At 57.3% G+C, this 138,352-nt stretch overlaps 5 protein-coding genes across 5 annotated transcripts; 3 read left to right on the top strand and 2 right to left on the bottom strand.

Annotated features, from left to right (window-relative positions):
• Positions 1 to 30,304: 30,304 nt before the first annotated feature.
• TP73 (tumor protein p73) lies at positions 30,305 to 91,217 on the bottom strand. The gene is made up of 14 exons (XM_037828704.1): positions 91,146 to 91,217; positions 77,111 to 77,205; positions 76,509 to 76,629; positions 51,436 to 51,678; positions 38,017 to 38,203; positions 37,694 to 37,809; positions 36,119 to 36,228; positions 35,659 to 35,801; positions 35,218 to 35,306; positions 34,467 to 34,591; positions 33,743 to 33,891; positions 33,037 to 33,175; positions 32,571 to 32,664; positions 30,305 to 31,266 (listed from the first exon to the last, which is right to left on the bottom strand). Exons 2-14 carry the CDS (start codon positions 77,167 to 77,169, stop codon positions 30,934 to 30,936), a joined length of 1,908 nt encoding a protein of 635 aa, XP_037684632.1. The 5' UTR covers positions 77,170 to 77,205; positions 91,146 to 91,217; the 3' UTR covers positions 30,305 to 30,933.
• On the top strand, positions 38,426 to 42,278 carry LOC119528059 (splicing factor, proline- and glutamine-rich-like). Its single transcript, XM_037828705.1, has 5 exons — positions 38,426 to 38,575; positions 38,786 to 38,854; positions 39,605 to 39,706; positions 40,190 to 40,380; positions 41,636 to 42,278. The coding sequence occupies exons 1-5, from the start codon at positions 38,552 to 38,554 to the stop codon at positions 42,246 to 42,248; spliced, it is 999 nt and encodes a 332-aa protein (XP_037684633.1). The 5' UTR covers positions 38,426 to 38,551; the 3' UTR covers positions 42,249 to 42,278.
• Positions 91,218 to 103,124: 11,907 nt separating the features above from the next.
• LOC119514781 (collagen alpha-1(I) chain-like) lies at positions 103,125 to 105,357 on the top strand. Its single transcript, XM_037810510.1, has 3 exons — positions 103,125 to 103,161; positions 103,245 to 104,872; positions 104,980 to 105,357. Exons 1-3 carry the CDS (start codon positions 103,125 to 103,127, stop codon positions 105,355 to 105,357), a joined length of 2,043 nt encoding a protein of 680 aa, XP_037666438.1.
• A 756-nt stretch (positions 105,358 to 106,113) lies between these two features.
• Positions 106,114 to 126,691, top strand: WRAP73 (WD repeat containing, antisense to TP73). Its single transcript, XM_037828706.1, has 12 exons — positions 106,114 to 106,318; positions 108,809 to 108,961; positions 112,378 to 112,494; positions 117,872 to 117,944; positions 119,851 to 119,954; positions 121,193 to 121,279; positions 122,300 to 122,434; positions 122,534 to 122,611; positions 124,176 to 124,275; positions 125,242 to 125,367; positions 125,881 to 126,072; positions 126,484 to 126,691. The coding sequence occupies exons 1-12, from the start codon at positions 106,250 to 106,252 to the stop codon at positions 126,627 to 126,629; spliced, it is 1,380 nt and encodes a 459-aa protein (XP_037684634.1). The 5' UTR covers positions 106,114 to 106,249; the 3' UTR covers positions 126,630 to 126,691.
• Positions 126,692 to 127,775: 1,084 nt separating this feature from the next.
• On the bottom strand, positions 127,776 to 131,951 carry TPRG1L (tumor protein p63 regulated 1 like). Its single transcript, XM_037828707.1, has 5 exons — positions 131,729 to 131,951; positions 131,013 to 131,104; positions 130,574 to 130,750; positions 129,296 to 129,449; positions 127,776 to 129,143 (listed from the first exon to the last, which is right to left on the bottom strand). Exons 1-5 carry the CDS (start codon positions 131,915 to 131,917, stop codon positions 128,949 to 128,951), a joined length of 807 nt encoding a protein of 268 aa, XP_037684635.1. The 5' UTR covers positions 131,918 to 131,951; the 3' UTR covers positions 127,776 to 128,948.
• Positions 131,952 to 138,352: the final 6,401 nt, after the last annotated feature.

The following is a 138,352-nucleotide window of genomic DNA, read 5'->3' on the forward strand; positions in this document are numbered from 1 at the left end:
TTGCCTTTGGAGAGTTTATTTCCTAAGAACCAACTTTTAATTGTCACGAGAGAACCAGATAATGTCAGTCCCGATAGTTCGTGCACTTACCCATTAAGTTTGGGACGCTGTATTACACGATCTAGCCTGAAACAGATGTGGTTTTAACCAATGGTTTGTTCTCTGAATGGTTGTTAAGAACAGCAGATAATCTTATTCAGAACTGTGCAAACATGAAGATGTGGTGTCAAACTGCAGGTTTAAGCTGCCCGAAACACTGCAAACATCCATTTCCCCCAGACTTGTTTCGGGGTCCTGGGTGTGGTGAGACTCATGCATTGCTTTCTCGATAGAGACAGTTATTAAATCCCCGATTCCAAAATTCAGGAGGCCCTTGTTGAAAGAGTGCTGTCCTTGCAGTTAACGAGGAAACGTGTTCCTTCATTGTATTTGGGCCTTTTGTGTTCCACTTTTGATGTTAGATTAAATGTGCCTTGAAGTAGTTGTCTTTAAGAAGCTAAAAAAATCAAGCTGACACATGCAATGATAGCAACTCGTACAACTTTCATCAATGTTCCTTGTTAATAATTTGGACCCCAAGGAGCCAAATTATTAGTTCTTCCCTGGCCTCTCTTTGCATCTTTTTGCACCATTTGGTTTTTCGCTTTTTCCTACTTAGTGAGTGTCTGCCACGAGCTGGCCCCATCCTAGACCCGTGCAGACTGGGCCATGCCACGGTGGCCACAACCGCCACATCCACGGCTGGACACAACACACAAGGTAGGTTTTGTTTTTATTTTATTGCGATGACGTACAGATAACATGCCCCATTTTAACCACCTTCAAGGGTACAGTTCAGTGGATTAATTACATTCATCGGGTTGTGCTGCCGTCACCATCCCTGACCTCAGCTTTTCCATCCCCCCGAACAGTAACCCCCCGTCCCCCACCCCCAGCCCTGGTGACCTCTAATCTCCTTCCCGTCTCCATGAGTTTCCTTTTTCTAGATATTTCATGTAAGTGGAATACAATATTGTCCTTTTGTGTCTGGCTTCTATCACTCAACATCATATTTTCAAGGTTCACCCACGTTGCGGCACATCTCAGAACTCTGTTCCAATATTTTAAGAAGTCTTTACTTTTTAATAGTGGTAACATATATCCAACATAACATTTTCCATTGTAACCACTTTCAAGTGTACAATTCAGCGGACTATGTTCCTTTTCGTGGCTGAATACTATTCCATTCAGTGGATAGATGACATTTTGTTTACCCATTCATCTGCTGAGGGACGCTAGGGTTGCTTCACCTTTTGGCAATTGTGAGTCCTGCTGCGATGTACACTGGTGTGAAAGTATCTGCTCAAGGCCCTGCTTTCAGTTCTTTAGGGTGTATACCTGGCAGTTGGATTGCCGGGTCATGTGGTAATTCTAGGGGTAACTATTTGAGGAATCCCCCAGCGTTTTTCTTGCTCGTGCCCCATGTCCAGTTTAGGGGCTCACAGGGGTCTGTCGCCAGGGACCCCGACAGGGGCTCTGTTGGCACACCTGTGTCTGCAATGACGGGATCAGGGAAAAGGGACTTGGTAGTGTGTGTGGGGGGTCCCCTTTAGCAAGTAACGCCTGGTCCAGAAGGATGCACGGCACTGTGGGATAGGAAGAAGTGGGGGGGGTCCTTCCACACTGTCACCCACGGGCGAGTCTCCTGGGCACTTGTTAAAATGTCATTCGTGGGGCGCTACTTGGATGAGATCGAGCGGAACCCCTGAGGTTCAGTGCCTTGGCCAGGACGCCTGAGAATGCCCAGGGTCTCGTGGTCTCAGAGGGCACCCCTACCTCTCGCCCCTGGGGGTTCTGGCTCTTGGCTTGTGTCCTGAGGTGCCCTCTCCATCCCAGCTCCCAAAGGTGCCGTGGCCCATCTTCTCCTTCCTCCTGGTGGCAGCACGGGCCACCCTTCGCACGGAGCCTGTTTCACCCACGGGCAGCGGTGCCCGTGTCTTCCTCCTGATTCAGCCTGAAGGGCTGCCTGCCCCTCCAAGCTATTCTGCAGGTATCCCCAGAATGTGATACGTCCGCCACACGTGGCGTGTTTTAAATCCATTTATCCTAGACATAGCCTTGAAATTTGATGAGAATCCATGGAGACAGTTTTCCATGGCTCGGTAATACATGATTTCATTTTTATAGACTTAAAGCAAAAATGCAACAATAAAACACACAACAGCAGTGACATGCTCAACAGCCTATATTTCTCCTGATCCATGAGAGCCTCAAAAAGTATCTGTTCGTTCTTCCTTCCTCTTGATAAACACCCGTGTCTCTGCAGCAGGCCCAGCCGACCCTGCTGGGACGCAGCGGGCAGTGGCCGTCCCCCATCCTCCCTTCTCGGGTGGAGCCCCCAATCCAGACATCACAGACGGACAAGAGGATGGGCTCTTTGAGAAGGAGGAAGTGCCGATCTATCCTAACGGCTTGAGCGGGGTCAGAAAGAGGTGGAGGGGCCTTTCCTTCTCCCCTGGTCGTTCCTGGCCTCCGGCTCCAGCAGACGGAAAGGAGACAAGCCGGGAAGCCTCATACGCCCTACAAGTAAAGAAAACTCGGACACATCAGAAGGCGGAAGTCAGCAAAAATCAGGGGCACAGACACACACACACAGAGGTGGGGGAGGATGGAGGGAGGGAGAGAGAGAGAGAGGTGGCCATGTGATGAGATTGCCAGATGTTCCGGTTTGCTAAGGCTACTGGAATGCAAAACACCAGAGATGGATCGACTTTTATAAAAGGGGGTTTATTTGGTTACACAGTTACAGTCTTAAGGCCATAAAGTGTCCAAGGTAACACATCAGCAGTCGGATACCTTCACTGGAGGATGGCCAATGGCGTCCGGAAAACCTCTGTTAGCTGGGAAGGCACGTGGCTGGCTTCTGCCCCAAGTTCTGGTTTCAAAACGGCTTTCTCCCAGGACATTCCTCTCTAGGCTGCAGCTCCTCTTCAAAATATCACTCTCAGTTGCTCTTGGGACATTTATCCTCTCTTAGCTTCTCTGGAGCAAAAGTCTGCTTTCAAAGGCCGTCTCCAAAATGTCTCTGTAAGCTGCAGCTCCTCTCTCAGCTCCTGTGCATTCTTCAAAGTGTCCCTCTTGGCTGTAGCAAGCTCGCTCCTTCTGTCTGAGCTTATATAGTGCTCTAGGAAACTAATCAAGGCCCATGCTGAATGGGCGGGGCCACACCTCCATGGAAATTATCCAATCAGAGTTATTACCCACAGTTGGGTGGGGCACATCTCCATGGAAACACTCAAACAAAGAATTGCAGTCTAATCAACACCAATATGTCTGCCCACACAAGATTACATCAAAGATAATGGTGTTTTGGGGGACATAATACATTCAAACCGGCACATTCCACCCCTTGGACCCCAAAATGACATGATCTTTCCATATAGAAAATACATTCGTCCCATCACAATATCACAAAAACTTAAATCATTTCAGCAAAAAATGGACAAGTACAAGATCCCATCAAAATCAGTTACAAGCATAGTCTGTCCAAAAGCAAAATTCCCTTTTAGCTCTGTACTTGTGAAACTTAGAACAAGTTATCTCCTTCCAATATACAATGGAGGAACAGTCATAGGGTAAACATTCCCATTGCCATAAGGAGAAACTGAAAGGAAAACAGGGTTTAAAGGACAAAAACAGTTCCTAAAACCCACAGGGCAAACTCCATTAGAGTTCAAAGTCTGAGAGTCATTTATAGAATGATGTTTTATCCTTGGGGCTTGAGAGAACGGGAGTCTAACCCTTCCTAAGGGCCTCTGTAGCAGCCCTTTTCTCTCCTAACACTGGGGTGAGTGCTCCAACATATCCACACATTGGGGAGACCACCTTCTTCTTGGCCCTACCCTCCTCAAACACTGGGGTGCCACCCAGACTCTGCCTCTCTGAGCAAAAGCTCTCCCCTCTCCAGAAAGTGGGGTGGTGGCCAGGTTCTCTCCAGCCCCCGGGGAATGTGCTCCACCCTCTCTGGGGCCTGGGGTGGCAGCTCTTCCTGAGCATCAAGGCGGAAGGCCCACCCTCAACCTCTGGGGCCAACTTACCCTTTCCACGTGCCTGGGCTGCTCCACTCTCCGAGCCCAAGGCCTCTTGACTCCAGCTCCCAATTTCCATGGCTCTGTCTTTGAAGAAATATTTCCTTCAATTTATTCTTTTTCTGTCCCCTCCAGTCCAGACCGGCATTGGCTCCATCTGTAAAGATCTCGCAAAAATTCTGTAGGCTTGTCATGCAGTTTACAGGGATCAAAACCATCAGACAATAGGACTCTCCACAAATCCTTTCTGGATAACTCCATCTCCAGTCCTGGCTTGCACCGAAATGGTGCTTGGGTTCTGTGTTTGGTAAATCCTCACATGGGGCTATAGCTTCTGGGGTCTCAATTTCTGGAAGCCTGGAATTTTCCAGACTATCAGTTTCTGGTTTCTTTGTACTCAAGAATTCATTTCTTGGCTTATCTCCGTCCTGTCGCATTTTACTATAAGCTGCAAGGAGAAGCCATGCTATATCTTTGACTTTTAGTTTCGAAATCTCATCAGCCAAGTATCCTAGCTCGCCGTTCTCAAATTCTTCCTTCTGACACCAGGACTCAATTTTGCCAAATTCCCTGCCACTTTAAAACAAGGATCCCCTTTCTTCCAGTTTGCAACGGCACATTCAACATTCTGCTCAACCTCATCAGAAGTATTAGAGTCCATATTTCTACCAACAGTCTCTTCAAAGCAGTCTAGGCCTTTTCTATCAATCTCCTCACAATTCTTCCAGAATCTTCCCTTTATCCATTTAAAAAGCCATTCCAACATGTTTGGTATCTGAAAACTGAGCAGTACCCCATTCTCGGTACCAAAATCTGTTCCAGTTTGCTAATGCTGCTGGAATGCAAAACACCAGAAATGGATTGGCTTTTATAAAAGGGGGGTTATTTGGTTACACAGCTACAGTCTTATCGCCATAAAGTGTCCAAGGTAACGCATCAGCAATCGGGTACCTTCACTGGAGGATGGCCAATGGCATCCAGAAAACCTCTGCTAGCTGGGAAGGCACATGGCTAGTGTCTGCTCCAAGTTTTGGTTTCAAAATGGCTTTCTCCCAGGACATTCCTCTCTAGGCAGCAGCTCCTCTTCAAAATGTCACTCTCAGTTGCTCTTGAGGCATTTGTCCTCTCTTAGCTTCTCAGGAGCAAAAGTCTGCTTTCAACGGCTGTCTCCATAATGTCTCTGTAAGCTGCAGCTCCTCTCTCAGCTCCTGTGCTTTCTTCAAAGTGTCCCTCTTGGCTGTAGCAAGCTTGCTCCTTCTGTCTGAGCTTATATAGTGCTCCAGTAAACTAATCAAGGCCCACGCTGAATGCACAGGGCCACAACTCCATGGAAATTATCTAATCAGAGTTATCACCTACAGTTGGGTGGGTCACGTCTCCATGGAAACACTCAAAGAATTGCAATCTAATCAACACCGATACGTCTGCCTACACAAGATTACATCAAAGATAATGGCGTTTTAGGGGACATAGTACATTCAAACTGGCAAACCAGAACACTCCAGACTCCAGGAGAAAGCCCACCCTGCCAATACCTTGATGTCAGACCTCCAGCCTCCCAAACCCCGAGACAGCACACCCCCTTTCTTTCAAGCCAACCTCTGCATGGTATCTGTCATTGCAGCCCTGGCTGACAGAAACACCAGGCATCACAGGCTGGATGCCAGTGGTCGGAGCTGTGCTTCGTAATGTGTCCCCTCTAAATGAGACCAAGGGCAGCTCCTCCTTACCCCTCCGTGGGACCCCGAGTCCCTGTGTCGATACGAGCATCTCCCGTGTGCCAGACGCTGTTCTAGGCATTGGGTGGAGCTGGGGCTGTGGCCGGTGAGCACTTGCCCTCGTGAAGCAGGCAGAGAACAAGGCTCCTGGTGAGTGCCCTGCAGAAACCCTCTGAGGCCTTGGGAAGGAGCGATGGCAGGTCCTCCAGACAGAGGGACGTTTGGGCCTCAGGCAGATGCCAAGGAGTTTGCCACGGGAAACTCAGGGAGAGGAGTTTTCCACGAGAGGGAGCATGTGCAGTGAGCGTGGCCCGTCTGAGGAGCAGCAGGGGGTTCTGCGGGTGCCGGATTCTCGGGAAGATGACTTAGGGAGGCGTGGAGGTGCTTGGGACGCCACTGGAATCCCCGAGCATGGACGCCACACTCTGTTAGCTCCCAGGACACCATCTCTTGCCTCCCGAGCATGTAGCTGGGGCTTGGTAAGTATTTGTTGAGTGACTCATTTCCGGCATATACAACTTCCTGATGAAAAATCCAGTAAAAAGCTTAGAGCAGGGGAAGAAGAGATGTTTTATGCAATTGTCACTTGATCTTTTTTCCACCCTCTGGAAACTTCTTTCTCCTTGTCCAATTGGGCTGCAGAAGAAAGAATTTCTAAGAAATATGTCTGCTCACCCAAAGCCTGTGTTGGAAGGATCGGGAAGTCCCAGACTGGGTACTCCAAGAACTTCTAAGGGAATGCTGGATCTCCCCAAGGCAGCAGTAGGTGACCACAATTCCGAGCAGCATGGCTTGATGCCTACAAAGGAAAAGACCTGGAAGAAAGGAGAATTTGACCACCAGCAGGCCAAGCGTCCCAGGAGGGCGAGACAGCTTGGCGACAGCAGCCCCTCCAGGAGACACGCGGGTCCGTTTAGACCCACCAGAAATGCTGGTGCTGGCAGGGGCAGATGCTCGCCCAGTGCCTGGACCTGCACCTGATCGGGCCAGAAGCTGGTTCCAAAGGAAGAGCTTCCTGTGTAAACAACGTTTCAGAGACAGCGGGATCAGCTGGGTGTGCAACTATAGCCCCAGCAACAGCGACACCAGCTCAAGTTCCTGCCTGGAACAAAGTCCCAGTTTCCCATCACAGGAGACAAATCAGAAGCAAAGTCGGGGAAAGGAGCTGCTGGTGCCTTCTCTGCACGAAAGCCTGTCTAATTAACCTCTCCAGGAACGAGTCATTAAACCTGCTCCCGTGTCTTCAGCCATCAGTTCGATTTTTTCTTACCTTAATTCTAAATATATGTATTCATCAGCCCACCTAAAAACAAAAACAAACACAAATTTCCTGCTTTGAATCCCCAGCTCCCAATTGTTCTCTATCCTCTTCAAAGTCAAATTTCTTGAAAAAGCAGCCTCCATTCCCTACTGTGATGTTCATATTTTTTAATCTGCGCTACTCAAAAAATCATCAGTCACCAGTGAAAAGACTTTACTCTGAGACATTATTTTTTGTGCAAAAATGTCTTTTTGTAAACTAGTACTGGCAATAGTCAGAGGTTGACTTTGTTTTAGTGTCATAACTTTGCAAAATTAGAAGATTTCAATTTTTTGTTATCCGCTCCTCCCTACATGCACATCTGATATTGACTGTAGGTTTGCAGTGTTTTATTATGAGAAATTATTAATCTGTAAAATAATATATTTTTAAAAATCTGATCTATTCATTAATCACAGGTTATGTGTTTTTCCTCATAATTTCAACATATTTATTAATATTATTACTTGGTGATCAGGCATTTATAATAAAATCACCTACATCCTGTTAAAGCCAGTGGATTCTTGCCAATCTTTATACTCTTAAACCTCTCTGCTCTGCTGTGCACTGGATTCCATTCCTTTCTTCTTAAAATCCTCTACTTCTTTAGACACTATAATGTGATCCCTTTTGACCAATTTTGTTTTAGTCTCCTTTTTGGGCACTTCTTTCCGTCCTGTCCTAGAGATCACACTTGCCTAAAGACCTACAAATATTCTCCTGTAACCCTCCCATTCTGAGACATTGCTAAGACTGTCTAATGGATAGGTTTAGTAAATTCAGTTTGGCTTGATCCAGAAGACTTCTGATGGTTTTGGGGAAGTCATGGTTAACAGTGACTTTTTTTCCAGATACCTTTTGTAGTTTTTTAGCCAGAATACATAAAAAACATTTACAACCCAATGATAAGACATATGTAAAAACAACTAAAAATAGGTTAAAAATGTTAAGATGCTTTATAAAAGAAGATATATAAATGGTCAATAATCATGTGAAATGATGTTCAACATCATTATTCATCAGGGAAATGCAAATAAAAATCACAATAATATTAAATATACTCTTTAGAATGGCAAAATTAAAAAGACTAATGATACCAAATATTGACAAGTCTTACATATTGCTGATAGTTAAACATACCTTTATCATCTGTTCCATTAAATCGACTCCTAAGTATCTACCCAAGAAAAATTAAAACATATGTCCATGGAAAGATTTATGCAGAGATGTCTATAACAGCTTTACTCAGCCCAAACCTGAAAATAACACCAAGAGTCATCAGCAGATGAACAGATAAACAAATTGGATTATTGTTAAAACTCATCAAAATATATACTCAAAATGGGAGAACTATTCATTAACAAAGTTAATTTAAAAAATAAAAAAAGCTTTGACTATTCCAGCTTCCTTTAAAAAAATTTTAAATCATTTTTTTTATTGTGGATTATAACATACATATATAGAAGTGATAACTTTCCAAGTGCAATTAGGAAATTTCGAAGAATGTTATGAGTTACAGTTCCATAGTTTCAGTTATTGCCTTATTGTGAAGTATAACATGTAAACAAAAAGGTGATAACTTTCAAATTGCAAATTTAACAAGTAGCTACAGAGCAAATTCAAAGAATGTTATGGGTTACACTTCCACCATTTCAGTTCTTTCCTTCTAGCTATTCTAATACCCTTGCAACTAAGAAAAAGAAAATTATATAGAGATTCAGGATTCATAATCATTTGTTAAATACCATCTTGTCTGTGGCTACCCCTTCCTCTAGTTTAATCACTTTCTTGATCTTCAGGGATGTCTAGGCAGTGACCACCCTAACTTGTTCAGGTTGAAAAGGGGTGTCACATTATGGGAAAAGGGGACGCAACTGGTTGATGTTCTTGAAGAGGCTATTGCCTCTGGGTTTTGGGACTTAGCTGGCATAGGAGCTCTCTGGAGGATTTAAGTTTCTGAAGAATAAATTTAGTGAGGAAAACTTTTATAACATCTCTGATAGGGATCTCGGTATTCTTTACAGTTTTTGGGACTACCATTGACTTGGGCTTATAGTGTGGTCATTTGGCATATCTAGGTGAAGTTGCATAGGAGTAACCTCCAGGACAGCTTCTTGACTCTATTTGAAATCTCTTAGCCACTGAAACCTTATTTTGTTGCCTTTCTTTTCCTCCTTTTGGTCAAAAAGGCATTCTCATCCCCTCGATGCCAGGGTCAGGCTTATTCCTGGAATCTGTGTCCCATGTCACCAGGGAGACTTACTCACCTGGGAGGTCCTGTCCCATATCGAGGGGAAGGTGATGGATTTATCTGCAGAGTTGGGCTTAGAGAGAGAAGGTCTACATTTGAGCAACAAAAGAAGTTCTCTGGAGGTGACTCCTAGGCATAATTACGGGCTTAGCCTCCTCTTTACATAAGTTTCACAAGAGCAAGCCTCAAGATCGAGGGCTTGACTTAGAAAGTAGGGGGTTCCTAAGTTCACATAGCATGTATTCTGTCCCTGATAATCAATCAGTATCTCTCACATTATCATCACTTAGTTGTGTAATCCTCATCACTCTCCATTTTAAACAATTCTCATGACCCAAAATACCCCATAGCTCTTTTCAGCCCTTAATTATTTGTCCCTAGTATTTGTGTGGTACTGGTAAGGTATTCCTATTAATTATAGTCCCTAGTATGCAATAAGTAGATTTTTCCCATATACCACTTTGTTGTCAACTCTCTGTACCAGTGTCATAGCTTAGCAGTATATCAGGCAAGCCCCTATCTATATCTGTGGTGCTGATCTGTGGGAAACATGCCTTTAAACAACCCGTTTGAATCCTTTTTGCTTCCAATGCAGCTCTGATACTTATAATCCCATTAACAAACAATCATCACTCCTATTCATTCCCATACCTTTAAATTCACCTTCATCAAGATATCTGAATATATTAGGTTATCATTTCCATATTCACTAGCTTCTATCTATCACTAGGTTCCCAATATTCTACATTACAAGACATTGATTTTACACTGTTCAGAGAGCTCACAGTAGTGGTAGCATACAATAGCTCTCCTTTTGTGCCTTATTATTTCACTCAGGATCATATCTTCAAGGTTCATTCATATACTTCATAACTTTGGAGCCTACTATAAAGCCACAATGGTCAAAACAGCATGGTATTGGCACAAAGATAGACATATTGATTAATGGAATGAAATTGAGAGTTTGGAAATAGACTCCCAGATCTATGGTCGACTGATTTTTGACAAGGCCTCCAAATCCACTGAACTGGGACAGAACAGTCTAATCAAAATTTAATTAAATAACTATTTGAGGTGCCAGGCCTGTTTTTGGTTTTGGTGCCTGTTTTTGTTTTGTTTTGTTTTGTTTTGGGGGGCAGGGTGTCTGCTCTCATGGAGCTTACATTCTAATCCAAGTCATTTGTTCTTAACATTTATTTTTACTCAACTGCAATGCATGAATGCATCCAACAATTTTGACTTTGAGTTTAACATCTTGAAATGAAAACATCAGATCAGTTGTTGCAGCTGCTCACCCCATATCCCTGTCCCCCTTTTTTTTTGGGGGGGGGGTTAATTTTTATTGGGATTGTTCAGATACTATACAATTAACCAAAGATCCAAAGTGTACAATCAGTTGCCCCTGGTACCCTCATACAGCTGTGCATCCATCACCACACTTAATTTTTGTTCAATTTTTAGAAACTTTTCATTACTCCAGACAAGAAATAAAGTGAAAGATGGAAAAAAAAGAAAGAAAAAGAAAAGGAAACTCGAATCCTCCTATATCCTTAACCAACCCCCCTCAATTGTTGACTTGTAGTGTTGGTATAGTACATTTGTTACTGTTTATGAAAGAATGTTGAAATACTACAAACTGTAGTATATAGTTTGCAATAGGTATATATTTCTTCCCTATATGCCCCTCTATTATTAACTTCTAGTTGTATTGTCATACATTTGTTCTGGTTCATGGAAGAGTTTTCTAATATTTGTACAGTTAATCATGGACATTGCCCACCATATGATTCAGTTTTATACATTCCCATCTTTTGACCTCCAACTTTCCTTCTGGTGACATATATGACTCTGAGCTTCCCTTTTCCACCTCATTCACACACCATTCGGCACTGTTAGTTATTCTCACATCTTGCTAACGACACCTCTGTTCATTTCCAAACATTTAAGTTCATCCTAGTTGAACATTGTGCTCATACTAAGCAACCACTCCCCATTCTTAAGCCTCGTCCCATATCTTGGTACCTTATATTTCATGTCTATGAGTTTACATATTATAATTAGTTCTTATCAGTGAGACCCTGCAGTATTTGTCCTTATGTATCTGGCTTATTTCACTCAGTATATTGCCCTTGAGGTTTTGTCATCAACCCATTTGTTTTTTTAATATGATTTTGTTCACCCACCATACATTCCATCCTAAGTAAACAATTGGTGGTTCTCTGTATGGTCACATATTTGTGCTTTCACCACCTTCACCACTATCTATATAAGGGCATCTACATTTCTTCCACAAGGCAGGAGGGAGCATCAAAGAAGGTAGAGAGGGAAAAGAAAGAGGAAAAAAATGACAGCTAGGAAGTAGCAAAAGGAAAAGTAACCTTAAATCAAAGTAGGGTAAAGAGTCAGACAACACCACCAATGTCAAGTGTCTAACATGCCTCCCCATCCCCCCCTCTTATCTGCATTCACCTTGGTTTATCACCTTTGTTACATTAAAGGAAGCATAATACAATGATTCTGTTAGTTACAGTCTCTAGCTTACGTTGATTGCATCCCTCCCCCAATGCTTCCCCATTTTTAACATCTTGCAAGGTTGACATTTGCTTGTTCTCCCTCATAAAAGAACATATTTGTACATTTTATCACAATTGTTGAATACTCTAGATTTCACCAAGCTACACAGTCCCAGTCTTTATCTTTCCTCCTTTCTTCTGGTGTCTCATATGCTCCCAACCTTCCTCTCTCAACCGTATTCATAGTTACCTTTGTTCAGTGTACTTACATTGCTGAGCTACCATCTCCCAAAATTGTTTTCCAAACCTCGCACTCCTGTCTTCTCCAATCACTCTGTAGTGCTCCCTTTAGTATTTCCTGTAGGGCAGGTGTCTTGTTCACAAAGTCTCTCATTGTCTGTTTGTCGGAAAATATTTTGAGCTCTCCCTCATATTTGAAGGACAGCTTTGCTGGATACAGGATTCTTGGTTGGCGGTTTTTCTCTTTCAGTATCTTAAATATATCACACCACTTCCTTCTTGCCTCCATGGTTTCTGCTGAGAGATCTGCACATAGTCTTACTAAGCTTCCTTTGTATGTAATGGATTGCTTTTCTCTTGCTGCTTTCAGGATTCTCTCTTTGTCTTTGATCATTTAATAATCTGATTATTAAGTGTCTTGGCGTAGGCCTATTCAGATCTATTCTGTTTGGAGTATGCTGCGCTTCTTGGATCTGTAATTTTATGTCTTTCATAAGAGATGGGAAATTTTCATTGATTATATCCTCTGTTATTGCCTCTGCCCCTTTTCCCTTCTCTTCTCCTTCTAGGACACCAATGATACATAGATTCTTGTACTTTGTTTCATCTTTAAGTTCCCGGAGACATTGCTAATATTTTTTCATTCTTTTCTCCATCTGCTCCTTTGCGTGTAGGCTTTCAGGTGTTTTGTTCTCCAGTTCCTGAGTGTTTTCTTCTGCCTCTTGAGATCTGCTGTTGTATGTTTCCATTGTGTCTTTCATCTCTTGCGTTGTGCCTTTCATTTCCATAGATTCTACTAGTTGTTTTTTTGAACTTTCGATTTCTGCCTTATGTATGCCCAGTGTCTTCTTTACAGCCTCTATCTCTTTTGTGAAATATTCTCTAAACTTTTTGAATTGATTTAGCATTAGTTGTTTAAATTCCTGTATCTCAGTTGAAGTGTACATTTGTTCCTTTGACTGGGTCATAGCTTCATTTTTCATAGCGTAGGTTGTAGTTTTCTGTTGTCTAGGCATCTGACCTCCTAGGCCACCCCAGTCAGGTTTTCCCAGATGAGAACAGGCTCAGGTCACAGAAGGAGGAAATATTCAGTATCTGGTTTCCCTGGTGGCTTTTCTTAGAGGATTGATACACCTGTGCTTTTCTGCCCGGCAGGTGCACCTGTAAGCCTGTCACTGCCTGTGTAAAAGGGTGTGGCCTGTGGCTCTCCTTCCGCAGGCTTTGGGGTCTGGTTCCGGAAAGGCAGGCAGTAGAGCTGGGACCCTCCCTTTCCTCTTGGGAAGCTATGCCCCCTCCACAGATGTCATTTGCATATCAGTAAGTTCTTTGTTTCTGTGACTCTGCTGATCAAAGTGTTTTGAGTTTAAAATAGCGGAGGCTGTCTTTATTGCAAAGCGCTGCGGGCTGAGAACCGCTGAGGTTTTCTCCACAGAGAGAGAAAGGGACAGAAAAGCTCCCAGGTTCACCCGTCAGCCAGATATAGCACCCGATCCTCTGGGCTCCCCATCCTGAGACAGATATGTCCCCCGACTCTCCCAAGGTTAGTTGTCACCAAAAGCCTCTGTCTGCTTGTTGAGGATTTGCTGTCTGTATTGAGCAGTTAACATTAAAACCTCACTTGGGGCTGGGCTGAGAGAGAGCACCGTGCGGCTTCCATGAGGGAGGGGCTCTCGGCTCTCAGCGCGGGTCCGCAGTTTTACTTACAGATTTTATGCTGCGATCTCGGACATTCCTCCCAATTCAGGTTGGTGGATGATGAGTGTACAGTCACGTTTGTCTCCCTGCTGTTATTCCAGGTTATTTACTAGTTTTTTGGTCATTTATGAATTGTTCCAAGGGGGGACTAATAGTCTTCCACTCCTCTCTATGCCGCCATCTTCAACATAGGGGCCCTGTCCCCTTTTAAACAGAACCCTGAAGATATTTCTCCGCCTTGCAAAAGAAGTCATTGGTTTTCAGAGTTCTTTGAAGAGGGAGAAGGTGCTCAGGTGCGAGGGGTGAGCGTTCTCCCCTTCCCCTTTTACCCCAAGTCTAAACCAATGTCCAGCCTCTGGCCCTTGGGGTGGCCTTGAGGATGGTCGTCATTTGGCCAAGCACGACAGAAGAGAGAAGCCTGGGTCCCTGCTGATGACCCGCCAGCCCCCAGTCCCCTATACAGGGACGTCTTTCAGTGAGATGAAAACAATGAGCCAAAAAACAAAATCCGTAATTTCAAAAGCCTTTGGAGGGGTGGAGAGGAAGGCGGTGGAGAAGGTCTTCTTTCCTTGCTCGCTGCAGGGAATTCATTTACAATCTTTTCCAAGATAACTTTATAAAAAAATAATTTTACCACCCAGAAACAGTTTCAACTTTTTTTGGTGTGGCTAAATATGAAATTACAAAACAAGCCTATTGTATATGTGAACTGTGACATATTAATAAGAAACAGAATCATATCACCAGTCTTAAATTTTGAGAAATAAGTCTAACCTTGTTGATTTCTCTTTTGGTAATTATTTTGCCATCATAATTATACAATTTCTGGTTGTTTGGGACAGCTTCCACATGAAATTTTATCAACACAGCTGGAGGTCCAATAGGTTTGAAAATCACAACTATCATCCTTCCCTTGGTTTTTACAAAAGTCTTTTAAATTCAACTTAGCAAAGCCCTTACATTTAAAAACTCACACAGATTTCTGGATTGGTTATTAGAAGCTCACAGTGACACTGCAATCAGTAGAGAAGCCAATATTGAATAGAAAACTTATCTTGGGATGGACTTTTGGTCTACATAAACAAAATGAGATTTCTGGTCTTGTTGCTTCCTGAGAAAATGGGTAGATTTGGAGGGTATGTGTGGGGCTGGCTTATCACAGGCTGGGTGGCACCAAAACGGGAGGAGGGGGCCCGTGTAATCAGACAGGTCACCATCGCGGGGTGGGGGGGTAGCTGCCGGGATCCCTGCTTAGCCATAATCAATGAAGGTGAAACACAGAGAGTGGGCAGAAAGGCTCCCCGGCCTTTATTTCCCAGCAGGTGGCATCCACGCCCTCAGCCTGCACCTGGTGATAGCTGGATAAGTAAAAAATATTCAACATAATTCTTTAGCTGGAAAATGGTTAGTATAGTCTTCAATAGCCAATAGAGGGAAAAAAAATTTATTAAGGTCACTTCACTCAAGCAGCTTTGAGTTATTCTGACCATGAAAAGCCCTTGTTAAAATAACTTGCTGTTGCTCTAATCACAGCAATAAAAAGTTATTCTCTGCTCCCAGTAACTTTCCCAGCATTGCCTGCAGTAAGACACGAGGGATGTAACCATATGGTCTCATAACCAGTACCTTGATAAACAAGCCTAAGTGAGGGGAGGACCTGAAGATAACAAGGAGACGCTGACCAAACAGCTTTCTCTCTTCTATTTTTTTTTTCCTGTCTGCCTTCTGCTGGCTTCTGGCCATTTCTTTGTCTGGGGTTATAAAAACCCGACTAACTCTTCTCACTCTGAACTGGTCTTGGAAAGCCTTTTTTTTGTTTATGTAGACCCAAAGTCCATCCCAAGATAAGTTTTCTATTCAATATTGGCTTCTCTACTGATTGCACTGTCACTGTGAGCTTCTAATAACCAAACCAGAAATCTGTGTGAGTTTTTAAATGTAAGGGCTTCGCTAAGTTGAATTTAAAAGACTTTTGTAAAAACCAAGGGAAGGATGATGTTGATGCATCTTCGATAAACTCACCTCTCACCAAAGCAGAGAGGCTTGTTTCTCTGCCTGCTGCGGGGTCAGGCGGGCCTATTCGGAACCGCGCTTCCTCGTGGTAACCCCGGCGCGGGGTCTGGTGTCCGTGTCCGCACCGAGGAGCACCTGGGCTGCTCCAGGTCATCCTTCAGCCCCACTAGAAACTGCGACGACTAAAGCGCCTATCGTTCATCGTCGCTTTAGAAGATGTTTCATTGCAGAGTCCACTTCTGCAAAGATAAAAACTACGGAGGAAAAACCCTCTCGCTGGAGAGCTGGATGCCGTGGGAGGAGGCGCCCGGCCCGCGGGGAGGCGGCGTGGGAGCGGCGGGGCCGAGAGAGCCGAGCCCCCACCTCCCACGGCCAGGCCCCGCCCCGCCCCCAGAAGCCCCGCCCCGCCCATGCCCCGCCCCCACCAGAGTCCCGCCCCAGAGGCTCCGCCCTCCAGGGTCCGCCCACTCGCAGAGGCCTCGCCTCCAGCCCCTCCTAGCCCCCAGGACCCGCCCCGAAGCTTCGCCTGGCGCCCAGAGCTCCGCCCCCACGGCCGGGGCCCCGCCCCGCTCCTGGAGCACCGCCCCCTTGCTTCCGGATCCGGGTCGTTGCGGGTCGCTAGCGCTTTTAGCCGCAGCGCCCACTGGGCGGCGGCGCGTGGGTTGGGGTTCACCCTGCGGGGGTCCGGGTGCCCCGTGGGCCCGCGGGGCTCCGCGCTGAGGCCCCTCCCGGGCCTGATCTGCGGGTCCACGCGGGAGCGGAGAGGGCCTGGCCTCGGGCCCCCGGGCGCTGTGTGGCCGCCCTCAGACGCCCTGCGGGCGGGGGCTCTCCGCGCCGCCAAGTCTCTCCAGCTGGAGCCACCCGCCACCCGGCCCCACGGCGCCAGCCCCCTGCGGTCACCGGCTGCCCTCCCGGAGACCTGCCCAGCCGGAGGCCCCCTCCCAGCCGCGCCTCCGCTGGCGGGGAGCGCTTCTCCTCCCCTCGCCCGGCTCACTCACGGAGCGCCTGCCCTCCTCGGGTGGAGACCCGGGGGCCGCCCACCCTCCTGCACCCGGGCGACATGTAGCCAAGCTGCATCGACCTCTGCTAGCCGGGTCAGCACTTCTGCTGTGCGAATGACAAGGCCGTCCCGCCGACACTGACGGCAGAAGCCTCCAGGGGCGCAGCGCCTGGAGGAGGCACGAGGTGGCTGAATGACCACGGAGCCGGCGCCTCCGGCAGCCCTGGCCGGGCCGTCTTTGGGGTAGGCTGCGGCAGCACGGGCTGCTTCAGAACTTGATGGATGGGAACAGCTGCTGCCTGCTCATCGTCGTGGTGGATCAGCTCTGACGTGGAGCCCTCAGAGCTGACCACTGGCCCACACTCGTGTGGTCCAAGAACAGGGTGCAGGTGTGGCCCTCCGTGACCAGCGGTACGATGTCATCCAGTCAGCCCCCACCCCCACCCCCTACAGGTGCTCCTGCAATACCTGCTGCAGGTTGGCGCCATCCTAGGGGCTGGGGGCATGGCCTCCCTTCTTGCTCTGCTGAATTTGGCGGAGAGACAGACAGACAAAGCACAATCAAGTAGATCCCAGTATAACATCAGTAGAAATAAGAGCCACAGAGAGATACAGGGCAGCGTAGGGAGACAGAGGGTGGCGGGGGTGCTGTGGTCAGGGAAGCCTCTGAGGAAGGGGCGCTTGAGCAGAGACCCGATGGAGTTAGTGAGCTGGCCGTGCAGATCCCTGGGGACGAGCACATTTTAAGGCCCTGAAGTCAGGGGCTCGGCTTGTTCAGGGAATAGCACCCCGAGTGCCTGGGCAGGGGTGCAGTGAGCAGGGCTGAGCTGTAGACAGTGAGGTCAGAGCGGGGCCAGGTCATGGGGAGAGCTGCTGGCCGGGCTTGAGCACGCGCGTGAGCCATCTGCCTTGAGTTCTGGAAGCATGGCTCCTGCAGATCTCTCACCACTGTGAGGGAAGCGAGGAAGGAAGCAGGGGGAGCAAATCATGACAGGCCCTGGACGGCACGGTGGTGTCGGAGACGGGATGGGTATTTCTGAATGTGGAGCCTCCCAGCCCCACTGAGTGTCTGGGAGGCACCTTCTCTCCTTGGCTGGCACGGCCCACTCTGTGGGTAGCGGCGTTTTCAGTGGCTGGATGTCAGCCAGAGGCAGGGACCTAGGCTTCCAGCAGCCCATTTGCCACGACCGCTGTAACAGACACAGACTCGCTGGGTGAAGCCTGTTGCGTGAGGAACGAGGCCAGGCACTGCCAGTTTTTTCCATCACAAAGTTGCCCGGTGTGGCCCGAGGCCCAGGCCTGGCTGGCTTTGGGCTGTCCAGTTTTGCTGTGGCGTTTAGAGCTCCCACCCCACCCCTGACTTTTTCTTTCCCAAATTTTCAGTTACTCTTAATGAGAAGACAGTTGCTTCCCTACTCACTAACGCATATAGTGCCCTGGAAAAAGGCATCTGTGGTCTCGAGTGAGAATGAGGCCTTATTGCTGTCAGTTACAAATGTTCGTGAAAGTTTAAAATGTGTATGTTTTCAGAAAGCTGACAAAATTTAGTTTTAGGTTGTATGGGAGATTATCTTCCTTTTGCCTTCACTCTTAGGAACGTTTTTGCACTTTCTGTTGAATGTTTTTATATCTTTTACTGACGTGGTACATATGTAATCTGTCTAGTGTAGCATATCCATGGAGAAGTGTGTGAACTCAGGGAGTTTTTATGAACTGCGCAAACCTGTGCAGCAAGCCCCCGGATCATTATCCATCTCCTTGAAGCCCCTTGGGCTCCCTCCAGCCCACACCCCGCCGGAGCAGAACCCCCATGGCTGAGGACCGAGGCCCAGCGGTGACAGAAGCTTAGTGGTCCTTGACTCCTGGGATTCTGCGACACTCTTGACTTCCTCCGGATCCGGATGTCTCCTCAGAGTTCTTAAAAGTTAAATCAGAAACCATTGCTCGAGGAAGTGCTTTTGCAGTGGCCTTGTCGAGCACCCCCTTTTCCTCCAGTTTCTTTCAAGTGTCTGAGAGGTGGTGGTAGCAGGAGGCTTCCGGCACTTTCTAGCTCGTAATTGAGATGCCACGTGATGGTTCATTAATTCCCACAGTGTCTCCCACCGGAGGCGGCTTCTGACACGGTGATCAAGGCTCTCCGGGCAGGTGAGGGGCTGGACTCACCGTGTCGTCCAGGTCACTGCCAGGGTTTCCAGCGGGGCAGTCGCTGTCTGCTGAGAAGGGGCAGCCTCAGGTTCGTGGATTTTTCATTAACTTGAGAATCCAGAAGGGCCTCACATATCTAGATGCTCATTTCCCAAAGTGTTTTCTTTGAGATACTCAGTCCTTTCATCAGGGCCTGTAGTTAACTGCTGTGATGGGGGTGGGAGGGGAGAGAGGTGGTTCAGAACATGTGGGGAAAGACGAGGTAGTTAAATAAACGTGAGACTTAGTGGCCTCTCCAGCTTCATGATGTCAGTGCACCTTTAGATCCTTTGCCTTGCCCCACAGATTTTCAAATCTGCTTGTCCATTTCTATCAAAAAATCTTGTTAGAGCTTTGATTGGCTTGGTGTTTAATCTCTAGGTGCACATGGGCAGAGCTGACACTGCTGAGTGCTCCGGTGCCTGAACACGATTAATTCTCCGCTGATTTGGGTCTTGGCTTCTTTCATCAGGGCCTGTAGTTTTCATGTATGCATCTTGTATGTGTTTTGGTAGGTTTTTGGGTGCCATTTTCAATGGTGCTTTATTTTATTTTATGTTTTCCACTGTTCTTTGCTAGTGTATACAAGCACGGTGGATTTTTGTTTCCTGCCCTTGTACTCTGCGATCTGGCCAAGCCCACTCGTCAGCTCTGGTCGCGGTGTTGTGGGGTCTCGGGCTTTCCGGATTGACAGTCCTGAGGTCCATGATCGGGGCCTGGGCTCAGCCTTCCTGTGGCCTCATTGCCTTGCTGGGACCCCCAGCTGAAGCTGAGTTGGGGGTGAGGCCTGTGTCATGTTTGCACCGAGGGGCGCGGTGCTCAGGCCCCCACCAGTGGGCAGGAGGCCCCTGTGCCCCCCAGGCCGCCTGCCTTGCTGAGATTTAGGATCACGGACAGGTGTCGGAGTTCACAGTTCTGCAGGAGACTGGGGTTTTCTTCCCAAGGCTCTGACACAGGGTGGAGGATCTGTCCCGGGTCACAGACCAGCCTCGAGTTCCTGGGCAAGCCCACTCGTGCGCCAGGCGCTGTCCCTTTTGTATGCCGGAAGGCTCGATTTGCTGAAGGCTTTTTAGAAACGTGTCTGTGTTCACGAGGGATCTTGGGCTGTAGCTGTCTTATAATGTCTTTGATAGGTTTTGGATTCAGGGTGATGTTTGCCTCATAGAATGAGTTGGGATGTGTCCCCCACCCTTCAGTTTTCTGGAAGTGTTTGTGTGGAAGACATATTGATTCTTTCTTAAATATTTGATAGGCTTGCCAGTGACTCCGTCAATGCCTGGACTTTTGTTTTTATCTTTTTGTGGGAAGGTGTTTTTTTCTTTTAGGCATCTTTATTTTTTAAAGTTTTTTTTTTTATTGTGAAATACAGTAACTTTCAAAGTACAATTTAACAAGTAGTTAGCAAATTTCAAAGAATGTTATGGGTTATAATTTGTGGGAAGGTTTTTAACTATAAATTCAATTTCTTTAATAGACGAGGATTAGTCATGTTATCTATTTTTTCCTGAGTCAGTTTGATTGTATCTTTCAAGGAATTTGCATGTAAGTTGTTAAATTCGTTGACATGATATTGTCCATAATATTCTCTTATTTTCCTTGTAATGTATGTGGGATCAGTACTTCCTGATATTGGTAATTTGTATCTTCTCTTGTTTTGTCCTGATCAGTCTGGCTAGAAGTTTTTATCAATTTCATTGATCTTCTCATAGAACCAACTTGTGATGTCATCAATTTTTCTCTTTTATTTTTCTGTTTTCTCTTTTACTGATTTCTGCTTATCTGTGGTTTTTCCTTCCCTTTGCTTACTGTGGGTTTAACTGCTCCTGTTTATCTAGTTTATGGATTGGCAAGCTTTAGGCTTCAGGCTTTGTGGGATCTCATACAGTCTCTGGTGCTTCTTTCTCTTTCTTCTCTTTTACAAACCTTTAAAAACACAAAAACCAGTGTCAGCTCCCCAGGATGTACAAAAACAGACGTAGCTGTAGTTTGCTGATCCATGATCTAGTTTCTTATGGTGGAAGTGTAGGTCTTCGCAACTTATTTTTATCTTAAGCAAAATATTTCAGTTTTGCTTAAAAATGGGGCTTAGCCTTGCTGGAAAGTTATAACCTATTTATTCAGGAACTGCAGGCTGACAGTTACTTCTGGAAAAGAATTTCTGGAAATGCTTCAGGGACCCTTCCCAAAGGCCACAGGTGGTATGTGTTGTGTGAGTAAGGAAATTGCTTGAAATTGCTTCTCCTGGAAGTGCCGCGCACCTGGTGATGGCTGTCCTGCCATTTAGGGACAGGTGGGCTTCAGGGCAGAACAGGACACAGCTTCTCAGACTGGGGTCGGTGGCCTCCGGCACGTTGGTGGTGTGCTTTGAGATCTGGGCCTTCTTGGAGCACTTCCTAATTCCGTGTTCACGTTTCCGTGACCTAAACCACATGAAAAGGCAATGTTGTGGCTATCTGTGGCGGCCCTGTAGACAGGGGAGGCAGGCTGCCCCTGGCCGGGTGACCCTCGGCATGCCCTTCACCCTTTGCTCCTGTCCCCATTTCCCAGAAAAGGAGGCTGGTGCCTGTGCCCACAGCACCTGGTTCACGGCGAGCCCCGACGCAGCGGTGTCTGATGAGATCAGGGTGGGCTCCGACTGCTCTTGTCAGGTGGGCAGCTGGTGGGCAGCGAGGCAGCCGGTGATCAACCTCATTGTCCGGGGATTGTGTGGCAGGCGACCCCTTACCCGGGGGCATCGGCGTCATGTGACTAGAGGAGAGGGAGGGAAACCGGAGTCTCCGGGTGGACCCACGGCCCACACAGCAGGGAGCCGGCCGGGGGTGCTCGCTTTTCACATCACGTGTCTGTTTATTTGCATTTAGGTGGTTTTGTGGTTTGGTTTAATAGAGACATAAGTGGAATTAACACCTGGTTTTACGTTGGTACATATTTGAGTAACATTGTGATCAAGTTAACGTAAGTCAATTTGGGGGAGCCTGTGAGAATTTTTTTTTCCTTTAAAAGGCATCTGTCTATTCTCCGGGTTTGAGAAATGCAGAAAGTTCCATCTCCATGGGTGGGTGTGAGATGGACATGTTTCTCCCTGCCCCCCCCCCGACCAGTGAACCTGGGCTGCCCTGGTGCAGCCTTTTGCCCGACTCCTCTTGTCCCCAGGAACGAGTGTGGGGGAGACAGCGGCCAGGGTGGGGGTCACCTGCAGGGTAGTGGCCCTCCGTCTGGGACAGCCTCCTCTCTGGACTGCGACCCCACACCCTCTTGGTTTCCTCCTGCGACCTGCAGGGAAGGGGGTGCTCTGCAAGAGACCGCCCAGCTTGAACAGCTCTGATGACGCCGCCCGATGTGGAAAGCCACGTCTGTGGATTTTACAAGTACGTGCAGGCCTCCTGGGGATTCTTTTAAAGTTTTGTTAGACAAAAGTGTGAGAACTACTCAGGGCACCTTTTAAAGCTGGTCTCATGGTCTCAGATTGCGATTCTCATTTTCATTTGAGGATAATTTGTTCCAGGAAGTCCTGGGGACAGGGGTTGTGATGTGGGAAGAGTGCAGGCTCCGAGCGAGTCGGGCGCAGCTCTCGGTCCTCACTGGTCACTGGGCGGAGTCTACTGAGCTGCCAGGAGCCGTGCTGGGCATTGGGCATCTGTCCGCTGGGAATAAAACAGAATGGCCTTTGCCTCGTGCAGCTTGGTCTAGAGAGAAAAGTAAACAGGCAAATACTTGATTACTAACATTGCAAATTGTTTGAAGTGGTAAGACACAAACTTGGGTAGGAGTGAGCGTGAAGTAGAGCATCAGTGTGGTGCCCGCGGACCTCGCTGAGGTCCAGTAAGTGGAGCCGTTACTGGCCTCTGGGCATGTGCTTGAGGAGGGGTCTGGAGGGACGTGGCCCAGAAGGAACACTCTGGCATCAAATTTGGCATCAGGAACTCACCTGGCCAAGGTAGTGCTTGATTCTGGGCACGTGCTTCCTCCAGGAAAGGGGCTATGCACGACATAACTTCCCTTTTTTATTTCCTGTCTTTTCTAGCCCTTTGATCCAGCTTTGCGATTCTTACCCAGGAAAGTCCCAGAAAGTTGTGCCCTGGGGAAGGGCCCCCAGGTGGCTGCCGCAGGCCGCTCCACCCGGCAGCTTCTCTCGGCCTCTGAAGGAGTCGGTGGGACGTTGCTCATTTCTGCGGTGTGCACCACGGTGTCTGTGCCCTGGTAACTAACTGGGCTTCCTTATGGCCCGAGGACTCTGCAGCGGCCCCCACAAAGCGCTTTCCTCTGACAGTGTCCTTCTCTGTGTCCAGATGGGATTTCCTATGATGCTGCTGTGCACGACGTGGACACTGTCAGCACACTGCCGGGAGAGTGGGCTCCGGGCACGGTGTTTTCCCTGGGACCTGCCCTCTGGTCAAGTAAGAGGGTCCGTGTTTTCCTTCAAGACCCTCCTCCTGCCGCTCAGGCTGTTTGAAAACGAACAAGGCCTGCTGACCCTGTTCAGGAATCCCCCCCCCCCCCGCCATTTGAGGAGCCAATTAAGAAACACGGGATGCGCATGAAACAAGTTATAAATGGTCACGCCAAGGCTAGTGATGTCACTAAATGCCTTGAGGGCCACCTGGAGACTCTGTAGCCTCGATGGGTTTCTTTAGCACCTGCCCTGTGAGGAAGCCGCAGCCCTATCTGGAAGGACGCGTCCGGCTGGGGAGACGCCCAGGTGAGCCGGTGAGTTGTGCACACCCGGGTGCGGGGGCAGGGGTGACCAGTTCCTGGGTCCCAGCTGGGCCAGGCAGAAGGGCTTGGGGCCGAGCTGTGGGGCTGACGCGTGGTTTGGGCATCGACTCTTGCACCACAGACTCCTCCCCGACTGCGGTTTAAGGCCGCTGCCGCTCACTGCTCCTCGTGACTGCAGTCTGGGCTGGGCCTGGCTGTGGCCTGCTTCTCTCCATCACTCACGGGCGGTGTCCAGCTGGCAAGGGCCACTGGGCCCAGCTTTTAGCTTGGTGGAATCCATGGTTACCACCCAGAGCCCACGGAGGCCATGTCCTCGCCTGACGTGCGGCTCTCTGGGAGCTGACCCGGCTCACCTGCCCCCTGCCCTCCCCACGTCCTTGCTCCGGCCACTCTGGCCACCTGTGGTCCCTGAAGACCCCCATGGGGCTTTGGCAGTGCTGTGCCCTTTGCCCGATGCCTTTGGGACTTTTCTCAGAAACGTCCTCCAGCAGCCTCTCCCCAGGCCCAGCACCCTGTGAGAGCCCTCCCGCCCCCCCAGGCTCCCACTCTCCTCCCAGCGTGAGCCGCACTGTGTGTCCCCCAGCATACCCTTGTCCACGGCCCCCTCAGCAGGTGACTGGTGGCTCTGGCTTGTGCCCAGCTTCGTCTTCGGTGTCTGGTGATGCCGTGGGACCTCGGCACACAGCCACTTGGCTCTTGATGGCTGTGCGCTGCCGGCCTCATGGTCAGCCATCAGGGAGCTGTCTGGGATTTTCTTTTACTACCTGAGTTCAGTGACCGACGCCTGTGTCATTCTTGGCCGCGTCTTCCCTTGGCTGTGCCTGCTGAGATGGCGGACTCACGACTCGCCCTCTGGGGCTGCTTGGATGGGGAGTCTTGGTAGAATACTTAGGAAGCAACGGTGACACTGGCGCTGAGGGTGCCACGAGGTGGGCCCACGTGCTGCCCGAGAGGCGAGTGGTCCGGCTCCCCTGGGGAGCATTGGACAGTTTACATCAGAGCCAGAGCCCATTCTGCTTCAAGACGATGACGTCTCAAAGCCCCTCATCTTACAGAAGCTGGGGGCAGCCTCAGGCTCACTGTCCAAGGAGGGCCAGACAGCGGCACCTCGTGTCCTGGAAGCCCTGGGGCCATTGCAGAGGTGTTCACGGAGGGCTTCTGATGGCACGGGCGAAGCTTAGAGCCCCCCGTCAGGCACAAAACCCCTTCAGTCCCTCGCCTAGTGGTGTGAAGAAAGCCCAGCTCAGCGGAGAAAGGGCCAGACACATGCACGGGGACTGACAGCGTCGCTTCTGTGCACGGGGGCTCCCAGGTGCCAGTGAGCCGCTCTCTCAAGCCTTCTGCATAGTTTACATTGTGCTTTTTGAAGGACAATTAACAGAACCCAGGTGTTCCGGTTTGCTAAAGCTGCCATTATGCAAAATACCAGGAATGGATTGTCTTTTACAAAGGGGGTTTATTTGGTTACAAATTTACAGTCTGAAGGCCATGAAAATGTCCAAATTAAAGCGTCAAAATATGCCTTAACAGAAGGAAGGCCAATGGTGTCTGGAAAACCTCTGTTAGCTGGGAAGGCACGTGGCTGGCGTCTGCTGGTCCCAGGTTGTGTTCCAGCTCCTCTCTCAGCTCCTGTGCTTTCTTCAAAATGTTGCTCTTGGGGTGTTTTGTCCTCTCTTAGCTTCTCCAGAACAAACACTGTGCTAGTATCTCCGAACCGTCAGCATAAGTCTGCTTTTAATGGCCATCTCCAAAATGTCACTCTCAGCTGCTCTGTGGCCATCTTTTTGTCAGCTCTTTAAAAATATTCCAGTGATTAAATCAAGACCCACCCTGAATGGGTGGGACAACACCTCCATGGAAACAGTCCAATCAAAGTTCTTGCCCACAGTTGATTGGGTTACATGTCCATGGAAACACCCTATCAGTAGGTTCCAACCTAATCAGCACTAATACGTCTGCCCCCACAATACTGCATCAAAGAACATGGTATTTTGGGGGGCATAATACATCCAAACTGGCAACACTAGGTACCTGAACCCTCTGTGTCTTTGGAAAAGGAGGTTTAAATTTTTATTGGAAAGCACTTTAGCAAACCACATGACAGAGAAAAGGTCAGCACCTGCTTTTCTACTTTCTCGCCCAAAGAAGATGACCCCTTGCTGAGCTGGGGGTTTTAGGCCCTGCCTGGCAGGAGCAGGAGAAGCCCACAGGGCCGGGCCCCTCCCCTGCCCACAGCCCTCCCAAGCGTCGCCTGAGTCTTTTGTTTGTACTTACTGGGCTTCTGCCTTCTGCTTGAAAAAGATTAGAAGGTCACCTCACCAGAGAACTGAACGTTTCCCAGTGCTGTTTGCACAAGAGAACGGTACGGCCCGAGAACCCCAGGGCCCCGGCTGCCTTAGTTTCCTTCTGTTCTGCACATGGGCATCTCTAGCATTAGCCCACATTTGTCATCAGGCAAGTGTTAAGTCTCTTCTGGAACCCAGTTTCGGAAGCACTGCCTTCACGGCACTCGAGTGCTGGGTCACAGGGTGTGAGACTTCGGGGAAAGCCCCCTCCTCGGGGTTCAGCTCTGTGTGGTCCCGGGTGCAGCCGAGGCTTAAGAAACACTGAGTGATGCATTCGCCAGCGACAGCCCTGCCTTTTCTTTCAGTTTTGCTGTTTGCCATTAGGTTACATGTCATGGTTTTAAAGAACATTTACATGGTTTTTTGGATATCAGTAATTTTACGGTTTGTCTAAGTTAACTGATGCCGCATCTGAAACTTCCTCCTGCGTAGACGTGGCCTCCCCAAGGGACCAGACACCGTTGTGATTGGCATGAAATCCCCCAGCGGGTGATTGTCAGTGTGGACGTCAGCCAGCACTGCACAAAGGCCTGTGATCAAGCCTGTCGGAGATACTGTTATATATTTGAATGTAGCTGCCTGCATTCCTGCTTTTACCAAAAAAGTAAGTTTTTCAACAAAGATATTAAAAATCCCTCTTGTGTTGAAAGCACCAGTGTTTACCGCATTTATTCGTCTGAGGATGTTTGTAAAAGCCCCCGTTCCTCGCTGTGGCAGCGTTCTCAGCCCCTGGGGGGGTGACCGCTCTGGGGAGACAGGACGCGAGGCCTGTGTGTGAAGGACACTGCCAGGGCCGTGCCCAGAGCCCGGGGCCTCCCCTGCGCCCCGTTTGCGGCCATGCAGTGCACCTCGGCCCTGACGGCCCCCATCCTGTTGGCAGTGAGCACTGCGGCCTGAGCAGCATCACCGTGTCCTCAGTCCTTTTTATCCAGTTCCGTTTTGTTCCAGCCCAATTTCTGGACAGATGCAGGCCCAGAGGTCGGCCAGATTCCTCAAGCCTCATTTTCCACGACGGGATTACGGTCCCTTGTTCACAGCTGTGAAATCCAGACACCTCAGAACTGAAAGGGGTTTGAAGCCCATTTGACATCAGAGCTCTCTTGAGCCGACCCTGGGCCCTCTGTCGTCTGTAACTTTCTTAAGTTTGCTGGGACGGGAACGTGCTCAGTTCCGGATGCTCTGAGCGGGTTTGCAGCCTGCGAGAGCCCTCTGAGGCCCGAGACACCCTGGGCTTTGCGGGTGTGGGTTGGCGAGGCCAGGACTTGGGGCCAAGGTGCCAGACAGCTTTGCACGGAGAAAAACGGCTCTGCCCAGAGGTGGCCCTGTGATGTGGGCAGTGGCTGAGCTCACACACTGAGGTGCAGGAAAAGGGCAGCCACTGTTCATGCGGATGCGTCAGGGGCCCGGGAAGCTCTGATGGAGCAGGCGAGGGCGGCTGCATCGCCCCCATTCCCCCCTCAAGGCGTCGCCTCTTTGAGTGGTTTTTGTTGCGCTTGTATCTGAGCACCTGGGGGGAGGGGTGTGCTTTATTCACTCCGAACCTGGGGGGACAGTTTACTCATAAGAGACAGGCATTGGAGCAAGCGTTATATTAAGTTACAAAAGTAAAGGCCCCTGTTAAAAAGTTAAAAAACCACATTTCCCCATGGTTACATTGCCCAAAAATCTTAACAAGGAACATGTCCAGTAGTGTTGCCGGAAGAAGCGCTGTGTTACGTTGAAAATGCGTTTGGCACTTTTTAACCTTGATGCGTGGAAGTGCGTTAGTGGACAATGACAGGGAGGCAGGTGATTGTGCGTCGTGGTGGGGCCTCACCCCTGCGGCTCGGGTGACCGGGCGGTCGATGCCAGCTGGAGCGCGGTGGCTCCTCCCTGCAGACCGGGCCTGGGGCCATCTGGGCGCAGCCAGAGCCCAGTAGGAAGTGGTGTGCAGGGGACGAGTGTGCGAGAGGCTGGTGCCGTCCCCATTGCGGGCCAGGCGGAGCTGGGTGCCAGCCGGGCTCCTCGTGCTCTTTCCTCACCCCTCAGCTGACCCTGCCGGCGTCGTGAAGCTCCAGGCCAGGATCTCGCTTTGTGGGGCACACAGGAGAAGCCTCTGGGCCGGGAGGTTTGCTTGTTTTCTCCCGATTGTCGAGTCGGGAAGGATGAGGTCTCCACCTCTGGGTGTGTGCCTGCTCACTGCCCTCAGGTGGGCCCCCCGTCCTAGCCCCCATTGGGGCGCCCACACGGCCGAGGGCCAGGCCGCTCCTGGGCAGGGCGGCTGGGGTGGGAAGCGCCTGCCTGGCCTGGGCCCCCTGGGGAATGGGGACCGGAACCTTCTCTGGACGTCCTTGCTCAGGTGTCTGTCCGGGGTTCCAGGGGCCCTTGGGCTCAGCCACCCTCTGGGCCTCCCATCTGGGTCTGTAGCAGTCACTCCACGAGCCTGTTCTGGGAGCACGGGCCCTTGTGAGAACCCCACGCGGCCTCGAGCCCATGAGGAAGTGAGCATGTTAGCATTAGATTTACACACCCAAGAGACCCCGGAATCAGACGCATCTCAGCTGGCTTCGTGGGCCCTGGGAGCCTGTGGATGGGCCTCATGGGAGCTTGTGGGTGGCTTCATGGACCCCGGGAGGCTGTGGGTAGGCTTCATGGGAGCCTGTGGGTGGGCTTCATGAAAACCCATGGGTGGGTCTCATGGAAGCTTGGGTGGGCTCCCACACCTCTGGCAATGGCTGAGGAGGCAGTGCCTTGGGCTTCCGGGCGTGGCTTTAGAGTACGTGCCAGATGCCACCCAGCTCTGCCTCAGGCTGGGGGTGAAGCCTGGGAACGGACGTAGCCTTTCTGTGCCTCAGTTTCCTCATTGGTACCCACCCCACAAGCTGTGTGAGTGTGCAGTGGGAGACGCGCCCGGGTGCAGCCAAGCCTGACCCAGGGGACCAAGTCCACTGTGGCTGCTGCTTGGGACTGAATTTATGTGTTCCTCTCTGGGGAGACGGTAGCTTCCGTGAGAAACCCATGGTCCCCCTGGAAGCCGAGCCCTTGGAGCCTCTCAAGTCTTGTCCTGCGAGTGGGGCCCTGCTGGTTGTCTCACACCTGGGGTGTCAGCCCTGGCTGCAAAGATTCCCTGGAGGGGCGGGGGCTCCCCTGTCTGTGCAGGTGGCTACCTGGATAAGCAGAGGGCGGGTCCAGGGTGGAGTGACGGTCTTGGGACTGGCCTGGACGGGGGTGTTGGAGGGGAGCAGTGGCCAGGGGCTGTATCACCCCTTAGGACGGACAGGAGCACCCTGTGGGCTACATCTGCCCTCTGTTTTAATAAAATCAGTAAAACAACGCCTCCCTCCCTAGTCCCAGTGTCCGGCTCCCTGAAGACCCTGGGAGCTAACGGGGAAGCTGGACGGGGAAGCTCTCCTGCTTTGCAGCAGAACACAAAGCCCTGAGAGCCCGTCCCAGCTCCCCACGAGAGGCTGCACATCCCCGGGGCTGCTTTTTGGCAACAAGCACACCCCTTTTTGTGCAGACTGCGATGCTCCCCTTTTGGCAGAGGGGCCACTCCCGGCCTGGAGGGCTTTCCCCAGTAGGTCTGCTCAGGCCATGGCTAAACCCCTCCTTGGCCTGGGGCCCCACTGCCTCATCTTTGAGGTGACATGAGAGGAGCGTCCGGACTTCCAGGAACTAAGGCCCATGTGGGCGGGCAGGGGGCAGGTGCAGCTCTGGGGGGACGCTGAGCAGTGGGGCCTCGGCTTGATTCTCAGCTTCCATGTGTCACCGTAGGCCTCACCCACCCACCCAGAACCAAAGGGTGGGGGTGCACCTGAGGGTGACCCCTGCTTCCGGCCCACAGCCGGGCTCTGAGGGCGCAGGAGGCAGTGTCCCGGGCAGAAGCTCCCACCCGCACCTCTCTGGCTCCAGCTCCCGCATCCCTGGCCCAGAACCTCCTGCCGGTGCTTCCTCAGGCCTGGACCCTCCTCCATCTGCCCCGGGGCTGTCCCTGGAGGCGCGGGGGCCACTCTGAGAAAGGCCACCTACCACCCACCACCCACGTGCAAAAGAAGCCCCAGGGAACAGGCGAGGCAGTTTCCGGGGAGAAAATCCCCAATTCTGAGCCCTCACGGCCCCTCCTTCCATGGAGCCTTTTCTGCACCCCACCCCCCAGCCCTCGCCTCTGGGTGACACAGACTCGTGCAGACCCTCAAGTCTCCACCAAGGGAAGGCTGAGAACGAAAAGTAAAAAAAAAAAAAAAAGACAAAAAAAGAAAAAGAACAGCGGCCGAAGCACCACGTAGAAAAGAGCTCGGCTTTATCAAACAGGATGGTTCCCAGGCTGGAAGGAACGTGCTGTGGGCCCGGGTGCCCGGGAGCCGCGGACCCCGGTGTCCTCGCATCCCAGCAGGGTGGCTCCACGGCGGCTTCCTCCCGCCTTCGCCCAGCGGGACCTTCCCGTCCATCCCGGGCAGGAAGCGGGGTCCGCGGGGAGTGGGGCTTGGGGCTGGTGGCCAGCTGAGCCGGGGCCCCCGGCCACTCCTTGGGTCCAGTGGAGGGAGGGCGGCCGCCCGCTCCGGGCCAGGACGGTCACCCTGAAAACAACGGCTTTGCTTGCAGAGGCAGGTGCACGTGGTGTGTCCACACCCGCTTCTGCCGCGCTGCAGACACAACCACCAGCCACTCTGCCCCCAAGACCGAAGGCCGCTGGGGAGCTGTTTTGGCAGTCCGTCAGCAAAGCAGGTCCTCTTGGTCCTAGGATCTCCCCAGGGAGATGGCAGCATCCCCAAAGGCTGCAGGGCCAGGACCCTTTCCCGGGGGACATGGGTCTCCGTGCCCTTGCTCGCCCCAGGAAGTCACCCGCAGGCTCCCTGCTGTCTGGGTGCTCGTCGGGCCCGGCCCGGAGGTCCTGCCTCCAGCCAGGGTCCCCTCAGTTGACCTTGCCCTCGGCGAGCTCCTCCTTGATGGGCGCCCTGCGCGCCTTGCAGTCCGGGAGGTCGAAGCCGAAGTCAGCCCAGTCGTCGGGCGGCGGCTGCCCGGCGCCGCGGTTGGGGATGGTGATGGTGTGGCGCACGCGGAAGTGCACGGCCTCCATGACGCGCTGGCGCTGCAGCTCGCCTGAGCCGCCGATGGAGATGGTAGCTGCGTTGCTGCTGGAGCGGACCAGCTGCTGCCCGCCACAGTCGCTGGCCTGCCTGAGGTCCTGCAGGCCCCTCCAGATGGCCGAGCGGTACTGGTCCGGGATCTTCAGGGCCCCCAGGTCCTGCAGGGGGTGGGGAGGGCAGCAGGGCTGGTCACCTTACCAGCCTCCTGCAGAGTCACCAGCCACCCTCATCCCCGTGCCTGGGGACGTCAGCCCATGTGCTGAGACCCAACAGGGTGAGGGTGTGGGACCCGCCTCGAGGGCAGCAGGAACCAGAGCCTCTGAGAAGGGCCTGGAAGGAGGCCAGGGAGGGCAGGAGAGCTCAGAAGTGCCCTGGGGTCCTCGGGTGGGCTGGGGTGTTGGGCTGAGAGGCGCCGAGGCTCCACGGCCAGGCCCCAGAGGACAGCCTGCCCCACGCCACTGGGGGAGTTGTGCACCCCACTCCCACGCCCCACCCAGAAACATGCTAAACACACGTATCCCATGGGGCGAGGCAAGGGTGAAAGCAGGCACTCAAGATGGCCCTGCAGTGTGCGATCCCCAGGGGCTGGCCACTGGGTGCAGGCGGCCATGCTGACGGGTGATGGCCACGCCTGGGGCAGAGGCAGGCTGAGCCCTTGGCCCCCTTCTGTGGCTGCTGCCCGAGACTGGGTGGGGCTGGGAGGGGGGCTGCAGAGGCCCCCCAGGACCTGAGCCAGAGCCCACGGGCCCCCTAGGCTAATGCTGTGCCTTCTGGGGTTCGCAAGGCCAGCCCCTTTGTGGGCTGGTGGAACGATGGCCCGAGGCAGACCTGCCCACCGGCGCGTGACAGTAACGTTCTCCTTTGGGGGCCAAGTAGTCACATGCAACCCAAGACACACCTGGCTCGTGTGATCAGTCACGGTGGCCGCTGACCCCCAGCCCCCACCCTGAACCCCGCCGTCTTCAGTGGCCATAGGTGGAGGACAGGCTGCCTGGCTTTTGTCCCAGCCACTTGCCTTCTCTGGGCCTCAGTTTGCCCCTTGTCAAACAGTACTAGCAAGACCCCTGGGATCTTACACTCTACAGCTCTTTGTGCCCTGTGAAACAGCCAGCACCCTAAAAGCAAAGGCTGCTTCGGTGCTGGAGGCCAAAGATTTCTGCACAACAGAAAATTCTCAGTCCTCCCCACCCAGCCCGGCTACTGGCAGCTTGAAGGTACAACCCCCACTTCCCCGGCCTGTTGCTGACCCAACAGGCCCTGCTAAAACCCCCAGGAATCGGGAGTCAACTTCAAACGAAGTCAAGCTGAGGACAAAGAGGCAGGGTGCTTGGGGGAGGCGGTTTCCAAATTCCCAAGCTTTCACCCCAGAGAGAACAGGAAGGGAGCTTTTGGCCAGAAGGAAGAGAAAGCTCAGGGGGTGGGGGCTCAGGACGGGCCCAGGGAGGGGCCGGTGGGCACCCACCTCTATCGTTAGATTCTGCAGGTGGTAGATGTTCTGTAAACCTTGTGAGGTAAAATACTCGATGCAGTTTGGACAGCCCAATCCTGTTAAAAAACTGCAGAGAGAACTTGAAAGATAAAGCCACATTCACTTCCAGGCACGTATGCCAGAGAGGCGTGGCTGGGGGGGCACGGTCTCCTAAACGGATCCCCGGCTGCCCCCTGCCCACCCGCTGGCCAAGGCTCCCTCAGGGACACTGCCCCGGCTTTTTATGCCTTTCTTCTTTCTAAGGGAACCGTTTTCCCCCAAGGCATCCACTGATGGACCCCATCATGCCTGTCCTCCAGGTTCACACCAGACAGCACGGGCTCAGCATGCAAATGGCAGGCTGGAGGCTGGTGGACTGGGAGCCCCGAACCCACCGAGGTTAGTGGAAAGGGAGGCTGTGTGGGTGGCCGCCAGCCGGGACCCCGTGCAGCCCGCATACCTGACGAGGCTGGGGTCAGCGTGGTAGGGGGGTGGTGGTGTGCAGTGGGACCCCGAGACCAGGGGTTGGGAGCCGTGGGCACCGTTCATCTCGCCGTTGGCCGGCAGCGGGTGGCCGTGGCTGTTGAGCATCCCGGAGCCTGGCCGGAGGGCAGGGTGGACCGTGAGAGCTGCCTGGGTGCCTGACACGGGCTCCATCCTGGCCCCCCGCACGCCCCGGGAGGCTCAGGCTCAAGCGTTTCAGCGACGGAGCCGTGAGTGGGGTTTGGGCTGCCAGCCCCCTGGGTCCTCGCCCACACACTAGGGAAGGAGGACAAGTATGCCTGGCAGGTGCCCAGGACAGCACCAGCTGCCTGAGTGCCCTGCACCCCACGGCTGACCTCTGACAGGTCGCTGCCTTCCGGGTGACTGGTGCCTCGGGCCGCGCCAGGGGAGCGGCTGCCCACGGCACTCAGAGCCGACCTTCCAGGGACAGGCACTGAGCGCTGCGTGCCTGTGGGCTTCATGCCCCTTGTTTCATCCTCACAATGAAGGGTTTGCAACTTTGGGCACCATTTTGCTGATGGGGAAACTGAGGCTCTGTTAAGAAATGACCCTGAGGTCCCTGGGCTGTCAAGTGGGGGCAGCAGGACGTGACGCGTGGCTTCCCAACCACCCCAACCCTGCCTCTCCCCACAGGGCCACGCCACCCTCCACCAGGGACTCACCCACGGGCCCCAGGGTGGGCCCGGCTGCCGGGCCGTGCGGGGGCGGCTGCCCCACCAGCTGGTTGACTGAGGGCAGCTTGTTGGCGCCGCCGTGGACCTTGCTCATGGGTGAGAGGACGGGCCCGTAGGACGGAGGCTGCAGGTGGCTCCTGTGGGGCGCCCGCTCGATTGGTGAAAGGCTGACGTGGCCTCAGCTCCTTCCCTCACCTCCACCCACCCCTGCCTTGGCCCCCACGCGGCCGTGGGCTGAGGCCCTGACCCCCGTGGCAGGGAGCCCTTTGTCCTGGGGCAACAAACACCAACCCCCTCACCTGCCCTCCTTGCCCCAGAACCCTCCCTGCTGCTCTTGGCAGGCACCCAACATGGGGGTGGGGGCAGAGGGGGGCCTGCACCCCAGGAAGGACCCCGGGCTCTGTGGTCGGGGTTGCTCCATCCACCCAGAAGACACTTGGGGCCCCTCGGGGTCTGGACCCTCCCAGGGGCAAGTGAGGACAAGGCCCGGCCCCTGCTCTCAGCAGCCATGCAGGGCACCAGGCAGCCGCGGTGCAGGGTGGGCTTCCTGGAGGGGGCACCGGGCAGAGCCCCAAGCTCCCCAGCCCTCACGGCCCAGCCCAGGCACCTGAGACCCTCTGGACATTTTCCCTGCCGGCTTGAGCCTGCCACCCCCTCCCGGCTCTGGCGGTGCTGGGGAGGGACAGGGGTCCTGGGTGGGGGCTGCACTCACGGCCGCGGCAGGAGCTGCTGCTGCTGCTGCCGGTAGGACTCGACCAGCGGCTGCGGCACCAGCTCCACGAGCTCCAGGCCCTCCTTGATCTTCATCAGCACCTCGAAGTTCTCCCGGCCCCGCACCTGCGCGACAGGTGGGCTTTGCCAGGGCTGGTGCGAGACCCTTGGGGTGCCTCGGGGGACGGGGGCCTGTAGGCATGGGAGCCCCCTCCGCTTCTTGCCCCTTCCCCACAAGCAGGGCTGAGCAGAGCCCCCACCCCAGGGCCACGTGCACACCCGCCCCTCTCAGGCCCGCCGGGAGCCTGTGCTCCCCATCCCTCCTCCCCAGCGCTGAGCAGTCGGATACTGAGGGGGAGCTTGGAGGATACACGGCTCTCATAACGAGGGGCACATTCTTGAACTCAGGAGCTCGACACCCCCATATTGCAGACGGTCCTGCTGGAGCCCTCGGGGGCCTGGGCTCACCAGCCAGGGTCACAGCAGGTGATGGTCACAGACACCAGTGACCGCTCGGCGCCTGCCAGGCTTTAGGACTTGGGGAGTCCTCAGGAATCCCCCCCACCCCCCACCCTGTGGGAATCTGCCTCGTTCCAAATGTCGCGTCTGCTCTAAGCCTTCGCTGCAAACGGGACTTGGTGACCGGCTCCCCCCATGCTGTCCCCAGGTGAGCTGGCCCCTCCGGTCCCGGCTCTCGGAAGGGCTGAGGGCTGAGGGCCTGCTGCTGCCCGGCCCGGCACGTCCCCACTCACGGGCATGTAGTACATGTCCTCGTCCCCAGGCCGCCGCCTCTTCACGTTGGAACCCAGAGCTGGGATGGCAGGGGGGCTCTGCTTGAAGGCTGGGAGGGGGCAGGGCGCTGGGTGAGTGACTGGGCAGGGGCGCGGGGGCCACGCACGGGGGGACACGGGCAGCGCCAAGTCCACTCGCTGGGCAGGCAAAGCCAAAGGGACACCAGACGTGTGCCCACGAGTCAGCACCACCGAGCGGCGCGGGGACGGGCCCGGGGACGGCTGAGCCCACACTCTGGACACTGGATGGGGCGGCTCCCGGTGGCGGCCATGGGCTGCTGGCCTCGGACACAGGCTCACCCGCACCTGCCGGCGTTTCTCCCAAGCCCCCCGGGCTTGCAGGGTGACGTGGCTGTAGGGTTCCAGGCCCCCACCCACACTCCTGCCCAGAGCCCGGCTCACCGCGCTTGCTGGCGGCCCCGCTCTTGGCGGCACTGTCACTCAGGGCCTGCTGCTCGCGGAAGTGGTCCTCGTCGGCCTTGCGGTCACGGCCAGGGCAGGCGCAGATGCGGCCCTCAAAGGAGCGGCGACCCAGCACCTGCCCGCTGTGGGTGGGCACGGCCGGGTCCGTGAGCCTCTGGGTCCTCCCGGCCCCACAGCAGATGCCACAGGGCTCCCAGGGAGGGGCGCTGGTGCCCTCCGGCCAGGGGAGCTGCTGCTGCTCATGCAGCTGCTGAGTCTGCTCCAAGATGCCCATGGGGGCCCCAGGCCCCTGCCTTCCCCCCAGGCCCAGCTCCTGCCCAAGCAGCCCCTGCAGGCCAGGGGGAGCCCCTCGGGCGTCTTCCCATAGCCTGCCTGCTCCCTGTCTCCAAGTCAAGCCCCACAGCTCCAGCCCAAGCCCTCCGCAGACCCCCCGACTCACTCTCGGGTCTCCAGGGTGATGATGAGGAGGATGGGCCGCCTGTTCATGCCCCCCACGCAGCTGCTGTTGCACATGAAGTTGTACAGGATGGTGGTGAACTCCGTCCCCACCTGCACATGGGGAGGCGGGAGAGGGCTGTGTGTCACACACGGCCCCAACCCACAGGAGCAGTGACTCCTGGGCTGGGAAGGCCCCAGCACCCACATTTGGTCCTGGTTTGGTGGTGGGGAGGGGAGGGCAGGGCTGAGGCTCTGCTCTGTGGCCCTCTGTCTGCCATCCATCCATCCATCCATCCAACCATTCAGCTTCCCATCCATCCATCATCCATCCATCCATCCATCCATCCAGCTTCCCATCCATCCATCCATCCACCCAACCATTCAGCTTCCCATCCATCCATCCAACCATCCATCCATCCACCCAACCATCCAGCTATCCATCCATCCATTTAGCCATCCACTCACCCACCCACCCAGCCATCCAGCTGTCCATGTATTCATCCAACCAGCCATCCATTCATTCATCCCCCAGCACACACTCTCATTTCCCAGGAGGAAGAGGGGCCCAGAGATGGTGAGGGGTGGGGCTGAGGCGAGAACCCGGGACTCCTGACTGCTTGTCAACCTGCCACCATAAAACGGGCCCTGGGTTGGGAAATGAAAACCAGACGCTGGTTGGGAGAACCTTGGTCTTCTGGAAAACTGCTGACACGCAGCAGCCACCAGGGGGCGAGAGTGCCCTGCTTTCCGAGGAGCAGCGGGCAGGTGGGGCAGGTGAGGCCTGGGGCGTGTGGAAGGGAGAGCCCGTGGGGAGGGAGGGACACAGGTGGTGCTCACCTCTCGCTGGGCCCCAGGGCCACTGAGGGAAAGGGCTGCTGGAGGGCCCGCGGGAGGGGAGCGAGGGGACCAGGTACAGGGAAGGTGGGGCTCGCCCCACCCATGCTCCCCGGGAGCCTGTCCCGCCCCTCCCCTCCCCGCTCTGCAGCGTCTCAAACCCTCCTTTTCCCTCCACTCGCAGCCCTTCACCCCAGCCGGGGCCCCACTCCCACCCCCGGACCTTCTACCGCCCTCAGGCTCTCCTCCTCCTCGTGCCCCTCCCACTCGGTCCTAGCTAACCCCAGGCCCCCAGGTCTCAGCCTCCTCCAGCCCCCCCGGGGTCCCCCAGCAGGCTCCCATTGTCCCCCTAGTGTGACACCACAGCCCCCGCTGCAGAACCTCCTTCCCTCCACAGACAGGTGCCAGGACCCAACCCCCCAACTCTTCCCTGCTCCCCGGGAGCCCACACCTGCCTGGGGCCAGTGTTTGGGGACCGGGAGGTGAGACCCGCGGGCCGGGCTGAAGACTTGAGGGTGCGGATCCTGCCCCAGCACCGAGAAGGACGCGGACGCCCCCAGGGGCCCCAGGGCATCCGGGCCCCCGACCCAGAGGGGCAGCCCAGGAGAGCGGTGCCCACAGCAGGGGCTGCGGAGTAAGTGTCGGCAGCCGAGGGGCGGGAAGGGGCTGTGCTGGGGACAGATGGGGCAGAGCGGGGACGCTGGAGGGCCGCAGACGGACGTCTCGCCGCCCGGGGTCCCACCTGGGGGGGCTCGTAGGGCACCATGACGCTCTGCCTGCCTGTGACCGGATCGTCCACGTACTGGGCGAGGTTGTTGCCCTCCACGCGGATGAGGTGGCTGGCGGGGGCCGACTGCCCTGCGGAGAGTGCACCACGTCAGGGGGCTGCCCGCAGCACCCCGCGGGCTCGGGACCCTGCTCCCCCCACCCCGCCTGCCCACCCCCGGAGTCCTCCCAGGCCACTTGGTCCTGCCTGGGGGGCTCAGCCTCGGAGCCCCTCCCTCGGAAGGCCTGGTCTGCCCCGCTCTCGGCAGCGATCCCCCAGGCTGGGGGGGGGGGGCTCACCTTCGTTGAAGTCCCGGCCGAGCTCGTGGTTGGGGCAGCGCTTGACGACCTCGGTCACGTGCTCCGCCTTTTTGTAGACAGGCATGGCCCGGACGGCGGTGCCGGGGGGCGGGGGCGCCGCCACCTTGACCTGGATGGGGCACGTCTTGGCGATCTGGCAGTAGAGCTTCTTCAGCAGCGGGGAGTACTGCGGGAGGGGGCAGTGAGGTGGGGCCGTCCGCACCCCGGCCCAGCACCCCCGCCCAGGGGCGCCCTCCGCCGTCCCTCCGCCTCCCCACCCCCCGGCTGGCAGGGCGCAGGGGAGCCCCGCCCCAAGGAGCTTCTGAGACGGGGGCTCCACGGGCCCCTCCCGCCTGCCAAGCCCCCAGGCACCTGCCCCTCCGCAGCACCCCCCAGGCTCGTCTCCCTGCACCCCTCCACCAGCGCCCCTTTGGGCTCAGCACCAGCAGTTCCAGGCGCCTGCTGCGGCCAGGCCGGGCGTTTTATATCCGATGCCACCAGTGGAGAAGGAGGTGCCATTGGCCCCGTTTTATGGATGAGGAGAGTAAAGGCCAGAAAAGTGAGGCAGCACTGGAGAGAGGGGTGCTGGGACGGAAGCTGGGGTGTGGTACTAGGAGCTGGATGCTAGGATGGGAGCTGGGAGCCGGGTGCTGGGACAGGTGCTGGGATGGGGTACTGGGCTGATTTCTGAAATGGCATGCTGGGAAGGGGTGCTGGGAAGGGGGAGCTAGTTTGCAGTGCTGGGAGCTAAGTGCTGGTTGGTTGACAGGTGCTGGGAGCTGGGTGCTGGGTGCTGCAGGTCCACCTGAGGCAGGGCCAGGCCTTCCCCGCCCCCAAGGTAATGGCTGAAGGGGCATTGGCGGCTTTGGTCTTGGTTTTGAGGAGCCCAGGGACAGGCCTTGCTGGCATTTGCCTGAACGGATGGGCAGGCTCCCCAGACCCTGGGGCCTTGTCAGGCCGCTCCCCGGGACAGTGTGAGGCTGCAAGCTAAGGACGGCTACCGCAGGGGGCTCTAGCACCCCTGCCTCTGTGGCCCTGGGGAGCTCAACCCTCTCCGACGGCACCCGGGGTCGCGGGCTGAGCCTCTGGCCTGTGGGCTTCCTCAAGGCCCCCAGGGCCACCATGGGGAGGTCCCGACCTAGCAGCCCCGACTCTCCAGCCTGGGCCTGGGACACAAGGGGGACCCCAGGAGGACCCGGGCCTGCCCCTGACTCACAGCAGACCCTCGGTGCGGCCAGCAGGTACCTGCAGTGAGTTCTAGAGGGTCTGGCCAAGACCCCCCCAGGGGGCCCACTTGTCTCTAAGCTGACTGACACCCCATTGACTGGTTCACATCTGGGTCTCCCTCAACCCCCTTCTCCTGGGGACAGTGGAGGAAATCCCCCACACTCAGGTGAGAGGGTGGTCTGTGCCCCCCACCCTGAGCCCTCTGTCCCCTGACAAGCCCCTGGGATGCATCCTCCACGACACAGTGGGGAGACTGAGGCTGGAGACGGTGAGCTGCTGCAGGGCCCTGGGAGGAGAAGGCCCCGTCCAGAGCCTTCCCCTTGGCAAGACAGTGGGGGTCCTGACACCCCTCAATCCGCAGATGGAAGGACCCACCTGGCCACGGCACAGCTGTGAACCCCGTGGCCCCACGGCCCAGCAGGGACCGCACATGTCCTGGGCAAGTCCCAGCCCACGGCAGCACGTGAGGAAGGGGCCAGGGATGGGGCGGCCCGGGGTGGGGGACCGCACCAGGGGAACAGCTGCCCCCCCCACTCAGGACCCTGCCAGGGACTCACGGGAAACACTGACCATCCTGGGGTGGGTCTGAAGGGCTGGATGGACTGCGCAATGCCCCCAACACCAGGTTTAGGACAAGCCCCCTCTGCCCCCATGGGGCTTGTCCCCTCACCCAGACCCCGCACCACCCTGAGGTCCAGAGCCTGAGGTCTGGAGCCCAGGACCCACAGCCCGTGCCCACCCCCACCTCGGGCCCAGTGCCACGGCAGGACGCAGCCTGGTCCTGAGTGAAGAACGCGGTTTAGGGGCTGTCGCCCACCCCCTCTGAGCCTGACCCCTTTTCGGAAGGTGCAGTCTCCTTGCTGCGCTCACCCGGTGTCCCGCGGGGGTTGGTGCTGCTGCCAGGGGTGGGGGGGGCTGGATGATGAGCCCACTGCCCTGCTCCCAGCCCCCACCCTCTGCACGGAACCCGGGAGACTCAGCTGGGGGTGTCCTCGCCCCGACCTCTGAGCGGCCTGTGCCAGGACCCTGGTTTCCTTGGGTGGAGACCCTGCCTCCGGGTGCCACGAGGCACGCAGACTCCGTCTTTGCCGGCTGGGACAGGAGAAAGCAGCTACCCCTGTGCCTGTGCCTGGGCAGGTGAGAGGGACACGGGGTCCGGCAGGTGGAGGAGATGTGACCCAGCTTCCCTGAAGCTCGGGGCAGCCAGGAGGGGAGCATTTAGGGAGCGCTTCCTGTGTGCAGGGCCCATGCTCCCCCCGGGGATCTAGGCACCTGGAGGCAGGAGCTGGCCCTGTCCCCCATGTCTCCTGCCAGTAACCCGCAGCCAGCAGAGGTGTGCAGCAGGCGCTCAGTAAGTGCACATGGACTCTCCACTTCTTGCGACCTCTCCCAGGTGTGCACGTGCCCAAGACAGTGGACACCCGGCCCAAAGCAAACACTAGGCACCAACTTAGTGCACAGCCCTTGTGGCACCCCCAGGAGAGGTCTAAGGACAGGGCCCTGACTCTGCAGGCAACCCCACACAGGGAGCAAGCCGGGCAGCACCAGGTCAGCCAGGGAGGGAGTGCGGGGCCATCGGTCAGCAGGCATTCATTGAGTGCCTACTGTTTGCCATGTCCTGGACCAGGCTCTTCACCCACAGGAGACTTATTGGAGGCTGTGCTCCATCAGGCACAGGGTGGCCACTGCCACTGTGCACCCTTGAAGGCTACAGGGTCCCGACACCCACCAAGGGGTACCCCACTGAGGGCCACAGAACCCCACAGGCACCCACCAAGGGCCACGGGGACCCCTGACACCCACTGAAGGCCATGTGGACCCCGGACACCTACCAAAAGTCACAGAGCCCCCAGGCCCCCACACCGTGGAGCCCATGGGCACTGACACCAACTGAAGGCCAGGGAACCCCAGGGCACCCAGAAATACCAGGCGTGTGTTGGCTGTGCACAGTGACGTGACTTCCCGTTGCCCTTGTTGCCTCGTTGGCCAGGTGGGCTGCTAGTGGGTCCCTGTTGTCAGCCAGCACCACTGACCAGTGAAGGCGGGAGGGGTCCCCCAGGTGTGGCAGGCCCCTCTTGGTGTCCCCACCCCCTGGTCCCTCTGTCCACTGCCCTAGTGCCCCAGCCCATGGCGGGCCATGTGGTTTCCCTGGTCAGCGAGGAGAAACAGGGCCTGAGCCGAGGAGAGACAGGGCCTGAGCCGCCTTCCTGAGCAGCCCCCCTAGTGAGGGAGGGGAGCCCTGTGCCCATGGTGGGGAAGGGGGGCCCTGTACCCATCGAGGAGGGAGAGAGGGTGGGGGGCCTGCACCCATGGGGGAGGGAGAGAGAGGTCCCTGCGCCCATTGGGGAGGGAGGGGGCCTGTGCCTGTGCCCACATTGGCCGTGTCCCGCAGGGATGGAGCTGGGTTCCAGGCGGGCGGAGGCGCCCTGATGACGTCGTGTCTGAACTGCTCCAGCCCTGAAGCTGGGTGCAGGGTCCGCCCAGCCGCTTTGCTGCTCCTCCCCACACCCCCTCCACCTCCCACCCCCACCGGGACCTCAGAGCCCCCTCCTCCAGGCCACAGCATCAGCCATGCGCCCACTTCACAGATCCAACTCCCAGCGCCCGCACCTTCCGAACCACCAGCCCCAGGACAAAGCCGAGTGGAGGCGCGTCCCGGGGTCGGGGCACAGGATGCAAACGCAGGCCAGCTTGCGGCCGGTCCCGGGTGGGTACAGGGTACTTTGCGGGCCGAGGGTGTCACCAGAGAACCCCACGAACTCGGGAAGCGCCGCTCGGCTCGGCAGGGTCCTGCGTGGGAGTTGGGGGGACTTGCCATCATCTCTCCCGCCCCAGGAGGAGGGCCCCCCACTCCCGAGGGCGCCGGCCGGCTGTGGCCAGGGGAGCTGTCCCTGGTGCTGGTGGACGGCGCGGCCCTGAGCAGGAATGGGGGGCTCCCCGAGGGCCTGGGGGCGCCCCCTCCCCTGGCACCACCGTGGGCCACGCGGGCTCATCCCGGCCGCTGAGTCTGGCGCCTGGTCCTGGGCCTTTTCCCCGCAGGGCTGTCCCCTGCCCGGTGGCCCCAGGCTGGCAGCACGTGCTCCGCGGGGCACAGCAGCCCCCGCCCCGGCCAGGGGTTTTGACCCACAGATGGCCCGAGTGGGGCGGCCTCAGGGGTCAGCCTGGGGGCCTCAGGCAGTGACGCTGGCAGCCGCTGGGCTGCGGGGTTGGGGGACAGCCTGGGAGGGGACTGTCCAGGTCTGCCACATGGGGCCTCCTGTCCAAGAGGGCCTGTTCTGGGAGGCCCCCCACCCTCCAGCTCCCTCCTGCCGCAGAGCTTCTGGGCCTCGGGCTCTGGCACCACGGACAGGGGCAGGAGGGCCCGGGTCCACTGTCCATTCTACAGAAAAGGGCCTGTGGAGAGGCCGCCCCTCCCTCCCTCCCTCCCGTTCCCTCCTTCCCTAGAACCGCTAGATGGATGTGTTTCAACAGATTCCGAGCTGATAAAATCTTATTTATCTTCGGCTGTTGACACAGAACCGTCTAGACTTGTCTGCTCCAGGATGTGTGTATTTCTTCGCACCGACAGGAAATGATTTGCCCCGACAGCGATGGGTGCCCGTCCCTCCCCACCCCCCACCCGGGGCTCCCCCTCGGCCCCTCCCCGGCCCCTCCCCCCAGTCCGAGAGGGGCCGGCGGGTGGCGGCGGGTAATTTCCTCGCGCTCCCGGCAGCTGGGGCACCCCGCGCAGGCAGGCCCGGGCAGGAGGACAGCGGGGAGGTGATAATAACTTGTCTGTCATTTTCCCGGGACATGTAGCATCTTGCAAACCGCAAATACCGTTAACCAGCTTGGGTGAATCTGTTACAACAGATTCTGGGAGACGTGGCCTGCAGTGGGGACTTTTGGGTTTTAAATGATTTTTTTCATAGCCCGCTTTTACCCACTTTCTGCATGTGACTGTGTCTAAAGCCACGATTCTCTCCTGTTTGGGGCTACAGACCCCTTTGAGGACTGCCCCCTGAGGTCACAGACCCCCTCTGTCCCCCTAGCAGAGTTGCCGGTGCTGGCACGGAATTTGGGGGGTTCACAACCCAACACCCTGAAACTTACGCAAGGAGCCCAGGTCCTGGTCCCCAGTTTCCAGCCCCCCGGAGCCCCTCCCTCTCTCCCTCCAGGTGAGGAGGGGTCACCCCAGCGGCGCAGCCCCTCGCTGGGGCCTGTCTTCCTGACTGACCCTTTCCCAGCCACACACTTGTGACTTCGTCCAGCACAGCTATGAGGGTATGGGGTGGGCCCCACTGACGCCTTGGGAGGCCTGGTCCCCTCCCAGGGAAGCCGCCAGTCCAGGGGGGTGGTGGGAGCTGGGGGTGGGGCGCCTGGCCACAGTGCCCCAGCCTCTCCCAGAACAGCGTCCAGCCGGAGCTGGCAGGGTCAGAGGGCAGTGAGGGGCCACGTGCCAGGGGCCTCCTGGGTGCCCGCAGGCCACAGCCAGCCCAGCCCTGCCCAGTGCTCCATGAAAGGGGGCTCCCGGCTGTGGGAGACAGAGGCGTCTGCTGACCCCCACGCAGCCGGGCAGGGGGAGCCGTGCAGGAGCCTGGAAGCTCCCCACACCGGGGGACAGCGAGTGCTTCCCCCAGCCACGGCCCCATAGCCAGGAGACCCCAGTCTGCAGACTCCTGGGCTGTCTCCCTCTTGGCCCAGGCCTGGCTGCAGGACGCAGGGCCACCTCCCGTGGGGATGGGAAGCGGGTGCTCCCCTGGAGCGGGCAGAGCCAACGGGGACACATCCTGCCGTGCGGGGGAAGGCAGCAGGGTGTCGGGTCCAGGGCTGAGGCCAGTGGGGACCAGAGGACCGGAGGAGAGGAGGAGAGGGGTCCTGGTGGGTCCAGGGAAAGTGGGGGGCAGCGCTCGGCCAAGGGGCTGCCCTGCTGGGGTCGAGGCTCAGGGACACAGTGAGCCCTAGGACAAGGCTCCCAGGCCCGTTCTCATGGCCACCATTGCTGACCCTGCTCTGTGCTGGGATCACACATGACCTTCACCCCAGGGTGCCCAAGGGGGTCAGGCAATGCACCCTGTTTCAGCAACCCTGAACCCTGGCTTCCCACAGCCACCTGCTGGGCGCTGGGCACCAGCATTCCCCCAGGGCTGCCAGCTCCTGGCTCCACAGCCCTCGCCCTCCTCGGCCTCAGGCTCAATTGGGCCCAGGGCCAGCCTGGCCCGAAGCACCTTCGGGCCCCAGGGAGACCGTGGCTCGGGAGGTGCTCGGGGATGAAACTGAGCTGTGACATGTGGCACACGCCCCTTCCCTCTGGGGGCAAGGGCCAACAGGGTGGGCCTGGCCTGCCCCAGACCTGCTGGGGGTGTCTCCCCTGACAGCAGAGCCCAGGGTGGGGGGTCTCCCATGGGCTGGCCGGGGTCAGCCTGTCTGGCTGGGGTCCTCCCTCCACTTTCCTGCTGAAATGCTGTGACGAGCCCGGGTCTCAGGATGTGCCTTGAAGGGACACTGTCGGATTCAGGGGGACAAGCCGTGGAACGTGCCCAGGGAGGCTCTGATCCAGGGCTCCCCCACCCCAGCAGGGAGGTGGAAAACTCCTGGCTCCCTCAGGTGCTGAGCGGTGTGACCGGGCACCCGCCTGGCCTTCGCTAGACCCTGAGGAGGGGTCTCGGGGTGGGGAGTCCTTGGAGATGGGGCTGGGCTCGCAGGGAGCCCTAAGACCCCCCTGCAGCTCTGCACCCTGCTCCGAGGACACCAGTCCCAGCTCCACCCTCGCCCTCCGCCTCCGGCAGTGTCCACACCCGGCTCCCTCTGTCCATGAACTCGGCCTCAGAGCCTGCCAGCTGGAGACGGAGCCTGCAATGGGCACCCCCGGCTGGCTTCTGCCCTGGCCTCGTGGACGGAGGCTCTGCACAGGACTCAGCGGGCACCCAGCGACAGGAAACCACCGGACACCGGGGGCAGGGGGCAGAGGCTGGCCGCCGGCCTGGCCTAGCTCACCACGGGCAGGAACCCCACGTCCCTCGCCCGGCTTGGCTCACAGCCTCAAGAAGCCAGATGAACGGACGCTTTCTGGGCAGCCTGGCCTGGTTGGGCCATCCTGAGGCTTCCCACCAACGACGGCTGCCCTTTGGGGCACAGAGTCAGGCCTGGGGTGGGCAGGGCTCAGAGAGGCCGGGTCCTTCCTCCAGCAGCTGCCTGGGGAGGACGTCGGGGGCTGGGGGTGGAGGGAGCCGCTGGGTGGACGTGCGTCCTGGGCCCTGCCGATGGCGCCCTCCCCGCCCTGCGTCTCGTGCCCTGGAAGCTGCAGGTGAGTTCAGGGCTGCTCTTCAGACTCTGCTGGCAGAGGACTCAGGAGCTCCGTCCCTTCGCCTCAAACAAACTCAGCCCCAGGCCACAGGGGAGGAGCCACTGGTTTCTCTAAGTGGCGGGGACATCGGCCAGCGAGGGGACGCCCTGGGGGATGGTCACCTTTCAGCTTTTCAGGAAACGCTTGGCAGGAATCTCAGCCTCCACGGAACTCTGTACGTGCTCTGTGATGTGCCCGGGGCAGGGACAGTTTTGATGTCTGAATGTTTGATCCACCCTTTGGGGAGCGCCGGCCCCAGAGCACCAGCGGCACCTGCCCAGCCCTGCCTTGGGGGGCTGCACAGCCTCGCCCCCCTGGAGCCCCGGGAGGCACCGCGCCAGGCCTGTCCTACCTGGGACCCCGAGGCAGAAGACGGGGTGCCCACCCCGGGTCACGCACACGCAGGTCTGCGTCCCAGGGGCCGTGCTGCACGTTAGGTCTCTCCAGGGAACCTCTCGCCTATACCTCGTGGGAGCCTCGAGGGCCGAGAACTTTTCAGAAGGGCCCTCTCTGCCCTGCAGCGATCCGACCCCTCCCATCACGGCCTCGACCTGGCACCTGCTCCCAGCCTCATGCTGTTCACGTAAATGGGACGCTGGGCTTTTCTCTCCGGCTCTGACACCCTGGAATTCTCTGCCCCATCCCCTTCCTGAGAGCCCTCGGACAAATGGACGAACACCTGGACGTGCCGAGGGACTTCTCCACCCAGGGGCAGGGGCTGGCCGGCAGAACCTGGCCAGGGGAGCTCTGGGATTCTGGGGTGACTGGAGGATCCCTCAACCTTGAGCTGGCGTCCACATTTGGGGTCTCAGAGAACCCCAAAGCAGATTTCCCCACAACTGACCCCTGGCTGGGAGATGACGGGCCCCACGAACCTTGGACACAGAACCGCGGCTCACGCCTGCCCTGGCCACACCTCGGCCTTAGCACTGGCTCCAGCTGCTCGGCTGGGCAGGAGCCCTCTGCCCCCCACTCGTAAAGCAGGGCTGTCAGGACTGGGGGTGGCCGGCCTGGCGGGGCCAGTGTGCCCTGTGACGGGCACTGGGGAGGCATGGGGGCTGGCCAGCCCTGGGACAGTCTAGTCACGAAGTGTCCCTGAGGCGTCTTCACTTGTCAATACAACGCGTGCAGGGAAGACGGCCAGGCTACCTCGCCGCCATCTGCCACAGCAAGCAGCAGTGGACAGCTCGCTGGGGGCCTGGAGGGTGGGGCCAGGATGGATGCCGTCCCTGGGAACAGAGATGTGCCCACACCGCATCCGGGACGGGTCAGCTGCCGCGGCGCACTCACCAGCCTGCCCTTCACCAGTGGTCACCCTGACAGGGTCCTGCCCCTTCTGAGCCTCAGTTTCCCCCATGACACAGGGAGACTGCACTCGTAATGTGTCCTGGGGGACGAGCAGTGGCCTGCTCACCCTGCGGGCTCTGCCATCTTAGCCTTCCGTGACCAAAGACGGGCAAAGCCATCTGCAGTTGGAACTAGGCCTAGGAACTAGGCTGTTCTTCAAACGTGGATAGGCCCATGGCCCTGCCCAGCCCCAAACCCACCCACTGGAATCCAATCTCCCAGGGGGTTCTCCCTTGTGGCCCCTGAAAGACCCCAGATGGCGTGGAGTGGGGGTCTCGGGGTCATCTCCAGGCCTTCCTCGGGGGCCACAGCTACTCGGGAGGATGCAGAGTGGCTGGGGGACCCCCGCTGTCGGGCCCTGAGCCCCGGGAGCCGACCCCAAGCCTGTTCCAGGCTGCAGCAGCGCCATCCCCTCCCCGGGACTCCCGGCCTCGCAGCTCCACACAATGCCAGCAATTGCTGCAATTTTTCCCTAAGTGTTCTTGTTTCCCCTTAATAATCCCCGTTTCTTCTCCACAATAAACAGCGCCCGCACCCTTCCCTCGGCTTTAAATACGTATAATTGCTTTTGGTGCCAGCAGAAGTATTAATTCCACTTATGCATTCCATAAACTTTCAGGATAACGCAATTGATACCACAGTCATGTTGGGACAGCTCCGCTATTATTCTCCCGCTTGCAAACCTCTGAGGGGCTGGAAAGTTCTCTCTGGAGTCCGTTGGCATCGACTCAGCCTTGTTCTCCCCAGGAACCCCCTGTGGAGCCTCTGTGCTCCCCTTGCTTCTCCAGAGTGGGGGGCTGCCTCTCTGCCACGTGGAGGCGGCGCTCTCCCTGGGACTTACACGCACACACGTGCACACACACACACACGCAGCACAGCTGGAGGTCAGCCGCGGGTTGTGTCCAGGCTGCTGCCTGTGTGGGGTCCCTGGGCACTAAGTGTGCCACCCGCACCTGTCCACTCCCTTGCCCTCACCTGCCTTGGTGGGCAGTTGGTAGTGCCACTCAGCCTGCCCCAAGGTGCCCACAGATGCCAGTCTGAGCCGGGGCTTCCAGCCATACAAAGGCCCACCTGACCTCGGAGCCACCTCCCCACACCTTCTGAAAACCGAGGCACCCCCACCTTCCCAGGAGAGCCTGGGGGCAGAGAGGGGCCGAGCTGGGCAGGCAGCGTCCAGCCACCCATCGGTGCCAGACTGCTGTGCCCGGCAAGGCAAAGTGCTTCCCGCCCTCCTCTCCCTCCAGGGGACCCTGGCACTGGCAGCTCCTTCACGGCCAACATGGGGGGAACCGTTGGCCAGGCCCTTGCAGAGGACATTGCTGTGACCCACTCCTGCGTTATCCGGGGGCGAACCTCATCCTTGGCCCAGCTCTGTCCGTCCATCTGTCCGCTGAGCAGCGGGTGCCCTATGGGCACCAGGCCCTCACCTGTACCTCTGACCTTTTATGTGGTCAGTCTCCCCCAGTCCCCAGCACCCCGAGACGGGGCCAGCCTCGGCCAGCACAACTGATGGCACTTCTGGGGCACTCGCTGGGCCCCAGGTCCGAGCCAGGGAGCATCTGGGGCAGCTCATCCCTCCCCTCTACAGCCAGGAACGGGCAGCGGCCCTGGCCCCAGGCGCATCTGGAACACAGACCCCAGCAGGCAGCTCTGAGCCACCCCCTCCGGCCGCGCAGCAGCTGTGCCTGCCAGACCGCAGCCTCTTCCACCCCCGGTCCCATGGTCTACAGTCTCTCGGCCGAACGGAAATCCCTCCTCTGGCTCCGTCACCAAGCGCACAGCTCCTCCTTGACCCGCTGTGGGAGGATTCGTCAGAACCCTGGGCAGCGACCAGGGATGCATGTGTGTGCATTTGTATGCACATGTGTGTGTGTGTGCACGTGTGTGCCTGTGCATCTGTGTCCCGTGCACCTGTGTGTGCATGTTTACTCCGGTGTGTGTGTGTGCGTGCATGTGTGCAGGCCTGTGTTCATGTGTGTATACACGTGTGCATCTGAGTGTGCCTGTTCATGCAGGTGTGTGTGTGCATGTGTGCGTGTCTGCACATACAACATGCCCATGGGCTGGAGCCTGCAGCCGAGGAGCCTGGGAGTGAGATCTGAGGTCCGAGGAAGCTGGTGGGGTCAGATGGGCCAGCAAGGGGGGCGCCGGCAGGGGGTTGAGCCAGGCAGAGGCCGAGGACCCCCTCACAGCCGTGGCCACGTGGGGGGCGGTGAGAGAGTTTTGCTTGAGAGGGAACCGAACAAAAGCAGCAGTCAAGTTGGAATTGTACTTGAGAAAAATAAGAATTCTCCATCGGTTACCAGCGGCTGGCGTGGTGGGGGCCGAGGGCAGGGCGGCGTGGCGGCCCAGGCAGCGAGTCTGGGCAGCGCCTGCACAGTCAGCCCCGCGAGAGCGGCAGGCCGGCGGGCAGCGCGTCCTGAGCAGCGAGGGCGCCCGGGCCAGGAAGGGAGCCCGGCGGGGGTCTGCTCCCAGGCAGCCGAGGTGCCAAAAATCTCATTTTCAATGTTGGCCCCACCTCCGCCCCCTGCATTGATAGAAGCAGGCAGGGGGCTCGGGCAGCAGCCCCCCTCCCAGCTGGGCTCCGCGGGAGCGCCAGGCCACGTGGGGAGGTGCCATCTGCTGCTCGCGCACCGGGACGCAGACGTGCCTTCCCTGCCCCGGCGTGGCTGGGTGGGCTGCCTCGGCCCTGGGCGGACCACCCCATGGCCACAGAGGGCCAGGGCAGCAGTGACCAGACCCCCTGTCTCTCCACCCCGTCGCCCCCACACCTGGACAGGGAGGTGGCGGAGGAGAGCGGCCAGTGGGGCCGAGGGGTGCCCAGGCTGGGGGTGGGGAGAGGCAGCCAGCACAGTCGGCAGCTCCAACCCTCCCTGAGGACCAGCTCAGCCCACCACAGGCCCTCCAAGCCCCCCGGACACTGCAGAGACCCCACAGCAGCCCTAAACCACATGGCAGGGAGGGACGCGGGACCCCAGCCAGTCCAGGTCCTGCTCCAGAAACCATTGGACGACTCAGGCCCAGGGGACGTGTGTCAATGCAGGGGACTGGGGACCCTCCTTGGAGAGGGCCCGACAAGAACAAGCAAGAAAGTGGAAAGGAGAGGTCATGAGCCTCCCGCTGCCAGGGGCGTGCAAGTGTGGGGACACTGCGGGGCTTCCTGACCCAGCCCGCCCCCTAACCCAGGCAGCAGAGTCCCCGAGAGAACGTCCTGTGGTGGCAGCTGCTGCTGGACACCCTCGGGCCCTCCTGGGGGCCGGGGGCAGTAACGACCCTTCGCCGCACCCCCACACAGTAATAATAATAAAGATGCACGAGGTGACAGGCCTGATCTCAGTTCGCCATCACTTTCACGGGACAAGTGATGGAGTAAAAATTTGCAAATAATTTACGGGTGAGGACCACAAGGCTCAGAGGCGAGGGGCTGCTCCCCCGCGGAGCCCGGCGTCCCCTCTCCCCAGCCCTCAGTCTCCCCAGGGCCCGGGCTCAGCCTGATGACCCCAGCGAGGGCAGCCGGAGCCAGAGCCAGGAAGGTGGGGGACGGGGACCACAGAGCCGTGTGCAGGGCGGTCTCCGGCCCCCTGCCGAGCCTCACCCAGGCCCCTGTGGCTCCACCACCGGGCTGGGACCCGGGGACCAGTTTGGAAGTGACAGAGATGCGGCAGCCACCTGCCCAGTGACCCCGCCGTGCCGCTCAGCCTCCTGCCCGCCGCCGTGGACTCTGCTCCGGGAACCTGCTTCTAGGGGCGCTGGGGGTGGGGGCGAGCCCTCAGCTGGAGGGGGGTGATCTGGCGGGGAGGTGGGGCCTCATGGGGGATGCGCCGCAGCTATAAGGCCTGGACCTGCCAGCGGTCAGGGCAGGGACCTGGGGGTTACCTGTCCCGCCCAAGCCCCTGCGAGCCCCACCCTCGGGGGCAGGTGTCTCGGGTGCCCGCAGCCCCCACCCCGCCCGGCAGGCCTGGCAGCCCCTTCCTCTCCTGGCCACGGCGGTCAGGAGCTCAGATGCAGAGACATTGGCTTCCCCACCCAGGGGCCCCACTTAGTGTCCCCATGCCTTAGGGAGCCCACCTTCCCTCCCCCGCCTCACCCCCTCGCCTGGGAAATGGGCGTGAGGATGGACCCCCCTTGGGGGCTAAAGCCCACTTTAAAGAGTTAACGCACAGGCAAGGCGCTCAGCCGCACGCCCGCTCCCCACACGTGGATGTCACGGACGTCCGCTCACGGCCATCGGAGCCCGTGCCTCCTGCCCACCCGGAACAGAGACCCCCACCCACACTGGGCAACAGGGGGTCCCACTTGGAGGGTCGTGGGGGTCGGCGTGCAGAGGGACAGCCCCGCTCTGCCCGGCCCGGGGCCCTCCCGGTGGAGCCGCGTGCATCCCGGGAGCCTGCGGGAGGCTGGCCAGCTCCGACCCGCGTCCATCCGAGGGCTGGACCCGCCCCGGCCGCCCGGCCCCGCAACCTGCCTCCCACCCCGGCCCGCCGTGCCCACTCCCCGTCCAGGCCGCGGGGGCCACTCACCGTCCAGGTGGCGGACTTGGCCGTGCTCGACTGCTGGAAGGTGACCTCGAAGTGGTGGGGGCCGGGGTAGTCGGCGTTGGACGGGATGGTGGGCGCGGGCGACATGGCGTCGAAGGTGGAGCTGGGCTGGGCGTAGGGCGAGTGGCTGGGCACGCTGGCGCCGTGCTCCGGGGTGTAGGGGCTGGCCGAGGCCGCGCGGCCACTCATTTGCTCCATGGTGCTGCTAAGCAGATTGAACTGGGGCTGGCGCGGGCGGGGAGGAGGGATGGGGAGGAGGGACGGGAGAGACACACAGTGAGGCTGGAGAGCGGGAGCCCGGCCCGGCCCGTCCGGGAGGTGTCCTGTTACAGGAGCCTTAAAGGGCCAGGCACCCCGGGAGCTCCCGGGCCCCCCCTCCCGGCAGGCCACTACTTGCACGGGAGAAACTGACACAGTCACCTCACCTCCCTCCCCTTGGCCCCCCAGGTGCCAGGATTCCCGGGGAGCCACTGTGTGGCTGACAGCGTGGAAACACATCCCTGCACACCTGGAGGGGCACGTCCGGTGGGGCAAGGCCCCCAGCCCTGGGCCTCCTCCATGGGCTCCCCCTGCCTGGACCTCCTCACCCGTGTTATAGCCCCTGGGACCCCGGGAGCCGGGCAGTGCCGGGAAGGGCCTGGGGCAGCCTGCAGGTGGGTCCTGGGGGACCGGTAAGGGCCCCGGGGTGGGGGCTGCATGTCGGTGGCTGAGCCTGATTTTCCATCCAGTGCCCAGATGCCCAAAGAATAGCTTTCCAGGGGCCTCCATGGTCGAGCTGGGGGCCCTCCATCTCCACAGGGTCAGTCTGCCGCTCAGGGGTGCGGGAGGCTCCAGGCAGGGACCCCACACCCCCAGGCCCTCCCCAGGGCCCTGCACCTGTGGAGCAGCTGCTCTGAAGCTGGAGCTGTGCAGTGCTGTGGGGGTGCCCTCTGGGCCGCCCTCCCTGGGGTCCCAGGGCCCTGGGTGGCTCAGCCTCCACGGGAGCCCGATGGGCTCAGCCTAGGGAGGGTGTTGGCCCGTGAGCCGCAGGCAGCTCCCACCTGGGGGGCCAGCCGGGAGGACCCTCCTTCTGGATCTGGAGGCTTCAAGGGGGAGGTGGTTTTGTGGGTTTTGGGGTGATACGAAATAGCAGGCAGTGCCCAGACATCCACCTCTGATTGCAAGCGCTGCAGTGGCTCCTTCTCTGTGCGGGGACCAGCAGGGTGAACACCACAAACTCACCCAATCCTCCCCACTGCCCTGGGGTGGGCGCCCCAGGACTCCCTTCTGACAGATGAGGAAACTGAGGCACAATCCAGTGAGCAGCTGGCTCGGGACCCAGGTGGTCTGGCTCCCCCCACTCCAGCCGACAACATAGAAGAGGAGCCGTCAGGGGCGCCGAGCCCGAGGACCCCGGGGATGGATGGAGGTGGTGACGGGGGTGGGGGGCACCCAGCAAGCAGGCAAAGCATCTGGAGTCCCAAGGGTGGGGGCCGCTGGGGCCTCTGCACCCTGTACCCCCTCCTCAGAGAGTGCACAGAACCCCGCCCTGTACCCCAGCCTCGTCCTGCAAATGGAGAAGCCAACAAAGTACATTCCTGCCTCGTGCAGCCACACTACGCAGCGGTGCAGGGGGCAGGTCCAGCCGCTTTCCCGCTCCTCGGCCTTGTTCACCACCAAGCGAGGGGCTGGCCTTAACCGCCCAAGCCCCTTCAGCTTGGCCCGTCTGTGCGCTGCCAGGGACCAGTCACACCGGCCTGTCCGTGTGTCCATCACAAGAGCCCACACCTGGGGGTCCAGCTGTCCAGGACCCGCGGTCAGTGGTGCAGCTGATGGGCAGTCAGACAGCAGGCGAGTGGAGAGGGAGCAGCCTCTCCTGCAGGTGCCCCGTGTGGAGGTAGCTCAGTGCAGGACTGACCGAGGGAGCTGGGGAGGAGGTGGGTGGCCGCTGTGTCACCTGGAGGCAGGCAGCTTTCTGCGGGTGCTGTAGTTCCTGGGGGCAGCCATGCCGGGCTTGGCTCGGGGGTCCCCAGCACGGGTCCCTGGCCAAAGCTGCTGGCAGGCAGACTCCTTGAGCACGTTGGCAAAAACTTCCCTGCCTTGGTCTCTTCTGAGGACCTGTTTGGACCTTCCAAGCCACAGCCCACCATAAACTGAGGGACTCAGGGGGACCCTCCCTGTGCACCCTGCCCAGCTCCCCGGCCCCACTAAGGCCCTGTTCCCCCATACTCCCATGCCCCTCTCCTTGCCCTGGTCTCATTGGGGCCCCCACAGCCCTCCTCACTGGCTGAGGGTGCACCCCACCCCTCTTAAATAAATTGGTGAGAGCCTAGAGGCAACTTGTCTGCACGCATCTAAAACAAAAGCCCGCTTGTCTGCACGTGTCCAAATCGCCCACACACGCCCCAGAAGAGTATCTGTGAGGCAAGTCACCAGGGCCGCTCCAACATCACACAACTGCTACGACGCTCAGACACTCTCCTGGCTCTGGGCTGTCACAGGGGCAGCTGCCTGCCCACATGGGGCTGGCAGGGCCCCCTCTTAGATTTGCCAGGTCTCTTGGACCTCTGCGCTCTGGACAGCAGGGCGCCCGCCCCGGAGGGCTTTGGAGTTTGCTGGCTGGTCCAAGCCGGCTGCACCTCAGGCCAAGCCTACTTCCTCCTGAGGTTGGGGTTCACCAGCACTGTGCAGGTGGCGCTGACGAGGACTAAAGGGGTAACATGGGAGTGTCCCAGCCCCTGGGCAGCCGGAGTCCTTTCCACAGCCCCCATGCTCCGGTGAGCTGCTGCCCACCCGCCCTTCTCTGGTTTCTGCCTGCCCTGTCTCAACCCTTGGTGAATTGTTAGTTTCCTCAGGTTTCTCTGTCCCCCCTGGGCTGGAGGGTGGGCCCTGCAAGGACAGACCTGGTGCCACAGGGCCCCAACACATCCCCACACATCCCCACGCCGTCCACTGCAGCCGCCACTGGCCATAGGCCATCCTTGAAGGGTCCAGTTGGAATTGCAATGTGCTGTGGGGTGAGATGCATCCCAGATTCCAAGGGCTTAGTAAAAAAGAATGCAAACTATCTCACTAGTAATTCTCATAATGATGGCATGTTGAAATGATCATAGTTTGGGATAAACAAAATAAAGTACTAAATGAATTTCTTTTAAGCTTTTTTAATGTGACTACAAGAAAACATGAAATTAGACATGTGGCTCACATTCTGTCTTACTGGTTGATGCTGGACTAGACATTTAATTGATGTCCGCTGAGCCAATGAGGGAGTTGCAGCTACTATCGTTAGTGCTCTCTTGGGGGGCATAACGTGCTGCTCATTACAGTGTGGCCACTCTAGGGGTTTGCTGGATGAATGAGCTGGATGGATGGATGGACGGATGGATGGATGATGGACACATGGATGGATGGGTGGATGATGGCTGATGAGTGGATGATGGATGGTTGATGGATGGATGAAAGGTGGATGGATGGATGATGGATGGATGGATGATTGGTGATGGATGGACGGATGATGGATGATGGATGGATGGATGGATGGATGATGGGGGATGGATGGATGATGGGGGATGGATGGATGGGGGATGATGGATGGATAGATGATGGATGTACGGATGTGTGGATGATGGCTGATGAGTGGATGATGGATGGTTGATGGATGAAGGGTGGATGGATGGATGATGGATGGATGGATGGATGATTGGTGGTGGATGGATGGATGATGGGGGATGGATGGATAGATGATGAGGGATGGATGGATGGGGAGATGGATGGATGGCTGATGGCTGATGGATGGATGGATGGATGATGGATGGATGGTGGGTGATGGAAGGATGGATGGATGGATGATGAAGAGGATGTGATGGGCGATAAGGTTGGGTCCTCTGGGAATGAGGTCTGGGTGTGAGCCTGCCTTCTACCCCCAGGATGCTGAGAGCCTGTCTCTGCCACCACTGAAGACCAGGTACACTAGACACTCTGGTGGGTCCTGGGAAGGGCAAGAACCACCCCCCCTCTGAGCCTTGAAGGTCTCATCTCACCACTACATACTCCTGGCCTTTCTGGAAGGATCTGCTGTATGGCCAGTTGGGGTCCTGGGCTGCCTCCCTCCTGGCCTCTGACAAGTGCCCTGGGTAAGCCCCGGGTCCGAGGCTGGTGCAGTGAGCCCTCTCCAGCCACCTGGCCCTTTCGATGGTGGGACCCCGCCTGGGGACAGGTGGGGCACACAGCCCGATCCCTGCAGAAACCCCCAGCCAGGAACAGCCCGCGCCTCCCTGGCTTAGAAGCAGCCGGCTGCAGACCCGTGACAGTGTTTTTCATATTTTAACTTGTCCACATTCTTTAATGACCTGAGGCAAGTGCCAAGGAATTAGTCACTGAACCCCAGCAGAAGGGCTGATAGCATCTCTGGGCCAAGCAGCAACAAGGCCAGAGGGAGCCCGGGCGGCTCCTGGCAGGCCGGCCCCGCGCGCGGGAGTTTTAACGCCACGGAAGGAACATCTGCTCTGCACTGAGCAAACTCGGAAACCTGTGGCTTCGTCCACTTGTGGGCGAAAAGGTGCCCCCAGGTCCCTGGCAAGTGGTGTCCGAGTGATTCCAGGGTGCACCTTGCTCTGCTCCGTGCCCCGGCCTCCCTGAGAGGCCCGGCTCAGCAACGCTGGGGTCCCCGCGCCCTGGAAGCCCCCCAGGCCCTCCCCCAGGCTTCCGTGCCTGCTTTCCCCAGGACGCTCCCACCCTCCCACCCTGTCTCTGGGCTGGGGGACCGTCGGACGCCCCAGAGCGCAGGCAGATGCTTTGTCCTTTTGCTTCTGCTGCGGCTGCCGCTTTGAGTGCAACTGGGAACCCACAGATCAGAAAGTGCGGGCGCCTCCAGCCACGCAGCCTCCCCCGAGGGCCCTGGGACACCCTTTCCCCTGCCGGGCTGGGGGACTCTGCCCCCGAGCGAGCTTTCCAGCCCCCTGGCCCCCGTGCCTGGTAGGGGGCTCCCACTTCGGACCAAGCTGCCGAGGCCGGGGAGAGGCCTGCATTCGCACAGAGGCCAGTCCAGCAGCGGTGGCCCCACACAATCCGCACGGAAGCGCTGGAGGGTCCCCCAGAACCCAAGGGCCCCCGAGAGCCGGGGCAAGACCCACTTGGCAGCAGGGAGAAACCTGGGCAAAACCAGGGCTTTTTTGGTTTGTTTTGCTTCCATTAAGAACTCTCAAGATAGTGGGCTAATTGGGACACGCCTGGCCCGCGGCGGCCTGCGTGTGTCTACATGCGTGCACAGGGTGCCTGGGCCCCACCCCGGACGGCCGCGAGCAGGCGGGGGCCGGGAGCCGGCGGGGGGCTGCCTCCGGGGCCCCGATGCCTCGTGGGTGCGCTGAGGGGGGCAGGAGCTCGGGGAGGCGGCCGGGGCCAGGGGAGTGCGTGTCCCTCACAAGAGGTGACCAGAGATGGGTGGACGAGACCCCCAGAGCCCCCAGCTCCCTCTCCGGGACCAGGCAGCCTCGGGGAACGATCACCTGTGCCCCCTGCACCCCTCAGCTATTTGCTCCGCAAACGCAAATCCGGCTGCTCCGCCGGGGGGCCAGTGGGCTGGGCAAGGGAGACCTGGGAGCGGGTGTCCCCCCCGTCCAGCGCCGAGCAGGTCAGGCCTGGCCTCCGGGGTCCGGGGCTTCGGGGTGGGGCCCCAGGGGGCCTGGTCCGCCGGGGACGCCTCCCTCCACCACCTGCCCCGTGGTTGGGGCTGGGGACGGCCGGTCAGAAGGGGACATGGCAGTGTCCCCAAGCCAGCTCCTGGTGGGTGGGGGTGGAGGAGAGGACGACTGAATGATGACGCCCCTTGCGGGGTCCCCCAGACCCACGTTGCTCCAGCCAGGACACCGACTGGGAGGGAAGTGGCCTCTGGGAGCACATGGACATCAGCGGACCCCAGCCCCGGGCCGGGTGGTTGAATGAGGTCCTGCCTCTGAGAAGCAGCCACAGCAAGGCCCTCGAAAGCTGACTGGGCACGTCCAGGTGCTGATCACGGGGCTTGGGTGTGACCAGCTTCGGGAGGGGCCCCCAGCCCATCGACAGGGACCCCTGCCCACCCCGGGCCAGGCAGGAGCCAGGCAGGAGAGGACACTCTCGGGCTTCCTAGAGAAATCGCCAATGACACTGATTCCAGCACACCCAGTGCTGCCCGCTGGGCATTTCCTGAAGGCCTGGCCTGGGGCTAAGCAGGTGACACGGGGACTTCTCTCAATCTCACACTAGGAAACTGAGCCTCAAGGGCTCCAAGACTCCCCAAGGCCCCCCAGCTGGCAAGACCCCAAGCAAGAGCCGGATGAGGCTGCTCTGACCACAGCCTCACCCTGGACCCCGAGATCTGCCCCAGACCCGAGAAAGGAGGAAGGGGTGGGGGCAGTGGGCACAGGAGGGTCACTGGCTGGCAGCCTCAGCCTGCGGTCACCCCATCACCCCACGGGGGCCCCTGGGGCACATCCCAGCCTAGAGCCCTCGGAGGCAGCCGGGGTTCAGGCACGGGCGCGGGGCGAGGGGGCTGCAGGAAGTGCTGGAGGGGGCTGTCCGGGTGGCAGGGGCCCCAGCTCAGCCTCCTCCCACTCCGTCTGTGACCGGGCGAATCCTGGGGTCCCAGCTGTGAAGCGGGGGGGCTTTGGGGCCCACATGGGTGTTTAGCACCCAGTCGGGGCCCCGGGTATCCTCTCCCAGTCAAGGTGGGTGGCCCCTTGTGGGGGGTTGGGGGGTCCCAAGAGGGGTCAGGGGGCAGCCTGGGGCTACCCATCTGCAATGGGGGGCCCTTCTGGGCACCCCACTATCCCACTGTAGCATCCTCGGAGCCAGACCCCTCTGCAAGGAAGGTACAACCTCCTGGGTCCTTACCGGGGTGGGGAGAGGGACAGATGGGCCCCCCAGGATGGGGCAGGGAGAGCCTCAGCCTCAGAGAGGACAGGCCAGCCCCCCGCACCTGCTGGGACGCTTGTGGGGGCCAGGAGGGCCCAGAAACAGTCACCATCAGCTTCCCGTTGCAGGGGGCCCTCGTCCAGGGGCCAGCCTGGCTCGACACTGTGCCGTGTGCCCACAGACCCTCCAGGTGGGCTCACAGCTCCCGCCCCCAGGTGAGAAACGGAGGCCGGGCTGGTCGCACCGCAGAGCAGGGACGGGGACCCAGGGCAGCTGTCCCTCCACGCACACAGGGAAGAGGCGCCAGGCCCGGGAGGGGGAGAGGCTCGGGTGGGCCTTGCCCTCCAGTGGCCTGGGCATCAGCCCCTCAGGGCGGGCATTGGGCTCTGTCTCCCTCCCCGTGCCCCCGGCACCCGGCACGGAGCTGATGTGCAGGGGCTCTAGGTTGTATGTAAATGGACCCCCAAACCCATGCACGTCCTCCACACCCCCTCTTAGGAGTCAGAGGCAGGACTGGGCCCCGGTGGCCCTTCAGGAGCCCCCGGAGGAAGCAGCTACAATGTCTGCTGACCACTGTCCCTGTCACCGGAGCCCCGGGCCAGGGGTTGTATGACTGCCGGCGGACACTGTGGGGATGGGGGCGTCTCCCGCTCCCTCCCCTCCTGCCCCCACCCCTCGGGGACCACCACCCGAGCAGCCAGCCGGCGCCGCGGGACCCAGGGCTCAGCTGCGGAAACCCGGTCATCTCGGGCCGGCCCCTTGCCACCACCCCACGCAGCGTTCACTCTCGTGGTAAGCTAGATTTTGCGTACAAGCGTATTTTAAATTTGCGAACATCTCAAATGGTTTTTTGGAAGCAGGCGGAAACGAATTATTTTTTAAAGTCTGTGTCTGGAATCCCTCCTGCTCTGCCCCTCTCTCTTCCCTGCATCCAGGGCCCCCCGAGCAGACGCCGGGATCCCGAAACAGGCGGCAGAAGCAAGAGCAGAGGGGGGTTTACAGCAGCACAAGCGCATGGCAAACAGAGGTGCCCCCAGTGCCATGCACAGCACCCTCCAAAATGAAACCTGCCTTCCTGGTGGAAACGCCAACAGAGAAACCTGCCAGCAGAACGACTGGCCATCGCCCCCAAGGCCCCCTGGTTTCAGCATCCACCTGTCTGGGGAGGGGCCTGGAGGGGGGGGCGTCTCAGCCCGTCCCTGCGCCGAGCCTGGCAGGGGCAGCCGGGAAACGCTGGGCACACGCCGATGCAGGAAGCGTCCGTTTGTCCCCTGCTCGTGGGACACAGAGATGCAGAAGGTGGAATTCCTGCCCCCTGGGGTGGTGACAGCAGCCCCCCGAAGGGCTGTCTCCCAGCCACCTCTGCACCCCCCGTCTTGGAGGAGGAGGGATTCTAGGATCCCAGCTGTCCAGGGAGAAGAAACCCCCACGGAGCCGGCCCTGCCGGGAGAGCCTCTGACCCGGGGCCGGGGCTCCTGGCGGGCACAGCCCTCCTGGCGAGGCAGGACGCTTCTGACACTGAGCACCCATGCCACTGGGCCCTCTGCCTGGGCACCCCCCACCCCCCACCCCAGATCGTCGCTGGACTCTCTTCCCTCCTCCCCACACACCAGGTCCCGGGAAAAGGCTCCCCCCCGGCCCCCCAGCACCCCCGCCCTGCTCCGCTTTTCCTCCTGGGTATGGTCGCCACCTGGCCGCAGGCACCCCAAGTTTTTCCTTGCTGAGTCTGCTCCCTGTCCTGGAATAGGGGCTCTGAGCAGCTGGCAGAGACGCGTGTCTGTCCCCCACCCCGTTAGCTACCGCAGGGCGTGGGGCAGGCCCTCGGAGATCATTCACAGAGGCAGGGTGTTTGGGGTCCCGGGTCTGGCCTCGGGCGGGGGGTCAGCCAGGGGCTCACTCCATCCTCGGCCCTCGTGGGAGAGGGAGCTGGAGTCCTCGGGCTCCCCGAGGAGGCCGAGAGCAGACTTTTTGTTTTTTAAAGTTGGAAACGCTTCAAGCTCCCTGATCTCTCCGAGGCATGTCTGAACTTGGGGTTCCAACCTCACCCCAAGGTGAGTGACTGACACGCTGTCTGGCTTAGGTCTGGAGATAACCCATCCCACTCGGGGTGAGACCTCCATCCCGCTGGTGCTTCCCAAAGCATCTCCCGGAGTCTGTGATTAAAGCGATGGAAATGCCAACAAGATTCGACTTGTGCTCGGGGGAAGAGGCTCCCTCTCCTCCTGCAAATATGCACACAACACCCTCTCCTTTCACCCCCGGCTGAGTCAAGGCCTTGCCCAATCTCACCGGGCCGAGTGGAACTTTCCACACCTCACGCCGGGGAAACGTGCCCCCAGAAACCCCACTTGGCTGCCGAGACGTGTGTCTGCAGGACCACGAGGCCCGGGGCTGCCAGCACCTCCAGCTGCAGACAGCTCACTGCTGGGGACGGGCACGGGCAGTGGGTGGGCACGCAGGCGCACGGCCTGGACCCCAGAGCACCCGCACAGGCTCCCAGAGGCCTTGCAGCTGAGCTCCTGGAGAGGCAGGAGGCTCGGGACACACGGACTTCGCTGAGCCACCTGAAGAAGGATGCTAGGAACTTGAAACAAAGGCGGGGACACTCTGTGACTGGTCGTGGGGAGAAGGTGTAGTTCCCGGGGCTCGGGAGTGGCGATCCTCTCTCTCTCTGAGCACCACCAGCTGGCAGTTAGCCCTCCCACCTCATTGCCTGCTGCCCCTCATCAGGTGCCAACCTTGACATCCAATACACAGGCATGTACACTCCCCTGCCCTGTCGACCCATCCATCCACCCATCCATCCATCCATTAATACATCTAGTCACCATCTATCCATCCATCCACCCATCCATCTACCGTCTTCCATCCACTAATCCATCCATTCATCTTCTATCCATTCACCAACAATCCATTCATCTGTCATCCATCTATCTACCCAGTATCCATCCACCTGTTCACCACCCACCCATCCGTCAATTCATTAATCCATCTATTCACCCTCTATCCATCCATCCATCCATCCATCCATCCATCCACCCATCCACTATCCACACTCATTTACCCATTATCCATCCACCATCCATCCATCTACTAATCCATCCACCCATTTATCCATCTGTCTATCCATTCACCATCTATTCATTTACCTGTCATCCGTCTATCCACCCACTATCCATCCTTCTGTCAACCACCCATCCATCCATCCATCCATCACCCTATCCATTCACCATCCATCCATTCACCTGTCATCCATCCATCTATCCATCCACTATTCATCCATTTATTTGTCCACCATTTACCCATCCACCCATCCATTAATCCATCTATTCATCATCTATCCATCCATCCATCCATCCACCCATCCACTATCCACATTCATTTACTCATTATCCATCCATCATCCATCCATCTACTAATCCATCCATCCATTTATCCATCTGTCTATCCATTCACCATCTATTCATTCACCTGTCATCCATCTGTCTATCCACCCACTATCCATCCTTCTGTCAACCACCCATCCATCCATCCATCCATCACCCTATCCATTCACCATCCATTCATTCACCTGTCATCCATCCATCCATCCACTATTCATCCATTTATTTGTCCACCATTTACCAATCCACTCATCCATCCATCCATTAATTCATCTATCCATCACCCTATCCATTCACCATCCATCCATTCACCTGTCATCCATCCATCTATCCATCCACTATTCATCCATTTATTTGTCCACCATTTACCCATCCACCCATCCATCCATCCATTAATCCATCTATTCACCATCTATCCATCCATCCATCCATCCACCCATCCACTATCCACATTCATTTACCCATTATCCATCCACCATCCGTCCATCTACTAATCCATCCATCCGTTTATACATCTGTTTATCCATTCACCATCTATTCATTCACCTGTCATCCATCTGTCTATCCACCCACTATCCATCCGTCAATCACCCATCCATCCATCCATTCATCACCCTATCCATTCACCATCCATCCATTTACCTGTCATCCATCCATCCATCCACTATTTATCCATTTATTTGTCCACCATTTACCCATCCACCCATCCATCCATCCATTAATTCATCTATTCACCATATACCCATCCATCTGTCCATTCATCCATTAATCTATCTGTCCACCATTCATCCATCCATTCACCCACCCACCCATACATTCACCCATCTATCCACCTATCCACCATCCATCCATTCACTCATCATCCATCTGTCCATCCATCTACTCATCGTCTATCCATTCACTAATCCAGCCATCTGTCAATCCATCTATCTGACCACCCACCATCCATCCATTCACCCATCCATTCATCTGTACATCCATCCATCCACCACGTATCTGTCCACTAATCCATTCATCCATCCACATCCATCAGTCTGTCCATCACCCATTCATTTACCCATCCATCCATCCACTATTCTATTAACGCATCCATCTGTCCGTGTCTGTTTATGGACCTCTCCGTTGTGCACATGCTAACCAGGCCTGCACCAGACCCTGTGCCGGATGCTGAGTTCTCCGAGGGGACCAGTCAGCAGGATCACTGCCTCCTGGAACGCACATTTCACTGGGAAGACAGAGGACAGGAACACAGAGGAGCATTTGGCCTGTGACAAGTGCAATGAAGGCCACAAAGAGGCAACACAGGGAGTCACGGGGTGCGGCTCCTTAAATAGCCCTCTGTGAGGAGGTGGGTGCAGGTGGGATTGCTGGGACACTGGGTGTATTTGGGGGCCGCGCTGGCAGGGGCCCTAATAAACAGATTTGAGGTGCTGCAGGAAGGGGGTGTCCTCGAGCCTCAGGAGACGGAAGGCTGGTTTCCGTCAGCTGAGATGCAGCTCATTGCCCTGCGGAGGCCCCGTCTGGGTCTGTTCAGTTTAAGATCCCGCTGGACACCCAGAGGGGAGGCCGACGGGGTGCCTGGGGTCCAGGGGGAGGAGAAACCGGGGAGAAGCCCGAGGAAGTAGCGTGGGTGTGCCCAGCACAACGAGCCCTGGTGAGTGGGGGTGATGAGGGGTCTCCGTCCCCCCAAATACCCCTGCAGCCTCCTGTCTTGAGCAGCTGCCTGCTCTTTCTCAGCCCCCCCTCAGGGCCCGACGCCTGGGAAGGGGCTACATGCCACCCCCCAAGCCCTGCTCCCCATTGGCCTGCTCTGGGTCGGCTCTGTGCTCTCCGAGCGGCCGGAGCTCCTCCTGCAAGGCCTCCCCTGCAGTCCCCCATATCGCACCCATGGGCAGTGTCCCCCAGGCGGCCACCCTCCTCCTGCACCCCCTTCTCCTGGAGTCTGAGGCTCTTGCTCGTCCTCTTCCTCCCACTCTGCCCCCTCCGACGCTGGGGCACTCGGGGCTCAGCTCTCCCTTGGGCTAATCTTCCCGCCCCCCCAGTGCCCACCCAGCCCTGCCTTAAATACCCCCTCCCCGCTGGCCGCCCCAAGCTCCCTGCCCACCGCGCCCCTGCCCTGAGCATCCAAGCGGCTGCTCCCCCTCCTGCCCCCCAGCACTACTCGCTTTCTGGACCAAGCACCTCCAGGCATCTCATCTCCCCAGTTGGCAGAGCCCCCGTCTAGGAGGCCCCCAACGGAACCTGGGTGCAGTCCCTCAGCCCCGGGCTTCCCCGAACCCAAAGTCACCATCAGAAGCCGCCCCACTGCGTCCCACCACCCACCACGGGCCCCGCCGTGCCCCCACCTCCCCGCCCAGCTGCTCCTCCTGGCCCCTCTGCCCCCACAGCGTCTGGCAGTGGTCCAAGCCCCCCTGCAGCCAGCAGGGTCTTTCTGGGGTGCAGGTCAGGTCCCCCCACTCTGGTGCCCTTTCCACAGCATCCAGTTAACTCAGGACCACACTCACCTCCAGTCACAACCCATGAAGGCCCACACAAGCAGACCCCCCTCCTGCAGCCCCCTCCCCTTCCTGCGACCCCATCCCCTTCCTCTGGCCCCCTCCCTCTCCTCTGGCCCCCTCCCCCCCTGCCCTCTCTGAAACCCCCAGGCTCCTTCTGTGCCTCGGATGTGCCAGTTCAGCCTCCCCCAGGCACAGTCAGGGGCCAGCCCCCAAACAAACCCTCTGTAAATCCAAGGAAAATGGGTGCCTGGAGCAGGAAGCCAAAGGGGTGGCAGCAGGCCCAGAAATGGGCAACAGCTGAGAGTGCCACCACCCCAGGCTGGGGGCAGAGGGCACAGAGGGCATCCAAGGTCAAAGGCCGGGTCACCCAGAGGAAGCCGGGGCAACGACGGACCATAGGAAGGAGCTGGAGCCACGGAGAAGGGGCTGGAATTCCCAACTTCTCCATCCTCCTCCTGCCCTCCCACCAGACTGACCCGCTGGAAGCCACCGACACGGAACTGGGGCCCCAGGCTGGCTGTCCCGCGCCCCGAAACGCAGAGCAGGGGAGGTGGGGAAGGGCCGGAGGGCCAGCAGCCATGACCGGCCCGGCTTTGCAGGGGCTGTGCCCGTCTGGAACGCTCTCTCCCCACCTCTCCCCACCCCCAAGCCCCCTGCTGTTTGGGTGTCTAGCAGGAGATCACACCCTCAGCGGGGTCTTCCCCACCACCCTCCAAAGCAGCACCCCACATTACCCCGTTTCGTTGTCATCTCAGATGATTCTGCCTGTCACGTTTGTTTATTCACACCATCACCCCTGATGGACCGAACGCTCCTGGGTTGGGAGTTGGGGTCACTAACCCCTGGTCCCCCCAAGGCCCCGGGGGTCACATCCAGACCCCTCCTGCCATACTGCTCCACAGCAGGGGTTGTGCCCCCCACCCCGTCTCAGGTGTCAGGAGCCCCATGCTCTCCTCCTCCTCCCCTTTCTGCCGCCGTCCCTCACTGCACGAGGTCTAATGGGCACCGCAAACTTGGCACAGCCCAGCCCTGGCCCTCGCGTCCACCGCAGCCGCCCCTCAGCAGCTTTCTCCACCCTGTTTGCTCGGGCGCAAACCACGGGGTCCCCTGCACCCCACTTCCCTCACATCTGCCCCTCGGCAAACCCTGTAGGCTCTGACGGCCACCCCCACTGCACCCATGGCCCAAGCACCAGCGACACCCCCTGCCCTGCCTCGTGGCCCCCAGCCCTGCACCCCAAACACAGTGGGGGCTCAGAAAATGTCGCTTGGCTCCCACCCAGGCTTCCCTCGAAGCCTTTCCCAGAGGCTGCACCTTCTGCAGGAATGGGGGGCTGGCCCAGCCCCGCATAGCTCCCCACCCCGGCACACGCTCTCCGTTCTCCTGCCGAGCTGCCCTGCTCTCCTGAGAAATGACCTGTGTGCAACGAGCCGCGGGCAAGGGCCTCAGGATGGATGGACCGTGGGGACAGGACAGGATGATCCCTCAGGACCCAGCTCACGAGGACGAAGCTGCAGCCAAGACGGACCCGAGCCCCTCCCCAGAGAAAGACGAAACGAGGTGGCGGCGCCCAGCTGCCTGGCAGCCTGGTGCACAGAAACTTTGAAAACAGTGACCCAGCGGGGAGGCTGGTAGGGGTCCCTGGGCACCCACCTGAAAGAAGAAACCTGCAATCTGGGAGGTTGGGGGGGTTTCCGGTCTGGAGAAGTCAGAGAACCCAGAAGCCAGGGGTCAGTGCCCACTGTGCGGGCCCGGGCGGGGGCTGAGTGGTCTCCAGGGCTCCCCAGTCTGAGGGTGCTTCTGGGCCTGGCCTGTGCTGTGGCAGGGGGTCCGCCCTTGTTGGGAAGAGCCCCTTCGGTGTCGCGGCTGGGTCCAGGTGTGGACGGACCCCAGAGGTGGGAGCCCAGACTCAGGTGTGCTCGGCCGGCTCCTGGGAGGGAGGTCGGTGAAGGGAGGGAGGGCACGGCCGAGCCCTTAAGAGCAGCCCCCCAGCCGACGTGAGGCCCTGGGAGTGGGGCAGGGTCAGCCCCAACCCCGAGTCCAGAGAGGGAAACCAAGGCCCAAAGCCACAGCCAAGACTGACCCGGCACCCACACTCTCCGGCTGACAGCGCTGGGACCTGGTGGGGGCCCGGCCCTCCCGCACCTGGATGGGCTCACGGCACAGCCCTCACACCCCCACTGGAAAGACAGGACGGATGGACAGACGGACGGCACCCTTGCCTGGGGCCAACTCTGCTCATTCCACATTTCTCTGAAGACGCTCTGGGCCCAGGGCCGCTTGCCCCCTTGCCGTGTTTTCATTCAGTGCGGGGGCACCAGGGGCGGGACAGGCAGGCAGGGACCCCGGCCACACACTAGGAGGGTGCAGCCCCCTGCCCCCAGCACGGCCGGCCTGGGCACCGCGTCCCCCTGCCCGCGTCCCGATGCGTGGGGGCTCCGCTGATGCGGCCAGGGCGCAAATCAATGACTGCGTGACTGACCAATGAGCCTCGGTCCTCCTGGGCGCCTCAGGAAAGCAGGGGGGCCATGGCGGGGCGGCCTCGGCTGGGGAGGGGGCCCCGGGAAGGCGCCTGCTCGCCACTCGCTGCATCCTCCTGGGGGTCCCGGCCTGCTGGCTTCACTCCAGGGGAAACGCAGTTCCCATGTCCTGCCACCCCGGCTTCTCTGGGCAGGGCAGGGACGTGGCCCCAGGGCCCAGGGGCTTCTGGTTCCGGACCCCCGCCCAGGGAGGCAGCCCTGCCGCCGGCACCCGTGCTGCTGTGTCACATTCTGTGGGGGCAAGGCTGCTCCCCCAGGGCCCCAGGCTGCACAGGGGTGCCAGATGGCAGCGTCTTGGGGGAATGAATGAGTGAAGGCATGAGTGAATGAATGACAGAAGGGAGGGATGGGGGCAAGGGAAGGCCCTGCTCTCCGCTACTGCAGCTTCTCACGCTGGGCCACGCCCTTCCCCAGGTGGGCTCGGCCAGGGCGGAGAGGTGGCTGCGTTCCAGACTCGAGTTTCAGTGCACGGAGCCAGAGACCCGGTCAGGCGGTGTAGACGTCACTCGGTCAGGCAGTGTAGACGGTCACCCACATTTCCTCCACATGCCCAACCACACACGCACACTGCACTCTGCCACAGCCTTGCCTGGGAACACACCCAGACTTACAAATGCACGCACACTCATCCCAACACACACACACACGTACCTAAGACACACACACCTGTCCCAACACCCATGCACCCAACACACACACACACTCATAACACACACGCAACATCCAACACACACAGGCACACACCCAACACACATGCACACCCACACCCTCCACAACACACAAGCACATACTCATAGTCCCACATCCCCGCAACACACATGCACACACCCACAACACACACTGTCACCTACACATACATGTACCCACACGCTCATACCACAATCACTCAAACACACCTGTGCACACACCCATTCTAACCCACCCCACACTCAGGTGTTCACACCCACATAAACACATCTGCGCACACAGAAACACACATCTCTCTCCCATGTACACACACACCCTAACCAAACCCCCAGATCTTTGCGAGTTTTGCTCGAGCTCCTGTCCTCAGCTGGCAGGGCTTGGGGACAGCCTGGGCTCAGTCCCACTGTCCGTCCTGACCCTCTGTCCACTTGCCGTGTCTCCAGCGTGGCCCATGGCACCAGTGACCTGCTCTGTGGCTTCCCCGTGAGGAAGATGATGGCGAGGAGCAGCCTCCCAAGACACGGCCCGCTCAATTAGCAGCTGCTGACCCAACCCCCCAGGGCCCAGCACACCTGGAAACAAGCCCAGGTCTACGGGTTTGGTTCAGGGGACCAAGCCCACCCTGCAGCCCCCTCTCCACCCCTCCGCCAGCCCACCGCTGCCCTGGCCCTGAGGGAGCAACGGAAGCCTCTGGACTGGCTCGTGGCAAACCTCAGCCTGGGCTCCTGCACCGCTGCAAGTGAGCAGCTCCCAGGCGAGCAGGGCCCGGCTCAGGGCGGTGACAGCTGCGCACCCCGAGCCCCGGGAGCAAAGGCAGCCCCCAGGGGATGCCGGGGACGGCAGCTCGGGGATGCTGAGCCGGCGCAGAGCCACCAGCCCAGAAGCTGCAGAAGCCCCCGAGCCAGCACAGCCACCCTCGATCAGAACCCACACCCAGCGACCCCAGGGTGGTCCTCGCCCGGCCAGTGGGCGCCGGTCCCCTGAGCTGTCCCAGGACCAGCAGGTGTCCCAGAATCTGCGCGGTACCCGCCCCCAGAGCACTCAACCAGCCACCCCAGCTGGAGGAACCCGGCGAGCCGCCTCCACCACGGTGAAATCCCCCAGCCAAGACCCCCGAGAAGGACGGAGGGAAACAGGGTCCCCAAAATCAACCGGTGCACGCGTCGCACCTACCGCAGTGAAGTGCTGCATGGGGCCACTGACGTACAGCATGTTAGGTGTGCGGGGGTCCGGGCACGCGGGCGAGCTGGCACGCCACGGGCACGGGCATGGGGCCGGGGGGCCGGAGAGGGGAGGGGCAGGGTCGCGGCCGCCCGGCGGGGGGGTCCTGGCAGGAGCGGCGCGGTGCCTAGGGTGGCAGGGGCCGAGGATGCTCTGGGACATGGGGGTCGCGTGCGGGCATTCTCGCGGCTCCCCTCTCCCTGAATTCTGCCAACCTGCCGCATCTAACAACAAAACCCGCGGCCCACCCCCTTTATTCCTCATGACTATTCATCGCAGCCGGGGCAGGCCTCAGCTTGCCCAATGACACGTCGGAGCGCACCAAGGAGCCGCGGAGAGAGGGGGCGGCGGCTCCATCCTTCGGCCCCACCCCGGCCCCTCTCGAGAAGCCCCCAGCTACAGCTTTGGGGACCATGGGGATCCATCCCTGTGAGCAGCCTCTACTCACAGCACACGAGGGGGGCCCCTCGGCCCTGGAGACCTGGGTGCGCAAGGCTGGGCCACCCCAAAGGGCAGGGAAAGTGCTGCCGCCTTGAGGGACCCGTGGCAACCCCGGTGGAGAGGGCCTCCCTCCTGACCAGGGAACTTGGGGGTCCCCCAGAGAGTGGGGCCACCCCACAGGGCCCATGGCAGACCGCAGCCCTGTAACCACGGGGAGCCTGGGGACAGGAATGAGCAGCCAAGGCTCCACTCAGCAGGTTGAACCGGCAAACCCGGGGCCCAGAGGCTGCCAGCCCATGCCCGGGCAGCTGCCGGCCATGCCCTGCTCTTGCCCTGGAAATGGAGGGGCCTGGGAGGACCCCGGCCTGCAGCTGCGGCCTGGCCAGCTGTGGGCTGCATGGGGTCAGGGCCCCTCCCTCCCTCCCTGGGGAGCCTCACCCCAGCTCCGTGTCAGCCAGCCTTGGCATAAGGGGCCTCAGCCCCTTGGACCCCTGGGGGTGGGCAGGGCAGGGTAACAACAAATACAGCTCCTGCAACGGGGTGTGTGGACCGACAGGGCCCCAGTCCCCAGAGCACAGCCCCACAGCCCCAGCAGCAGCGTAAACAGCAGGGAGGTGCTGAAAGACGGCACAGAGACTCCTCTTCTTGCCACATCTCCCAAACCCCCTCCGTCTCCCGAACAGCTGGAGCAGCTGGGCCTGGGTCTGCCGGAGGGGCGCCTGGAGGCCTTGCCCACCCTGTGCCCACCATAGGCATGAGGAGATGTGCCCCAGGGCTGTTCCCCGAGGGAATGGGACAGGAGACCCCGGCCCAGGGGCCCCAGGGTCCAGGGGCGTAGGTCCTGCAAGCTTGGCCCCCGTTCTTGAACCCCACAACCCCACATGGCCTACGTCGCTCATTGTGAAAACAGGGAAAAGTGGAGGCAGTTTTGTGGACAAGTGGTCACAAAGGGGATCTACAGGGAAACCCTGGAGGGGTCTGGAGAGTGCTGAGGCCAGAGGGCCTGGGGTGGGAGGTGGCCTCCAAGATGACCCCCTGCCTGGGATGCTGCAGCCCGGGCCCCAGCCCACCCCAGGTGTGAAGCCCACCATGCACACAGGAGGGCCTGTGGGTCAGTGCAGCCCAGGGGGTGTCGCTGAGCCTTGCTCCTAGGAGGTTCTGGGGGGGGGGGGTAGGGAGCATCTGCTTTCCAAAGGCGGGGTCCCCCGAAGGGTGGGGAGGAGGCGCTGGCTGGACCCCCCAGGCCAGGTAGGAGAAGGGAGGGAGGGCCCTGGGTTCGAACCGTACCTGCCATGGCAGCGTGTGATGCTGGACAAACCTTCCCTGGGACAGAGCCCCTCCCCAGCCAAGGGACAGAAACCAGGTGAGGCTCTCAGTGCAGGGTCACCCCGGGGAAAGCAGTTGTTTCCTTAATGGCGTCGGGTTTGCAAATAACCAAAAGGTGGTGTGGAGAGAGTGGACAAAAGGGACAAAGAATGTGACGGGGTGAGAGACTCCAGGTTGGGTCCATGGGAGACGCCCAAGTGTGGGAGACTGAGACCACCCCCCAGGCCCATGCCCTGCAGAACCCCCTCCCCTTGACCGTGAGTGTGATGGGTGGCGCCCATGGTTAGAGTTCTAATGGGTGGGCGCCGAGTAGATCCAAAGGGAGAGCATCCGGGTGGGCCAGGCCTAATCAGGCGAGCCCCGAGAAGGAGGTGGAGAGGTTTGACGTGGGAGAAGGGCCCCAGCCGGAAGTCAGACCGCCGGGACATGGCGGACCCCAGGAGCTGAGAACAGGGGCCCAGGCTGACAGCCAGTGAGAAAGCAGGGCCTCGGTCCTGCAGCTGCAAGGAACAGAACCCTGCAACAGCCAGAGCCTGGAAGGGGGCCAAGCTCAGATGGCGGCAGCCCCGGCCGACACTGCCCGCAGCCTGTGAGGCCCTGTGCAGAGGCCCCAGTGAGGACACGCTGGACCCCAACCCCAGAACCCGGAAGGCAGTAAACGGGCTTCATTTTAAGCTGCCAAGTTCATGCTCATTTGTCATGCAGCATAGCTGACAAATACGCCCGGGGAGTGAGGGCCTCGAGGGGTCTGGAATCCGGCAAAGACCTCGGGCAGAGGACGGTCTGGGCTCCACGGTGACCTCAGGCACAGAGAAGGCTGAAGGATTCTCTGTGCTCCTGACCTCTGGCCTGCAGGGCCCAAGGCTGGGCCAAGGGGAAGCTGGCCCCGCAGGTGTGCCCTGGGCTGGAGGCCACCCAGTGGGAGGCCAGGGCAGGTTGGAGAGGTGCCTCACCCTGGTGGGAGCACAGAAGGCAGAGGAGCTGAGCCCCCACCATGCACACCACAATGGGGAGGAGCATGGACCCTGGCCTGAGAACTAGCATTGTCCCCACACTCTGGGGCCTCTGGACGACACAGCCTCTGCCCCAGAGCAGCACCGACTTCCTGGTGGTTTGGAGGACGGGTCAGGGGGCTGGGAGCTTCTGTCCCCGGGAAAGGGCCCCTCTCGGCTCAGCCCTCAGCGGCTTCCTCCCGGACGGCGATTGCTGGGACGGTGGGGTGGGGGCGCTGACTCCTGGGCACCTGGGCATTAGCGCAGTGCCACACTCAGCACGTGCCATCCGATGGCCCTGCTGGGCCGGTGGCCTTGTCCCACCTCGCAGGGGCGGCCCAGGTGCCCAGCGCTGGTGGTGGGTGGGCTGTGGGGTGGCGGAGTGGACCACGGTGAGCTGGGACCCCCTGCTCCTGGGCTGGCCCCGCCCCTCCTGGAGCTGCAGACCCCCCTCGGGAGGGAGGCGTCTTCCCCCCTGCCTCCGCGCCCCTGTGCCCTTGTCTGGGCTGGACGGGCTTCCTGACTATTCCGGACTGTTCCAACTCCCCCGAGTGTGCAGACAGGGCCTGTGCCCTCCCTTCCTCCGGGCCTGGGGAGCAGGGCCCCCTCCCCAAAGCCGGGAGACACGCCTTGTGGGCCCTCAGGGGTCTCGCCTCTCCCTAATACCTGAGCCCACGGTTCTAACGGCTGCGGTCCCCTGCGGGCCCTGGGCGGGGTGCCCCCCCCCCCCACGGCCACCTGTCCGCGACAGCTGCTGTCACCGCGGCGCCAGCAGCGGCGGGAAGAGGGGCGGGAGGGGGCCCCGGCGGCTGCGGGGAGGGCTGCCTGAGGCAGGGGCAGGGGAGCCTCGGAAAGGCTGGTGGGGAGGGGTTGCCTGCGCTCCCTCTGCCATCTCCTACGCCCCCTCCTTCCTCCTGAACCGTCAGAGCGTCAGGCGGGCAGGGGCTTCGGGAGGCTCTCGGCAGGGTCTGCCTGGCTCCCAGCAGTGGGTGCAGCCTCCCGCCCCCAGCTCCTGCCCCCCAGCCTGTCAGGTGCGCCACTGCCGCTCCCTGGGGGGTGCTTGGTCCTGCACGTGCTACCCACAGTCTGGGGTGGGGTGGGGGCCTGGGCACCTCCAGAACCCCCACGAGCCCCCCGACTGCACCCTCCAGGCCCCACAAGGTCCAGGGTTGGGTCACTCTTGGGCACGGCCCTTTAGATTTGGCCTCAGCCGACCGGCACCTGATCCCACGGGATGCGCATCCCAGCAGGCCTCCTCCATGTGGAGAAAGGGGCCTGTGCTCAGGGGAGACCCCCGGGGGGGCTGGACCACCTGAGCCAAAGGCCAACCCTGAGGGCGAGCATCCCCCAGGCCGGGCCCAGGAGGAAGGCGTGACGTGGGCCCTGGCTCTGGGGCTGGGGGTGGTGGGCGCCGCTGCTGCAGGTGTGCTGGGGAGGAGCCTCTGGGACTGGGCCCCTTGCCCTCGCCAGCTCACCCAGCATTTGTCACGTGCTCCCTGTGCACCGGGCCACACGGTAGGCTCCAGCCTCGGGACTCGGATCCGCTCGCGCCCCACCGTACAGACCAGGAACCGGAGGTCTCACCAAGGGCCGCTCACACAGCCAGGAAGGGGAGGGGTGGGGTTGGGCCCCATCTGGCCTCAGAGCCCCCACAACACGGCGGCTGACTGTTCTCACGGCCCGCCTGGGGGGCTGCACTCGGCTTCCCTCAGAGGCTCCCCACCAGCCCTATGGACCAATGGCTGCTGCCCAGTCCCTTCCAGCTCAGCTCCCTCTGCAGGGCCCAGGTGACAGAGGGGGTGTCAGTCCCAGGCCTGAGGCCCGAGGCCCGGCCCCTCCCGCAGGGCTGGGTGGTGGGTGCCCCGTACCCTGCACGCAGGCCCCACACGGCCTGGTCACCCCAAATTCACAGCGAGGCGCAGAGACGGGGGGACACGAGGGCATGGGTCCCGGGGCTCCAGGGGGTCCTCACAGCTACGTCTTCTGACTGTGGCGGAGATATTGCTCAGGAAACCACAGAGCTGATGGGAAGGGCTCTGCCTGATTTGACGGGAAGCCTGATGCAGATGAGGTATGGGGGGGATGGCGGACAGTACCCCATAAGAGCTGGGCCTGCCTGAGCCACGCCCCTTTCCAGGAGAAATGGGGCTGAGCCCCCTGCCCGGGCTGGGCAGATAGGGGCCAACAGCCTATCAGCACAGAGGGCAGAGCAAGCCGGGGTGGGGTGCTGCCTCTGGAGGAGGGCAGGGGTCTGGAAGGGGCAGGTGGGGGCACCCGGCAAGCACGCCCGGGGGCAGAGGGGGCCCTTGACCTCGGTTCCCAACGGCAGGGCTGACGGGGCCGGGGAACACGAGACAGCCCGAGGCCACCAGCCCAGGTCACCAGCCCAGAGGTGGGGCTAGGTCGGGACCCAGCCCCAAGGCGAGCGCAGTCCCTGTTACCTGTAGATGGGCAGAAAGGGGGTGACGGGGGCACGGGGCAGACACTCAGGCCCACCACGCAGGGCCAGGTGCTCCCCAGCACTGAGCTTCCGGGGGGACAGGGTCCTTGCAGGTGCCCTGGGGGCTTGCCTGCCCTCCACCTCCCAGTTCAGTCCAACCAAGGCTCCCTGGGTGCACCCCCACCCCAGGACCCCCCCAGCTCCCTCAGGGCCCCCTCCAGGTCCCCCACCACCCCAGCTCCAGTGCTCCGCTCCAGCACCCCTGAGCTCCCTCCAGACCCCCCCTCCAGCTCCTGCTCGGGGTCCCCACCCCCTCGGCTCCAGCACACCCCTCCGGCCCCCTCCAGGCCCCTGGAGGTCAGAGTGGCAGGGCCTCAGTGGCAGGGAGCGAGCATCAGGCTCTGCGGCCAGTGTACCCAACCCCCAGCCCCTGTGACCACCCCAAGCCAGTCCCTTCACCGCAGGTTGACGATGGCCACCCACTGCTGCCCAGGCTACTGTGAGGCGTCACGGTGGGTTTCGGCCATCTTGCGGCTCTCATGGCAGTTCCCAGGCCCAGGCTAAGTGCCCCACTGTCCCCCCGGCCATCCTGCTCCCCCAAGAATCCCCAGCTCCATGGAGCAAGCCCCTGGGCACTTGGGGCTTGTACTGGGAGCAGGTGGCTGCCTGACAGGTCGGGTGTCCTGTTTGCGGGGGTGCCAGGCCCCACCCTCAGGACCCCTGGTGGGTTGGGGGCAGCTGGTGCATCCCTCAGGCGAGGCCCAGACCTCTGGGCAGCAGACACCCCACTGAGCAGGGCGGGGAGCACATCCCACCCCCAGGGGACCCCACCTGCCCCCCACCTCCCCGAGCCAAGGACGCCCCTTCTGACATGGGGGATGGGGCCTCTCAGGGGTGTGAAACAGCTTCTGGGACAGACAGACATCCTGCACGTCTGCACTCAGGGGCTCGCCCTCTGGGAGCCAAGAGGGGCCGCAGATGTCCACGGGGGCCTGGGAGGTGAAGGCAGGACCCTCCCCTGAGAGCCGCCGGCAGTTCAGGGAGGGTCCAGGGAGGGCCTGAGGGACGGGCCCTGGCCCGGGGGGAATGTTCTAGAACTACACAGACTGGCACACCCACCCACCCTTTCCCAGCCCGTGCCTCAGCTCCCTCACCTGTAAGATGGGGCAGGAAAGGGCTGAACGTGGACAGCTTCCGAGGAAGCACAGCCCCCAGACCCAGCCTGAGGGGTTCCCAGGAGGGGACACTGGCTGCCAGAGCAGAGGACACGGGGGCCCCCGCTTTCTCCTTCCCACCCTGCACTGTTCCCCAGATGCCCGAGGTGGGTGAGCCACCCCACCCGAATGCCTCGGACTGGGCTGGGTGGGGGCGAGCAAGGACCTGGGATGGGGGTTCTCAGGGAGGGGGCTCAGGCAGGAAGGCGGAGGCTGGGCCACCATGCCCTCCCAGGCCCCAGGGCTGCCCGCACGGTCTCCCTCCTGCCGGCCCGATGCCCAATGCTGGATATCAGCGAGCCCTCCCCGGGCCACTCCGGGCCACTCCGAAGCCAGCACAGCCACCGTCCGGGGGGCCAAGGGTCCCGCTTTGCCTCCATGCTGGCCCCTTCTTGCCTGATATGTCCCTGTTCAGTTTGGGGTTTGTTTTCCCTCCGGTGCTTAGCACAGTTCCCTGGACAAGAGTCACCTGAGACACCCTGGGCCCTCGGCAACAAGCCTCGTGGGCAGACCTGGGCAGCCTGGGGGTCGGGGTGGGGGCTGCGGCAGGGCCCACCAGGGCCGGGGCTGGGCTCCCCATGACCACAGGGGAGGGCGCTGGGGGCAGCAGGCAGGGCTGGGCCTCCCTGGGCCAGGGTGCGGATACCCTCCGTGGGTGCTGCCACCTGCCAGCCCAGCTCTGGGCACAGCCAGGGCCTGGATGGCCCAAGAGGGTGGGGGCCTGGCCGCCTGGAAGCTGAGGCACTGCAGAGCTGCTCGTGCCCCTGCTCCTTCCAGCAGGGAGGGCAGGAGGAGCCCATCAGGAGGGTGGGGGGGGGGGCTCGGTGGCTGCCGCCTGCCCCCAGCCAGGCTCCCTTCCTCTGGAAACAACTTCTCACGCCTCCTTCCGGCTCCACTCCATTCCAGCCTGTCCCTGCTCCAGGGGGCGGGGACCCCATGACCCAGGCCACCGGGGCACAGGGTGGTTCAGAGATGGGCACACAACCACGTTCAGACCAAGGAGAGGCGGGTCTGCTGGACTAGGGGAAAAGGCAGGTCCTCTCCACGGCTGGGGGGATGCTGGTGGAGCCTGGTACCCTCCAGCACGAGGGGAGAGGCTGCCTAAGAACAAAGACGCCACAGGAGAAAGCAGGGCAAGGGTCAAAGAGAGGCAGCTGTTTGAGTACCTGCATCCAGCTGTGCCTGAAGCCCTTCCTTCCTCTAGATCCAGCCATGCCTGAAGCGATTCCTATACCTAGATCCAGCCATGCCTGAAGCCACCCCTACACTGGACTTACAGTTACATGAGCCGATATATTTCCTACTTTGCAATTTGTAAAGTCCTGAGAAACTCCCAGGGGAAGCAGCACATCCGAGAGCCCTTTCCCGGCTCTGCTGGGCTCCGAGTCAGGTCAGTTCACATTTACATCCGCAGCCCCCGTCCTCCGCAGAGGGTGCCCCACTCACCATGACAGACGTGGCCATGTCCTGCAGGTGGAAGGCATCCATGTCGGCCGCCGCACCGCCCACTGCCTCGTTACTCCCCCGGCTTGACTGCGGGAGGTCAAAGTAGGTGCTGTCCGGCTCCCTGGGCCGGGAAGAGGAGACGGAAGCCGTCAGCCCCGACAGGGTGTGACCCCCGACCCCCCGCCCAGGGCGTGAGAGGAGCCATTGGCTTCTCCCAGGGCCCACATCCCCTGCACCAGGAAGCCTGGGTCCGTCGCCTCCCCTCCCCTCCTGCCCACCCTGGGCTCCCACCTCCTGCCCCCCTCCCCTGCCCCCCTCTCTGGTCAGTGCCCCCAGACCTCTTCTGGACCCGCCCCCTCCCAGGAGGGGGTCCAAGGCAGAGCCTGGGTCCTGGCCCTGTGCCCAGGAGAAGGCAGCAGACCCCTGCCCGCCCCTCCCAGCCAGTGTGGGGACGGTGGTCGAGGCCCCCCAGGGTCCCTGCCAGGACCTGCCCCTCCTGTCCGGCCCAGTCATCCTGTGGGGAGGGCAGTTGGCTGAGGCTAGCCCAGGGTCCAGCCTGGGCCTGCCCCTCCTGTTCTGGCCCAGTCAGAGGAAATACTCACAGGGAGCTCCAGAGGTGTTCAAACGTGGCTCCCTCGTCGGTGGAGGTGGACCGGGACATTGTCTCCCCCGCCACGGCCCCCCGAGGGTGGTCACTCTGCGAAGGAGGAAAGAGCACATGCCCAGAAGGACCCGTGAGCACCTGGGAAAGTACATCCTCCTTCCTGTCTCCTCTCTCCTCCGTCCTCCTCGCTGGGTGGGGGAGCAGCGGGCAGCCCCGAGTTCAGATCCAGGACGGGGGTGCCCTGAGCAGGAGGAGCGTGAGCGGGGGGCCCTGTGAGCGCCAGTCCACGTCTTCACAGCGCCTGCTGCTTAATGAGCACTGGAGGACGCGGGGTGGACGCCGCCGTGGGCTGTGCGCCATGCTTGGCCCTGGGGGCTCACGGCTGGTTTTGGGGACTTCCCGAATACCCAGGGCCTGGGCACGGCAAGTGCAGGGGGCACCCCGGGGGCTGGGAGCCAAGCGGGGTTAGGGGTTGGGGGTGACGCCACCCAGCCGTTGCCTGAACCACAGGTTCCTCCTCCGGGACATTAAAATGAAAGCACTTGTGGCCCCACACGAGGCCGGAGGGGCGCAGTTGAGAAACTGCTTGGTAACTGGAGTGTGGGGTCAAAATGATGTCCGCCCTCCACACTTAGAGGGGGTCCCCGGAGAGGGGGTCCCCGGGATGGTGGGTGCCCGTATCCTGGTGCCCTGGGCCCCTGCTCTTGGACTCCACCCATAGCCTCTGCTGAAAGCCTCGTGCCCACCCCCAGCAGTCCTGGCCACCCAGGAGGAGGGGGGAGGTGGCAGCCCGGCCAGGGCACCCCTGGGGACCCTTGCCCTGAAGTGTATTGAGGGGTCCCGAGCCCACCCTCCTTGTCCCCCACCCGGACGGAGGAGGCGCCTCCCCTGGGCCAGTCTCCTGGGCCCTTGGCGAGGGGGCGTGGTGATCCGAGCGTCCCCGGCTGGCAGTGCCCAAGCAGGCAAGCCCGGACCTGCCCGTGGCCGGGGGTGGGGGGTGGAGGGCGCAGCTGCGATCTGTGGCTTTTGTCTGTCCCCAGCGGGCGGGCAGGCGCTGGTGGAGGTGCTGCAGCACACTCTCGGGGCCGCCATGTGCCAGGCCCCCGGCCACCCATCCTGCGCAGGGGGTCAGGCCACCACAGGGCCTGAGGGCTAAGAACGGACAGCCTAGGGCTGAGCAGCATGGAGGGGGTGTGCCACCGAGCTGACGCCCCTTTGGGCTTGGAGCAGCTGTGCCTGTCAGCATTCCAGCCACTTTCCAGGAGACTGAGGCTCAGAGAGGCCGAGCGACTTGCCTGAGGTCACACAGCAGCAGCGCAGGAGTGACCGGGCAGCTCCTTCTCCAGGTGGGAAAGGAATTCGCCAGTCCCTTGGTCTCTCCCTACCTCCCGCACTCGCTAGAGGGTCCACCAGGTCCTGACAAGGATTGGCCAGCGCTCCCCCCACACCTCCCGGGTCCAGAAGGCCTCCCCCTCCTGCACATGTCAGGGGTGGAGCCGCCCTAATTTAGAAGGGGATAGACCCCCTGGAGACAGCCCTGCGAGGGGCCTGGGGAGAGGCCACCAAGCAGAGGTCCCACCTCTGCCCCTTCGTGTGGCTGTTCCCTTTTGGGTACGCAGCAATTAGCCAGGGTGGCTTCTTGGTGCACGGCCAGGGGTGAGGGGGTCCCAGGCAGGGTGTGTGGGGGGCCCTGAAGGGAGCGGGGGGCCGGGGACCGGGGAGGGCCCAGGTCTGGGAGGACAAGCCCAGGAAGCTTGTCCTGGGGTCAGTGGGTCCCACTCCCTTCACTTTGCCGGCAGCCACTTCGAGCCCAGAGAAGGAAAACAACGTGGGAAACTCAAGTCACAGCAAATGGGGACAGCACCCTCTTCTCCACACCCTGCGCAGGGTCCCCACGGCCCTGCTGCCAGCACCTGGGGGAAATGAGTTAGTGTGGGAAGCCCGCCCACCCCTGCCAAGCAGGCTAAGGGACGCGAGGGGCCCCTCACCTGGCTCCCACCCTCCAGCCCCTGCACCCTGGAATAACCGGGGACATGGGACCCCTGGATGGGGTGGGGTTTGGCGGCTGACTCTGGAGAGCCTGATGGGCCCCGGGCCCTGCCATGCTCCCCAAGCCTGGCTTCACTCTGAGCTCACTGGGCTCTGCGCTGACCTCGGCTGGCTGTCAGGACAAGGCCCACGAGCGCCCGGCCCTCAGGGGAAGCGAGAGGGGAGAGCAGGGCACCGGCCCACCCCGCGGATCCTCACAGCCAGGACGGGGTGGCAGAGCACACAGACTGGGAGGCTGCAGGTGCCCCCCACAAAACAGGTGCTCAGGGGTCCCCGGGGGTGCACGACGCAGGGGTCACCCAACTCCAAGGGGATCAGCAGGTGGTTGTGCTCAGCAAATCCTGCATTTTCCGCCCCAGTTACACCCACTACCCAGGGCTCCTTCCCGCTCCCCGTCTGAGCCATCTGCGCCTCGGCCCTGGGACGCCCCACACCCCTGCCGTCCGCCTGACAATGGCACCTCCCTGTCAGAGGCCCTCCCTCCAGGGCCCCAAGACATGTAGGGTGACCCCAAGTTCCTCACCATGGTCCGCAAGGCCTCGGGTGTGTGCCACCAGCTCCCCTATCCCCCCATCTCCACAGTGCGGCTTCCTGGCTTGGGAAGCTGCCCTTTCGCCCAGAACCCCACAGGCCCCTTCTCAGCATCTGGGTCCCAGCTCAGAAGCCACCCCCCTTCGAGAGGCCACCCCGGCGTCCAGCCACACCCTGCCCCCCCCACTCTTTCATGACCCCGTCGCTGCCTTATCTGCAATGCCCCCGCTCCCCAAACTCATCCACCCGCACCCTGGGGGTCCCGAGCCTGGGCGCAGGGCTGGCCAGAGAGCACTCAGTGCTCAGGGGCCTGGAAAGTGTCCGGCGAGCGGACTGGACCGGGGTCCCCTCCGCACAGGGGGCACGGGCAGCTCACCGAGGAAACTGTTTTGAGCGGGACATCGTCTGTCTTTCTAGAGTGACGTCATGTTTAACCCACACTCTGCACGCGATGTCACAGCCTCCCTTCTCGTTCCCGCCCGCGCCCACGCGTCCCCAGCTTTCTCTGTTGGGGTGCCTCTTCCCACCCCCCAGGACTGCGGCCGGGCTCGCCGCTCCCCGATCAGCCTTGCCCCTTCTGCATGAGCACAGAGGCAGCTGCGACGGACGCCAGCACGTCCGCAGCCCTGCGACGGACGGTGGACGGCGATGCTGACACCCTGACCGGCCACGCCCAGGGGCCTCCCGCCGCACGTGCATGACGCAGCACAACCGCTGGTCGTCGCTCGTTCCCGGGCCCCAGCCCAAGGGGTCCCCTTCTGGGGTCTGGCATGAGGCCCGGAACCTGCATTTTAACAAGCAGCCAGAGGGTCCCAACGACTCAGGGACAAACTCGCAGAGGGGGAGCATCCCGTGGGCCCCTTCACGCACCGGGGAGCCCCTCCCCTGTCCACTCAGCAGATGGCCCCCCAGCCGTCCTCGGGGATGTCTGGCAGTGGGGACACCTGGGTTCTTCCTCAGCAAAATGAGAATCTAGAAACTTGCCTGTCTTGCTTGAAGGAATGTTCTAGAACCTGAACCAGGAGGCCAGGGAGCACCCTGGAAATCTCCAAAGAGCCGCAGCCCTGGGCCTGCATCCCCACCAGGTCAGGAGCCCCAGAGCGGCGGGGGTCTCCGGCCCGACCAGCCCTTGTACCTGAGCCCTCTCCCCAGGCCCTGCAGGCACCAGCGAGCCCCCTGCAGCCTGTAGATCAGGACACAGGAGGAGGAAACACGTCATTCTCAGGTCTGGGGGTAAGGGAGACCCCGAATCCCCACCCAGAACCTGTCCCCTCCCCACTGCACCCCACAGAGCACGTTCTTCTCTCTTCAGCAGCAGGACAAGTAAATCCCCTTTTCCCAGCAGGACTATTTGGTGCGAGGTGAGAAAAAGAAGTCAACGCCAAGATGACCTTTTAGAAATTAAATCCAATTTTCCTGACAACTTGCACTTTAAATTTGGAAATGTGTTCACAAGAGAAACGAAGGTCCTGGACAAAATGCAAATTACTTTTACAAATGTTGCAAATCATTTTTAAAATCCCTTGTTTAAAGGGGGAGGAAAGACCACTTCCCGAGAAGACATTTTCAGGAGACATAACAAAGTGGTAAAATGCAAATACATCATTGAAAGTGAATGTTTTTCACTGAAGACTGAGCTGCTCTAGAAAGAAAATGGCATTTCATAACGTAAGGAGAGACGCACGTGCAGTCTGTCCGCGTTAGTGGCTGTAGTGAGGGGCTCTGAAGTTGCTGGGAGCCCTGAATTAGCGAATCCTGAACCTTTGCCCCGGGGGAAATCACATGCTGATCAACACAGAATCTTGTTTTGCATGTGTTTCTGTTTCAAGATGCCTGATATGATACATGTTGCTGATTCATTGACATTGAACTCACGGCCATCAGAGCTACAGCGCGTGCCTGGACAAAATGCATGTAACGCACACATTTTCTCTGTGAGGCATGTTGCATCTTCCTGCACTTGGGAATGCTGGACAGCACTGCAGCGCCACGCGTGGGGGCTGTTTTAAACAGCCAGATCACCCACAAGAAAGCACAAAAATGTGAAAAATGTGGCACTAAATACACCGCAAAAAGGACTCTCATTTACAGTAAGACACAAGGAGGCAGAACGTGCCTTAGACGGGGCCATGCGCGTCGGGGAACCCTGGTTATTTTGCTCCTCTGCATATGTCTGCGAGTGACTGTGAAACAACAGTGCAGACGGATTTTGGGGTTGCAGACAAATTTTTGTGAGTAAGTGAATTGGCAAATACGGGATCCACGAGCAGTGAGACCGGCTGCAGCAGTGCAGGTTTTGCAGCTCAAGAAACAGGAGGCTGCGGTGTCTGAGGCTGGCTGGCTGGTGGCCGGCTCACTGACCGCGTGCTCTGTGGACAGTCCCCGCCACAGCATGTCGGGTCCGTTCCCACGTGGCTGGGCCAGCACTTCAGGCAACCTCTGACCTTGCACAGTCTCTGCCCTACGCCCCGTAAGGCCTCGGACAAATCCCCTGCCCACTCTGGGCTGGAGAAGTAACCAGCATCTGAGTCCAGGGTGGGACTAAACTGGAGAACCAGGACAAAGCCAAACCACCAGAGGAGCCCCCAAACTAAACTCAGAAACCTCAGCCCGCTCAGGTCCCTGACCCCAGGGCCATGGAACCCACTTCACCCCAAAGGAACGCCCAGCAAATATTTGTGACTCAGTCGGTACAGCGGGGAGTACAGCAGGGGGTACAGCCACCCTCTCCGCAGGCCCCAACACCCAAAGAGCCTGGGCCAGGCTGCGGCCCCAGAAAATAAACCCAAGGCTGTGAAAAAATTGTATAGGGAAAAAACCCTGAGGGCCCCTCAGCACCAAGGAAACCCACGCCCTCTGGAGTTTCCTATCTGTTGAAATTTGAAATCCCCACAAGGCAGTTGCCTCAGAGAGCCAATCAAGCCCCTAGTTCATTACCTTTGACCCAGGACAAACTAAAGCCCACCTGCCCTAAATCTGCCCCATAAGATGGACAAGCCCGGGCACAATCAGTAGGAGTCACGCTAACTTCATTCTACATCCAGAAAAATCCTTTGCCAGCCCTAGAACCCCAAAGTGATTTCTGTTTTGGCTTCCTTTACTGTAGCAAAACTTTGATGTCCCAAATAAATGCCCTTCGACGTGTCTTTCGCACCTGTGAGCTGCGCACTGACCCGCTCAGACGACTTCCTCTGTTTGACTCACTGTTTTCTCTGACGCCCCACCCAGGGGCTTTCGGTGGGTGATTCGCTCCCCCGGGGATGCCCAGGCACCCAGCAGGGAGGGATGTCTGCACCTAACGGGCGGAGGTCAGGGGTGTGGCTGAAGGTCGAGCAATGCCCGGGGCAGTCCCCTACAGAGGGGCCCCGGCCCCAGGTCAGCCGCGGTGGGGATGTGGGGTGCCGGTGCAGCTGCCACGGGCCAGGTTTGCTTCGCATGCTAGGCTGCATCCAGCTCCCACCCCCATCCTGTCCAGGAGGGGACACCCCCCACCCCCCGCCATTCTGGGGAAGACAAGTGGAAGCCCAGAGGACCATCCCAAGGAGCCCAAGGGAACAGGTAGCACCCTGAGGCCCACTCGGTGTGGGGAGGTGGGAGGCAGAGACCCAGGTGCCGCACCCCCACTCCGTGCCCCTCTGTTCTTGTTTTCTACGACTTCCCAGGGTGAAGCCGCAGCTTCAGCTGGACCCCTCCCGCCCCCACCACCCCTCACTGCACCCCCTGCCCTGCCCCCACCCCCTGCCCTACCCTGCCCTCGTGCACCCCCTCACTGCTGCCCATGCCCTTCCTTGTGTCCCCATCCCCCCAGCCCGTCCCTCCACTTCCCTCCAGGAAGCTGGCTCCCAAGCTCCTCCCTGACCCCAAATCACGCGGACACCCGGGTCCTGCCCAGCTCTCGCGGTCAGCCTGATGGGCTCTGCCCGTGATGTGCAGGCACAGACCCCCCCTCCCCGTGCAGCCCACCTGGGAGCCTCGGTGGCCCGGGCAGATGGCGGTGCCCTGCTGCCCTGGCACCCCGACCCCGAGCCCCTGGCCAGCCCTGCACCCCGTGGCCCCTCCCAGCCAGCTCCGGAACAGGGTGCCCCCTCCCCGGGAATTCCTCTTCCCCCTGTTTTGTGGCCCCCCGTCCCCTTGAGCTGCAGCCCCTCGGCCAGTGCCTGCCGAGAGCCAAGACCACAGGCCGCCACCAGCTGGGCAAGGTGGGCTCCTCCTGGGTTCACTTCTTCAGGAAAGATCCAGCGAGCCCCACCCTGCCCTGCCATCCACAAGTTAACGGGTCTTGATGCACGCGGGAGCTCGCGGTGAGCCTGGAGGCTCTCCTGTCCACGGCACACTTGGGTTTTTATTTCCGTGGATGTGGACCTTGGGGTCTGAGGGCCCCAGGCCGTCCAAGGCCTGTGCTGGTCACCCCCGCGGCCTTTTATTCACAGGGGTGTGCAGAACGTCCCCAGAAGACCCCCACGGGGTCTAGGCGAGGCAGGCCGGCCCACCCCCAGTGGGATGTTCCCAGCCCCTTGGACTCGGGAGCCCTCAGCTCTCCCTGTCAGCCCCCCTAGAGGGGCTGCACCCGCCTGGCAGTGCGGGTCCAAGCGCAGGGTCACCCTGGGTGTCCTCAGGCTGCGGGGCAGCGGCCATCTTTGCCTGGCTGCCCCTGCTGTGTCTGCTGCCACCTGGGCCTGAGCCCGGGGCCGCCCTCCATCCTGGCCGCAGAGTGGGTGAGGGCAGGGATCAGCGACAGGCGGGGCTCCTGCCTGGGCCACGGCTGGCCAGAACCACATCCCTGGACACGCCAGGGAGAACAAAGCGGGCACTGCTGCCCCCGACTTCCCACCGCGGCCCCGAGGTGGCCTCCCTGCCCCCCAGTGTCCCGGGCCAGTCGGGGAAACCAAGAGTCAGCGATGACAGACAAATTTAGCCTCCCCACCCCGGGCGGGTGCACCGTGGGTCCTGCGGAAACAGCTGGGGGTGCCGGATTGAGCCGCCCTCACTCCATCCGGGATCACGGCCCAGGGAGGGATGGAAAGGCGGGCAGGCTCCCGGGACAGCCCCGAGGAATTCCCCAGCCCCGGCCACTTCTCACCACCAGCCTCTTACCCGGGCCTCTGGCCTCCACCGGGACAAACAGCCTCCTGCAGCCGGGCCGGGGGTCCCCGCGAGGCCGGGTGAGCCCCAGGGAACCAGGGAACCACCCTCCGGTGCCCGGGTCCCAGCCAGAGAACTCTGACGTTGCTCAGCAGTTTCTGTTTGAATCGAACGGTTGGCTGAGCTCACACGAGGCGGGCAACGGGCGGCGGCGAGCGTCTGACCACGTGGCCAGGTTCACTTCCGGAAGGAGAGGGCAGCTGACCGCACAGCCCAGCTCCGGGGTTCCGGGCTCAGGCCGGCCTGTGCCGGGAGAGGCTGCTCCACCCACAGGCTCGGCCGAGGAGTCCTGGGGATGAGCCACAAAGCCGTCAGGTGCCCACCACCCATGCCTTGGAATCCCCTCCCAGGACGGCCCGGCCGTGCTCGGCAGGCCCTCGGGAGCAGGCCCTGATGCCCACCGTGCTCCCTGCCTGGGAAGCCCCTTGCCCACACCTCTTCCTCAGTTCCTCCCTTCTCCCTCCCTTCCTTTCGTGGTAATATACATGCAGCCAAACGTTTCCCATTTTAATCACTTTCAAGTCCACAGCTCAGCGGCATTAATTACCCTCACGGTGCTGGGCCACCGTCACCATCCAGGACCAAACTGTCCCTTCAGCCCACAAGGAAACTCTCCCCCTGGAGCATGAGCTCCCCACTCCCCACCCCGGTGCCCCGAAATCTTCTCTCCAACTCTATGAACATGGGTACCCTAGTTATTTCACATCGGTAAGCGCACACACGAGCTGTCCTTTCCCTGACTCATTTCCCTCAGAGTGACGTCTTGCAGGTGCATACGTGTCTGCAGGTGTCTGCCCTGCCTTCACTTCCTCCCACAGCTGAACACTGTCCCATCACATGGACAGGCCACATTTGCTCGTCCAGTTATGAGTCGGTGGACACTTGGGCTGCTTCCACCTTCTGGCAATTGGGAATGATACCGCTATGAACACTGGGGTGCAATTCTTTGGGGTACACACCCAGGAGCGGGGCTGCCCACCCCTGCTTCTTTCCTGGCACATCCAGGCCCCACCCCCATCCCAGCACCCCAGGGCCCTCCCTGCCCTCTGTTGACTGCCATCGCCTCCCTCCGTCTCCACCTCACCCCCACCCTTTCCTGCTCTGCCACGTCACACTGGCCGGTCCCCCAGCACCCACTCCGGCTCCAGGGGCCCCCTGTGCTGCTCTCTGGCCGTGTGGGCTTGGGCAGGGGATCCCCTGTTCTGCACCTCTGCTCCCTTGTTTGTAAAATGGGAGTCACTGCAGAACCCCTCACAGAAGAGCAGTGCAGGATGAAGTAAGACGCAGTAAAAAGCAAAAGCGGGCAGCACGGAACAAGCCTCAGTCAGCCTTAGTGTGGCTGCTGGTGGGGAGAAGAAACCAGTCTGAGCTGGGATGGAGAGGAAGGGGATCCTGGAGGAAGTCTTGTAAGGCTGGAGAATAGGCTTACAGGACGAAGAGGAGCTTGTGGTCAGAGTGGCTCCTTCAGATTCCTGCCTTGCACATTCTGGGACGGGCTGGGGTGTGGTGTGGGAATGTGTGGTGGAGGAGGGGACCGCAGGCTGAGGGGCTGAGATAGTCTAGGCCGGGGGAGGCCAGAGTGGTCTGAGTCACTGCACAGACGCAGATGGCAGAGGGCAGGGACAAAGCTCTCTGTGGCATCTCCATCCTCCCAAACACCCAGGTCAGAGATTGGGCTTCATCCTGGATGCCCTTCTGTCTCACGGCCCAAACCCACCCTTCCTTCAAAATAGATCCTGACTCGGGCTCTCCCACCCACGCCCCGGTCCCAGCCTCCCTGCCTCTGCCCACCTCCCGTTCCCAGCACGGCGGGGGGTGCAAGTGGGGTCAGGCCACCCTTCCCCCAGAACCTCCCAGGCTCCAAACCCAGCCAGAATAAAGCCCAAAGGAGACGGCCTGGGGGGCCCCTCGCCACCCGCCCACCCCTCCTGCGCCCCATCTCCAGCTGCCCCCCGCTATCAGGGGCCTTCCGGCCACACAGGCCTCCCCGCTGAGCTCAGGGTCTGTGCTCGGGGGACGCCCTTCTGAGAGTCACAGCCAGAGCCCGCTCCCATGGCAGGGAGAGGGCCCCCCAAGCTGCCTGATTTAAAGCTGCACCCCCTGTTAAGGGTTGTCCCCCCAAAACCTATGCTGAAGTCCTAACCCCTGGGTGCTGTGCATGTGACCTGATTTGGAGACAGGGTCGTTGCAGACGGAATCAGTCGAGTTAACCTGCAGCCACACTGGAGTGGGGGGGCCTGATCCAACAGGACCGGAGGGGAGGGAGACCCAGAGAGACACACAGTGAGGACGGAGGCGGGGGATGGGGGGACACGGCGGCCAGCCCGGGGACCCCAAGGACGGCGGCAAACACCAGAGGCTGGAGGAGGCCAGGGAGGAGCTGCCCCGCGTGGTCAGAGTGCGGTGGACCCCCGGCACCTCGATGTCGGACCTCCGGCCCCCAGAACTGGCAGACAACAGACGTCTGCTGTCTGGAGCCCCCCAGCCTCTGGTGCTTTGTTGTGGCCGCCGGGAAGCGGAGCCGGCCCTCGGCCTGGTGGTTTCCTCCAGCCGCATCGCCTGCGATCGGCCTCATTGGCTCTCCTGCTTCCTGTGTCACCCTCCCCGGGAATGCCAGCTCCCCAAGGCATGCGCGGCCGTCCTATCCCCGCTGTGTCCCCAGGGCCTAGAAGAGTGCCCGGTCCACAGCGGTCACCAGCAGACACCCGTGAGAGCAGGTGAGCAGAACATGCTCAGAGGGCAGGTGGCCGTTCAGGGAGCCCCAACCCGGCCGGGGGCCCCGAGGGGCAGGGGGTGGGCTGCTGAGCCGCCAGCCCTGCCTTCCAGGCTGTCCCCTCCAAACCTTCTCTCCAGCGGGCCCCTCTCTGGCCGAAGGGGTCACCCTGGACAAGCCAGCCCCCCGCCATGAGTCAGCCGTGCCATCAGCAGAGGTGCCCGCTCCATCCACCCGAATCTCCTCCTTCCCCACGCAAGCCCTCCGCTCCTCCGACCGTCCCTGCACTAGTGTTCCCAAACCAGCCCCTGCCAACCGCCCTCCTCTGCACACCCTGCGTTCCTCAAAGGGACCGTCCCCCATGGAGGGTCCGCCCCAGCCCGGACTGCTCGCCCCCTGCTCTGGGCCCCTGTCGGTACAGCCCAGGATGCACCCAGGCCCCGGCGGCCGCCTCACCGCTGACCACTACCCACCCTGGCCGGAAGCCCACGACTGTTCCTTGAGTGCCCCACGCAGTCCGTCCGGTTCCGCCGCAGTCACCGCAGCCCACGTTTCTTTGGGAATGTCAGTGCCAGCTCCTGGATTCCATGTTTTCCTTTCCTGCTCTGAAGGCAGCGGCACATCCGATGGCAGGCCAGTCGAGGCCCAGTGCCCGCATCCATCCTTTACCTCACTCCCCCCAGAAACATCCATCAGCGTCCCGTGGGGCTGCCGTGGTCCCGGGGAGCTGGCCCTGCACCCCCTAGCCTTCCCCATCTGCCTCTGCCCCTGGCGGGGGACCGGCTCCCTCACAAGGCAGCGCAGCCGCACCCCAGGGCCTGCCTGGAAGCCTCCGGGCTTAGCTCCCTCCACCCCCACATAGCCCCGGAAACCGCCTCCCAGGGGTCCTTCCTCCAGAGGCATCGAGATGGCGGGAAGCAGCCTGGGCCCCACAGCCCGGTGCCGAGGCTGGGTCTGAACTCTTCCCCCCACCCACCCCACCCACTGCAAGGGACGGGGCCACAGCCCTGCCCCCCAGGAAACCCCATCCATCGGGGTGAGCCAGGCTTTACTCCCCAGTAAGGAGGCCGCTGAGGAGAGGGGCCAGGGTCAGCCCCAGGGCCGGGAAGGCCTCCAGTGTGGGGGTCTTCCAAGCCAAGCCGGAGGGGGCCAGAACCCAGTGGGAGGCGGGAACCACGAGGCGGGGCTGGAGGGGCCACGGAAGGGCCCCGGGTCGGCGGCCACGGGGTGCAGGTCCTGGGAGGGATGTGAAGGCCACTCTGGAGGACCTGGACCGAGGCCACGGCGATGGGGGCTGAGGAGGGGCCAGGAAGAGGTCGGCCACGCACGTGCCCTCGGAACCCTTCGGGGCCGCCCGTGTCTATTAGTCCGACATCCGCGTGAGGGTCTGCGACCAGCGCCGGGTTCGTGCGCTCCCAGCTGCTTGCCGGTGGAGAGGATGTTTGGGGTCCCGTTTCCCATGAGATGGGGATGCTCACAACTACTGTGCAGGGAAAATCTACACAAAAGCATCTGGAAGGTTCCTGGGTGCATCGGGGTGCAGCTTGGCTGTCTGTCGGCTGCCGCAACAACCAGCTCTTAGGTGGTTTGCACCTTGCTCCTGGTTCTGGGTGGGCCCCTCCAGTCAGCACTCACCCCACTCCCACCGAGGACGCGCCCAGCTGCTACCACCCCAAGGCAGACCCGAGTCGCCTCCAAGCTGCCCTCTGGGTGCTGCGGGTGCAGCGGGCCAGGCTCTGACCAGCAGGGCCAGGGCCCCAGGATGGCGGCCAGTAGGGCGAGCCTCCAGGGACCCCTCCACTCAGCTATGGCCCCCAGGTCTCCCTCGGGGTGCCCAGTGCTTTCCTCCATGGCACCCCTCACGAGGCACCCCTGAATATTCATTTATGGGTTTGTGTGTCTAAAGCCCGTCTCTGCCAGTGACCGGGCCTGGGTCTGCTCTGCTCACCGCGGCCCCCAACGTTCAGGGGGCACTGGGCACACTGCAAAGACTCGGTGGACACATGGCGACAGAGTGATACCACCCAGTCTGAGCCGGGCAGGCCCCGAGGGATCCAGACAGACAATAGGAATCACTTATCTTCCATCCCCAGTTCCCAGCAGCCTACCGGTATCCTCAGGTGGATTTGAGTCATTTGAGCAAGTTCCACCTGTGGGGTCCTGGGGGCACCCATGACAGCCCCCCAAGCCCTCTCCTGTACCAAGTGCCCTGAGCCCCTTAGCATTCCTGCTTCAGAGACGAGAAAGAGATTCCAAGAGGCTGGAAACTCCCTCAGTTACAGAGCAAGTCAGAAGGACCCCGATCCCGCCCCACGAGCCACACTGACCAGGAGAGCGGGCCAGGTGCCCCGCGCTGAGCCTTCTGCATTTTTCTAAGAGAAGCAGAAACAGGACACCAGGGCCTTGGCGCCCAGGGTGTTGCCGGCACCTCAAGGAGGAGATGGAGTCACTCAGCTTCCCCACCCACCCTCTTGCCGCCATCAGCACACACTCACCTGTGCACACACTCACCCATGCACACACACTTACCTGCGCACACACTCACTCATGTACAGTCACCTGTGTACACACCTGTGTGTGCACACTCAATCATGCACACATTCACCTGTGCACACCCCCATGCACACTCATCCATGTACACACCCCCATGCACACACTCACCCACGCATGCACAAACTCACCTATGCACACACACTCACTGGTGCACACTCACCCATGTGCATACACACATGTGTGCACATAAACACATACCCATGCACTCATCTGCGTGCACACTCACACATGCACACACTCATCCATGCACATGCTCGCCTGCATGCAATGTGCACCTGTGCACACACTCATCCATATAGTCACCTGTGTGCTCACCTGTGTGCCCACCCATGCACACATTCACCTGTGTGCACACTCTCCTGTGCAAACTCACGTGCACACAGCACACACCCATGCACACTCGTGCATGCACACACCCCCACAGTCACCTTGCAGATACTCATCCATGTGTGTGCACACTCACCTGTGCACACTCACCCACGCACATACACACACGTGTGCACACACATACATGTGCGCGTGCACACTCACGTGCACACATTTACCTTGCACACACTTGCACGCATACATCCCATGCACACGCCCCGCCCTCGTCACAGCGGTCCCACACTGATCCCTCCCAGTGTTGAGCCTGCCCGCACCGGGAGTCCGCTGTGTAACCAGCACCACAGCAGCCGGGTCCCCGGCAGCGGGCAGGGATGGGCCGAGACCTTTCCTGTCTGGATGGGTCTCGGGTCAGGCCGTGGGGTCTGCGGTGCGTGCCGGGGAGGGGCGCGGGGCCTCTGGCCTGGCGGGACCGGGGAAGCCGCCAAGAGGCCCGGTTCTGCCTCAGCCCTGCTGGGGCGTCCCCGCGGGAAGGGCACGGGGCTCCGGCGGCACCCGAGCACCCTCTGCCTCCCGGGCCTGGTCAGTCCCCCTGGGGCCCCGCGGCAGCCACCCCTCCTCCCCGCCCGTGCCCCAGTGGAGCCGCGGACGCTGGGACCCTGCCCCGCCGCCCGGCGGCCCCGCAGAGCTGCCGCCACAGGGCCCGGCGTGCCAAGCCTACCTGGCCGGGCCTGGGCCCCGGGAGGGTCGTGTGGCCGCGGAGGCTCGGGGAGGCCGCGGCTCGCTCCCCAGCGTCCCCGTCGCCTAGGTGATGACATTGGAGCCGCAGCGTGGCCGGCCGGAGCCGCGGGGCGCAGGGCGGAGCGTGGCCGGGAGCCTGGGGCCGCAGACCCGGCGCAGCGGCTTCGTGGGAGGCAGGCCCGGCCGCCGGCTCCCCACGCCCGCCGGGAGCCCCAGCCCGGAGCCCCAGAGCCTCGCCCGCCCCGCCCAGGTCGCGTGCTTCTCCCCCATCCCTGTTGGAGAAATTTCCCGCTGCACCCGGGAGTGGAGAGACCCGCAGAGCACACCAGCAGAATGGGATCGCTCGTGTCTTATTTATTCGAAGCATTTTAAAGCCAATTCTACACCTGTAAGACTTCTGTTCGTGCTTCCATCAGATAAGGACCCAGTTTTTTAAAAATAAGAGGTGGAACCATATGAAATTGTTGCTTGTCAAGTGTTTTTGTCCTGCAAAATCCACACATACACGCTCTTAGAATTCGACCGAATTAGAGCCACAGCAGCACAGCCTGAATTTCCAGAGCCTGCTAGTAACCCCTGATCCGAGGGACCCTGCAGAGGGGACCCTCCTTAGATCTGGGGAGAGTGATCTGTGTCACTCTCTCCATCCTCCCCCAAAAGGGACGCTAGCATCCTAACCCCAAAGCCTTGAAACGTGACCTTATTGGGAACGAGGGGCTCTGCGGATGGAATTAGCTCAGATGACCAAAGGGGGATGCGAGCCAACGAGGGGGGTCCTCATAAGAGGGGAGCTGCGGGGAGACATGGTGATGGCCACGGGAGGGGGCAATGCAGCCACACCCAAGGGGCGCCGAGGGGGCAGCCAGAAAGGAGCCTCCCCACTGGGCTCAGGGGGCGCCAGCAAACCCTAACCCTGCTAGCACCCTCCTGTCGGACCCCTGGCCGCCAGTGCCACGAGGCAACAAGCTTGTGTTGTTTCAAGCAGCCTGGCTGTGGGACTTTGTTTTGGCCACCCCAAGACAGTGAGATGCTGCCTCTGAGAAACCATCTCAGACCCAGCCGAGGACAAAACGGTGGCACAGACGCCATCCAACGTGACTCTAAACTCACAGCAGGATGAGCGGCTCTCGGTGGGCAGCGAGGGTGCAGTGGTTTCAGCAGGGGGTGGCGGTGCCACTGGGAGAGGCATGAAAGTGGCAGCCCCTACCCACCCCCATCCCCAGACCCCCGGGTGAATCTTTCACTGCAGCGGCCCCAGGGCTCCCGCAGCCCTGGCAGTGCCGTGTTAACTCATATGTTTCCATGGTTGAGCATGTCTGAGAGAGGCCGGGTTAAACAAAGCCAAATGAGTCCCTCGATCCCAAGATTTTTCAGAAGCTGGGTCACTCAGAAGTGCACCAAGCTCCTCAGTTAGAGGAGCGAGCACCCCGTTTCCCAAACCTAAGTGCCCGCGGAGCCACACGTTCAGAGGCCTCACACGGGGGTGATGCCCGCCCCACATCTCGACCGCACACGACAGAGGGGTGGCTTTGCAGCTGTGCTCAGTTCAGGGTCTGGGGGTGGGAGACTGTCTGGGAATGTGGGTGGGTCCGGGGGCATCCCAAGGGCCTGTCAGAGGCGAAAGGGGAGGCAGGAGTCAGAGAAGGAGAAGTGATGGAGGAAGCAGGCATCGGGGAGCAGAGAAGAGGCGCCCTGCTGGGCTTGAGCTGGAGAGTGGCCCGTGAGCCAAGGAGCGTGGCAGCCCAGGGAGCTGGGAAAGGAAGGGAGACGGGCTCTTCCCTGGAACTTCTAGAAGGGACCCAGCCCTGCCCACACGTTGACTCAGCCCAGTGGGCCTGCTCTCGGGCATCTGATGGCAGAGCCCTGGGAGAGGAACTTGACATTGTTTTGAGCCCCTTTGTGGTCTTCTGTGACTGCAGCACAGCTCCACAGAACACAGGTTTGGGAAACAGTGTTTGCAGCTGTGTCCCCATGTCCCGGGGGGGCCCTGGGACGGACGCTGCCTGGAGGCTCCAGGGGCTAACACACCGGGCCAGGTGAGGACAGGCTGTGGCTGAAGATGTCCAACTACCACCAGAACCTGCACCACTGGTTCGCATCTCGCCCTCAGGGAACAAAGGAGTATCTCGCGTGCACACACGCACACATGAATGCACAAACACGCACACACACACATGCACATGTCCACACAATGCACATACACACCTGCACATGCTCACATGCATGCAGGACCACGTACACACACATGCACGTGCACACACACAAACTCCTGAGGGACGCACGGTGCTCTCACCTCAGCTCCCTGAGGGAGGCTGGGCTGGGGGGCAGCATTTGTGCTCTGCCGCAGCAGGAACACGGCCTGACAGGCCACCTGGGGACAGAGGCTCTCCGCCCTCCTCTGCCCAGCAGCTGCTCCTGGAGAAAATGTCAGGGTGGTGGCCAGAGGCCCCTGGGGGTCTGCATGTGGGCACGTGGGCCAAGTCACATAAGGCCACACCAGGAGGGACCCACGTGTGCAAAGGTATGTGCACACTGGTGGCAGGGGTGCTTCCGTCTGCCCAGCACACATGTGGATGTGACTGTGCGTGCTTGTGTGTGTGATGGTATGGGGGTGCCACGGGTTGCCCCTGCACCTTGTCCTTGCCCAGGAGGCCGTTGGCTCCAGTGGATGGCCCCGATGACAAGCCCTCCGGGGGCGCCTCTCTCTGCCAGCTTGCAATGCACCTATGAACTGATACTTCTGTGTTGAGTCTCAGCTCCCTCCTTCTCCCATGGGCCTGCCCAGTCTTTTCATCAAAGAGGAGAAGCAAACGCCACACGCCACTGCAGCGACAGGTGCTCTGGAGGCGTTACCAAGAGTGAACGCTTGGTGGGCAGGCCGGAGGGCCACTTTTGAAAAGTCTGAACTTGGCCCATGAGAGGTCAACATGCAGTGCCCTGCAGGGGCGGATGTGGGAAAGTCACACCCTCAGCGTCAAGGACCGTCCCCGCTGCCACCTGCCAAGGCCCAGGTGCTGGGCAGTCAGGACGGCAAGACAGGGGTCTCCCACCCATGGCACCCACCTACCCTCTCCCCCCACTGTGGCCCGGCTGCCTCCTCAGCCAGCCTCGCTCACAGCTCAAGGCAGGACCCCTCCACCGCTGCACCCATCCCCCCGGGGCCCCCAGCCAGCTGAGAGCTGGTTTAGGAAACCCTCACTGGGCAGATTTCCTGAAGCACAGTTGGGGCCCCGCTTTGGCTCTCTGTCAGCTCACCCCAGACACAAGCCGTCCTTCTCCTTCTGGGGTAACCTAAAGAAGAGAGCCCCATGTGCTAGGAGGGGTCCATTGGCCAGCTCCAGGGATGGAACTGGGCCTGGGGCCAAGCCAGGGCAAACCCCTGCGAGATGGCCCCGGCTGCCACCTGCTCCGGCTCCATGGATGCTCCCGTCTCCACCTGATTGTGACCAACCCCCCCAAGCAGGAGTTTTAGGGACCACTATCCCAGCTACCCCTCTTCATTCTCTCCTCTATTCTTATGGCTCATCAGAAAAATGCCAAAGGAACAGAAAAGGTCACTGGACAAAACCATCCACTGTCCACCTCCAACAGCACGTCCCCTCCCCGAGCCCTCGCAGCCTGTGGGGTCTCCCATGACTTGTTTTTCATGGTGACATAGCAGCCACTTCATCGCCCCCATCACTCGTGAGAGCACCCCTTGATCAAGACCACAGGGACAGGGCAGGATTGGCAGGGACACCTGGGTCTCCCCCTCCGGCCTGCTCGCCACCCTGCTCCACCTGCCTGGCCCTGGGCTCAGGAGGTGGCTGCTGCGGCCCAGCATGGCAGGGGTGGCAGGGGTGGCAGGGTTCTGGACACAGGCAGGGTCGAGCACAGGCTCTGGCTCTTCACTCGTCATTGCCATGGAAACTCGTTAACAACCCCGAGGCAGGGGAAACTTCCTTATACTGCTTACGCTTGGGGAGACCGAGGCACAGAAAGGCCAAGCCAACTGCCTCGTGACTCGGGCAGTCGGATTCCGGCTTGCCTCCTTTCATGAAAAAGTAACTTTATTTAAAAGTTTCTGGAATTTACAAATACTCTGTACCCACCAAACAACAGCTCCCTCCTTCCCCCTCCTCCCAGCCTGGGTAAACACTGATCTACTTCCTGTCTCCCTGAATTTGCTTATTTTAGTTATTTTGTGTAAGTGGAGTCATGCAACATTTGTCCTTTTGTGTCTGGCTTTTTTGACTCAGCATAAAGTTTTCAAGGCTCATCCACGCTGTAGATTGACTCAGAACTTCCTATCGATGGCCAAAAACCATTCCATCCTATAGCCGGGCTGCATTTGGTCTACACCTCCAGCCATCATGGATGCTTGGGCTGCTTCCACCTTTTGGCCATCATGAATAAAGCTGTGATGAATGTGAGGGTGCGAGTATTTGTCTGAGTCCCTGTTTTCAATTTCTTTGGAGCTTTTCCCTAGGAGTGGAATTGCTGGGTCACATGGTAACCCTGTGTTTAACTTTCTGGGGAACCACCACCCTGCTCTCCACGGGGGCTGCACCATTTGTTATTCCCCCAGCGATGCTAGGGGTTCTGATTCTGGGGCTCTGCTTTGTACTCCTAATGGGCGTTCTGCTCCACCTGTTGTGCCTGGACACCCCAAAAGCCAAGAAGCGAGCGTGGTTCTCCAAGGCAGCTGGGACACAACCTGTGTGCGGCTCCCTCCGAGGGCACTGATGTTTCTGCTCCATGCCCACCCCACGCCCACCCAGTCAGCATGGTTCATCACTGCTCCCTCTGTCAGGGCCTTTCTGTCCTTCCAGCCGCCAGCAAGGCTGCTGCGGCAGCTCCCTCACTCCGGGCTGAGCATGGGGAGGCCTGAGCTCCTGCAGGCTATGGATGCAGCCGCCGTGTTCCTGCACGGGTACGTGGCACGCGGCGTCTTCTTCACGCCGCCTCTCTCTGCAGAGCAGAAACGCTGGATCTGAGCCGATGGGCAAGAGCCAAAGTGGTCCTCTTTGCCTGTATAACAGGAGCTGTATACAGCAAGTGCTCAGTAATGACAATGAATGGATGAGTGAATGAATCAATCAAGTCCTAAGTGAAATACGGCTCAGCTCAGCTCCACAATCCCTTCTCTTAATTTGAAATCCAAAAAGCTCTGAAAAGCAAAAGCTTTTTCTTCCATTTGGTGCCAAGGCGTGTGGCAGCCAGCTGACCTGAGTGGGCCCGCGTCCTCATGGCCCTTTTTGTGTTCAGTGTCCATATCCACGTGCTTTGCTGCAGAAACTGGAACGAGCTCCATTTCAGGGTGTTTTTATCAGTACCCTCAGGAAGTGTTAAAAAGTACACTATTCAGGTACTATATTACTTTTCTAAAATAATAATAATAAAAAAATCTGAGTTCTGAAACACCAGGGACCCGGGGTGGCGCAGAAGGAGGGTGGCCTGTGGAACTTTGGACCATGGGGCAGTTCTGAGGCCGGAGGAAGGAGAGGAGGACGTGGCCAGTTTGAAAAGCCCCATTGGACCCTTCCCAAGCCCTCCCTCAGCCCTCAAGCCTCGGAGAGATAGGAGTGGCCCTGGGCAGGGATGCCGGGTCCAAGCCCTGCTGATGGGGAAGACCCCATCATCCCTCACCTGGCAAAGGCCTGTGCCCCCCTGAGCGGCTGAGCTGGAGGGAAGCGAGCCCACGCCTGGATGATCCCAGAGCCAGCTGCCTTCCCCACGCTCTTTTACCTCCGGGGATTTCTGTCCACGAACTACCATCGAGCGACTGACACGTGTGCACGGCACAAAATCCAAAAAGCAATAAAAGGGGTCCAAGAAGGAGAAGAGGGTCTCAGCACCCCCCACCCCAGCTCCCCCCCCCACCCCATTTCCCTCCCACGAGGCCCCCACAGCCATCAGCTCTATGGAGGGTGGATCTGTAAACTGAAGCTAAGCAAAACAGAGTGAGCTTTACTGAAAACAGAAGGGAGAAAGGGGCACTTTAAGTGCAACTTCAGGGTCTTGCAACAACCCAAGATGACTCCAGGGTTAGTTCTGAAATTTGTCAGAAATTTGCCTGCCAGGATTTCTCTCAATTTCATGCATGACACCCTCATTGTGTCTTTCTTATTTCGAAACGTGTTTCACACGAACGACTTCATCTGCATTTATCGTGCAAGGATAGAATCTTTTCTATTATTCCAATACTTTCAAAAATCAAACCATCCATATGAGGATGAGGAGATATCCTTGGAATTGCCGTGACCTCCATCTTCCAATGGCCTCTTTTGCTATTTTTATCAGAATTCATTATTTTCACATTAATCCAATTAGCTTCCTGTTTACTGATACCTCATTTTTAATTTGCAGTTTCATTTTAAAAGCTCAGGGAAACTTTCACAAGTTGATTTTTCTTCTCTCATTACTGCCAAATAATTAGTCAAGAAGCCATCCCCGATCAAAAATTAAGAACGGAGAAGCAAGTTGGAGCATGCCTTACTCAAAAAGCAAAAAAAAAATGACAGGAGCCTCTTCTAATTACGAGAGGCTCTGCTGACAGCCACCGATCAGGGGAAGCAAAGAAGGGGACAGCGAAAAGGAGAGCTGGGTTCAGTCCCAGAGCACTGCAGATCATAGCTGATCAACACCCCAAAGCTGGCGTCCCCGATTTACTGGAGCCCTTCTGTTGTAATTTGGGGGGCCGACTCCAAATTTGCATTCTTCACAGTGTAAACCACCAGCAAGCACAAAATAAGGGTCCCCTGGTGAAGACATGGGTGTCTGGGTCATGGATTCCTGCCGCTCAGCCCGCATTTGTGCTTTCAGGCAGGGGACGCCACCCCTCCCTCCTGAAGCCCCACGCACCTCTCGGGGCCGCTGTGTGCTCTGCAGAAGAGACCCCTCCCCTGGGGCCCAGCCAGGGCCTCCTGCACACTGGTCAAGCCCCCCACACTGGAACTGGGGCTGCTCCCCTCCCCCACGAGACCCAAGAGGCACTGGTGAGGGTGGAAGTGGGCCCCGTGGTCAGGTGGGCACTCCAGGCAGCCTGGCTGCAGGGAGCTGAGCCCCTGCCAAGTCCTTCCCAGAGGCAGCAGCCCTGAGACAGGGCCACAAACGACAGGTGCCAGGGGCTCTGCGGGGTCCCCTGCCCGGGCCTCAGCCACCCGCAGGCCTCCTGTACCCTGGCTGGCAGGAGGGCGACTTGGGTACACCCAGGGGCTCCATGCCTGCAGGCAGGGAGAGAAGGGTGAACCCAACTCTCCTGGGCCCCGTATTTCTGCCGGGCACTGCCCTCAGTGTTCCCAGGTTCCCTACAGGCAGCCAGAGGAGGCAGGGTCTCCTCATCCCCCAGGGAGAGGGGCAGGGGGAGAGAGGCCCACCACTCCCATTTCATAGACCAAGAAATGGAGGATGTGCCCAAGGCTGTGGTGGGGCCAGGACACTGGCTAACAGCCCAGGGCCCTGTCCTGTGCATGTGGGGTGTGTGCATGGGGCATGCAACCGTGAGCCCCCTGCAGATGGGGTGTGCTTGTGGGGCATGCCGGCAATAAGTCCTCTGTGGGTGGGATGTACACACAGGGTGAATGCATGGGGAGTGCAGGTCATCTGCCCTCTGCACGTGGGGTGTGCACATGGGGCATGCAAGCTGTGAACCCTCTGTAGGTGGGGTGTGCACGCGGTGTGTACACATGGGGTGTGTGCTCATGTGCCCTCTGAGGGTGTGTGTGCATGTGGGGTGTGCAGGCCATGAACCCTCTGTATAGGGCATGGATGTGGGGCATGCAAGCCATGAGCCCTCTGTAGATGGGGTGCGCACACAGTGTGTACGCATGGGGTGTGTGGTTGTCTGCCCTCTGTGTGTGGGGCGTGTGGGCCTTCTGTGGGTGGGGTGTACACGCAAGGAGTGCACATGGGGTGTCACCCGCCTGCCCACTGCCTCGGAAGCTGTGCACCGTAGCGGTGAGGCCGCCCTGCTTGGTGCCCCGTGGTCTGCGACCGCCTGGGCCCAAACGCCCCAGCTGGGAGGTCTTGGTCCCGTGACTTCACTCTCCAGGTGTCATTTTCTCCATGTGAATCTTTATTAAGCCCTTACGGCAGCACGTTGCCTAGGAAGCACTGTATGGGTGCCAGCTGTATGCATGCTACAGGAAGCACTGTATGGATACCCGCTGTATGCACTCTGCAGGAAGCACTGAAAGGATGCCTGATGTACGGATGCTGCAGCAAGCACTATAGTGATGCTGGCCGTATGCATGCCATAGGAGGCATTGTATGGACACCTGCTGTATGCACACTGCAGGAAGAACCGTATGAACGTTTCCCACCGAGAGGTGAGCCAAAGAGCCAGCATCTTGCTGTTTTTCTTCTTCGCATCCCCTCTCCCCTTCCACCTGCCTCAGGTCTGTCCTATGGGAGCCCAGCTTGGCCGCCGTCCCAGGGCCCCCTCTTTGGGGAGCTTGGTCTCATCTCCAAGGTTCCTGGACTGTCCCAGCCACCGACCTTCTGGTGCCCCCCACGATGCCCGTTCCGCTGGCTCCTGAGACCTGCCTTAGTGCACTGACCTCCTCTCTCCACGTCCAGCAGGGCCCTCCTTGCAGCCCAACCTCTTCCAGCCTCACTGGGAGCCCGTGCCTGGAAGCTTTCTTCTCCCCACCCCACATCCCTGGAAGCAGCCTCAGGGACCCCTCCAGCCCAGGCTGATGCCTTGCTGACCCCTACAACACTGCAGTCAGGCCCAGGCCAGTGGGCACTGGTCTCCCTAACTCGGGGCCGGGGGGCTGCCATGGCCCAAGGAGTCCCTGGGGAGAAGAGATTCTGGGGTTTGGGAGGTCGGCCTGTTCTCCAGGATGCGGGGCCGTGCACGGGAGAGGTGGCCAGCCGGGCGAGGAGGCCCGTCCAGCCTGCTGCTCCCACCCTCTGCTGCACCCTGGACTGTGCGGCCTTAGCAAGGGCACCTGCCTTCGGGGCTGGAGGGGTCTCGCTTTCCTGTGCTGGAAAAGAGGGGCGCAGCTCGGACCAGAGCTTCACCCTATGCCAAGGCCCCCTCCGGCCACTTGAACCCCTTCTCGGAAGAATGTTTCAAAGGCACATTGTTTCAATGTGTAATGCACACTGTCTCAATGTTTAAAATGCACAAAGAAAACCGATCATATTGAAATAAGGTTATCATAATATTAAAAACTGAGTTTGTAACATAGTAACATCTATGCTTCTTTATAGAGGCATTGCATGATAAGAATTGGTAGCTATTTCAGCATCAATGAAGTTCTGAGATACCTGCAGCAGCTGTCACGCGAGATGAAAACATCAGTGATTTTTTGGTATGGCTAGTATTGTGGCTTGTTGTCTCCATTCACCACGGCAGGAAACGCTGAAATCTACCTTGAAGTTAATACAAATAAAGATGCAGTTTTCCCCCATCCAAGCTCACAGCCCCTGAGGCTTAGGTGGTCTCTCAGGAGCCTTCCTCCCTCATGTTCCTCGGTGCCCAGGGTCTGGGGACAGAACCTCGTGTGGACGCCCGGCCCAGGCGAGAACCCCACTCAGAGTCCAGCTCAGGGCTGGGTCTCACTCCTGCACACTCCCTCCGGGGAAACGCGGGCAAGTGTGGAACCTCTAGAAGCCTCCGTCTCCCTGTCCGTAAACAGGCAAAACAGAAGCATCTACCTCAATGGGCTATTGTGAGGATTTACAGAAACAAAAATAGCTAACATATTTGACCAAGTCTCAGCTCACAGTCACCGCTGGGTATACACTAATTATTGTAGGAGAAGGTCAGCAAACAATTGTTGACTGAATATCGTTTTCCTACCTGGGTCTCTGATTTGCAGCCATGTGTCCAGGAAAAGAAAACACCTTAGAAGAGAGAGCATTTAGCTTGGAAGGGTGTACCAGCACGGAGGGAGTGGGGGTGGGGCGATAGAAAGTTTGTGAAGCTTCGTGAACCTCCTTCTGAGCTGGATTCAGTGTAAGTTGTTAACTCAAACCCCAGTGATCAGGGGGAGCTTTTACATAAACAGAATAAGGTTTCCACTGCACAACCCAATAAGAAAGGCTTTCCCAAGGGTCATATTCGATCTACTTAAGACAAGAAACTTGCAAAGAAGACACTGTGTGTTTGGGTCAGTCACAGGTGGACGCTGTCCATCCCAATGCTTTTTCTATGTTTGTCACAGAAACCTGAGCAACACAAGGGAGAACTTCGTAGAGGCAGGTGATCCCCAATGTACAGGGGATAAAACCAGCCACAGGAATAAGGTACATTCAGATCGAAACAGAACATTTGTGCAAAAAGGGAGTTAGGGGTTATTTAAACACTCATTTCAATTTCTCTTTTTGCTATATTAAGCAAAACCATCAGAAAATGACGTATTTTGCAAAACTGATTTACCCTCTCCTGAAAAAAATGCCCTCACCAAAATAGAAAATAAAGTCATCCTCCCCTTTTAGGGCAGCTTCTTAGAAGAAATGCATGTTCGAAAGATGTTTTGAAGAATATTTCTGATGGTTTGGAAACCCAAGGTTTATTATGCACAGTGCCATTTATGTAAGTATCTGGGTGATACATTCTCCTTGAATCTGGTGACTGAAACGTTGTCTCGCTTTTGTCTACATGTGCAGCTTCCTTTCATTACCCAGTGAAAACGATCCCACTTTAGGGGCTGGGAGCCGTGGGGCCACTTCCTTCCTTGGGATGTGTCGCTCTCCCGTCTCTAAGTCCGCAGCCTCTCCTTTCCATTTCTATGTTGACTGTGTTCTCCTACCTGTGCTCAAAGTCACAAATCCATCCTTGGTCATGAGTGGGGCGTTATCTATAAATAAATTCTCAGCAGGGGCCACGGGGTTCAACAGTTCCCGCCTGGGGAGTTGGTGAGCCGCTCAGATGCCAGACACAGCTCCAAGAACTTTAGAGACGGCTCCTCTTTTACTGCTCTGTTCTTCCAACTCTCCGAGGCAGGGACTATTATTACCCCTACTTTACAGATGGGTAAACTGAGGCCTGAGTGATTAATAACTTGCTCAAGGTCCATGTTCAGGAATTGGAGATGAGGGGATTTGAACCCCAACATTCTGACGGCCAACTGAGTTAACTACACCAAGAAGACTGGCATTTCCACAGGGCCGAATTCAGAATTTGGAGACAGCTACCCCATCCCCGGCAGCCTTTAGGAGCTGGAAACCGAGACCAGGCTATGCAGAGGCGGCCTGCCCGCAAATACCTGCTGCAGCAGACGGACACGCTCCAACACCGGCTGAGCTGCAGCTTGACTCTGGCAGTGACCAACCACTAGCCCACTTTGGCTGCCTCTGGTGCCCGGCTTTTTATTTTGGTTTTCAAATGATGTGCGTAATCCGTACACTCATCTGCTACCAAATTCCAAACACCCTGTCCTTTTGTTCTCGATGTAATGCTTTTATATCTTTTATTGAGTCAAGCAAAAGGTCCATCTTTAGTAAAGACAGCCTCACATCAAAGGGGGGGGTGCATTTTGTTTCAGTTTACTCATTCTCCCTCAAATCTGATTATTAAAGCTAAACCAACAAACAGCAACCATGACGACAACCAAAAAGCCAAACACCATGTCAGGTCCCCTTAACGAGTGTGAACAGCTCCCAATGCCCACTTACTTAGTCAACAGGCCCCCGAAACCAGGATCAAATGACTTCTGACCAGCAGCACACTGCCCATTTTCCTTGAACACTGCGGGGTGCAGGAGGGTCTACCTGTCACCCACCTATGTCTGTAGGCTCCAGCATCCTACCTGTGCACACCTGCCTAGCAGACAGACAAAAACACAAGCTGAGTAAGAAGGAAAAATCGCTCCCAATCGGCTCCAAGAAAAGTCAATAAGGCAGGGAGAGAAGGGGGAGGGAGGAGGACTGCCCAGGGGGCTGGGGCTGTCCCCTCCTTCCTCTGCCACGAGACCAGAGTCTAGACACAGGCTATGGTGGGGCTGGGGACCCCTGCAAACCCAGCGCCATGGGGAAGCCCTCTGGAGACCCTAGCCTCCGCCTTAGTAACTAACTCCAGGGGTGCAGCTGAGCGGTCACTGTTACGGCCCCGGCCCCGGCCCCTGCCCGGCTCTCCCCGACCGCCCAGGGGTGGGCACGCTCGCCTCCGGAGTGGTACAGCCCCCGGGGGTGCAGAGGGAGAGGGCGCGGGCGGGGAGGAGCTTGCTGGCGCCTCTCGGCTTCCACCTGCTCCCGCACCCCGACCTCGCCTCCTCCCGGGATCACCGCCCCACCGCCCCTGGGAAGCAGGAGCAGAGAGCGGTTAGCAGGAAGACGGCCCTCCGGGAGGCGCACGGGGGGCTGCTCTTCGCCCCAAGGCTGCCCGCGCTGCTGCCCCGCTGCCAGGACCCCGCATCTCCTCCCCCACGCCCTCCTCTCTCCCAGCTCCGGCCGCGTCTCCCCGCACAGACCCCCGGCTCCGGAGCCGCGAGCTCGCGCGCCTGCCCCAGCGCTCCCGCCGCCGCCGGCGGAGCCGAACCGCGCCCGGGCCGCGCTCGCCGCCTACCTGGGGCCGTCGGAGCCCGGGGCCTCGGCGCCCGGGCTGGCCTGGCTCGCCCCGGCTTCGCGCCGCGTTCGCGGGCCTCGGCTCCTGCCCGGGGCCGCCCGCGTCACCCCCTCGGTGGCCCCGACTGCGGACGCGGACGGCGGTGCGCTGGGGCGGCGGCGGGCGGGAAGGCAGGGCGGGCGCCCGGCGGCCGAGGCGGGTTATATGGGCGGGGAGGGGAGGCGCCGCGGGGCGGGGGCGGCCGCGGGCCAGAGCGCCTTTCGCAGCCCGGCGGGCGGGAAGGCGGCGCGGGCCGCTCGGCCGGCAGGAGGAGGGCCGGGCCCGGGCCCAGGGCGCCCCCGCCGCGCGGGACCCTCCCCCCGCCCCGCCTCCGCAGCTGGCCGCGTCCGAGCCGGGTCTGGGGGCGCCTCGGTCCCGCCCCCTGCCCGCCCCTGCCGAGCCCCGGTGGGGACCGCGGGCGCAGGGGGGGACGTGGGGCTGGCGCGGGGACGGTCAGGGGATGCGCGGGAGCCGGGCCGGACACGGGGCCCAACGGCGCGCCCCGACGCCCCCGTTTCCTCCGATTTCCCTCCTCCCCCCAGACGCGGCCGGTCGGCCTCAGCGACACCCCTCCCCGTCCCCTCCCCGGCGCTGGGTCCCTCCGCAGGCAGGGTGCCTGGATTTGGGGTGCCGTAGGGAGCGCCGCGCTGAACCCCGGGGTCCTGGAACCGGGTAAGGGCGCCCCGCTGTCCCGTCCGCAGAGAGCCCTCCCGGCCGGGGTCAGGAGTGAGCCGCGCGGTCCCGGGGGAGAGAGGAGCCCTTTGCGTCCGGCGGCACCGGCGGCTCTCGGCGGCCTAGGGGGCCCGGCCACCCACTGCCATCCCCGAGCCCCGCCCGGCACTGCGGATCCCGCGGGACCCCTCCGGGGCGCGGCTCTCCCGGCCCCACGGCGCTCTTCCTGGGCCGAGGGGTCGCCTCACGGCCCCAGGAGAGTAGGTCGAGACGCCAACGCTCCCGGGTCGCGGCCCGCACGCTGCTCCTTGCACCTGCCGCCGCCTCCTGGCCTCGGGAGCCGGATGCTTTTCCGCGTTTGCGCGGGCGTTTGCGCGGGCGTGCGCACGGGAATTCACAGCCCCCGTGTGTCCGTGCGCCGGCGACAAGTGCCTTTCGGCCGGCCGGGCCACACGGCGGGCAGACCGGATTCCAGGGCCCCGTCCCGGCACGCAGGGCCTGTTCCGAGCGATCCTCGGTTCTTCGGATCCCCGTTAGCGGCTCCAAACCAAAGCCTCTTGCTAGGGTACCCCCCCTGGGGCGTCACGCTTGAGCCCGGCTTGTGCAGCCCGGATTCTCCCAGCGCAGGGCCGCGCTTCACCTGGCGGCAGGCTCTGGCCGCTGGCGCGCACCTTTATCGCGCCCCTCGCTGGCTCCGCGCGAGGCGGGGGCACAGAGGCGGATGCCACACAGGGCCCTGGAGCTGGCTGGGGACAGACAAGGTCAGCACCTCCAGAGCAGGACGCACCCCTCCATTCTCCCGTTCTGGGAGGTGCGGGGCGTCCGCTGGGAGCGAAAAGCACCCAAGCCGGGTCTCGGTTCTCAGGAACGCACGGTCGGGTGTGGGTGTCGGGGTCCGCGCCCTCGGGGTCCGGCCCGCGTGGCGAAAGGCGTGGGGGAGGCAGGCCGCTCAGCCGAGGGCGCCGTCGGGGACACCGGGAGCTAGGAGTCCCGAGTGGGCGAGAGGACAAGGCCGCCCCGGAGAGTGGGACTCTCGAGCAGGTGCTCGTTTCCCACGAGCCAAGAGAGCGGGCGGCGCGCGATTTGCATGGTCGCTCTGCCGAACCAGCGTCGAATTCGTTTCCTCCATTATCTGAATAGGAGTAGGACATGCGGGCAGATAGGGTTGCCAGATTTGACCACAAATAAAGGAATATATATTTGTTAGAGATGGCACATATATTATCCAATAAATATTATAACAGAAAGAACCGAAATTATATATAGTTATAAACAATATTTTATACTACGTATTAAATATATGTAATAACATATATGTAATAAAGACTACATTGCATATATGATTTGTATGCAATATAGGTGTATATACGTTTACGTTATTTAAGGTATACATGGTCTACATGCGTATAGATGTTTATATGAACCTATGTGTATGTGTAGATGTATGTGTATTGCATAAGTGTATTCGTGTCAAAACATTATTTGTCGTTTAACTAAAATTCAAATTTAACTGGGCACCCCGTCTTTTAGCTACCAACCCAGCCCGAGGAGGCCTCCGCGGCCTCGAAATCCTTGGCTTTGGGTTCTGCAACCCCGGTCGGGAGAAACGTGGGCGGTCTCCTTTAAAGCCGGCAGCTCTGGGCGGCAGCGAACTACACGTCCCACAATGCCGCGCGGCCGCGCCGGGCGCTGATAGGCTGCGGCTCGATTCCCGCTCTACCCTGGCTTCCGGTCGCGGCTTCCGGCCCGCGGCAGTTGGTCGCTACCGAGGTGTGGAGCGGGCTCCGCGGGGGTCGCCCGGCGGGCTCTCGGGCGAGGGGCGCGGGCTCGGCCCCGCGCGGCCTCCGGGCCGCCGCCGCTCTCCTTGGGTCCCGGCCATGAACTTCTCCGAGCTCTTCAGGCTGTCGGGCCTGCTGTGCCGGTTCTCCCCGGACGGCAAGTACCTGGTGAGGGCCGCGGAGGGGCCGCGAGCGGGTCCCGGCCCCCGACCCCTGACCCCCGACCCCCGACCCCCGACCCCCGACCCGCGGCGAGGGCAGGCCGGGTGGGGGCCGCGCAGGGAGCGCGCCGGGCTTGCGCCCTGTGACCGCGCCTTTGTCCTCAGGGCGTGGGGGTGCAGCGCCCCTCGCCCGACGCCTCCACCTGCTTGTCGGGGGCTTGAGTCGGGGAATCGAGCCGCAGGAGCCGGGGTTTGAGCAGGGGGCTGAGGTCTTCTGCACCCGAAACTTCGTCACGAGCAGGGTGTGTCCTCAGAACCGTGGGGAGGGGGCGTAGTTTGCATTGGAAAACCGTTAAGACAAAAAAAAAAAAAAATCAGGCCCTAAAATAAGCGTGTTTGCCTTCATTGCGCTGCTGTCCTTTGTGAGCCGATGCATCACGGTCCTTTCTCGCCGGTACCTGCTGGGGGGAGCCCGCGGTTTAGGATTCTTTGCAGCTCTAGCCTTTATTCGCATCGTCTTACCCTTGTCGAGGTCTTTGAGACCAAACTCAAGTTAGGGTTTTGCCTTCTTTATGGAGGTATTACTCAAAAGCAAATCAAACGGCATTCAGCAGCAAAAACAGAAAATGTCACTAGTTTAAAGGGCACCCAGAAACCTTGATATAATTTTCAAAGTGCTCCCCCCCCATATTAGTTTTTTTTATTTTTAAAAATTCTTCATGAAAATTCTAGTGCATAAGCAGGAAGGGATATGTTTGCATGTTTAATTTGGGCACTGTTTGGGTTCTGCCCCCTGACCAAAATAGTGTTAATCTGTTATTGTAACTATGTCCTAAATAGGTACATTTTGCCATTTTTAATATCTTAGAACAGATTTCATATTACTTTTACAAGTGTTAGTAAAAATTCTCCATTTCCTAAAGAATTCATTGTAACTGATCACAGATTGCAAAGCTACAGTGTGAACAGATAAGTAATGTGATACGTATTTGTTCCAATCTGCAAACTTCCTTCTATTTTCTATGGAAAACTAATGTGGCCTTTTTTGTTTTTTTAAACACAAACCAATAATCTAGTTTGACTTTGATAAGTACAAAAGTACAAAAATGAAGCAGTTAGCATTTCAAGTCACTTCTTGATTTTTTTTAACTGTGTAATTTAATCTTCAGTCAGCTGATGGGTATACTCAGACCTAGACATAGGGTTTTCTTAGATACATTTATTAACAGATATGGGCATGAAGAAACTATATCTTCAAGAAAAGAGTATCAATACTTAGACATTATTACGTTTAGTATTAGGAATAAGTTAATGGAGGCAAGTGAGCATTTATGGGGTGTCCTTAAGTTTGCAGAATTTAAAGCATGGATATTCACTTACTGGCTTGGTTTGGAGTCTGGCACTGTACAAAGGAGCATTGTTGCTTTCATACCCGTTCTCATTGGCAATTGTGGGACCTCTGATCTTATCCTTTATAAATTCCAGGACATCGTCAAACAGTGGCAAAACCAGGAGAGGATTTGGTTATTAGCTCACAGGTAGAGCTTTTGCTCCATGCGGTTTCCTACTTTAGTTTTTAACATATAACTAAGGAGTAGAAATTTTTTCAGTAGTGAGTTTTAAAGTCCTCTTTTATTTTAATTCTGGAGTATAACACAATTTTAAAAACTAGTTTGTATGTTTCAACTCTATCTTTTTTTTAAATTCAGTTTTATTGAGTTATGTTCACATACCATACAATCATCCATGGTATAGAATCAACTGTTCACGTACCATTATAATAATTATGCAGTCATCACCCAAATCTATTTTTGAACATTTTCCTTACACCAGAAAGAATCAGAATAAAAAATAAAAGTAAAAAGGAACACCCAAATCATCCCCCATCCCATCCTAGTTTTCATTCAGTTTTTTCCCCCATTTTTGTACTCATCCTTCCATACACTGGATAAAGGGAGTGCCATCCACAAGTTTTTCACAATCACACTGTCACCCCTTGTAAGCTACACTGTTATACAGTCGTCTTCAAGAGTCCAGGCTACTGGGTTGGAGTTTGATAGTTTCAGGTATTTACTTCTAGCTATTCCAATACATTAAAACCTAAAAATTTGTTGTCTGTATAGTGCATAAGGATGTCCACCAGAGTGACCTCCCGACTCCATTTGAAATCTCTCAGCCACTGAGGCTTTATTTCATTTCATTTCACATCCCTCTTTTGGTCCAGAAGATGTTCTCAATCCCACTATGTCGGCTCCAGATTCATCCCCGGGAGTCATATACTGCTCAACTTTATCTTTTCATTAACTCATCTTATTTTTTTTTAAATGGGTTATGTAATTGATGACAAATAGGAACATATCTAAAAGTTGAGAAGGAAACAATTACTGCACATGGGTGTGTTTTTTTTTTTTTTTTTGGTGGGGGGAATGTTCTGAGAGCTTGAGAGCTTGGTTTCCTTAGATGATAGAACACCAAGTGCTGTATTTTTCGTTTTCAGGCTTCGTGTGTCCAGTACCGTTTAGTGGTCCGAGATGTGAACACTCTTCAGATCCTCCGGCTGTACACCTGCCTGGACCGGATCCAGCACGTGGAGTGGTCAGCAGACTCCCTGTTCATCCTGTGCGCCATGTACAGGCGCGGGTTGGTGCAGGTCGGTGCCACCTGTCCGCTTCGAGGTGGACCCCTCCCGAGAGGTGATGGCAGAGGGATGCTTTGTCCTCGGTAGTTGATAGCGAAGAAGGCAGTGCAGTTCAAAACCAGTTTGCTTTTAAAATCCTGATAGTTCTCTCATAGTTTAAGTAAGTGCTTTTTAAATGAAGAAACACTAAAATATTGTTATTCTGTAAGTAAATGTAATTTAAAAACAGGAAGTGTTTGTAGATGGCATTCTAGTAATTTGGGCTTATATGTTTTAAGAATTATTACAATATAGTGGGTTTTTTTGTTTGTTTTTCCAACTTTTTATTTTGAAAGACTTTCAACCTTATAGAACAGTTACAAAAATAATACAAACCCCAAACAGAAAACTCCAAAATATCCCTACCCCATTCTAGATACACAAATACGTCGGTTTTAACATTTTGCCATGTGTTGTTTCCTCCCTCCCTCCCTCCTTTCATCTGTCCATCTGTCCACCCATCCATCCCTTGTCTGACCTCTCGAGTACAGGTTGTTTGCATCTTGATCCTTGAACTCTTAACATTGCCGTGTACATTTAACACTGCCATGTATGTTTCCAAAGAACAAGGATGTACACTTATAAATCCACCTTAAGTGCAGTTATTAAGTTCAAGAAATTCGACTTTGATATAAAATTTACAGTCTATATTCCAGTTTTTTCATCTTTCTTAATAATGTCTTCTTGAGCCTTTTCTCTTCCCTTGCTAGATCCCATCCAGGATCATGTATTGCATTTAATTATCTTTGTTGCTTTAGTTGCTCTTCTTCTTTTTTTTTAATTTTGGGAACATAAATATGCAACATATACTTTTCCATCTCAGCCACTCTCAAGCATCCCATTCAGTGAGATAAGCACATTGACAATATTGTGGTGCCCTCCCCACCCTCCATTGCTGAAACTTTCCCATCTTCCCGTACAGAAACCCTATACCCATTATGCATTAACTCCCCATTACCCCTGCCCCCTGCCCCTGACAACCTGTACTGTCATTTCTGTCTCCCTGAGCTTGCATATTCTCTGATTGTTTCTTTGTGGTTACCATGGGGCTTACATTTAACATCCTGAATCTATAACTCTCATTTGCTTTGATACCAGCGTAACTTCAGTAGTCTGCACGTACTGTGTTTCTCTCCCCGTGTCCCCTCACCTTTATGCAGTTCTTATCACAAGTTACATGTTTTATACATTATGAAAAACCACTTCTTTATCATTACATTTCATGCACTTGCCTTTTAGTCCTATAGGAAGTAAAAAATGAAGTCACAAACCAAAAGATACAATAGTCGTGGCATCACCCTGTCGTCACCCTCACTGAAGATCTTTACTGCTTCCTGTGCCTTCAGTCTGCTGTCTGTTGTCCTTGCCCTTCAACCTGCAGATCTCTTCTTTCAGCGTTTGGTCTAGTGGTGATGAACTTCCTCAGCTTTTGTTCATCTGGGAATGTCTTAATCTCTCCCTCGGTTTTGAAAGACAGTTTTGCTGCACTCAGAATTCTTGGCTGGCAGTTTCTTTTTGCTTTTAGCACTTCAAATATGTCACCCCGCTGCCTTTTTGCCTCCATGGTTTCTGATGAGAAATCACCACTTAATCTCATTGAGGCTCCCTCATACATGACATGTTGCTTCTCTTGTGAGGCTTTCAGTATGTCAGATGCCCTTTATCTTTGGCATTTGACAGTGTGATTATAATATGCCACGGTGGGTCTGTCTGGGTTTATCCTGTTGGGAGTTTATTGAGTGTTTTGGATATGTATATTCATGTCTTTGGTTAAATTTGGGAAGTTAGCCATTATTTCTTTGAATATTCTCTCTGCCCCTTTCTCTCTTTCTTCTCCTGGGACTCCCACAATGTGTATATTTATTGGTGCATTTGATGGTGTCCCACAGGCTCCTTGGGCTTTGTTTACTTTTCTTCATTCTTTCTTCCTTTTGCTCCTCAGACTAAATGATTTCAATTGTCTTATCTTCAGCTTCACTGATTCTTTCTTCTGCCATCTCCAATCTGCTATTAAGTCTCTCTAGGGAATTTTAAATTTCTGTTACTGTAGTCTTCGGCTCTGGTTGGTTCCTTTTCATAGTTTCCATCTTTCTGTTGATCTTCCGTTTGTGTTCATCTATCATTTTCCTGATTTCCTTTAATTCTTTGTCCATGTTTTCCTTTAGCTCTTTGAGTATGTTTTAGGACCATTTTTTTAAAGTCTTAGTTTATAATTTCCAGGTCTGATCTTCTCATTGATGAATTCTAGTACTTTAATCTTCTTTGCCTGGGCCATCACTCCACGTTTCTTTGTTCTATAATCGTGCATGAAAACTTGGACATTTTGATATTTTAATGTGTTGTCACTGGAATTTAGGCTTTGAGGCATCTGTTCCTGCTGCTTGTATTCAGTTACTGTTATGAAAGAGCTTTCCTTGAATGCCAGAGGCTAACAAAAAAAAAAAAAAAGAAAAGAAAAAGGAAAGAAAGAAAACTCCTTTCCCAGTTTTTGCAGATTGCCCTGTACCCTCCTTCGGAGCTTAGCCATACGGTGAGTTTAGAGACTAGCTGCACACCAAGGCTAGGGGCCTCCCTGTGGAGCATGCACCTGGGGCATGTGTGTGGCCCTGGAATTCCCTGTGTATAATTCCCGAATATCCCCTCTTCCCTAGGAAACATTTTCCTCAAGGTCCCAAGCACTTCAGCCAGCTGTCCCTTGCTCCAGGCAGCACAATCTGACTGCTGCTCCCCCGTCTGCACACAGGGCAAGTAGAACTCACTTTCTGGAAAAGTGAGTCCCTCCGTCCACTTCCGGACAGATCAGGCCAGACATCCGAGCTTCCAGCATGTGCACAAGGGCCACTCTGCCCCCTCCACATCCAGGACCCGGGCCCCACATTGGGAGTGTGGGTGGCTCCACGCCAGGCCTGGGTGGGGGGTGAGGGACAGTCAGGGCACTGTGAGATCCTGCTGCTTCTCAGTAGCCTTTTTCTTGATTTGGCACTTGCTCTGTTGCTGCAATCCTTTAACTGTTTTTGTTTTATTTTGTTTTTTTTTGTGCTTTGAGAAGGATGTGTTTGCCAGTTTCTTGCTGGTGGCTCAAAGCTTCTTTGGGGTGACGGAATCCTGAAGCGTCTGACTCTGCTGCCGTCTTGATGGGGCGGGGCCAGGCTGTGGTGCTTCCTTACAAACCTGGAGCTTAGCTCTGTGAGGCCCAGGGATGGCAGAGAGCACGGGTGGTTATAAAAACAGCATCAAGGTCAGATCATGAAGAGGTGTGGCTTACTTTTGCAGTGGAGCTTAGCACCAGCCTTCATCATGAAAAATTGTTTCCTTTTGAGCCGTCTCCAGGAGAGGAGTATCTCTTGGCACTGACTAGTGTGTGATTCTGGGCTTCTCCTGTGCCCTAGGTCTGGTCCTTGGAACAGCCAGAATGGCACTGCAAAATAGATGAGGGCTCTGCGGGGCTGGTGGCTTCCTGCTGGAGCCCGGACGGACGCCACATTCTCAACACAACTGAATTCCACGTGAGTGTGACGCTCCAGTGCGCGCCGTTGGTCCGGCGTGGTGCCTTGTCCCGTGACTCCTGGGGTAGCCTGGGAGCTTCAAAGCGGGCGCATTAGGAGTGTTTGTGTATCTTAAGCCTTCCAAGCATTAATGCCTATACTATTGTTATAGCATCTTTTTGCCCAATTTTAAGGACGAAACAGGTTTTTGAAAGTCTTAATTTACATTTTTTAAGGATTTGACAGTCCCTTTAACTCAACAATAGAAAGGGAACTTCGCTGAAATAAGGGACCTTTTTCCTTTAAGGTGTTGATCTGGGCTGGTAATTCAGTCTGTTCTACAAACATGGCACTTACCTGGTGCAGGGCAGGCGCGTGTCAGTGCGGGGGCTGTGAAGGCCGAGCAGACAGTCCGCGCTCTGCTTGTCCTTGTCACAGAGTGTTGGTATTTGGGCCGGAGAACCAGGACTCACCCACGTGAACAGCTCTTAAGGTCGTAATGGTTCTGATGAAAGTGGTTAAAACAGACAGGCTTTCATTGATAGCACTTCTGGGTTTAAACTATGAATTAAATATTTACCTAAATTTTCTCCAGTCCCACCTCCTTCACCTTCTTTGTCATTACTCTAAGGACTTCTCAGAGGCCCGTGATTCTGCACACCTAGGCTTATGCGGGATGTGATTTAGGCTGGATCGTTCTGGTATTAGTAAATGGGTTCTGATTTAGAGAGGGCAATCTTAAATTAGCAATGAAAAATAAATCAGACGAACTGGAAGGAGTCCCAGGCAGAAGCAAGCACATTTGGGCACGTGGGGGCCGTGGGCTCTGGCCTGGTGGCTGCACTTCGGTCCTGTGCTGGGAGCTTGGTGTAAACCCAGTCGGTGGCCTGTTACTGTGGCTGCGTGAAGGAGAGTTCCTTGGGCCTGAGGCCATTCTCAGGAGCTTTAGTCATAAGAATAATGTTATATTTTTGAACTAAATATTATGTAAGCATAACTGGACAAGGTGAAACTCAGAGAACTACAGCCAACAAGCCTATTTTTTATAAGTACAATTCACATACCATACAGTTAACCCATTTTTTTAAAGTATAGGTGATGTGATAAAAATGTTCTATTTTGTAACACCAAATATCAGTAACTAATTTTGGATGTGAGAAAGGAAATTAATTTAAACTTCTGGTTAATATTTTAAATCTGATAATCAGATAATTTTGGTTGTGTGAGTAAATCTTATAAATGTGTCAATTTATGAAGTTTGGCAAATATCAGGTGTTTTGGTACAAAGTCTTTGGTGTCAGCAGTTTATTTTATTATTTTTAAAAAGTTTAATAGAATGTTTGTAGGTTACAGAAAAGCCATGCAGAAAGCAGAGTTCCCATGTGACCTGCCTCTCAACACACACAGTTTAGAAGTTTATTTTTAAGAGTTAGAAAATGCCTGAATCCTTTAATAATGTGCTTTTTTAACGGGGCAATCCAGCTCAGTGTTTGGGCCTACATCCGCTGTGTGTGCTCAGATGTCTGGGTTGGACGTGGCTGGGACTGGAGGTGGTGCTGTCTGCGAGCCTGATGGCGTGGGGGCCGGGGCTCAGGGTTTGCGGGTTGGTTACCAGCTGTGAGATTGCAGAGTGACCCTATGAGATTTCATCTGCTTTTGGCACGTTGGTGTCTTCTTACAATTGGATACGATTTCTATCCAACTGTAGGAAGATCACTAAACCAACTGTTTCAGCAGCTGTGTGGTGTCACACATTTCCTGTTTCAATTTTTAAAAAATACTTTAAATCTAACATCTGCTCTTGTAGGTTTTAGCGCATGAGCTGAGAAATGGGGGGGCAACTTAATTTCTCTGCATTATTTACATTGATACTTTAACGGTATTTAAGACCCTAGTTTTTCAGAGATGAGATAATTTGAGGTTTTCAGATAGCTTCATCTAAAACGCTGCACGTTTATAATTCCTCAGGCTGAAATACAGCCTCCAGATGGGTGAGCAGCACGTGGTCAAGCTTGTGCTCTTGTTTCAGGGCCCCAAAGGAAGTTACTGTCTACCGAATTTCTAAACCTTAAGAAATGTCACTTCTTTTATCAGGCGTCCCACGTTACATCTGCATTAATATTCAGACATACAGTTGGTCCAGCATCCACAGACTTTGCATGAAATTCATCCTTTATAACTTTGTTTAATCTGGGATCCGTGGTTGTGCCCTGCCAGGTCACCCTGCTGGCCGAGACCAGGGCAGAGGTGTGCCGTACCTGGCACCCTGGGCTCCAGCTCTTCCTGCTGATTAACCTGCTGCAGGTTAAGGCACGGAGTCTCTGCTCGGCCACCGGGTGTGGACGCGTCCCCTTCCCAACACATTTGTGTCAGGCGTCAAAGTGATGGCCAGTCCACTGGAGCTAAAGTGATATTTCCTTTTGGTTTTAATTTTCATCTCCCGTATTATTGGTGAAGTTGAGCCGCTTCTGTATCTTATTCACACATACACACACACACACACACACACACACACACACACACACACACCCCTAATTTGAACGTGCGTGCGGTTCAGCTCCGTGTGGAGTCTCTAATGGCGTGTGCAACAAGCTGTGACTTCACTCCATCTTTTTCCCTGTGGCTGGTCAGTTTCCCCCGAATCATGTATTGAGAAGTTCATCTTTACCACTTGTATTAGGAGTTAAATTTCTTTACACCTGCAGGGTCATTTCTGATTTTCCGTTCTGTTCTGTTGGTTTATTTACTTGCCCATATCACACTGCTTGAGTCATTGAAGTTTTATGGTATTTTTAATATCTGATAGGGCTGATCCCTCCTCGCTGCTCTTCTTTTTCAGGGTTTTCCTTAGCTAGTCTTCCTTATTTACTTCTGCAAATGAACTTTAAAGTCATCTTGTCTAGTTTTGGGGGAAAGGCTCTTGCTATTTTTGGAGTTGTGTTGAATTTATAAATTAGCATAGGGAGAATTTTCACACTTCCATAAGTCTTTATGTAAGAACATAGGTATGCCTTTATATTTATTTAAGTCTACTCTGCGTCCTTCAGGTTGTTTTAAAGTTTTTTTCATATAAAGTTTTACACGTTTCCTAACGTACCTCCTAGATATTTCATTTTTTTTTTTTTGTTGCAGTTATAAATGGGGTCTTTTTATAATCACTGATTGCTTATTACTTGTATATATGAAGGCAATGGTTTCTGTGTATTAATTTTATATCCTACTACTTTACTGAAGTCTCTTACTGTGTTTTACTTGATATTTTTTTTCCAGATACACAACCATATCATCTCTAAAGAGAAATAGTTTTATCTTTTCTTTTCATATATATGTAGATACATGTACACACACACACACACACACACACAAAGGCTAGGTGATTCCCTGTAAATATAGCTTCAGTTTCTTTCTACATGGTTTTTTTTTTTTTTTAATTTTTTTATTGTGAGTTATAATGTATATACAAAAAGTGGTAACTTTCAACAGGTAGTTATAGAGCAAATTTCAAAGACTGTTATGGGTTACAGTTGCACCGTTTCAGTTAAATTTCCTTATTGTGAACTATAACATATACAAAAATGTGATAACTTTCAAAGTATAATTTAACAAGTAGCTATAGAGCCAATTTTGAAGCATGTTTATGTTACAGTTCTACGATGTCAGTTATTTCCTGCTAGCTATTTCTAGTACCATAGAAACTAAAAAAAAAAAAAAAAAAAAATTTATATAAAGATTCAGTATTTGTAATTCTTTCTTAAATTTTATCTTGTCAGTTGATCACTCTCGTTTGATCACTATCTCAATCTTCAGGGATAGCTAGTCAGTGACCACCCTAATTTGTTCATGTTGAAAAGGGGTATCGACATCATGGGGAAGGGGGATGCAGCTGGTTGTTGTTCTTGGAGAGGCTATTGTCTCTGGATTTGGGGATTTATCTAGCATGGGAGCACTCTGGGGGGTTTATGTTTCTGAGAAGTAAACTTAGTGAGTGAAACTTATAGAGTCTCAGATAGGGACTTGGGTATTCTTTAGTATTTTCGGGACTACTGTGTCTTAAGGCTTGTCATACTGTGGGCATTTGGAATATCTAGCTGGAGCTTGCATAAGCATAACCTCCAGAATAACCTCTCGACTCTATTTGAAATCTCTTAGTTCCTGAAATCTTATTTTGTTACCTTTCTTTTCCCTCTCTTCTACATGTTTTGATATGGGAATTTTCTTTATCATTCTGCTGAAAATATTTTAAAATTTCTGTTATTTATTTGACTCATGGGTAAAATATTTTTGAATTTCCAAACATGTGGAGATTTTCTCCTGAGCTTTTTGTTAGTGATTTCTAGCTTAATTCCACAGAGGTCGGATAATATAATTTGTATGATTTCAACTTTTTGAAATCTGTTGAGGCTTGCTTTATAATCAGCATGAATGTTTGATGAGTGCTTGAGAATCATGCATATTCTGCAGTTGTTGTATGCTGTTCTCTGCACACATCGAATAGATCATATTTCTTACTCATCATATTCAAACCTTTATCCTTACTCTTTGGTGGAATGGGGCAGGTTGTATACTTCAATAGTCAATGCAAATGTATGAAAGCTTAATTTTTTATAACTCAGGATTTACATGTTATATATATATTTTTATGTTTCAAATATTACACAATAAATGCTTCTAAGTTTAAATGTAAAGGACGATGTCTTCCCCTTGGCGTATCCCTCCCCCAGCACCAGCTATAGCTCGGTGGTCCAATGCTGACTGATGTGGCCCCTCTGTACGGTCCAATCCAGCTCACAACTCCCTGCGTAACAGAAGGGGAGGGAAGGATGGAGAGTGCGCTACAGCGGTGACTCCAAAAATCCTTTTGCAGATCCAGGCATGGCCAGAACACCAGGGAGTTGAGCAGTTTGCCTTTTCTGTTTAACAGTGATCCCTATTTGTCTCCTTGCTGAAGGTATCTGCTCACAGGCTGACTCGCAAAGCAGAGAAGGAGCCCAAATGGAACCTGCAGAGCTGTGTATCCACTTGGAAACAGGAGACAACATTGTGTTTTTTCCTGTATGAAGAGTTTACTTTGACAAACTAATATTTCTAGATTTATTATAATATGCAAATGGTGATTACTTCAAAGCAGCTAACTAAACTTCATTTATATGTATTGCTTTGTCACTCATATAATATTGTTAGAAAATGAAAACAAAATACCAAGAGTGTTAAAATTACTTTAATAATGATAAAATGTTTGGGTATACTTAAGAGGGAAGACATCCATGGAACCACCACTTCCTCTTTGGCAGTAAATATGTTATTGGGTACTGATGATCTGTTTGTGTATTTGAGATGGGCTTTCTAATCATGTTAAATGGTTACTGTGTTTTCTCCTTTCTCTCTGTTTTTCCAACAGCTGCGGATAACTGTCTGGTCATTGTGTACAAAATCTGTATCTTACATCAAATATCCTAAAGCGTGCCAGCAGGGTGAGTACATCAAACCCATTCTCCTGCTATTTTATTCTTTTTCAACTTTTTTTCATGGAAAATTTCAACATATGCAAGAGGAGTCTCAACAATTTTTGAACTCAGAGCCAGTCTTTTTCTGTCTATACTCACCGCTCTGCTCAGATTATTTTAAGGTATAACCCAGACCTCTTAATACTTCATCTGTAAATATTTCCATTTATATTTCTAAAAGTATAACAATTACAATGACTATTGATTAGGATATTTTTTAATTACATCGGAAAGAATGGAAGTACCCATCCTTCTGGTAACCCCTGTGAGAGAGTGGGTGTAAACCCCTTCCAGCTGAAGCCCATCCCATGATCCCAACTCAGGCATCAACTTCTGGATGTTAAATCGCTGACTCTCCTTTCGATGGATCTGTGGCCTCTGTGATGGGAAGTGGCAGCCCCTCATGCGTGGCAGTGGAGCAGCCACCTACCAGCAGGGTTCTGCAGCTGCCCTGAGGCCTTAGGTGCATCTGGGAGCAAGGGACCTGCCCAGCCATGGCGGCTGACAGCGAGATGGTGCGGTTGTAGTTGATTCGTCTGGGGGGGGGGTGGCGGCCGGTTGCTAAATCCTAGGCTCTCAGGACTGCTCGGAGGGTACCGGCGGCGGGGGCTCTTTCCCGGAGGCGAAGGCGAGGCGGGGGACTTGGCCAGGTCCCCGGCGGTGGCGTGCAAAGTATGGAGGGCGGCGAAAAAGGAACAGGCGGGACACGTTTCTTTTAGGGTGAAGAAGCCAAGAGAGTTTATTAGGGGAGAGTACAAGCTTATATCGGGCGGTTTAGAGGGCGGGGTAGCTGTAGAGGTTAAAGGCTTGGATTGGTTCTGAGAGGGCGCGGAGGTTGTTTGAAAAGGGGCGGGAGTTGCTCCGGTAACGGGGAGTGGGCGGGCAAGGTAAAGGGGGCGGTTTTTTCCGGCAAGCTTCCCCTGACGGTTGTACTTTGGGGTGAGGAAATGGGGCCTGCATTCGGCTCCACTTTCTCAGGCCCGGGGGGCCGTGGAGGGCGCTACCACCCGTGCCCCACTACCTTTCCTAGGGGCTGATCAGTTCCCCTGGCCCAGGCCCGCCAAGTTGGAACTCGATAACAGTGTCCCGCAAGATGGAACCAGTTGGTGGAGGGTAGTTGGCTGTGCCACTCGAGTTGTGAAATTACAGTAGTATGTCTTTTTCATTTAACCATCAGAATCAACAGTTTCATAATTTGCATGATTATTCATTTTTCTCTGTTGCCATCAGAAATTCCAAAGTCGCATTGGAAGGAAATGCAATTGTATACAATTATTTTTTGTTTTTTTAGTTGCCTATTATATCTTCAGAATGTACACCCGTTTCTTGAGTGGAAACAATAGTTACAGGGGTTGAGGTGTTCTCTTGATTCATGAAATACAAAATTTGGCCTAGGGCTTTTCTAGCAAATACAGAAATGGAAAATAGGGCTTAACATTTTTTGCCAAAGTTTATTTCCAAATTCTTATCTTAAATTTATTTCTACCAAATAATTAAATTAAAAACTCAAAAGTTGACTTATGATCACTGAAAATATCTCTGGATTTCCTGTCATTCATTTTCTAAAAATAGGAAAGTTAATAAGGTATTGCGTTTTTCAGTAACATTTTCTGACTTTCTGAGATTAAACTGGTAATACCCAGTCTGTCGTGTACAGATTCCTCACGAGGCCTGGGCGTCCCATGCTGCCTTGGTGGGTCCCCCCTGCAGTCAGAGCACCCCAGTCTGTCTCAGGAATTGTACTGCGCTGTGTCTGTGCTGGCTCCCTCTTCTCATGACGTCTGCTTGCTTTTTCTCCTTCCTCCTTGAAAATGGCTGCAGGCCTTTCTCTTCCATGCAGCTGCCTGACCTGTGCCCATTGGTCTTTCCACAGGCGTGGCCTTCACCAGGGACGGCCGCTACATGGCCTTGGCCGAGCGGCGGGACTGCAAGGACTACATTAGCATCTTCGTCTGCAGCGACTGGCAGCTCCTCCGGGTGAGGTCCTTTCTCTTCCTGCTGGGGAGGCAGGGGGCCCGGCAGCCTCTGATACTCCAGGGGGTCTGTGCTGACGTGGAGTAATGTGGCTTCTTGATCCTCAAAGGCGGGGGCGCTGGGCACAGCCTCGGCACACCTTCGTACACCCAAAGAAATGCTATGAGACGGTGGGCAGCCTGTGCGCAGGGCTTTTAACCAATGTGAATCCTTAGAACAGCAGATTCATTGAGTCAGAAACTAGAGCAGTTAGCAGGGGCCAGCTGGGGGTAGGGAATGGGGAGCTAATGCTTAAATCATGCAGAGCCTCTCTCTGGGGGGTGATGGAAACATTTTGGTAGTGGATGGTGCTGGTGGCACAGAACTGTGAGTGGAGTTAATGCCATTGAACTGTTCGCTTGAAAGGCATTAAAACAGGGAATGTCTTGGTGTTTCTACATTACCAGAATAAAATTTAAAAGAAAAACCATAGGACTGTACAACACAGACAGTGAACCCTAATGTAGACCATGGACTGAAGTTAATAGTATAATTATGGCAATATTATTTCATCAGTTGTAACAAAGAATCCCACGAACACATTAGGGAGAACTTGGGGTGGGGGGCAGCTGTACCCTCTGCATGATTTTTCTGTAAACCTACAACTTCTCTATTTAAAAAAAAGTCAGTTTGCCATCCAATTTGGGCTGTTTTCCTTTTTCTGGTTAGTTTAATCTGGGATTTGTGGGTGGAACGCTGTGGTAGGAGCCATGGGAAACTCTCCGGGCCCAAGTCTGCTCTGGGTTAGCCATGGACGGTGCCCGCCGGGTGCTCGAGTCTGGAGGCAGCAGGCGTGTAAACGGCTGGCGTCAGCCCCACCCAGGGTTTAGAGACACCTGGATGCCGTCTGAGCACAGAGAGGCCCTCATCAGTTGGGGCCGGGGCAATGGCCCCGGGAGGGAGTGTGTCTGAGCCTGGCCAGGCGAGGAGAGGCAAGGGTGGCCCGCTAGGCATGAGGGGCTGTGGCACGGGCAGACAGGGCGGGTGGGGCAGGGGCGAGCCCCAGGGGCCCCAGCGCTGCCTCTGGACGGGTGCTGGTGTATAGCCTCTTAGGATCATAATGGTTTTGTCTATTTGCATTTAAGAAAATTAGACACAAAATGTGTTACAAAAAGCCATTATAAAGTAATTGCTGCTATCTGGTAAAGACAATACTTCCTCATGTCGTCTGTTTGTCTGTTTTTCTCTCTTTCGTGTGGAAGCACTTTGATACAGATACCCAGGATCTCACAGGGATTGAGTGGGCACCAAATGGCTGCGTGCTGGCTGCGTGGGACACCTGTCTGGAGGTACGAAAGCCACCGAGTCAGCATACACGCTCTTTTATTCCTAGAGCAGCTGTAGAGTCACAGAACAATCATGCACAGAGTAGAGTTCCCACATCCCTCCCCTCCCCCCACACTTTTCCCTGTTGTTAACACCTTGTGGTAGTGTGACACCTCTGTTAAAATTTATGAGAGAACATTACTACAAATATATTAACAGTGGTCCATAGTTTACAGTAGGGTTTGTGCTGTGTGTTGTGTGGTTCTATCCAGGTTACATATAAAAACAACCTAAAATTAATCTCTTTACTTTCAAATGTACAGTTCAGTGCTATCAGTTACAGTCACAGGGTTTGCCGCCATCACCACCATCCACTACCCAAACTTCTCTATCACCCCAAACCATTTGTACCAATTAAACACCATCTCCCCATTCCCCACCCCTGCTCCTGGTAACCTGTATTCTAATTTCTGACTCTGAATTTGCATGTTCTAGTTATTTTATATAAGTGGGATCCCATTTCTGCCCTTCTGGGTCTGGCTTATTTCCCTCCACATGATGTCTTTGGGGTTCATCCACGGCAAACACACAGCGGTATTTCATTCCTTTCACAGCCAATGACACTGCGTCATGTGGACGGGCCTCGCTGCGTGGCTGTGGTCATTTGCTGGGGGACACGTGTGCTGTCCCCGCCCTTGGCTGTGGCAGCACAGGCTCTTTTAAGAGCTTTGACCTGCAGTTTAGTTACTGAAAGTTTCTTGAATGCTGCAGTTTGGTTAACTTTATCTTAAGTGTTGAGTCAAAGAACCTTTATCAGCTGGTCATTAGATTCACAACACAGCCTCCTTTGTTTGTCACCAATGGCATCACTTTGCTTTTCTAGCTATTACATATTATTTAGAAGGCAGTGTGGTCATCTTAGTCCTTCCAGGGCCCATGGAGTGGGGAGTCTTCCTGCCTTGCTCTGCCTCCAGTTCCACGTGGCCCGCATGGGTCTCTGCTCTGCAGCGGCTCTGAGTAACCGTAGAATGTTTTGTCTGCAGTACAAGATCCTGCTGTACTCACTGGATGGCCGGCTGCTCTCCTCGTACAGCGCCTACGAGTGGTCTCTGGGCATCAAGTCCGTGTCCTGGAGCCCCAGCAGTCAGTTCCTGGCGATCGGAAGCTATGATGGGAAGGTAGGGACGCGGCTCTGCCACGCTGAGAACCGGCCTGTCAGAGGCTGCTGTGCCATGCGGCCGCAGCTGTGTTTACCCTTGTGGTCTCTCTCTAACCAGGTGCGCATTCTCAACCACGTGACTTGGACAGTGGTCACTGAGTTTGGGCACCCTGCAACTGTCAACAACCCCAAGATAGTGAGTTTGGATTTCTTGTTTCTGTTTGAGCCATCTGGGGAGGAGGGCAGGAAACTGCTTTTTCACTTGGCGTTATTTATTGTGATACTTGTGTTGTCCTATTTCCCATGTCACACTCTTCCATGCTTTGCTTCTCCACGTCCTCGCCCTCCCTCCACCACCTTCCCATCCAGTGTCTCATTCCTGGCTCTGTACACCTGTGGCGTTCTTACTCCCTATAGGTCCCACGGGGCCTTCCCGCTCCCACCCCTGCTCTCCTCCCACCCCTGTCCTGCTGGGCACAGATCCTCACCCGTGGACTGGGAGAGGCACCGTCCCAGGGAAGGGGCAGGGAGTGCCAGGGCAGGTACTTTACTCAGCGGGCAGGGAAGGGCCGGCTGCCAGACGTTTGCAGACGCCAGAAGGAAGAGAAAGTGAGTGTGCAGGTGTGGGAAGGAAGCCCTTCAGGCAGACAGCATGGGGGGTGCAGAGGTCCTGAGGTGGGAGTGCACCTCCGTTCACTCCGCAGACATACCGAGGGCCCCACTCCAGGCATCGTGGAGGTAGCGGGTAACAGAGCAGACAGTTCCCGCCCTCTCGGGGTTGACTCTGAGCAGAGGTGGCAGCCCCTAAGCAAAGGCAGTGAGTACAGATGAGTGTCGTTAGATGTGACAGGGAGTGGGTAGGAAGCTCAGTGGGGAAGTAACTACAATCACGCCCTCCCTGCGGGGGGGCGTGAGCTGTACGGATGGCTGGGGCGGGAACAGCAGTGCAGAGGTCCTGAGGTAGGACAGTGCCAGGTCTGGCCCAGGAGGGTGAGGGGAGAGCCCTGGGGGGTGAGTGAGAGAGCTGGGGTGAGTACATGGGCCCTCAGAAGCCACCTTTCACCCTCGCCTTCTCTACCTGTGCCCACCAAAGAGGGCCTGGAGCTAAACATACAGGTCAGGGACTGTGGCTCCCTTTTGAAGAACTCACCAACTCACCAAGTCACCAAGCCCCTCACCCTCGGCTTCCAGGCCGGAGGCCCCGGCACCTCCCTCATCAGGTCGCACCTGCCGTCCCAGGCCCCACCCCTGCCCCAGAGGAGCTGCCGGTGCACCTGCCCGTCTCCACCTTGTTTCTTTGCACCATGTCCCGAGCTGCAGGAACTGGCTGCTGTTGCGGCAGCCTCCTCTTCCAGGTCCAAGGGCCTTTGATGGGAAATTGGCCAGAAATAAGGTTTTTCTTATTTTAAACTAGGTCTTTGGGACCTAATTTTTTGAACATTGTTTCTCAACATTAAATAATTAACTTGTGTGTTTTACTCTAGAGAACTAACTAAATGGTGTTAGGAAAAATGAACATAAATATGCAGTTACTGTAGATTTTTCCTTATCTCTTGATAAAGAGGCTCGTCCACGGAATCTACACAGAGATGTTCCTTGAGGAGAGCAAGCTGTGGGGGCTCCAAGCACCTGGGAGTGGGGACGTGTCTCCCCCCCACCGCCTGCCTTGGGGTCCCTGTGGGCCAAGCACATTGTGGGCATGCCCCCACCCTCCTCGGCCCTCTCCTAACCTGCGGTGGGTGGGGTGGGTTGTCTTGCAGATTGTGTACAAGGAAGCAGAGAAGAGCCGGAAGCTGGGCCACCTCCCCTTCCCTCCCCCTAAAACAGGGGCCAGCACGCTGACACCCCCAGAGACTAAATGTAAGCAGCACAGGGCGGGAGAGTGGGGGGCGGCTCTCCTTTTTTTTTAATTTTAAGTGAAATTTCATATGTTCTTTATTTTTTAAGAACTACATTCGTCCCTTCCTATAATGCTGCATAGCCAGCATCTTTCAGGCCATGTTTTGAAATTGTTTGCTGCTTGAGTTACCCAGCAGACCATCTAGGCACTGCTTTTGTTGGTTACGAATAGAAGCCCAGCAGTCCACATTTGCCAGCTGATTTTCTAAGGGTGTTATTTTTAAAAGAATACTAAGATTTCCTCGGGCAAGCCAGAGACAGGGGGTCAAGGGGCAGGTGCTGGCAAAGGGCCCGGCTTCGAGCCTTTGAGCCTGAGCTGCAGCACTTGTGCCTGGTTTCCTCCTCCGTAAAATGGGCATAAACATCCGGCCCCCTAGGGACATGGTGGTGGCAGATGACATTTGAGAGGGAAGAAACTTCTAGAACAGAAGCCAGGCCCCAGAATGTTGCCTGGCCCCAAGGGCAAAAGAGCAAGTGAGCAATCCAGCAGCTCATACTCACGCCGCTTTATCCTTTACCACCTTTTACTTCTGATCTCACAGTGCTCTTCCTATAGCTGATGAGTCTAAACATAGAATATTGAAGGTGAGACTATAGGCTTTGGAGAGTGAGATGTTAGAGCCATCCAGCCCTCACAGCGGACCTTGGCCAAGACAGTGGTGGGCACTTCGGGGCTGCCATGCTCTTGGGCTCTTGGAACAGGGCTGTGGGCAGGCCTGTCACCACAACTGCCACGTTCCCAGGATGCCGCTAGCAAGATTTTGCCTCCGTGCTTTAATTTCAAATAGTTTTTTCCTTCTGGGATTCAGTAGATGAGTAGGTCAGTGACTGCCTCTTAGGATTGCGGGTCAGTGTTAACTGCGGTGTCTTGAACGTGTAGAGTGAGTTAAAAGCTTTCTATGTCATGTTTCCCTTTGGATATTGTAGACGAGATCGCCACAGGACCAGTTTCTTTACAGACTTTGAAACCTGTCACTGACAGAGCAAATCCTAAAATCGGCGTGGGCATGTTGGCCTTCAGCCCTGACAACTACTTCCTGGCAACGAGAAATGGTTGGTGCCCCCTCCCTGCTTGCTTATTTGGCCCTGTTGCTGCCCCTCAGGGACCCAGATACACGTGGATTGAAAAGAAGGTCAAGGGGTGGGTCCTCCCGCGCCAGCCAGCGCCCTGCTGCAGCTGCCCTGCTTGCGTCTTCTGCTTTATTTAGGAAAGAACAGGCAAGGCCGGACTACAGCCTGTGGGCCTGTCTGGTACAAGCTGAGAATGGTTTTTATATTTTTAAAGGATTGTTTAAAAAAACAATAAGAAAACCACACCTGTGGCTCACAGAATTGAAATCTGTGCTCTCTGACCCTTTACAGTTTGCCGAGCCCTGGTAAAGAACACTAGGGAATAATCGAAAAAAAGGATTACGGTGGCAGAGACTGGAAAAAATTAATATACACGATTTACTGCCTTCTCTTCTGTTCAAGTTGTAAATGTCTGAGAAAGCAGTGCTGGGGGGTGGAGGGGCTGTAAATGGAGAGCTACGAGCCACTCCGTGAGTCCATCTCTTCCTCCATCAGACAACGTGCCGAACGCCGTCTGGGTCTGGGACCTGCAGAAGCTCAGGCTGTTCGTGGTGCTGGAGCAGCTGTCCCCAGTGCGCGCCTTCCAGTGGGACCCGCAGCAGCCGCGCCTGGCCATCTGCACAGGGGGCGGCAAGGTCTACCTGTGGTCCCCTGTGGGCTGCGTGTCGGTGCAGGTGCCGGGGGAAGGTGAGCAGCGGTTGCCGGTTTATCTTGGCCTTGGGAGGTGAAAACCTCAGCAGTTAAGTGCTCTGTCCTGTCACTTAGCATTGTGGGGCCCACACGAGGCCACACCACGTCCCTCTCCTTGAGCATGATTCAAGGCTCACTCTTAGCACCTCTTGATGAGCCGCAGGGCCAGTGCCCCAGCGGGCACGTGCAAGACAGATCAGCTTGTAATCATTTTGGTGAAGGAATCGGGTAGGACAGGAAGAAGCTGACCCTGAGTTGTGGGCCTCTGGGGCACTCAGCTGGCTCTGCCCTCCCAGGCCCACAATGGGGAACACCGGGTACTGAGGCCCGTGTGTCCGTCCACGAGGCAGGGGGCTGTGTCCTGCAGCCTCTGGATGTCACCCTCTAATCACTCTTACCTTTCTCCAGGTGACTTCCAGGTACTTTCTCTGTGCTGGCATTTAAGTGGGGACTCCATTGCCCTCCTCAGTAAAGACCACTTCTGCCTCTGCTACCTGGAGACCGAGGAGGCGGCCAGCCCGGCCTTTGGGCGGCAGCTACATCTGAGGGCCTGAGTGTGGCCATGCTGGCGTCACAGGGGGACACTTTTGCAGGTGGTGGTGGGTGGGGGGACGGGGCTCCTTGGGGGAGTTCTCTGGCTGGGTCACTCCAAATTAAAGAATTTGATTTTATTTTTCTATAGCAGGCATTTTTGTAAATATGTATGGTATAAAACTTCAACTTTTATTATTTAAAATAAATATTTGTTAGTCTTTAGAAGTGTTTATGCTTGTTTTCTTGAAAGGTTCAGGTCACAAGAAAGTTTTCTAGGTTAGTTGTAAGTTTCTGGTTAACTGTTTAGGGAAAATGGACGACCTACAAGTAATTAAGCCCCACAGGGCCAACCCCCCTTGCCCTTCAGACAGACAGCTGGTTTTTGCTCTGGATCGTCTCTTTTAGTAGTCACTGGATGTTTAGGAAAACGGGCTCCCGGTGGAAGAGGCTTGGGTTTCGCATGGGGTACGTGTGGCCTCCCCCGGGAGAGTGTGAGGAAGGGAGCCCAGAGCACCTTTAGGGCAGAGCCACAAACGGGAACCGGGCGGCTCCTCCTGGCAGCCAGGAGGGCCAGGTGGGGGCACTGCTGGTCACCTGGTTACCTGATTACCAGAAGGCAGGCAGGGCTCCTACACTTGCATGTTGTCAAGGCGCCAAAGGAAGGGGAGGAACCAGCCCCAGGGCCAGTGGCTCAGGCTCAGGCCCTGCCTGCCGCGGCCACTTCAGGGGCCCGGGCTCTGCAGTCTTTCCACACACACTTGCGCACGCTCAGGTTTGAGAGCTGGTGGTGTCTCCACCCAGCTCTGTCCTGGGATTACTGGAGCTCCCAGAACTCCTGATGTCAGGCCCACCCCAGAACATTCCACCAAGTCTAAATGCAGATGCTCCCAGCAGGCAGCCAGGGCTGAGGAGCACCAGCGGACCCACAGAGATTCCGAGCCTGGCTCTCATCCTCCTTGTAAGGCTGGACGGTCCTCACTCAGAGGAGAACTGTACAGGTGAGTGCCAAACCGTTAACCTGGGACCCTCAGGACTACCATATGCAGAGCGAGTTGACGGGTCTGCGAAGCTGCACAGAAAACAGTTCAAGCTTTAACGTACACCCATGGCAGAGGTAACTTTCTTGGTAGTTGTACCCGCTTTAATAACAACTTCAAAAAGAGACATTTCTGGTTTTAAATGCCTTTACTGAAGAGTCAGAGCAAAGGCTGCAGACCCAGGTGGACTCTGGAGCCGCTGCCCGCCTGCCACACCCACACCCGTTGGCATAAAGCTACAGCGGAGCAGGAGACTGGAAGGAAGACACAGGTCAGCGAGTTTAAAGTTTAGCAAGAGGCTTTCAGGCACACAAGCAGGCTGTGTGTGACTGCAGGGAGAGCAATCCTGAGGCGGCCTGGGTGACCCCTTCCGTGGAAGTCTCACACAGGCTCACAGAAGCTCAGGCCTGCTCGGCGCAAGACCTGGCCAGAGCCTCAGCTCCACACACAAACCAGTGACCAAGTGTTGCTGCTTCGCGGAGACTCTAACATGGTTCCTTTTTGCGAATGTGTGGCATTAAAAAGCAAACTCACTCACTCCTTCTAAACACAAATATGATAATGCAAACTTAGTGTACATATAGTTGTTAAAATTCCGTGCAAAGAATTATCAAGGTGATGTTTTAAAATTAATAAATTGTCTTAAAATTATTTTTCTGTAAACCTTTTAAAGCCTGGGGAAGATGCCTTAAGAATTAACACAATTTAGATTAATTTTAGGAAAAGTACGACCTCAGGTCAAACATATATTTACAAAAGAACCACTGTTCACCCAGCACTGACAAGGCACAGACTGTATCTTGCTTAACCAGTCTGCTAGCTGCTTTTGCCTTTAGCTTTTATAAAAGTGGATTAAATTTCAAAATACAAAATTTCACACCATGTGTAAACATTTGCAGTTCCAGGTGGTGGAGACACTGGCACCTGCCTGCACGTCACAGCTGAGTGCAGCTGTGTGCTACACGGAAGCCCGGGACACACACACGCTGGAGCGGGTGGGGGGAGAACCACAAGAAGCCATTGATAACTGCAGGAAAATCACTAAAATCGAAGTCACAGAAAATGGAACACCAGCCGGGACAGGGGCAGCTAGATGCGTCAGCCTTTCAGCTCCCATCAGCAGATGGCCAACATACAACTAAAGCATATAATTCACTTTACTATTCTAATCACTCTCAGGTCTCTACAGGCAAGTGGCCCCTAGACCCTTCTGGCCAAGTGCGGCACGAGGGCCACCTGGTGGGCCCCTAGAATCCCAACATGGCCCGGCTTGCGCAGGAGTGGGCTCCCAGGCGCAGACACCTAGAAGCCGATTTTGCCTCTGGTCATGGAATACCCCAGCTTGGCTTCGTTGTTGATGAAGGACATCAGGCCCACGTAGGTCTCGATGAGGAGTGGGCGCTCCAAGATCAGCACACCACTTGCTCTGCCCGGCAAAGGACATTCCTTCTGGGCTTTTTTGACAGCTTGGATTAACAGAGCCTTGAAGCTTTCCAACTGGAAAAAGAACAAAAACACTGAGCTTTAACCTTCAGGCAAGAAGAGAGTCATGCATTCCAATGAAAACTAAGCATTTTGAGACACTTGTGTCTGTCCAAATGCCACACATCTCTTTGCCAAGCCCTTCGGTACCCTCGCGGTATTCTTACTTGGCACAGAGATGCAGTCTTCTCATCCGCGTCTGCCATCGGGTGTTCAGTAAAAGTAGTGTAGGGCACGCTGGTGGACCAGGGGTTCCATCGGTTCATGAAGGAGGGGCGGCTCTGCTTGTCCCACTGGACTCGAATCCCCAGGCCTTCTCGCCTGACAGAAGTAGAAATGAGGGACTTGAAAAACCGCCTGCTCAGGTAGAAGAGTGTGATCCAAAACAGCTGTTCCGTGTTCAAAGACGAGCCCATGACGGTTCACAACAGAACATCATCGTTGGTCCTTCACAGTAAACACGGTGTCTGCTAACGGGTGCTGCATGTTCTTTTAAATATGACACGCTGAAGTTTGTTTTGGTTAAACTGAACTCAGGGTGTTAAAACTTAACAGGTAATATATAGAATATAGTATACATGATCTAGTTAAATGAGTGACATTTTTGTAACTTTTAATTCCTTTCCTTAATGTCTTATTAAAATTTGGTTAAAATTTTCTAACTCAGCTTCCTGAATTCCCTACCCAAATCTCTACTTAAAAACTAAAAACAGACAGTTTAGAATAGAAACAAAGGAGGCTTCTAGTGTGTAAGCAGTGCTGTAACCTTGACAGGTACCTGCCCTCAACTATTCGTTAAACTGTACTTTGAAATTTGCTCCATAATTACTTGTTAAACAGTACTTTGAAATCTGTCACTTTTCTGCATGTCATATTTCACAATAAAAATGTTTTTTTTAAAAAAGCAGACTTTAATTCGGTTGACTATATCAACTTATATAGGTTTCTCATATTTTAGAAAATTCTAAAACAGAAGGGTCAACTCTTGAAAGATGGTTATTAAACATTCTCAGATCTGTCTAACCTTTTGCAAGATCTATAAATTAAGTGCTGTCCTACTTGGTTCTTTTAAAAATTAACCAGAGCAGTTGACTCAACTGACATAATGCCTTCCTGGCCAGGGATAAAATGGCGGGTTTGACCCTTGTCTGGTGGCTTTTAACACACAGGGCTCCCATAACTGTTCCTTGAATCCGCATCAATCACTTTTAGCACAGACCTAATCGCTGGCTGTGCCAGAATTCCTTTTACTGCTCTCCCTTGCCCTGAGTCCCTTGCATCTCCTTTAAGAAGCCTTCGCTGAGTTCCAGGGCCGCGGCCCTGTTCCTGCGTAATGCTGTGTAACGACTGACTCAGGGAACCATCTGGGGCCTCCCGTGTGAAGAGGGCTGGAGGAACAGGGGAACTGGAGTCGTCTCCGTGCAAGGTCCTCGGAGCAGACTTACTTGTTGAGCGACTTTGCAGGGAACTGGAATTCTCCGTAGGAGATGGTATCCACTGCGTTCAGGCCGATCCGGACCACCTGCTGGCACTGGAGGTTGATGAAGTCGTATTTACAGATGAGCAGCGACTGGTCGGTGACCAGCACCAGCCGCTCCCTCTCGTTGTTCCAGTGGTCCACCCTGCGAGCACAGGGGATGCACGTCTCAACCCACACGGACAGCCGTCCTGGCCGAGCCACCCCGAGGCCCTGCCTTCAGGACAAGGCCCTGCACATCTGCCCGGCCCCTTGGGAAGGACGGGCCAAGCCCAGGCCTCCTCTACAGCAGCAGCCGCTCTGCAACTCCCGACCTGAGAGTCTGCCCATCCAAGGCCTCCAGCGACAGCCCCCTGCGGGGCCTGGACCTTCGCCCCCGCGACGAAGGCGCCCGCAACCCCGCTTACTCCGTGAGCAGCCACACGCCCTGGATCTCGCCATCCTCCACGGGCCGCACCACGGCGCGGATCTCCTCCACCGCCTGCTCGATGGTCCCGGGCTGGGGCACAGCGAGACGCAGGGTCACCGCCACCATCGCGCGGCCTGGCCTCTCCGCGACCCGGGGAGACCGGGCCCCGCCCCCTCGATGCCCCCCTCCGCGACCCCAGGGAGGCCGGGCCCCGGGCCCCTCGATGCCCCCCTCCGCGACCCCAGGGAGGCCGGGCCCCGGGCCCCTCGATGCCCCTCAATGCCCCTCTCCGCGACCACAGGGAGGCCGGGCCCCGGGCCCCTCGATGCCCCCCTCCGCGACCCCAGGGAGGCCGGGCCCCGGGCCCCTCGATGCCCCTCAATGCCCCTCAATGCCCCTCTCCGCGACCACAGGGAGGCCGGGCCCCGGGCCCCTCGATGCCCCCCTCCGGGACCCCAGGGAGGCCGGGCCCCGGGCCCCTCGATGCCCCGCTCCGCGACCCCAGGGAGGCCGGGCCCCGGGCCCCTCGATGCCCCGCTCCACGACCCCAGGGAGGCCGGGCCCCGGGCCCCTCGATGCCCCCCTCCGCGACCCCAGGGAGGCCGGGCCCCGGGCCCCTCGATGCCCCGCTCCGCGACCCCAGGGAGGCCGGGCCCCGGGCCCCTCGATGCCCCCTCCGCGACCCCAGGGAGGCCGGGCCCCGCCCCTCCGCACCCGGAACACGAAGTACTCCTTGACGCGGGCGCGGCGCGTGGGGTCGTGGACGCTGAGCGGCCACAGGGTCTGGCGCAGCGGCGCGTCCGCCCCCACCCGGCCGCCGCCCGCCGCGCCCTCCTCCCCGGCCGCCAGCAGCGCCGTGGGGCTCGTGCCCGCCGAGTCCACCGAGTCCCGCAGCTGCAGCATCGCCGTCCCCGACCCGTCCGCCGCCCCCAGCCCGGTAGTCAGCTCGGGTCACCGACCCGGCGCCCGGCCCCGCCCCACGGGCCGTCCCGATTGGCTACGCCGCCTCAGCCCTACCTTATGCCCCGCCCCCCACTGCCCCACTCCTTGCCCCTCGCGATTGGCTGGCCCCCAGGCGTCTCCCGCGATTGGCTCCACTCCGCTGCCATTCACTAATTCTCGCCCGTCGCCGCGCCGGAAACGGCCCCGCCCTCAGGCCCACTTCCTGTTTATGCGACGGGCAGGGGGTGGGACCAAGCAGGTCGGGGGTGGGGGCGTTGCCAAGGAGACGCGGAGCTTCCCCCGAGCCCGGCGATGGGCGGTGGAGACGCCCGGGTCCCGGGCGGGGGGCCGGGGGACGAGGCGGGAGGTTTCGGGGGCCGGGGCCGGGGGATGAGGCCTCGGGCGCTCTGTTTCCTTGAGGAAGTGCCCACAGGCTTCCTCCTCAGTCGGAGACGGCCGCGGACCCGGAGCTGGAGGGCGCGGGGAACCAGGCGGGGCCGTCCGCAGTGGCGCGTCGCGGGGGGAGACAGGAAGGAGCCTGCGTGACGGCCTCCCGAGGGCTGCGTGTCAAGCCCCGGGCAGCCCCGCAAGCCTGCCAGTTTCATGGATGCTGGGAGGAGACACTTTGGGGCAGTTATGAATGAAGCTGCTATAAGCATTTGTGTGCAGGGTTTTGTGAGGATGTAAGTTTTCATGTCCTTTGGGTAAACAGCTAGGAGTGCGGCTGCTGGTCCTATGGTAAGCCTCTGCTCAGCTTTGCAAGAAACTGCCAGGCTGTCTTCCAGATGGGCTGCGCCATTTGCCTTCCCACCCGCCTAAGCAAGTTGCTGTTGCTCCCCGGCCTGTCCAGCATTTGGGGTTGTCGGCATTTTGGATTTTAGCAGCTCTAATAGGTGTGTGTGTGTTGGGGGGGGGGAGCATCTGATTTAATTTGCATTTCCCTAGTGGCGTATGATGTGGAGCAGCTTTTCATGTGTTTATTTGCCAGCCACATATCTTCTTTGGTGAAATGCCTGTTCAGCTCTTTTGCCCATTTTTAATTGTGTTTTTTGTTATCATTGAGTTGTAAGAGTCCCAGGTATATTTTGGATACAAGTTCTTTGTCAGATATGCGTTTTGCTAATATTTTCTCCCAGTCTGAGGCAGGTCCCTTCATTTCTTAATCCCGGGCTTTGTAAAGGTTATTTCCAGTCCCGTCGGCAGGTGGCAGCCTCGCTCCCATCCGCTCCCGGCCAAGCTGGAGTTGGTGCTTGGCTTTAAAATCAAAGGCCACAGCTTCACCCTCTGAAGGAGTATTTAAGCACACAATGAAGTCATTATTTATCTTATCTTGCTGCGGAAGACTGTCAGAACTTCAGCTGGAAAGCATCGGCTTCTTATCTTCCCTGTCAGATGTTGTGGTGCAGCATTTTAGAAAATCAAGTGGTCCCACCTGTTTCCATCTGTCCCCAATGGAAGCGGGGTCTCCAGGGGAGCTGGGGGGGGGGGGCAACAGGGCATGTGCCTAACAGGAGCCCCGAGGGTGGGATCCCAGAGAAGCTGCTGGGGTTGTCCTCTAGGTGCCAGGCACAAGGTTTCCGTGGCTGGAGGTGAAGGCCTTTGCTCCTTCACCTCAGCTGCACGGGCTGGAGACTATTCCAGATTGCAGGGTCTGTGGGCTGAGCTCTCCTAGAGATAACTTCAGTTTGGGCAACGCCGCACACCCCAGGGCTGCACCCGATGTGGCTCTTGTGGGCCTCGAGTGACACTGTTTCAAGTGCTCACAGATTGCGTGTTCTAGCATTTGCCCATTGTCTTTGACTTTGGCGAGTCACAAACGGAGAAGCGACTTCAACACAGAAACATCCTTTCCAGCAGACGGGAATAGTGCCAGCCTTGGGGAGGAAGTGGGCAGGCTCTCAGGCTCCTGGGCTCTAAGAGAACAGGATGGAACTGGTTAGCAAGGGGTGTAGCTCTGCATGGTTTGTAAAGATAGAGAAATGTCCTGACCTTTTCGTCACACCCTGTCCCCAAGCTGGGGGTCAGCTCTACTGCCTGCGTTCACCTTGCTGTGACCAGGTGCCTCAGGGTGGCCTCTGTGACTGGCCACGTGCTGCAAGGACACATCAGTCCCTGGGGAAGGTCCGACTTCCTGGAGGTGCTTCCCCTGGGCGAGGAGGAGTCTGGAGAGGGCTGGGAAGCATCAGGTTGAATTTTAGGGGTGAGATCATCTGGCAAGGGGGGGCCAGCAGCCCTGCTCCTGGTTCTTGTCTGCAGGCAGGCGAGGGTCATGGTGGGACACGCTGTCTTGTGCCCACGTTTCCTCCCCAGAAAGGCAGGGGCCCCTGGGGGAGCCACTCAGAGCCTGTTGGGCAGTGAAGTTCTGCGTGTCCCAGATGTGGCTGCTGCTGGGGAGGCCCAGGAAGGCTGGGGGTCCCCAGTGATGTCCTCCTCCTGTCACCTGAGTGGCCCGGGGCTGCCGTAACAAGTGACCACAAACTGGGGGGCTGAAAACAATGGGAAACGGCCTCATGGTTCTGGATGCAGAAGTCTGAACCCCAGTGTGTGCCGAGCTGGGCTCCCTCCCACAGGGGAGAATCCGTGTCACGCCTCTCCCCTGGCTCCCGGGGGTGGCCAGCCAGCAGCACCACCCAATCTCTGCCTCCATCCCACGGCCGCCTCTCCCTGCCTCCGTGTCCAAGTGTCCCTTCTTATAAGGATGTCAGTCCTGCAGGATCAGGGCCCGCCCTATTGCTGACAGGGCGACGCAGGAAGGAGACGCGGACACAAAGCTAAGAGTTAAGGGAGCAGGGGACCCACTCGCCTCTAGGGCGAATGGACTCCAATGCATCTTTGCTGCAGCCATTTATCAGAGCAGATCACGTGCATATGCTCGAGGTACATCAGGTGTAGTTACATCAGGTGTGTACATCTTGTTTACATCAGGAACGTCATAAGCACAAGACTTACTTCAGGTGTGTATCATCATCATAGTCACAAGTTACACATCTTTACAGGGCGGGCCTGCATGGCATTCTATGCAGGCCTGCGGCTCAGCGTTCTAGGCCAGCACCCTAGATATGCCTCAGGCAACGTGGAAGACTCAGTGTCCCACACCGCCCTACCCCAGAGTGGCCTCAGTTAACTAAAAGCATCTTCAAAGACCCTATTTCCAAATCGGGTCGCAGGCCACAGTTGAATGCACGGCCCTCTCCTCCTTGAGGCTCCCACACAGGCCGAGGCAGGGGCCAGGTGAGGACTCCAGGGGCTGCTGTCCCGGTGCCACTCAGACACTCAGACACTCACAGGGTGATTTTGCAAGCGGCCCCCGCCCAAGGGGGCACACCTGCCTTCAGGGCCCACTGGTGCTCTCTATCTGTGCACACGTGCTGCCCAGACACCCAGCAGGAACCCGCTGCCAGCACATTATGTCCCTTCATCCATGAGGAAACTGAGGCACTGAAAGACCAAATAACCTGCCCTGGGTCACGCGGCTGGTCAGGGCAGAGGGGTCCTAGATCTGGACCATTTACAGCAGAACCCACATTCTTACCCGCCACGCCCTCACCAGGCAAATGGCCCCTGCCTGTCTCCCCTTGGTTGGGTCTTTATTCTGTTTCTCTTCGGCGGCAAGTTAGGAGTTTGAGAAATGAACTTCACAATCAGCTACCCAAAGGCTCCCCAATGAAGTGCTTGGTTTGGGATCTCAGATGCAGGGCTCATCTAGAGCCTTCTGCTGGGGGCTGTGACCAGAGAGGAGGTGGCATTTCCCAGTCATCTCTCCAGGGGTGATGTCTGCAGGACATGAAGCCGCCATCTGTGTCATTCAGCATACCAGGGACCATGCACCCTGTGCACCCATGCAGCCCCTTTGGCGTTAATTTAGTTGCTTTCGTGTCATGAGAAGTGTTTGTAAGAAATTCAGACAAGACTCTACATTATTATCTTGGATTGACAAAAATGTTAGTTCAGGGAGTTTTAAAAATTGTTTTGGGCTTCTCTCGGTGCAGCTATCTCTTTCAAATCTCAGAGTGCTCTAAGTTAGACTGCAGAAAAGAAACGACCCAACAGCCAACTTGAGGAAAGTAGGAAGGGAGAAGTTTGCTTTGGAAATTAATGCCAGGAATTATCAGCCAGGCTGGTGGTTGGATTCTTCTTTCTCCCCAAGTTATTTTTCTTTGGGCCAGAGGCCATATCCATTATTTCCAGCAGAGAATGAGACGAAAACATTGAAAAGTGGTGCCTTTAAAAAATGCTTTTTGCACACGCCAGAGTGATTGTTTGCCAGATGTAGAAGGGGAAATGTGCTCACCCCTTGTCTGTTCCACACAAGGCTCCAAAGCCACCCTGATTCCATCGCTAGTGGCGACCCTGGTGCAGCTGAGGGCTGGGCCATCCTGCGGGCTGAGAGGAGGAGGGGGCGAGCTGAGCAGCCCCCCGAGGTGGGGTGGGGAGTGGAAGTGGCCCGGGACCTCTGGCAGTTACATGGGCTCCCGCGCCTTGGCACCCTCTGACCCGAGTGTGGGCGCCTTACATTTGGGGTCTGGTCACCCCAAAACACTCAGGGTGGTGACCCCCTAAGGCGCCAGCAGCTCTGTGAGGTGGGAGGTGCCAAGAAGGAATCGGGTTGTTGGGCTGTGGTTTGGCTCCAGGATTTCGAGGTGGGGATTTGAGCTGGATCTGAGACCAGAGGTGGGCAGACAGCCCCCGAGGGAGCCCCAGCTTGGCCTCAGCGGGGGTCTAGTACCGCCATCCTCCACAGTGGGGGCAGTCCCCAAACAGGCCAGCCCACAGCCATTTCTCTACCCAAAATGACTCTTCCCATTACTAAAGTTTGACTAGGTGACGATGCCAGTTCTTCGTAAGTGAATGTATACGTGCAGTGCCATGCTAACAGAAAGTCCGACACAATTTGGACTGAATCTCGGATAATGTGATTCTGAAATTCATTTGAAAGTACAATGGATGAGAAGTACCAGTGTAATTGGGTTGAGGGGAGAGCAAGGGGGTAGGTTCTTGCTCTACAGTCATTTAAACATGTCATCGACAGCTTGTAAGGGTGACCATGGTGAACCGTTCTTAGCCCCTCCTCTGGGACAGGTGCCACCCCAGCTGCCTAGGTGAGCGCCTTAAACCCTCGCCGTCCGCTGGCAGCATGTGGGGCTGCAGGAAGGATCGGTGGAAATACTCAGAGAGGGCACCAGTTTGCATTTGGTATGAGATGAAGATGCTCTCTCCCCAGTGGGTGGAGGGAGGGTGGCTGCTAGTGGCCTCAGAGCGACAGGTTGACTAGTTAGAAAAACAAGCCAGAGTCCCCCCTTTCAGCAGACAGCAGCGTAAATCCCAGATGAAATTAACAAGTGTGAACATTCTAATAAAATAGAAGAAAATAGTACTGATATTTCAAAGCTAAGTACTTATTTTTCTAAGCAATGGAGGGAACTGCAGAGGGGACAAGCTATATACATTTGAGTACCCAAAAATGGGAACCTTACATGGTCATCAATTTTCTCTGATGATAGTAAAACTGCAGCTGCAAACTGGGGAAACACTTCTGACCGCTCTGTGTCCCTCACTGACTCAATAATGAAAGCAAATGGTGATGATTCTTGGCTAATATTCTCTATGGTTTGATTACTATAAAAGAAAGCGTGTTGATGGTGCATTAGATCCACATATAAACGTGCCTTAGACCCCTAGGTACAGTTGGATAACTTCTTGGACTTCCGGTCACGCCCTCATGGCATGTTGGCTGTCTGGACAGGAGGACACTTGTCAGAGTTTAAATGGCGGACGTCTCAGCTGTGGTGCGCTCACTCTGGTTTTGGGCTGTGTGCGGATGGGCTGGGAGGCCAGGGGAGTGGAGGTGGTGGGGGGTGGGAAGGCGGGGCCGAGGGTCAGGGTGCCTCCCCACCTCCCCCAGCCTGGGTGGGCTTCTCTATGGGGGGGGGTGCTCTGTGCTGTGTGTTTTACTTGCCCGCAGGTAGGTGCAGAGGAGGGTGGCTTTGTGTGTGGGGGGGGTGGGGGGTGGGGGTGAGACCGCAGATCAGGCGCCTCAGGTGAACTTGTCCCACCTTGATGGCACGTGGGAAAGAGCTGTGCATCCCCTGGGGCGTAGGGCAGGTGTCCCAACCACGGACCCCTGCGGGACTCCAGGTGAGAACGCCTGCTGTCTTCCCACGCCTGCCCACCTGGCACCTGCCCCAGGGACTGTTTACCTGGCAGCCCGGCTTAGTGCCCGGGGCAGGGAGGGGCGGAGTCAGATCAGCCGTGAGGATGACAGCTTGCTCAGGGGCCCCTCCAAGTTGGGGTGGGGAGGCTGGACATGTATGCATGAGGTCATCTGTTATTTTAAAATTAGCAGAATCACATTTTTGTTCTTTTCTTAGAGAGTGTTAGGTTTCAGGCCCCACAAAG

Source organism: Choloepus didactylus, chromosome 2, assembly GCF_015220235.1.
Source record: "Choloepus didactylus isolate mChoDid1 chromosome 2, mChoDid1.pri, whole genome shotgun sequence".
NCBI classification, from domain to species: Eukaryota; Metazoa; Chordata; class Mammalia; order Pilosa; family Megalonychidae; genus Choloepus; species Choloepus didactylus.

Coding starts and splice junctions, on each gene's coding strand:
- LOC119514781 (XM_037810510.1), top strand. CDS start 103,125: ATGGGGAAGCCCTCTGGAGACCCTAGCCTCCGCCTTA. Junction 103,162..103,244: donor AGACCCTAGCCTCCGCCTTA/GTAACTAACTCC, acceptor CCGACCGCCCAG/GGGTGGGCACGCTCGCCTCC. Junction 104,873..104,979: donor CGTCCCGGCACGCAGGGCCT/GTTCCGAGCGAT, acceptor CGGCTTGTGCAG/CCCGGATTCTCCCAGCGCAG.
- WRAP73 (XM_037828706.1), top strand. CDS start 106,250: ATGAACTTCTCCGAGCTCTTCAGGCTGTCGGGCCTGCTGTGCCGGTTC. Junction 106,319..108,808: donor CCCCGGACGGCAAGTACCTG/GTGAGGGCCGCG, acceptor TTTCGTTTTCAG/GCTTCGTGTGTCCAGTACCG. Junction 108,962..112,377: donor ACAGGCGCGGGTTGGTGCAG/GTCGGTGCCACC, acceptor CCTGTGCCCTAG/GTCTGGTCCTTGGAACAGCC.
- TPRG1L (XM_037828707.1), bottom strand. CDS start 131,917: ATGCTGCAGCTGCGGGACTCGGTGGACTCGGCGGGCACGAGCCCCACG. Junction 129,450..130,573: donor CCTGCAAAGTCGCTCAACAA/GTAAGTCTGCTC, acceptor TACTTCTGTCAG/GCGAGAAGGCCTGGGGATTC. Junction 129,144..129,295: donor AGACTGCATCTCTGTGCCAA/GTAAGAATACCG, acceptor TTCTTTTTCCAG/TTGGAAAGCTTCAAGGCTCT.
- LOC119528059 (XM_037828705.1), top strand. CDS start 38,552: ATGAGGAGAGTAAAGGCCAGAAAA. Junction 38,576..38,785: donor GGAGAGTAAAGGCCAGAAAA/GTGAGGCAGCAC, acceptor GTTGGTTGACAG/GTGCTGGGAGCTGGGTGCTG. Junction 38,855..39,604: donor AGGCCTTCCCCGCCCCCAAG/GTAATGGCTGAA, acceptor CTCAATCCGCAG/ATGGAAGGACCCACCTGGCC.
- TP73 (XM_037828704.1), bottom strand. CDS start 77,169: ATGTCCCGGTCCACCTCCACCGACGAGGGAGCCACGTTTGAACACCTC. Junction 36,229..37,693: donor TGCCCTACGAGCCCCCCCAG/GTGGGACCCCGG, acceptor CCCCATGTGCAG/GTGGGGACGGAGTTCACCAC. Junction 35,802..36,118: donor ATCACCCTGGAGACCCGAGA/GTGAGTCGGGGG, acceptor GCCCACCCACAG/CGGGCAGGTGCTGGGTCGCC.